General features: G+C 36.6%; 4 protein-coding genes and 1 long non-coding RNA gene across 5 annotated transcripts; 3 read left to right on the forward strand and 2 right to left on the reverse strand.

Annotated features, from left to right (window-relative positions):
* Positions 1-17,646: 17,646 nt before the first annotated feature.
* On the reverse strand, positions 17,647-21,383 carry LOC137406926 (UPF0462 protein C4orf33 homolog). The gene is made up of 4 exons (XM_068093529.1): positions 21,224-21,383; positions 20,936-21,026; positions 19,076-19,154; positions 17,647-17,844 (listed from the first exon to the last, which is right to left on the reverse strand). The coding sequence occupies exons 1-4, from the start codon at positions 21,381-21,383 to the stop codon at positions 17,647-17,649; spliced, it is 528 nt and encodes a 175-aa protein (XP_067949630.1).
* Positions 21,384-52,677: 31,294 nt separating this feature from the next.
* Positions 52,678-90,194, forward strand: LOC137405910 (histone deacetylase complex subunit SAP130-like). The gene is made up of 17 exons (XM_068092374.1): positions 52,678-52,775; positions 53,762-53,992; positions 54,080-54,176; positions 54,333-54,470; positions 54,582-54,728; positions 54,825-55,041; positions 57,951-58,201; positions 59,033-59,186; positions 59,419-59,582; positions 60,463-60,655; positions 62,620-62,730; positions 65,069-65,239; positions 76,964-77,106; positions 77,279-77,413; positions 77,664-77,767; positions 83,959-84,069; positions 89,470-90,194. Exons 2-17 carry the CDS (start codon positions 53,789-53,791, stop codon positions 89,620-89,622), a joined length of 2,493 nt encoding a protein of 830 aa, XP_067948475.1. The 5' UTR covers positions 52,678-52,775; positions 53,762-53,788; the 3' UTR covers positions 89,623-90,194.
* A 4,241-nt stretch (positions 90,195-94,435) lies between these two features.
* Positions 94,436-96,985, forward strand: LOC137406322 (uncharacterized). The gene is made up of 3 exons (XR_010979850.1): positions 94,436-94,666; positions 94,977-95,135; positions 96,124-96,985. It is a non-coding gene; the product is annotated as an uncharacterized lncRNA (long non-coding RNA).
* A 7,342-nt stretch (positions 96,986-104,327) lies between these two features.
* Positions 104,328-108,456, reverse strand: LOC137406927 (uncharacterized). Its single transcript, XM_068093530.1, has 3 exons — positions 105,624-108,456; positions 105,371-105,484; positions 104,328-105,271 (listed from the first exon to the last, which is right to left on the reverse strand). Exons 1-3 carry the CDS (start codon positions 108,454-108,456, stop codon positions 104,328-104,330), a joined length of 3,891 nt encoding a protein of 1,296 aa, XP_067949631.1.
* A 6,617-nt stretch (positions 108,457-115,073) lies between these two features.
* Positions 115,074-123,123, forward strand: LOC137406381 (UPF0462 protein C4orf33 homolog). Its single transcript, XM_068092957.1, has 5 exons — positions 115,074-115,232; positions 115,430-115,520; positions 117,803-117,854; positions 121,986-122,179; positions 122,515-123,123. The coding sequence occupies exons 1-5, from the start codon at positions 115,127-115,129 to the stop codon at positions 122,612-122,614; spliced, it is 543 nt and encodes a 180-aa protein (XP_067949058.1). The 5' UTR covers positions 115,074-115,126; the 3' UTR covers positions 122,615-123,123.
* The last annotated feature ends 18,584 nt before the right edge of the window (positions 123,124-141,707 follow it).

A 141,707-nucleotide genomic window follows, 5' to 3' on the forward strand; every position in this document is an offset into this window, starting at 1 on the left:
CAAAGTCTAACTGTGATGTTTATCAATTCTTCCCATTGATATGTAGGAGTTCACTGAAGTAATGATTTGTAACTTGTTGATCATTGGCTTCTCCTCTCAAATATGGATAAAGTCTTGATTCGGTTAATATTATGTTTGAAGGTGTGTTCCAATCAAGTGAGGATAATAATGATAGTTGGACTTTGTCACTCCTTGGTCCGATTTGAGCAGATTCCAAACACGTTCCAATATCGAGTTCGGCAAAAGTCTCATGAAGTTCTTGTCGAGTCAATCCTTCATTTCCATATCGTACTTGCATTATTCTAATACAATGTTGACATCCTTGAGCTCCCTCGAAGCATCTACACTGACTTTCTAAATATGTTACGAAGCGTTTATAGATATAGAATCCGATAACATAGTAAAAAGTTTCTTCAGTAACTCTTCTGATGAATTTTTTTGTGTTTTTCTTTACAACCACTCTTGATAATTGTCCATCCTTAAGATGAGCTGGAATAAACTCCTCTAGAAATATAACCGACATTGTTTCTGTTTTCTTCGTTTTTGGTTCCTTCACCATCAGAGCTAAATTGAAGAATGGTGGAGAATTCTAGAGGAGTAGACTTAATAACATTCCGAATCTTTTATTATTTTCATCCAACTTTTTTTTCATCTATAATTACATCATCAATTTCATGCTCGATTTCCTCTTCCAGTCTTTCTCCGATTAATGGAAATTGTGCTATATGAAGGAGTCTTCTGAAGAGCAGTTGTTTCGTTTCTTCACGTTGTGTAGGATGAGTCATGTAGTGCCGAATTCTATTCCAAAGCATGGTTTCAAAAATCTTTTCTTCCATCGTTTTAAAATCGATCGCGATAAATCTGTTAATCCATTCTAAATCAACCTCTTTTCCAATTTTACCTTCTCGAATGGTAGCTTCAAGATCAACCCATTCAAAGATCATCTTCAAATCTGAGGGTGTTATCAATATTTCTTTTACAGATATTGTTGATTCCAAACATTCCCTGCATTCCATCGCACTGCAGACACAGTTGGACTTTAATCTTTTCAATGACACAACTTTTCTAAAAGCAGCTGTTCCTAGAATGTAGTATAAACATTCCTCGGTGAGATGTGTACGAATTTGTTCATTTTCGTCAAGTTGAACCAAGATGTTATCCGGGATTATTTCTGCAACCTCGAATGGAACAAAATCTTTAATCAGAATGTTTTGAGCCATGTTACTATGAGAAAGTCTACATTCGAAATGATTTTACATTGGATAGTATATTGAATTTATATGAGCTTAGCTATATATTATTGATATTGTATATACGAAAAGAAGAGTCAATGAAGAAAATAAAATTTTATAGTAATAATACATCGTGGAGCAAAACTCTACTATCATATATACTTAGCAACAAAATCACTTCTAAAAATTATGCTAAAATATATTCTGTGCTCACTCCATCGTTACATACTCTTCTTTTTGAATAAAAATATGTTAATCCTGTTCTAAGTTGAGTGTATGAGAACACTCTATTGTCTTTTTTTACAAAGCCTTTGTTTATCCCTTCCTTAGGAAATCTTGATTGTAATACTTTTAAAAAAGTGTCTTTTGTAAAACTATTCGTAGTTTTACTTAATCCTTTACTGCTATGCTTTGTAGAATGAGTTTCATCATTCCAGCAAAAGTAAGTCTTAGAATTTAAGGCTACTATTCCATGACCTGAAAATTCTACTTTGAATAAACCAGGAGTCCTTATATCATATTGATATACTTCTTTGCAACAATTTTGTAATTCCCACAACTTTGTAGGATCAGATTTACAGAGTTGGAAATCATCCGCGTGTCGTTCGCAATACATCCTAGGAAACCATTTTCCATATTCTTTGTAGTATATATCAGCGATCTCTTTTCTAACGATATTATCCATAGGTGCTGAAAGAGCCATGTAGGCACTATCTGTATCCATCGCCACATACTGGAAGTCCTTTCTGTCGAAGTATCTAAAATAAAAAAAATTTCAATCCTTAATTCTTGTTATCTTAGTTTTATAATACTCTCATTTCAAAAATTTATCATTCAAATGTTTACCATTATACATATTTTTTCTAGAAGATACAAATGAGATTACTTACCTATCCATGAAGTCATAGTAGAACTCCAACATCCGAAGTTTAGCCAGTTGTAATATGGAGAATCCGATATGTACAGGTATATCCATCGTCATCTGAATAAATATATATATACAGTCTTATTAGATTCCTTTACATATATTACTCCAAGTAAATTTTTTATTATGATTCAATTATATCAATAAGATAATAAATATATACTACTAACCGAAGACTTGTGTTGAGTCAACTCATAGAAGCTATCATCGATTTCCTCCAAAGATTCAAATCTGTGTGATCGTATTCTCAAGGATGCTTCATAATCTCCTTGAATATACTTGACATTTCGATGTTTTAATTTCTCAGTGATTGTTTTCCCGTACGATGAATTTCCAATGAGTTTATTGGTTGTGGCTATCAACTCTTGGTCAGGATCTTTGTCACCAGCTCTTCTAGCATTTGAGACAGATTCTCCAAATGACTTGAAAACTCTTCTAGGAGTGTATTCTATGAGTTGATATATTTTGGTTATAATCATCCCATGATTAAGATACCATTTTGCTAAAGTGGTGAGTAGCAAAATTTTTTGTCCAAACATACTCCCCACCAAAGTTCGTTGTTCTTGAGGTAGCATTCCTTCCTTTTCAGCAAATTCTTTCATACTTTCACTAAGATGATTTCTATTCAAAGATGTATTCTTGAAAATGGGGCTCATTTCTGAAAACTTTTCGTATAAGTTTTCAGGAACAGATATATCGCATTCAATGAATCCATATATCTCCCCTTTTATAATCTGCTGAATAATCTCATCCTCGGTGGCAAAGGAATTGGAAGGATAAAACTCTTCGTTGAAGATACTAATAAAGTTCTTAATCTCGGTGTTATCCTCAATCATCTTGTCCCATTCACACTCCCAGTTTCTTACTAAACGATATCCAAGTTCTTTAACATATTCTTCCTTCTTTTTCGTTTCCTCCAGAACTTCACTCATGGGTCGATTCTTATATGGATGTATACTTATTCCTTTGGTCTTGTTACAGTTATGTCCATGCCAGAAACATCCATGAAATTGAAACACTGTATTCGATTCTTCACAATATCCATCAACAGGAAGATTATGTTGTCCAATTCTAAATTCTTTATCATTGTTTTCATGTAAGATTTGAATATTGTCCTTCCAAGTCAAAAATTGTAACCATCCATGAGCAGCCTTGCTATTTTTTCGAGGATGAGTGTATGCAAATCCATTTTCGAATCGCCTTATTCTAGGGTTTCCAGTAGGCATTTCTTGCATCATACTCCACAAATATAATGCATTTGCATCAACTCCTAGAATAAGTTCACAAAGTTTGGATTCCTTTCCAAACTTTCTTTCTCGAATCAGTGTTTTCTTCGACTCATGAAGTCTGTGAAAAATAATGCTAGGTCCACCTACGATATTGTCCTTGATGGTAAAGTAAATATCTTTATCGTTTTCCTTGATCAGACAGACAGGTTGACAAGTTTTGAAATGATGTGATGAGATTGTCTGATGATGAGAACTCATAGGATGAGGAGGTGAATCTGAAAGTTTCAACATCCATTTTACCGCCAATCCAGGAAGTGAAATGGCGTCTTTCAACATATCGATTCCCATGGTTCTGTAAACTTTTTTTTGTTTTTCTACAGCTTCAACAAATGGTACTACATCGAGATTGTTGTACCATACTAGAAAATCTTTTAACGTTTTCATCTTCTCTTGTTTCCAAATGTTTAAACAGATTTCATAATCAGCATCCGAAATGTGTTCATCTCTCAAAGAACTGTAAAAGCATTCTTTAGGTGGTAGAAACGGTTGTTTCAACTTCTCAAGATCATCCATATATTCATAAGGATAGAATCCTTTTTGTTGAGAACATTTGAAAGCTTTGAGATACTTTGCATAGGAAAATCCTGGAGCAATGAAGTTGGAAATATCCAAGAATTTGAATCTTCTTGATTGAATACAGCTCATCTTGTTTGTTCTTTTCACTACAAAATCAAAATCTTCATCTTCTGTGTCTTGAAGACATCGAAGTAGAGGTCCTTTCATCACATTCAGGTCGTAGTTTTGTGAATTAAATCCTAGAATCGGAATACATGAGATGAATTTGTCGAAACGTTCAAATAAATGACGAAATCCCTCTCTTGAATGGTATACTCGAGGATTGGAAAATTTGCAGAATTTAAATCTTTCTTCAACTTTTCCTTGCTTTTCAGCTTTTGCCTTCATCATCTGTCTAATGTAGTAAAGTTTTTTTTCAAGGATATCCCGGGCTTCATCAGCAATTTGGGAAATATACTGAACAAAAAAAGATATACAAGAATCAGTATCTCCCTCACTTACAAAACACTTTGGATCCTTAAATCCGGGTACATTTGAACAAACTGATATACTCATCAATTCGTGTCTCGATGTGAATGTAACCGAATTGGAATTTGGTGGAAGGTCGGATTTTGGAAGATAACACTCGATATCATAGGTGATTAAAAAAGGATAATAAGTATCTTCCTCAGCCACGGATATTCCTATCTCTCGTTTCAGTTGTTCGAAAATTGTAGGTGTTGCCTTAAACTTTCCTCCTTCGAAGATGAAGTTTGTTACTGTTTCTTGACTACATTTATGTCTCTTGAAATTTCCTCTTTTTGTAAAGCTCACTTCACAGGAAGGACAACTAAACCCTTTAGTATAAGCATTAACATCCTTGATGAAACTGAAATGAGAGTTCTGCAAATCGAGGAAGAGTTCCTTTCCCTCTTTTTGGGTCGATGTCCAGATGACTGTTGAGGTTTTATCAGCATTCAGAGATAATACGGTTATACGGATGTCAAAACACTTCTCAAGAGAAATTAAGTCTCCTAACTCAATTCCAGGAAAATTCTTCATCAGATCTTTGGAGGATGAGGAAGGAGAAGAAATGTGTTTCGAGTACTTCTGAAATAGCATCTTCACAAGTTGCTGTTTTGTTCTTTGTCTGGTGCAACTACATCGCTTTGAACACTCACACATCTCCTTCAATGCTAAACATCTGAAGAAACAGAGATTGTCTGTGTAAGGAGTGCAGCTCATAGTGATTACATGTCGATTGTTAAGAATGTGAGACGGAAGATCTGAAGCCACTCCTATTTGCCCCATTCCAATCAATTTATAGAAATAGAATGAAATATTGGTAATTACATTCAATTTCCAAGCTGTATTCGGGCGTTCTCGAATCGCTATAGCAGCAAGATCTTGTCTTGTCAATTCTTCAAAAAAATTCTGTAGTTCCTGTCTTGTTGTAATCAGTTTTGCTTTTTTGAAAATTGTAGCATTATTCGATGAAGCATGAAAATATCTTAATTCTCCTGAGGCTTTATGTTCAAGAATGCATCCCACACTACAATTTAATTTAGCTCTTGTTTGTAACCCATTCCAAGTTGTCAACATTTCGTTCCATATTCTTTCCGAATGGTTTGGAGTTGGAAGTTCTGCTTGAGGAATATTTCCATTCCATAAATTTACGTTTAACGTTTCAACAACTCTTCCTCGTCGTCTTTTTGTTTTCATAGCATTCCAATGTCTTCTTATTAACTCATCCCATGCCTCATCATCATTAACAGGAATGATATCCTGATTAACTTGTTCTCTTTCATTTTCGATAGGAACGATGGGCTCGACTCTATCATTAATACCAACTAAATTGTCATCATCAGCGTCCACTTCATTTTCGTTTCTTTCGATTTGATTTGTAGGTTGATCAGATAAATATCTATTTTCTTCGATTTCATTTGTATTTTCTTCTTCTGATACATCTGATTCATCGGATTCATCATCAGCAAGATTTCGAGTAATAGGAGTTACTGTTATCTTAGATCGTCTAAGATCTCCTCTTCCAATTTGAGTTGAAGCAGAACGAAATGAAGAATGATGAGAAACAATCTTTACTTTTTCGAAAATGAAAGGGGGATTGGAAACTTGTATAATAATCGAGGCATCATCATCATCATCATATTCGTGATATTGTTCCGAAGAATCATTAGTTGATGTTGTAAACGATTCTGAACTTTCATTCGATTGGAGATGAATGTGTTTAACATGTCTTTTGAGGATTGATTTTTTGTTAAATGAAGTCGAACATTCTAAGCAGATATATTTATTAGCTGAAACGGATGATACACTTCTTTCCCTACTTCTACTTCTTTCTCTATTATCAATTGAAGTGGAAGGAGCAGAATTTTCCGATGAAATTAAATTACGCTCTCGTGAAAGCTTGAACATCTTTGAGGAAGATTTCCAGCTGCCAAGAATTAAAAATCTCATTTTACTATTCTCTCTACATTTATTCATTCATTAAAAGTTTTTTCCACCAATTATTGTAAATCAACTCACCTCATCAGATTTGCTCCAGTCTCCTTCTGAATGGGAAGATGCCGGATACATTTCCTTGATGTATTCAAATTTCGGAAATATATAATCCAGTGAAACAGAGATAATCCAAAGTTCTGAGAGAAGATTATACATAGATATCCAAATTGTAGAATTAATCCAAACTTTTGTGAGATATATAATCCAGTTAGTTCGGAGAAATATAATCCAGTGAAACAGAGATAATATAAAATTCTGAGAGAAGATTATACATAGATATCCAAATTGTAGAATTAATCCAAACTTTTGTGCGATATATAATCCAGTTAGTTCGGAGAAATATAATCCAAAGTTCTGAGAGAAGATTATACGTAGATATCCAAATTGTAGAATTAATCCAAACTTTTGTGAGATATATAATCCAGTTAGTTCGGAGAAATATAATCCAAAGTTCTGAGAGAAGATTATACGTAGATATCCAAATTGTAGAATTAATCCAAACTTTTGTGAGATATATAATCCAGTTAGGTAAAGAAATAGTTCGAAGATCTGAGAATTTCATGTATAAAAACTCCAGGAAAAAAGTCTCGATAATGGTGAGCCCATCAAACTTAGCTGTATTTATACTAGTCAAGTTCAAGGAGGTGGAACCCGAACAAAAGTTATAAATCTCTTCTAATCCATCTTGTCTCACTCAACTTTCGTGAAAATTGAATTTCGCGAAAGTGAATTTCGCGAAATTGGATTTCGCGAAATTACACATTATATATATATTATATAGTCAACTTTCGCGAAATTGAATTTCGCGAAAAGTGAATTTCGCGAAATTGGATTTCACGAAATTATATATTATATAGTCAACTTTCGCGAAATTGAATTTCACGAAATTGGATTTCGCGAAATTACACATTATATATTATATAGTCAACTTTCGCGAAATTGAATTTCGCGAAAGTGAATTTCGCGAAATTGGATTTCGCGAAATTATACATTATATATATTATATAGTCAACTTTCGCGAAATTGAATTTCACGAAAAGTGAATTTCGCGAAATCCAATTTCGCGAAATTACACATATATATTATATAGTCAACTTTCGCGAAATTGAATTTCGCGATTTTCAATTTCGCGAAAAGTCTTCTGATATTATGGATGATGCAGCTAAATTTATCAAAACTCATTAATCATTTGATGAGGAGAATTGTATATAACCAGCAGAATTTTACTAAAACGATATCAGTTCTTCATTCAAACTCAGAGAATTAACACACTACACAACTATGGAGGATAATACTCAATCTGGAGTGATAAAACCTGGATCGAATAGTTCAGTGAAGATGACGAAAAAGAGAATTTCACCTGTAACTCTTTCTAACACGACTCCTCCAACGAAGAAGAAGAAATCCAACCAAATCGAAACGAATTTGGAGCAAAGGGCAAAAGATGTGGCAGACAAGTTAAGAACATTAAGTAAGGATACTTTAATGGAGGCAAAATCACTGCAGAAAATGACAGACCTTTCAGTAGGATTGATTATGGAGGTGACAAAAACGGAAGAAGCTCATTCGATCCATGGAGCGTGCTGTATCATTCACTTCAACTATGTGGAAAATGGGATTACTAAATCTACTGCTGTATTTGCTCCAAAACGATTTCTAGATGAATCGCTGTCTTATCCAAGTATTATGGTATATCTTGGATTAAAACCTAAGAGTAATGGACAGGGGAGTTACCATGACTTAAGACGAGTAACAGAAGGAACCTCAACTCCCTTGGACATGAAACGCACTCTAGCCAATCTGAGATCAAAGAGACTTGAAAAACTTATACAACTTTTCGAGACTCGTCATCTCAAGGAGTTCAAAGCACCATCTATTTTCTACTATCACAATGTTGGAACAAGTGAATACAAAGATGCTGAAGGCAAGGTGAATGTGGTACCAACTGTAGCATTTTCAACCAAAGTTGATGGAGAGGAAGTTCAAGGAACTTTAACGATGCCTTCGAGATATGCCCTTTCGTTGAAAGAAAATTATCCGGGTATCATTATATACAAGGGACTAGTAACATCTCACAATACTCGCGAATACTACGATGTAGTAGTCATGGGACATGAAGAAGCAAGCAGATTTTACGAGAGTTCACAATGCAAAAAGGAATCTGCTATCATAGATATTTCCGATGACGATGAGTGAATGATAAACAACTCGATACAAACTTCGTTATAAAGATTGTACATGAACATTTTCTTATGTATATATTCAATGTTTCATTTATACTATATTATCTTTATTGTGTCCTATCTACTTGAACATTTTCATATATTTCAAGTTAAACATAAACTATTTTATTTTTATTGAAACAAAATGATGATGGAAATAATGAATAATACATATAAATATATCTTTTAAAGTGAATAATTTTGTAATAAAACTGATCTTTCATTCAACATATTAATTTCTCCAACAAATTTCAATCTTACATACAAAAAAATACAAAAAAAAACCGAAAATAAATTCCTTAAAATTCTTAACCATTCAAGAGCTTCAACATTACAAAATCATCAAATCTTCAAAAAATAACTTTGTACATAAACACTTTCTCATATACATGTATATTCAATGTTTCAAATATATAACAATCTCCGGAAAATCAACCCCTCGGTGTCCCAGATATTAACCCCCTCACTCATCCGGTAATCTCTCGCTCTCCTCGATAATCCGCGAGATCCACTCCGGAAAACCAACCAGCCCTCGATGTCCCAGATATTCACCCCCCCACTAATCCACCGATAATCCGCGACGATTCGGCCGACTAATCCGCAACGATTCCCCCGACTAATCCCGCGATAATCCACGTTTAATCGGATGACTCATCCCCCACTAATCGGATGACTCATCCACAGATAATCCGCCGATTACGCCGGGAGCGGATCCATACCCCCTCGAATTCAACCCCTTACTCTACACCACAATCTCCCCCCAAACCCCAACATCTCATTCAACTCCACGCAATTCAATCTACACCCCTAGCCAATTTAATTCGCAACCCCCTTTTTCTATCCCCCCGCTGGATCCGTCACTTTTTTGTGTAGATCTGCTCTCTACATACTACTGCCAGAGATCTTTATGAATGACTAGAATGAGGCTCATCAATGCTCAAGATTTTTGTCAATTTCAATACACTATGTTTAATGACAAAAGTCTATGAAACGCATCCGGTGAGTGCAATTATCCTTTTAGGAATATAAATTGTACCTGTCTTTGCTTGTGGTGGACTTACTTTTACACAATAAATAAGGAGTAGTTAGTCTGCTCTTATTCTTCTCCCTTTTCATGAGAACTTGTTAACATCATCAAAGATCTCTCTTATGATGCTGTGGTGACCGATCGACGAGACCAGAGCCGGGTCAAAAAGAGAAGCCGACCCTGAAGCAACCGACGCCATGACAGGGCCATGCCTCAACTCGGCAGACAACACGGCTCCAGGTAACACTTTCGATCAGCCAAAGGTTAGCTGCCGAATCGACCTTGCTACTGAGGGCGGAACTAAGCAGTCATAAAGAGCTGTAAGAGCTGCCGCAGGAGTGACCAACAGCAAAACGCCTGGAAGTCTCTCATTGTGCAGTTTACTGGATGTTCATTGCATCTTGAACTGTACTCTTATATATATATACTAGTTGTGCTACCCAGCGTTGCCAGGGTATTAAAAATCAGCTTATAAACAAGAAGTAATGAGAGTTGCCTGCCACTTTCATTTCCATGGAAACAGCTAAATAATAAATAGTTATTTCTAATAATAATAAATATATAATAAATAGATATTTCTCATCATATATAAAATATTTACATCTAGCTGTCTCCGCTTATATTTTTTGGTTTTTAATAAGTACTTGGCAGCATTAGTAACAGAACGCTACCTGACAGCAGTCATGCATCTGACTTGTTATTATAGCGCATGAGATGTGCTGACATGTAGAAAGAAACAGGCTCTAAAATTGATGAGGAAGCTTGCAAAACACTTTAAATATTTTTGGCAGTAAAAAAGTTAATGAAGGAAGTTATTATACATTTCATTTGCATTGCTCTATTTTTAGATGTAAAATAAAGTATGGAAAGAGTATGCTTCTCTATTGTCAAATAACCTTATTGATAAGACAACTCTAACAAAATTTAACACACGGTTGGTGCAATAGGTTCAATTCAACTATATAGTTTATTTACAAACAAACAAAAATAACATATATGTAAAATAATACTTTCTAACAAACATTCGGTTTAAAACAACCAAAGAACAATTTTTGGAGTCGACCACCATTTTGTGGTGGGGAAACCTCAATATTGCCAATGTCCATGTCCGATGTAATATATTTGGTTTGAGGGTGATCAGCTTCCTGGCTACAAGAAGGCAAGATGTTGCTATCATCAATAACTGTCACGCGAGCTTCGAGGTCAAGGCTTGAGTTGTCTTGTTCGAATGTAACATATTTGGTTTGAGGGTGATCAGCTTCTTGGATACAAGAAGGCAAGATGTTGCTATCGTCAATAACTGTCACGCGAGCTTCAAGGTCAAGGCTTGAGTTGTCTTGTTGTGATTGTTCAATCTTTTCCAACTTCATTTGAGGCCTCAATTTTATTGCAAAGCCTTTCCTGTTACCCTGACCTTTCTTTTTGATAAGGTATTTCTTTTTTCTTTGCTGTTTGGGTTTACCTCTGGGAGCTGTAGAAGCTTTAGCCTTTGTACCCGGGATGTTAAAGAATCTGTAAATATAATGGTGGAGTAATTAATGATTGTCTGTCAATCAGCACAAACTAGTTATGGTACATTTTACTTTAGATGAGAAGAACAGACTCTATCACTGCTGCTGTCATCATTAATAGGCATAGTATTAAATACAGCCCTGAATTATGATAGAGAAGATATGGTAAGATTACACTGCTCTGACAATGCTGGAGTTGTACTTCTCACATCACACGCATTATAATTAGTGTTATCAACCAGAGGAAATAACTTTAGGTGAAGCTGTTGTGTTGTGCACAACGAAAAACTAGCTGCTCTGCATAAGTTAAATTCTATCCGATCATAGACAAGCCTGTGTTCTTACAGAAAGTAAACTATTTACTATAATACAGTTAAGTGTATTCACACGCAGGGTACAGGTACAATTTGTATTATTTTAATTGGTAATTGTAATTATAATAGATATTAGCTGACTTACAGTATCTTCTCAATCAGTGGGACGATGATAATAGCTATCGTAAGAGCTACACCATTTCTCTCAATATAATCACGAACTATCGGTATGATCACTTGAATCAGCATGTGATCGCATGACAGAATCACAAAACAAACAAGAAGAGCCTGAATAAACATGTTTACTGTTACAAGTTTGTTCAGCAAGTGAAATCTGATTGTTTACGTAATGCTGCTTCATGGTTTTGATTGTTAGGGTAAGGATAGGTGGTTGCATTTGAATTGGTGGGAACGTTTCGAAGCAAATTACTGTAAATCCATTAGAAGGAATTAAATTTTGAATGATTTTTTTTCAATGAGAACAAACACTTCCTTATATGCTAGTATAAAGAACACATAAAACATATGTAGACTCATACATCATATAACATAGATACCATCATATAACATAGATACATACATCATATGAGATAGATGCATACATCATATAACATCGATATTTGCATCATACGACATAGATGCATACATCACATGACATAGATGCATACATCATATGACATAGATACCATCATATGACAGATACATGCATCATATGACATAGATATATACATCATATGATATACATGTAGATACATCATATGACATAGATGCATACATCATATGATATAGATACCATTATTTGATACAGATGCATGCATCATATGACATAGATATCATCATATGACATAGGTATGTACATCATGACATAAATGCATACATCATATAACATAGATGCATGCATCACATGACGTAGATACATGCATCATATGACATTGATACCATCATATGATATAGATGAATACATCGTATGACATAGATACCACCATACGACATACACAAAGGTAAAAAGGATAAAACAGAGAAAGTGTAAGGCAAAACTCACCCAGAAAACACCCACCATTCCAGCTATTCACATATTGTGTAATGGACTACATTGAATGAAAAGCATGGTTACACTGACCTTCAAGGAGCTATCCATGCACATTCAAGGAGTTTACAACAATGATAACATTGGACATGGCAAGAGATTATATCTTCGATTATTACTACTTCCTGTTCCGGTATGGATACTCTTCGGTCAGATTTATGCATACATACATACTTCTTACATTTTCATGATTTCAGTGAAGCCTTGAATCAAGTCTTTTGGCTTGGGGAGGCTTTCTAAAGGTTTTGTAAAATCCTCTTCTAGAGAAGGCAAGACAACTCCATGAAAGATCTATGCTGGAGCTAATGAATGAGGGCCTGCAAGAGATGGATTCGCCTATAACTTCTGTTCAGTATTTCACCTGCCCAAATGCTTTCCATAAACATTAGTGTATGGAGGTATGATTCAACTGCTGCTTTACGTGAGCATGGCCGAACAGGTATCTCACTGCCTGTCAAACAAAGTCACTTCACTGACTTGGCCCTCACCCCTCTTCAAATACAAAAAAGGAATGGTAGCAGCCTAATCAGTTGTTCCTCGACTTTATCAAGCTGATCATCAGAGCAAAAGAGTGTTTACACGTGTTTCATATCTTCACCAGCATAAGCATATAATACTACTAGCAAGACTTTACAACAATAGCCGGAGCGATGCTGAAGGAGGATTATTTTCATAGCTTTAGCGAGACTCGACTGACTGTATTATTTTCTGGTAGTTAGAACAATCAGAAATTTCTTTGAGTACCCTGGAATTTGGTTCAGAACTAAGAAACAATTACCACAACCTGAAGAATTAAAAGCTGCTAAATTGCTGATACAAGGTGCGGACCACATTAGTCGCAAAGCAGCAACATAAACTAACAAAACGTAAAAGTAAAACAAATAATAAATATAGAAGGCATGACCAACTGCATCGCTCCTTTATTGAAAGTGTAAGCTAGTAGCCTCAAATCAGAGTTGTTCTTTCTAAAATAAAGTCGGATTAACCAACAGCACAAGGAGTTATCTTACCTTACTTGATATAAGCAGTTACCAACCACCTCTTCTTGCAAATTTTTGAAGCAACAATGATCCATCTTTGCAATAAACAAACTTAGTTAAATAATAGATCTGACGAAAAATTCAAGCAAGGTAGTTCAAGACCAGCTTAACTTTTTCTCATAAAATATATCTAACAATCTACATGTGTTTGATCAACTACCTACGATAGAGAGAGCAAGAGGGGAATGGAGAAAAACAAAGTTTTCCCTATAAAAATACTTTTTTCTTTTTAAAAGCAGTAAATTACTAGAAAAGATATATAAAATTTAAAATTAGATTGGACATAGCAGCAGTGATTTACTAGTAAGTAATGAACAAGGAACATAACAGCAGCCAGTAAAGGTATGTTTGTAGATCGTACATCAAATATTCCATATTTATGGTCAGTTTATCATATAAATCATAGTATCACTTGACTTGCACCTCCTGAGCGCTACTTCATCTTGGCCATCCGCATGGGTGAACAACTCCTGCACATGTTATTTGGTATAATTGCTGAGAACTCTATGGGTTTAAAGTCATCTAGTCTGTGACTACGAACATAATGATAATAATCATGTAGTAAGCTACTGCTGTAGAGCAGTAGAGCTACTTTAATTTGGTATAATTGAGGAGAATTCTAGTAGAGTTAGTAGTAGAGTTACTATTATAGAGACATAGAGCTACTTTATAGAGAAGTAGAGTTCCTATTATAGAGACATAGAGCTACTTTATAGAGAAGTAGAGTTCCTATAATAGAGACATAGAGTTACTATTATAGAGACATAGAGTCCCAAGTATAGAGACATAGAGTTACTATCATAGAGACACAGAGTTACTATTATAGACTAGTAGAGTTCCTATTATAGAGACATAGAGTCCCTAGCATAGAGACATAGAGTTACTATTATAGAGAAGTAGAGTTCCAATTATAGAGACATAGAGTTACTATTATAGAGACATAGAGCTACTTTATAGAGAAGTAGAGTTCCTTTTATAGAGACATAGAGCTACTTTATAGAGAAGTAGAGTTCTTATAATAGAGACATAGAGTTACTATTACAGAGACATAGAGTCCCTAGTATAGAGACATAGAGTTACTATTATAGAGAAGTAGAGTTCCTATTATAGAGACATAGAGTTACTATTATAGAGACATAGAGTTACTATTATAGAGACATAGAGTTCCTATTATAGAGACATAGAATTATTAGTATAGAGACATAGAGTTCCTATTATAGAGACACAGAGTTACTATTATAGACTAGTAGAGTTCCTATTATAGAGACATAGAGTCCCTAGTAGTGCTGGGACGATATTACGATATTTCGGTATATCGTCGATATCACTTTCTGATACCGACCGTACCGAGTGCTTTCTGCCCATATCGAAATATCGGATACCGTCGATATTGGACGATATCGACGATAATATAGATCCATCGGTTTTTTGACGTCATCGCATTGTTTGCAAACGCGCTCGGGCACGAAAAGGCCGCCATCTTTGTAGAAAGCTATCGTCATTCTCTTAATTAATAGTATGTTAGTTAGTAATGTTTAATTTTGCTGATAACAAAATAACAAAAAGCCTCTATTTTCAGGCATATTATCAAATAAAATGAAACCTGTGAAAGTATCTTGAATGCAAGATAGTAGTGAACAATTCATGTTTAGTTTGAGATTATTAGTGTAAAAATTAAAAGAAAATTTACATGAGATGATGACTTCAAATAAATAATGCAGGATAACTTTTACAAAAATAAATTGATTGATACTATATACAAGAGTTCAGGTTTGAAGAATAGGTCTTCTATGAGTATTGATTGTAGCAAGATTAATTGTTATTAATAATTTGATGACTATAATATGGTCTGTACCATCTGACTGTGTAAGTATCGTTGATGTTTTCATGATAAATGGTATTTTTGATGTTGTTTTGATACTACAATAAAAAATTTGCAAACAAAAGCATAACAAACATAATTAATTGCAGAAGCTTTGTGTTTTTAACGATAGAAGTTCTCCATAAAGATGGCGGACAACGATAGAAAGACGTCACGAAAAACGAAGGATATTCCTCTCTACCTATTTGAAACCAGATTCTGCAGAGAATTATACCGGTATACAGATTCATTAGGGAGTTGTTCTTCCATGGCATTTTCTTGACAGACAAGACAACTCCGAATAACATAACCGATATTTCGATATATCGGTTGACTACGCCATCATATCGTATCAAAACGCATTTTTGATATCGTCCCAGCACTAGTCCCTAGTATAGAGACATAGAGTTACTATTATAGAGGAGTAGAGTTCCTATTATAGAGACATAGAGTTACTATTATAGAGACATAGAGCTACTTTATAAAGAAGTAGAGTTCCTATTATAGAGACATAGAGCTACTTTATAGAGAAGTAGAGTTCCTTTAATAGAGACATAGAGTTACTATTATAGAGACAAAGAGTTACTATTATAAAGACATAGAGTTACTATTATAGAGACATAGAGTTACTATTATAGAGTAGTAGAGTTTAGTAGTAGTTTAGTAGTAGAGTTACTATTACAGTCATACTTCGACTTACGAGCTTAATGCGTTCCGAGACTGAGCTTGTATGTCAATTTACTCGCATGTTGGTGCAATTTATTTATATATACAATTAAATATATATTAATTGGTTTCTATACTCTAAAAAATGCAAATAAAACACTCAAAACAAGATATTGTAACAGAAAAAAATATGTTGGTTATTGTCCTAACTTTCCACGTGCTTTCAAAAGGCAACAAATAAAAAACAATGCAAGGAAATGTGATTAATTAAAATGTAAAATTAAATACATACAGTAGCAGCTAACGCTAGCATTTGCCAGGGAGGGAGATATAAGTGTTATTCTTCATTACAACAGTTGAATTTGATAAATTTGGATTTCATCAAAGTCTTAAAAACAAACTTAAAAGCAAACCTAAAAGCAAACTTTCATTTTTTGTAATTAAAATTTCTTCGGCGTTCATAGTTGGAAGTTAGTTTCTCGCTGGTTTGCTAATTTTTCCTTTGTTTCGCTTTCACGACTAGCTGGCCGTTTTAAGATAAACCTATCTAAGGACGTTTGCCTTTGTCGCCCTTTCAACGTGTTGCGATTAGTACAAACACTGGTGTCATCACAAAGGGTTATTGCACGACCACTAGCCAACTTGTCCGAAAGTCTATTTTTATAGATAGCACCGGCCTTTTCACAGAGGCTTTTTCGCCTTTTAACCACCGGCCTTTTCGCCTTTATTGAAACATCGTTTCAGTTACGCTGCCACCGGCCAATTGTTTATCTTTTATTTAATGCCTGAGCAGTCTCTCCATCAGCGGTCGTGAAGATCGCTGCGTCGTTTAGAAACTATAGTTAGTCCTTTTGCAAACTAAATGCCCTGAATATAACCCTTCGGTTTGATAATTGTAGACGTATTTCTGTCATATCGCTGAGATAGATCAACCACGCATACACATTTCGCATATTTTACAATAATTTTCCGTTTAATATCAATTGTTATCATTTGCTTTTTCTTTCCATTGTCTTTCATTTTACTGGCAAACTTTCGGTCTAAACACCGTACTTTTAATTCACATAATTCTGCACTGCAAATTGCGCACAGAAAACACTGTACAAAAGTATAACCTGAGTAGTTGAAAAATACAGAGTGATGCTGTTCTCATAAAACACCTCTGGCATACTTTGCAACTGACTCAAGTGCTCGTATCTCAAACATTGTTTGTATGTTAGTGCTAAAACTTGCTTAAAAGCTGGCTCGTATCTAAAGTTTCTCGTACGTTAGAGCACTCGTAAGTTGAAGTATTACTGTATAGAGAAGAAGAGCTACTATTATAGAGAAGTAGAGTTCCTATTATAGAGTAGTAGAGTTACTATTATAGACGAGTAGAGCTCCTATTATAGAGACATACAGTTAATATTATAGAAAAGTAGAGTTCTTATTATAGAGAAGTATAGATACTGCAGAACTCACATGTCTGGCTGAGCGGATAACTCCATCTGATGGTAGAGCTGTTCGTACAGACGGTTAGAACCAGAACCGTGAATAGCAAACGCGTTAAACTTGTCCACCTTTGGAGGGAAATAGTTGAGAGGTATGTCCGCTTGCCCCTGCCAACTACCTGTGTCAGCACACAATGTCGTAGAATACTTCAGGGGTAGCAGAGTCTGTAATCAAAATCAATGGCGTTAGGTCAGCCTGTCCTAGGACGATTGAGGTAACAACCTGTTCAAAAAAGGTGGAAACTTATTTTTATTTAATAGATTAAGTGAAAAACGACTTTAGATTAATTTAACTTATTAATATTAGATTGTAGGAAAAAAATTATAGTATTTACTGTAAGTACTGGGCAGACACCGAACTCTCTCATGACGAGCTCAACTAACTGGCTTACAATAAGCCTCGACTCTATAACGTTGTACAACCTTGAAATGTCATGCAACTAGACGAACATGCCACTAGTTATCATTTTATAAACAACTTTTAAATATGTTTACCGAGGAGGAGGTACATGCAGTTTGTAAATACTTTTTTGCATTTTATTTGTACTTGTTTCAAGATGACCTTATTACTCTTATTATTACTCTTGTCTGTTTATTTATTGTCACTAATAGTGTTTTATCATGACTAGACACACCCTCCGTGAGAACAACTGCTAATAAATAATGTGCACAGGAGCGAATATTATCTAGTAAATAATGCGTGCAGGAGCGGAAAACTATCTAGTAAATAATGTATACAGGAGCAGATAATTATCCAGTAAATAATGCGTTCAGGAGCGGAAAATTATCCCGTAAATAATGTATACAGGAGCAGATAATTATCCAGTAAATAATGCGTGCAGGAGCGGAAAATTATCCAGTAAATAATGTATACAAGAGCAAATAATTATCCAGTAAATAATGCGTGCAGGAGCAGATAATTATCCAGTAAATAATGCGTTCAGGAGCGGAAAATTATCCCGTAAATAATGTATACAAGAGCAAATAATTATCCAGTAAATAATGCGTGCAGGAGCGGCAAATTATCCAGTAAATAATGTGCGCAGGAGCAGAAAATTATCCAGTAGATAATATATACAGGAGCGGATAATTCTCCAGTAATGAATGCGTGCAGAATTGGATAATTATCCAGTAATTAATGTGTACAGGAGAGGATAATTATCCAGTATATAATGTATACAATAAAATCGATTGATAAAATCGAAGTATCTCAAAGTATTTATTCCTTATGTCTTGCTATCATATCTGAACAGATATGCATTTGTTATTTATTTCTTAGCCCTCCTACCCTACCTGACTTATTGTCACCTATAACTGTATTAGAATTGATTTCCATGATCTTTATGCAGTTGACATTTCAAAGGTGGGTTGTAGCAGAGATGTAATAATAGTGCACCGTCCCACGACCATTGAAGCATATATGGGAGCTCGCTAGTTTCCAAACAAACAGGCCACGCCCACCATTTTTATATAACCTATAATGGAGAGTCAACAAAATTCCCAAACAAAAATACTCCTATTTGCAGTTGCCCTAAAATTCATTGTTGCATTACATACCATATAAAAGAAGACAAAATTTCCTACTAGATGCTATCAATAATTTTATAATTTAAGATAACCTTTTTAAAAGTCAAATCAAAGCACAACTCTTACCTAAATACGCATATACGGTAGCCAAAAATTCTGATATATTTTGCATCTGCAAGTAGCTGGTTTCAGTTTTTAGAGGAGTTATATGTTTTGGTGTCTGTGAATAAACTCTAATTTCTGTTGATAAACAGTCAACAGACATAACAACATAGTGGCTGACAGCAATATTTATTTGAACACTGTAAGTGGATGCCTTTCCTTATAACTGTATGTCTCAGAACTAAGCAAGGTATTTATCATCTCATGCACAGCAGCCAATGCGATTAGGCCTAAAGCATTACCTCGAAAGGTTTTGAGTATTTATTTCAGTGCATTTTGATTACAAAACACAAACAATAGAAATGTATAGCGGAGGGCTGAAATTGAAAAGACAAAAAAACAGCTTCTGTAGCGGATTGCATTTTATTATTATAATTTCGGCACGTTACGGTTTCGTATAGCGAGTCACGTTGACTACTAATAATTATAGTAGCGTGCATGCCTACAGCCTTCTTTGGATTGGCCATGCCGGACAATGACACAAATTATTAGAATCACCAAACAGTAATGTTAACATCTACCCTGAGGAACTCAACATCACTCTTCATACCTTAATTACACTGCTTCCATAAGATAACTTCGCTTTCAACTGCCAACTAATCTAATTAACTAATTAGATTTGTATTAAACCTAAATAGTAGTATCTTAAATTGAGCAATAGAGAAGGATTTACAGCCAAGTATTCTATCCATGTTTATGTCATGTTGACTTAAACGTACATTCTTCAATGTTCCCATTGTCTACAAGGTGTAAAAAATTCACATTTTCGCACAAGTTACACAAGTTATGCAAAAATTGCTAGGAGGTGCGTAGATTATGCATAGGTAATGTATAGATGTTTATGTAGTGTGTAAGTGATGTTTATGTAATGTGTAGGTGATGCATAGATGTGTAGGTAGAAGGTAGGTGATGTGCAGGTGATGTCTAGGTGATGTGCAGGTGTTGTGTAGACGATATGTAGGTAGATTGTAGGTGATGTGTAGGTAGTAGTAGATGATGTAGAGGCGCAGGTAATGTATAGGTAAAGACAATGAATGAACATGTAATATATATGTAATAATATGTAATAAATACAAGAATGTAATAATAGTCTATTTAACATGTATAACATGTATCTCTATATCCTGAAAAGGCTGTGAGTCAAACCTGCTAAGAGTAGAGATCTTTGTGCGACTGCACGTTGAACTGCAGAACCCCATACTCACAAAGCAGCTTTTTATATGTATTACTAGGTGCATATATGAGCTTCAGAATGATTGCATACATGTAAATACTCACGCGCTACCAATTCTAATCATAGACATATAGACCCATATATATCTATGATGCCAATACATTAAACCCTAGAAGATAATATAGGAGCAAGTGCTATCATTCCTGTGTTACCCTAGTCCTGTCAGGGATTGTTGTTTAGCTAGCAAAAGACATGGACAAGTCAGCTGATAAATCTAGCGGAATATTATAAATATAGTCACACAAAAAGAAATATTCTGGCAAGTGTCAGCGGCCCATGCAAGCGTAACAGCAGCAACTGACTGACAATGATTGCGCAAATAAGATGACTCACGGAGAGAATTCGACTTCCAGGTACGTATCATCTTGAGAATTGAGGAAAAATGCCTCGACCACCTCATAATCCCATAAAAAGTCTGTTGGTCCTATAATTACATATAAGTTAATGATAATTAACTATTTCAAACTCGATGTGAGAGACTTTTACAAATCTAAAGATGAGAAAATGTGGGAAATTTGAGTGCTATGAATGAGCAAACAATAAAGCGTCTGTAGCTATCCACAACTATGAGAATTGCACTGTCTTAAGGCATAGTTCAGTAGTAATTTCTGTTGAACCTGCCTGGTGGACATTCTGGGGCTGGAGAATCATTGAAGAATTTTCCGGAAACATTGACACGAACAAAGCTGCTATCAGATAAACTTGAGGGGTGGATACTCAATTTCATAGGACTATGAGAAACTTTCTCACCATTCCAAGGAGAGGCAATGTCATACTCCATAAGCCTTTATAAGGGAATAATAATATTATGATAGACAACAGGAAGTGAATTACATAGTAGTAAAAGTAATTGAGCTAGTGAAACTGTGTGTACAATTCTAAGAAAGCCTAAAATAGTCAGGAAATGGCTCTTACATGATGAAATGAAAGTATCGATGGGCTCAGATAGAAGTCCATTTCTTGCACCCAATTGTCTAGATAGCTCAGACAACTATGGCTATCGAAGGACAAAGACACAAACTATGTACCTTTTGATGACCTTACAACATTTTAAGATTAGAAAATCCTAAAGTATATATTTGAATGTTAACAGAATCTCTGAAGCTTCATCCTTGTTGTATTAAAAATAACTATAGCCAACGTCTGTGTATGGCACTAAATTAACATTCAAACTTGAGAAATGAATAGTGTCTATTATGGAAGCCTCTCAACTGGTCGCATAGAAGCAGTCCTAAAAGCTAAGAAATATTTTATATTGTATCAGACCAGCCTCTTACACATCATGAGAGTAGTTCAAGTGTGAATAAACGTAAATGGAAAATAGTAAACCAATAAACAATAGGAGTCAACAATTATATAGTTCCCTCGAACCATTATGGTTTTAGGATGGTACTGGATACAATCTTTATGTACTCAGTGCGCTATAAGTTTGTACTAAAATAGTTACTATAATAAAGAAATGAAGTTGCTATGATAGAGAGGTAGAGTTACTATTCTAGGTGTAGTTTATCAGTATATAGGAAAACATTGTAGAGCTGACAAGTCTGGTTGAGTACTCAATCGCTACCAACTTGTACTCAATATATGCATTAACTAGTGACAGAATGTGAAAAGAGGCCGAGTTCAAGGCGCCAAGAGGTGTATGACTATAAAAGTCCTGAACACCTCTTTAAAGAATTGATCAGAAAACCAATCAATCCGTGTGCTGCCTCTAAAGACAACTATCGTCTACCCTAGGACATTTAGGTATTCGCGGCATCTAACTTTCGCGTTTTCGCGGCAACAGCCTCTCGCGAAAATTTCATGAGCGAAACTAAACTATTATAACGAACGAGCGAAAACGCGAAAATACATGTAAATGGATTTCTTCAATGATATTCACAATAAAATCGTCATATTAGAAATGCAGGCAATTTTCGTGTGTGGTTGGCTCATTGGGCAAGTTTTGCTAAACTCTTTATAGCTAATACACCGACTGAGCAGCTTGGCAAAACAAATTAAGATAATAAGTTTTTTTTGGAAAAGCCTAGACAAATGAAGAAGATGAAGATATTAGTTTAGTCATTGAATTTGTAACTGATGAGGATGACAGTCTGGTAGGGAAAGTCATAAAATTGAATAATAATTACCCTAGGACACTTATATTTCGCTAGTATTTAGTTTCGTGAGTAGCACACAGAGTAAAGTTTCGCTGCAACTTAATTTCGCGGCTCTGATGAGTGCGAAAATATAGTGGTGTGAAAATGAATGCAGTGGAAAAAACATTACATTCCTCAGGTCCAGTTCACTAATAAGAAAAAAATTCAATTTGGGAACAGTTCGTATTTGTAAACCACAGGTTGAAATGTGTGGGTGAGATCGACAATTCAATTTGATCGCTTGCTGCCATTTGTTTCTTAGACAATCAATGACGTCTAGGTCCCTCCCGCCGTGACTTTCACACTCGAATCCCAAGAAGAAGAAAATAGATAGGTAACAACCAACTTCACAACCAAAACTGTATACTACTATGCTACTGAGTTGGACCTTGACCTGAGAGGACGTGCCACTAAGTGCTTCTCAGATTTTAGCAATTTTTTCTTAAACTTTTATGAATATTTACCTCTTTTATTACTTTCTTCTCCTTTCTGATTTATATTTTATACTAACATAACACATTAATATTGTTTTGAGATCAGAGGGAAGGTAGTTTGGCCGCTTCAGGCACTACCAGGTATATGACACTGAGTGGGATCTTTTTAATTTTTGAGTCCCTACTTTTTAATTTTTAATTACTAGACTCAGTGGTCATCATGGCAGGTGGGAAACAAAAAGCAAGGAAAAAAGCAATGTCAACATCAGGTGCTGGCAGTGCAGAGCCATGTGCAAAATGTAAGAAAGACATAGACGAAAGTTTGGAATCCTCTATTGAGTGTGAGGTTTGTCATCTTTGGTTTCACAACTCCTGTGTTGATGTTCCTGAGAGTCTTTTAGATCTCTTGGGTACTAAAGGGTTGCACTGGTTCTGTTCAAAGTGTGATGGTCAGGCTTCTAGGCTACAGCAAAATGTAATGTGTGAAAAACTCTCTGAGCTTACGTTAGAATTGCAAAAAACTGTTGACAAAGCAAAAGCTCAATTTAGTGAAGTGTGTAGAAACCAAGATGTTTTTAAGACGACTCTTGCTGAGGTTACTGAGACATTAGAAACAAACAGAAATAAATTCAATGAGATGAATAACCAACATCAGACTCTTGAAAAGTCGTATGCAGATGTTGCAAAAGCTTTGGAGCAAAATAGTCTTAAAGTTCAAGAGAATTTTGCAAGGCAGGCTAGTTCCTTGGTAGCCCAGTTGGAGGATAAAGAAAAGCAAGACAGAGACTCTGAATTTAGAGCCAAGAACCTGATCCTTTTTGGAATAGAAGAGAGTGACAATAGAGAGGAATGGGCACAGCAAGTAGACAAAATCATCAAAGATTGCCATATTGACATGAAAGTAGAAAAAAATAACAGCTATAGGTTAGGTAGGTACGATGCTTCAAAGCACAAAGAGCGACCTCGCCCTCTTAGAATATCCACCAGGTCTGAAAATCAAATGTTTGAGTTGTTGAGCAGGATTAATGGCATGAAGCTGTCAGGTATTTTTGCTAGAAAAGATCTCTCAAAAAAAGAACAAGAAGAGGATTTTCGGCTTCGAAAGGAGTTGAGAGAAACGAGGGAGGCAGACCCAGATTCTGCGTACAAAATCAAAAAAGGGAAAATAATAAAAGTGAACAAGTAATAACATCGATTAAAATCTTGCTGCTCAATGCTAGATCTGTCAGAGGCAAACTGAATGATATCCAAGTTCTGTCTTCGGAATATGATATATTGTGCATAACCGAAACCCATCTTGATCCATCATTTAATAATGAAATGATTCTGAGCTCTTCTCAAAAAATTATATACAGACATGATCGAGATTGTCATGGTGGTGGTGTTTTGTTAGCTTTGACAGCCAGTTTGCCTCAAGAACAAGTCTTTTTCAAAAGATCTTTCTTACCCGTTGAGGCTGTTTGTGTGAAAGTTGGATGTCCTAGAGATGAAAATGAATTTTTTGTTCTTTGTTGTTACGTTCCGCCTGGGCTGACAGGAGAGGCAGTTGCACCACTTGAGGAATTGTTGGATTTTATGACCTCTGATTTTCCAGGGTCTAATGTACTAGTTGTGGGGGATTTTAATTTTCCAGATATAGATTGGTGCAACCTACAAATTCGATCAAACTCAAATCAAAAACAATTGCATAGATCTTTTTTGAACTGCATCTTGTCTCATGATATGCGTCAGATTATAATGGAACAAACACATCAGCTAGGAAACACTTTAGATCTAGTTATGACAAATAAGTCTAGTTTTATTTATGACTACAGGATAATTAACCCCGGTATCAGCGATCATTTTTTAGTTGAACTCTGTGTAGCAGCAAATTTTAGGACATCTCATGAACAGCCTTCTTTTATCAAATTATACCACAAGGCTGATTCTACTGCTATTAAGGAGCTTTTGACTGATTCTCTGACGGATATAGTACAGGCAATTGTAAGTAAAGCGAGTATCAACTCCGTCTGGCAGATTTTTGAGACGTCCATGAATCTAGCTGTCAATAGATTTGTTCCTAAATGTATCCCTAAGAAAAATGATAACAGGGAGCCAATATGGTTTAATAACTCAGCCAGGCGTGCAGTGAAACAACAGCGAAAACTTTATGACAGAAGTAAGCACACTGGGTTAGAAGTAGATTTCTCCAAGTATAAACAAACTAGGCGTACCAACAGAAAGAGTTTTCGTAAAATGGAGCAGGAATATTACCACCGAGTGCTGTTTGAACCCCTGGAAAGGGGTGATAGCAAACCTTTTTACTCTTTTTATAGGCGGAAAACTGGAAAAAACTCACAAGGCACTGCGGTTTTCAAAAATAAATCAGCCTTAGAATCATCTGAGATTTTTAACGAATTTTTTCAGGGTGTTTTTTCAAATAGTGACTGTTTTTCCACAACTCAAACTGAACTTTCTGCAGATAAATGCCCTATACAAGTAACAAGTGATGGAGTTCTCAAACTTCTAAATACTCTTAAGCGCGGGAAAGCCCCGGGCCCAGATAAATTTAGAAAGGAAGATCTTTGCCTAGAACCTGAAATTATTAGTAAGATATTGGCGAGCATATTCCAGTACTCGTTGAACATTGGAAAACTTCCAGATATCTGGAAAGTGGCCAATGTAGTTCCGGTACATAAAAAAGGCAGTCGGGAAGATCCGGGAAATTTTAGGCCCATATCTCTGACATGCATTGCTTGCAAATTGTTAGAACATATTGTGCTTAGTAACATCAATAAAGATCTGGAAAATGTCATATATTCTAACCAACACGGTTTCAGAAAAGGCCTATCTTGCTCCACCCAGCTAGTCTCTACTGTGAATGAAATAATGAAATTAGTAGATAACAATAACATAGTACATGCAGCGGTACTGGATTTTTCTAAGGCATTTGACAAGGTGTCTCACGGCTTGTTGATCGACAAATTGATAAAATCAAACATAAACCCGTACATGGTAAATTGGATTAGGGACTTTCTGTCAAACAGACTCCAAAGAGTAGTGATAGAGGGTGCTGCATCTTCCGACCTACTGGTTTCATCGGGCGTTCCACAGGGGTCTGTCCTCGGGCCCACCCTATTTTTGGTGTACATAAATGATATCTCCGATAATCTAAAGTTTTCTACTATCAAGCTTTTTGCAGACGACGCTTTGCTTTTTTCTCAGGTAAACACCCTTCAGGATTCAGTGAATTTCCAGGAGGATTTAAACATATTAGACCAGTGGGCCTATAACTGGAAAATGAATTTTAACACTGATAAATGCCAAATCGTTCGTTTTGTAAGGCAGAGTAGCGGAAACCCAGATGTGGTGTATTACCTGAGTGGCAGACCTTTATCTTTAGTAGACAGTTTTAAATACCTCGGAGTCTTTATATCAAATGATTTTAATTGGGATTTACATATAGACTCAATCATATCTAAGGCAAGTCAGCGATTGGGAATGATGAAACATGTTTTGTTTAATGCGCCGATGAGGGTTAGAAGGGTTGCATATCTCACTCTGTGTAGACCAATATTGGAATATGCGAGTGAAGTATGGGACCCTCATTTGATGCGACAGGTAGCATCATTGGAAGCAGTTCAAAGAAGGGCGGTTAGGTTTATATCTGGTTTGAAAGGTAGGCAGAGTGTTACAGAGGCAAGAATTTTTGTAGATCTGGAACTTTTAGAACTAAGACGCAAACATGCAAGAATGTCTCTCATGCTAAAGATTTTATCTGACGACTGCCATGAATCTCTTATCGAAAGTTTTAACCAAATACAAAATGTTCTTCACAGTCATGAAACAAGATTGGTTACGGGGGGTGCTCCTTCAGCTGTATGTGCAAACACCGGGTTTTATATGAATAGTTTTTTACCTAGAACATCGCGCAACTTGCGCGGCTTACCATAATTTTATGTTTTATTGACTATTTTTAAATAAAGTTCTCAACGGCCTTCTTTTGCCCGATTTCGGGATTTACGGGTTCTTAAAACACCTAGACCTAGACCTAAACCCTTACGCCGTCATAAACGCATTTATGCGTTTTCTAGGGGCCACTGACATAAACGCAGTTTCTGACTTTCTCAGCAATTGTCTGGTAACCTGATTTTATTATTTGTTGACCACATAACCCACGGTCTTTAAGTGTTTTATGAAATTGACTGTGTTGTCCGAAGATTTCTCTATAAAATCAGCCTAAAATAACGAAGCAGTTTTAAACTTTTGTTTGAGTATTTCTAATCTAAAAACGAACAATTTTCTGTGAGTTCATTAACTACCCCGCGCGAGTCATAAAACAGGTAATTAGTTGTTGATGACATAACAGACAATTTAGATTTTCGTGATTATACAGATAATTAAAGTAGAACTTGAAAAATACTGTATACATATCATGAAGCAATATCGGCAATTTCGGTAAAATGGCTGGCACTAGGCCGGTAACGAATTTGTACATAATTGGCAGTGAAAGAGATAATGTGGTTGGACCTGATGAGGGCTGATATTGTTTTTGGATAGTAATAAAATTCATCACTGCAATAATTATTCTTCAATTTTACGACTTCACCTACCAGACTTTCATCCTCATCAGTTACAAATTCGGTGACTAAACTGATATTGCTTTGCCATGCTGCTCAGTCGGTGTATTAGCTATAATGAGTTTACCAAAAAATTCCCATTTATCCTAACCACAGACGAAAGTTGCCTGCATTTCTAATATTACGATTTTATTGTGGATATCAACGAACAAAGCTATTTAACTTCGCGTTTTCGCTCGTTCGTTATGATAGTTTAGTTTCGCTCATTAAATTTTCGCGAGAGGATTACACCGCGAAAACGCGAAAGTTAGATGCCGCGAATACATAAGTGTCCTAGGGTATTGTGGTGATGAATTTTATTACCACCCAAAAGCAATAACAACCCGGGGCCATGGCCACCGCGGCACCGCGTGCTATAAATACTTGAATTCTAATATTGGTACAACATCAGTCACTGCGGCAGGGACCTTGACGTCATTGATAGTCCAGGAGACAAACTGCAGCAAGCGATCAAATTGCATTATTGATCTCGCCTACACATTTCTACCTGCGGTTCACAAATACAAACTACCGTACTTTTCGGACGATTAGCCGCTACTTTTTTCTGATGATTTGAGCCATGCGGCTTATAGGTAGGCCTACAAGGGTGCGGCTAATCACTGTGGCTTATTCTGTGGCTTTTTATTTCACCGCTAGGGCGCACTAACGGGAATCTCCAATTAGTGCACTTCTAGCTGTGAAAGAAAATACGAAACAATGCCTCACGGTACTGTCCCGTTAGGCACTAAGTTAAAAAGCGTCGGATAGTACGAAACTGTGCCGTTCTGCACTGTTCCGTTTTAAATGGCAAAGTTGCTGCCACATTAAAAAGCACAGTCCTTAGTTCTGCGGCCTATAGTAAGGTGTGGTTTATGTATTGTTTTATTATCGTTTTTGGAAAATAAAGCACATGCAGCTTATATAGAGGTGCGGTTTATAGTCCAAACAGTACGGTAGTCCCAAATTGAAAAATATTTCATACCAGTGAACTGGACCTGAGGAATCTAATATTTGTTCCACTGCATTTATTTTCACATCACTATATTTTCGCACTCATCAGAGCTGCGAAATTAAGTTCCAGCGAAATTTTACTCTGTATGCTACTCACGAAACTAAATACTAGCGAAATATAAGTGTCCTAGGGTATCACAATAGCGAGGCCAACTCAAATCGACATTTTATCTGTAAACCAAAGGGTGTATACTTTTTTCGACTATGTTACAGCGAGAAGCCTAGAAATCTGTTGTTTTGTGGTAAAATCTTGATCAATTAGCGTGCCACAACTTTATTAACTAGCCATTGAATATAACAAATGATATACAGCCCCCCTTGGGGTGGCTGTATATCATCGATATAACTCATAGTCTCTCTGGCTTATTAACTTTGAGCTTTGCAATGGTTTTTATTTTAAAGATGGTCAGTCATTTTCATCATGCCTCTACCAGGTTCTTCCCAATATGAAAAACGTGTGTCTTTATAACACCAAGAAAGTATGTTGCTGCAGTCATTCAACAGCTCAGCAATCTAGTGGGTCAGACATGCACAGCAAATCTGCCATGTTCATTGTTTTGTCGCCCTGGCAATCTACCTAATTATTGTTAGTTTACAGGAGGATATGTGAGCGAGAGTGTGGACTCTGTAATGCTTAGGTTCAGCTGTAGAGTGGGTGATATATGTACATGTGTATATGTATGGCATACTTACTCTAGCTTACACTAGATTTAGTTTAAATTAACTTGCTTTACCTATACTTGTTGCTATTATTTTGTTAGATTTTTAATTTATACAATACTTTTTGAATTTTACTAACAAACTGGTAATGTTTTAAGAAGTTTTGAATGCTAAATGTTGGAAATTACTTATTATGCCGAGACAAATATTGGCTCAAAATTCATATAATCTGTCAACAGTCTCTCATCGACAAGTAATCGCCAGTCAGGGTTCAACGGTTATCAGCTTATAACACCGAACGTGCACAAAGAATACTATCTGTAGTAAACGGAATCTATAAATTGTTTGATGTTCTTGAGCGAGCTACAAGTTTGTCTAATAAATTAGACACAGAACCAGCCATTTAGGATACAAATGATGGCCTTGAATGGTGCTTTGAGCTAAATAGCCTGACTGTTTTGGACCAAATGCCCCCCTGCCATCTTTGAACAGTCAATGACAACATAAACTTGTAAAGTCAATGATTAGCTCCCTGGACTCAATGAGTTTTTGAACAAACAGATATGTGAGAAGTATTGCATTAGCTCACTAGTTTTTAATATTGTGCTATCAGAACTAAGAAGCTTATTTTATGACTTTAAATTTGTCTTCACTTGAGCTCTATGCCAAACTGTGGATGCAGTCATAAACCTCGTCTTATACCTTTTGGGAGCTGCTCAGAGTTAAAGTTTAGTTATGCCTGTCACCAATCACAGCAAGCCTTGTGTGAATGCAACTATAAGTAGCTGTCTTATGTAATAGTTTACTAAAAAAGACAGCAAATTAGATTATCGCTAATATATATAAGTAGTCAAATAAGTAATACAAATAAGTGGTGCACTTGCAGTCATATGCAGGCTGTAAGTATGTGGTGCACTTACAGTCATATGCAGGCTGTAAGTATGTGGTGTACTTACAGTCATATGCAGGCTGTAAGTATGTGGTGTACTTACAGTCATATGCAGGCTGTAAGTATGTGGTGTACTTACAGTCATATGCAGGCTGTAAGTATGTGGTGTACTTACAGTCATATGCAGGCTGTAAGTATGTGGTGCACTTACAGTCATATGCAGGCTGTAAGTATGTGGTGTACTTACAGTCATATGCAGGCTGTAAGTATGTGGTGTACTTACATTCATATGCAGGCTGTAAGTATGTGGTGTACTTACAGTCATATGCAGGCTGTAAGTATGGGGTGTGCTTACAGTAATATGCAGGTCGTAAGTATGTGGTGTGCAAAAGAGAAAGTTTCTGATTTCAATAACTGTAGTTACATCCCAAGCTCTATTCTTGTAATAACAATCACATGACTTTAACCAAAGGCAAGGATCACCACAGTTGATGGTCGCAAGACCTGATATATAAAGATTTAATTTTCCGAACCAATATCAATCTAGCTATACATATATAGATTTATCTATATATATACATATATATATATATAAATATATATATATAAATTGTTTCCTCACCCCGGATACCCCGTATGGGTGGTAATTTCTGCTCTAACTCGGGTCTCCTACCAGAGACCTGGAAGTTTGAGCACTCGCCTCAAGATCTTAGCTGTTCCCAATAGCGCACTTTTCTGCAACTCACCTGAGTTGATTGCGGTTGGTATTTGGGCAAGCCACATTTTATGGGCCGGTGTTATTGCGCCCAGTGCCCCAATGACTACTGGGATTACAGTTGTTCTTACATTCCAGCATTTTTCGATCTCTTCTTCAAGAGGGAGATATTTCTCTACCTTTTCTTTTTCTTTGCTGGCTATATTGTAGTCATTAGGTACTGCTATATTTATTATAGTAGCCCTCTTGTTCTCTTTGTCTACCACCACTATATCTGGTTGGTTTGCTAGGACATGCTGTCAGTTCGGATGTAGAAGTCCCAGAGGATCTTAGCGCGGTCATTTTCATTGACCTTACCAAGAGCTTCCCACTAGTGTTGTGGTTTATTAAGGCCATACTCATCACATAGACTTCTATACACACCACCTGCGACATGATTATGCTGCTCAGTGTATGCATTTCCTGCTAGCCGCTTGCATCCACTGATGATGTGTTGGATGGTCTCAGGTGCATCTTTGCACAGTCTGCATCTAGGATCGTCTCTAGTGTGATAGATTTTCGTTTGGAGTTGCCTTGTTGGGAGCACTTGCTCCTGGGCTGCCATGATTAGCGACTCTGTATTGGCCGTTAGGTTTCCTTTGTTCAGCCACATGTATGTCTGGTGAAGATCGCCAACCTTAGATATTTGTTGGTGGTAAGCACCATGAAGAGGTTTCGTGTGCCAGTCAATTTCCTCATCATCAGGGCGTAGGTCCGTTGTAGGAGCAGCCGATTGAAATTCAGCTAGCAACTTATCTGAGGTAGCCATGGAGGCTGCAAATGCTTTGATCCTCCTATTTCACTGTCTGCTGTACACTTTTGAGTCCCCTACCGCCATTTTTTCTATCGAGATACAATCTAGCAGTATCAGATTTTGGGTGAAGTGCTCCATGCATGGTCAGCAGTTTACGAGTTGCTATATCTGTTTCTTTTATGGCTTCCTCAGTCCACTTTACTATGCCTGCTAAATATCTTATTACTGGCAGTGCGTAGATATTTAGTGCCATGACTTGATTCTTGGCATTGAGCTGGCTCCATAAGACCTGCCGAAGGCGTTTCTTGTATTCGGTAATGGCTTTGTGACGTACCTCGGTTTCGTGGTTGATGTTGCTTTGCATAATCCCCAAGTACTTGTACCCTTCTTCTATATCTTTGATGGTACCATTTGGCATTTTTAGGCCATCTGTGAGCATAGAATGGCCTTTCTTAAGAATTAGCCTTCTCCATTTCTCAATACCGAAGGTCATTCCGATGCCCTTGCTGTATACCTGAGTGAGGTGTATTAACGAATCAATGTCCCTTTCTTTGTTAGCGTACAGCTTGATGTCATCCATGTAGAAGAGGTGGTTTATCTTAGTGCCACTCTTAAACTGGTACCCATATTGAGTCTCCTCCAGCATATTGCTTAGAGGGTTTAGGCATATGCAGAAGAGCAGCGGTGATAAGGAGTCACCTTGGTAGATGCCTCGCTTAATTTTTACACTCGCCAGCTTTTTGCCATTAGCCTTCAGTTCCGTCTTCCATTTGGTCATTGACATCTTGATGAATGCCACAAGGGCAGGGTGAACATTGTACATACTGAGGCACTCAAGTATCCAACTATGGGGAATTGAGTCGTAGGCCTTTTTGTAGTCAATCCAAGCCATAGCAAGATTGGTATGCCTTCTCCTGCTGTCTTGACAGACCATCCAATCCACCAGTAACTGATGTTTGGCTCCTCGGGTGTTGCGCCCAATTCCTTTCTGAGCACTGGTCATATAGTGACTCATGTGCTCATTCAGTTTGTCTGCCACTATTCCTGAGAGCAGTTTCCAAGTGGTGGGCAAGCATGTTATTGGTCGATAGTTTTTGGGAATCGGCCCCTGCTTTGGATCTTTTATTAGAAGTACAGTTCGTCCTTTGGTCAGCCATTCTGGATGGTCACCTTGTTCTATTAGGCATTCCATCTGCTTAGCCATTCTAGTGTGAAGTGATGTCAATTTCTTTAACCAGAAGGCTTGAATCATGTCATGGCCAGGTGCTGCCCAGTTCTTCATACGCTGCACTCTGCACTTGATGTCCTCTTCGCTGATGGTGAGTCCTTGCTACAGTGTGTTGATGGCTCTCTTTAAGCCTCTTCAGCCAATTTGCAGTAGTGTTATGAGTAGTCTCTTTCTCCCAGTTGTCTTTCCAGAACTTTGAAGTGCTAGATAAGGGAGGCTCAGACATTGGCCTCTGCAGTTCACCTTTGAACTGGGAATACACTCTAGATGGATTATTGATAAACAGTTTGTTCATTCTCTTGTTATCCCGCTTTTTGGTGTACCGCTTCAGTCGCGCCGAGAGTGCTACTAGCTGCTGTTTGGCAGATTCTAGAGCTTCTATTGTGGCTTCCCTTTTTGGGCGCTCCAAACTGTGGTTAGATCTCTCACTGAGCCTACTAACTTTCTTGCGCAAATCTTTGATCTTATTTTGTAGCCTTAGCTGCCAGGATGGAATGGCTTGCAGCCTTGTTGGCAGTGGCTTAATACCCATCTCCTCCAAGATGACGGTTGCTGTACTGTAGATTAGGGCATTAGTCTCACTGATTGATCCAGTTGAGATCGACTCCAGTGCCAAGTTAATGTCTTCTAACAGCTTCTTAGGTATGGTCTTGCTAACTCTTCTTAGTGGTATCCTGCTTCCATAATCATTAGCAGCTGGCATCTTGTTGATGATATTTTCTGCAAGCTCTTTCACCCTTGGGTCAAAGTCCAAGTGCATGTTTTCTTTAACCCGTGAGTCAACACATGATCGTGTATGTGTGACAGTGTGTGTTGATATGCACTCCTCATTGGTCGAGGTTACTTGGGTGAACTTTTCCCTAATTTCATCTACATATCTACAGTTCTGATATGAGGTGCCGCTTGATTATGTTACTTCTCTGAGCTACAAGTTGCTTAGCAGTTAGTGGCAATTCAGGGCGCATGTTTATCCACAGTTGACGCATCCTTCCCATGTAGCCCCACTTTTGAGGTTCACTCATAAAGTAGCACTGCATGAGGTCCGTGTTATCGGTCCGAGTCCATTTCATCCGTTTTGAACCAGTAGCCCATTTTTCGCTGCCTTGTCCTGGTTCAGCTACAGGCAGCGCGGACCTTGTTTGACCGGGCGACGTCCGAGCCGGCATGGCTTTGGTTATTGCACTCATCATAGAGGTTGTAGACGCTATACAAGCAAGGGTCTTGTCTAGGGACCACCAGAAAAGTGCAGTTGTGGCATTCATCAAGATGTCAATGACCAAATGGAAGACGGAACTGGAGGCTAATGGCAAAAAGCTGGCGAGTGTAAAAATTAAGCGAGGCATCTACCAAGGTGACTCCTTATCACCGCTGCTGTTGGGGTTTGAACCGAGGACCTAATGATCACGGTCCCAATACCTTACCAACTGCACTATCTGTCCTATATATATATATCTAGATATATATATCTTTTAACCTCTAATTAAACGCCACCTCTATTTGATTGCCACCTCCAATTGACCACCACCCTGAGAGAAGGGTTGAAAAATAGAGCACTACTCTCTAATTGAGCACCATCTCCACTTGACCAGCACTTTGACATTATTTGATTTTTACAAGTCCGTAACATCAATTGATCAGCAGAAAAGTGCCCACAAAATCGTATTAATAATGAATCGTTTATATTATTAAAAATAGCTCTCTCGTTGTCCGATTCCAAAGCTTTTTGTTTTGTTTGAAAACTCTGAAAGCAGCACCATGGAAATAATTAATAACTGTTTCATGCTAATAGTAGTTTCTTGTTTCTTGTTTAATGTCGTCTTAATACTTCGAATTACACTCATATATAAACGGTTTACATTTACAGTGGGAAATTAACGACTAGTTTTGGGCCAAAAAGATACATTTAGCGAGCAAAGCTTTTATGCATTGCATTTCTGCTAATTGTAACGTGTAAAGGTTTTGCTCAGCCAAAAAGTTGTTTGGATGCTAATATGTTTAGTTCAGCAATGCATAAGAGTTGAGGTTAAAAACATTGCAGAAGGTTTTGGACAACCAGAAGAAGTCTGTTCCTTCGAAAGAAACCATTAGAATGCAGCTATTCGAGCAAGCGATGCAAATATCTTTGTTTTAAAAACATTAATTTTTGTATCTGCATGTATTATAAGTATCGTTTATTTATTTCACTTGTTCATGAATATGCATTTGTAGTCTTTGATAGATTGTCATTGAATAACTCATAAATTTCCAGATTTACAGCATAATATTTAATAACATTCTTACAATTATCTTAACACGGCTTACAATGGATCGACGCTCGTGACTTCTCTTCTATTGCACATTAAAAGCTAGTTTTGGCTGAAAACTGTGGCAAACATACCAGTGAGTGCAATGATACATAATAAAAACATGCCTTCAAATTTAGAATGGAATAAAAATTGAAAGCCCTAACAAAGTGGAAAGCAAGGCACAAGTTATAATATAGATTATGCAGATTAATTGCAAGCAATAGATAACAACTGGTAGAGATTTTTCTCGGCTTCCCAATGTATATTTTATTTAGAGATTTTTAACAAGTTAGAGATAAGTTAGCAGATTTGTTGCATCCAAAAGATTTGATATCGGTCTGTCGGAAAAAGAGGGCAAAATGTAGGCGACATTCGCTTCGACAAAATTCTGATGAGCCAATTGAAAAATACAACGTCAGCCTCTATTTGGACGCCTTTTTCGGTTGACTTCCACGGAATAATAAAGATGAAAAATAGAGCGCCATGGTGTTCAATTAGAGGTTTTACAGCAATTACCCCTCACAGAATTCGATTAACCAATTATTAGTGTTTAATAAGTTTTTTACTCCCTAAATAGGAATTCCAGATGTCCTGAACTACATGTATGGCGTTCTTTTTGCCTAAATAAGCAAGCAAGTCACCTTATTTCTTCGTCTGTCAATTTTGCCCTTTCTTCATTTAATGTGGGACCTCTGACAGATAGTGCTGACTTAACCATGATACATTTTAAACCAAATCAGAAAACGTAAACTAGTTATAAACCATTCACTTATTTAACTTTGAGGTGTTAATTTATTAAAAATACACTGAAACAACAACATATATAAATCTTAATGTTTGTTCGTGTATCCAGTTACAATGATAAGTTTTGACTGTTACATCTTTGTATGACTACCAGTACATGTAGTCCACTGTCACATCTCTGTATGACTACCAGTACATGTAGTCCACTGTCACATTTTTGTATGACTACCAGTACATGTAGTTCACTGTCACATCTCTGTATGACTACCAGTACATGTAGTCCACTGTCACATCTCTGTATGACTACCAGTACATGTAGTCCACTGTCACATCTCTGTATGACTACCAGTACATGTAGTTCCCTGTCACATCTCTGTATGACTACCAGTACATGTAGTCACTGTTACATCTTTGTATGACTACCAGTACATGTAGTCCACTGTCACATCTCTGTATGACTACCAGTTCATGTAGTCACTGTCACATATTTGTATGACTACTAGTACATGTATTCCACTGTCACATCTCTGTATGACTACCAGTACATGTAGTTCACTGTCACATCTCTGTATGACTACCAGTACACGTAGTCCACTGTCACATTTTTGTATGACTACCAGTACATGTAGTTCACTGTCACATCTCTGTATGACTACCAGTACATGTAGTCCACTGTCACATCTCTGTATGACTACCAGTGCATGTAGTCCACTGTCACATCTCTGTATGACTACCAGTACATGTAGTCACTGTTACATCTTTGTATGACTACCAGTACATGTAGTTCACTGTCACATCTCTGTATGACTACCAGTACATGTAGTCCACTGTCACATCTTTGTATGACTACCAGTACATGTAGTTCACTGTCACATCTCTGTATGACTACCAGTACATGTAGCCCAATGTCACATCTCTGTATGACTACCAGTGCATGTAGTCCACTGTCACATCTCTGTATGACTACCAGTACATGTAGTCACTGTTACATCTTTGTATGACTACCAGTACATGTAGTCCACTGTCACATCTCTGTATGACTACCAGTACACGTAGTCCACTGTCCCATCTCTGTATGACTACCAGTGCATGTAGTCCCTGTCACATCTCTGCATGACTACCAGTGCATGTAGTCACTATCACATCTCTGTATGACTACCAGTACATGTAGTCCACTGTCACATCTCTGTATGACTACCAGTACATGTAGTCACTGTTACATCTTTGTATGACTACAAGTACATGTAGTCCACTGTCACATCTCTGTATGACTACCAGTACATGTAGTTCACTGTCACATCTCTGTATGACTACCAGTGCACATAGTCCACTGTCACATCTCTGTATGACTACCAGTACATGTAGTCCACTGTCACATCTCTGTATGACTACCAGTACATGTAGTCCACTGTCACATCTCTGTATGACTACCAGTTCATGTAGTGCTAAAGAAAATAATGATAACTGGATGAAAGCAACAAATTTGAAAATATGAATGAGTGTAGAAAGAAACTGTGGTATAAGCAAAAATAAACAAAGGCTGATGATGCAAGGAGTTGTAAACGAATATACAATTGAATTTTATATACTTATCCGTTGATGAATTATATCTGCCAGTTCAACTTTTGCAGGAAATACCAGAATATGGAGCAGATATAGCACACTTCTTTCCAGTTCATAATGCTAGTGTCCATCATGGTAAGTTATACATTAAGTAAGAGGCAGACCACCCCATCATGGTAAGTTATATACGTAGATTAAGTAAGAGGCTGACAACTCCATCATCGTAATTTATATAGATTAAGTAAGAGTCTCACAACTCCATCATGGTTAATTATATAGATTAAGTAAGAGGCTGACAACTCCATCATGGTAAGTTATATACATTAAGTAAGAGGCTGACAACTCCATCATGGTAAGTTACGTACAGAAAGTCAAGGACAGACAACTCCATCATGGTAAGTTATACACATCAAGTAAGAGGCTGACAACTCCATCATGGTAAGTTACTTACAACAAGTCACACTACAAATAGTTGTCATGAGTGAAAACCTTTCAAGGCTTTGTTGAAATCTCACCATGTTGGAACCTAGTGGTATTGCAGCTGATGCTTCGGCATTTAATTGTGCAAGAATTAGTTTATTCAATTCATTTTGTTTATTTTTACCAGTTTTATGCTCCAATGTTATAGTTTTTTAGCACATAATCTTTATGATTTATACTTCAGTTGATCTATGCTATTAGAAACTTACCTGACATGTATGTTTATATCTACCGTGGCAGCAAATCTAGTGGCCTTATCCTTTGTTGAATTATGACTTTGTTCAGCTGGTATTGCATACACTGACATGAAAGAATTCCTTATGAAATTTTTCCAGAAACTGATTAGCGCTTAAAAAGAATATGAATAGGATATTTTATTGCTTTGTGATGACTTGTCATGCAGAATGGTTGTGTATTCTGGCCTATCAGTGAGTGAGTTTTACAAGAAATCTTGCTACTAAGCTGACAATGGTCGTCTACACCAAACTAGCTTTCTAAAATGCAGATGAACGAATTATAAGACTCGAGAATTTTGTTTCACTATTCAGAAATGACAACTCCCAAAAGATAAACATGTGTAAAAAATCATTACTATAATAAGAACAGTTCTTATTATGGACACAGTTACTGTGTCCATCCATAGCCTTGTTCAAATGTTATAAGAAAAAATGTCTTGCATAGGATTTTAACTTGAATGTATCTCTCAGTAGCATTGCACCCTACCAAATACACCACTTAACCATCTCTCAGTAGCATTGCACCCTACCAAATACACCACTTAACCATCGCACTGCATTGTGCAATAATTGTGAGGATACTTAGTGCAGATGATCTCTCAAGGGGCTGACAGCGTACGAGTAGAATACTATTTGAAAAACACTCAATTAATTTGATAGATCAATTTTGATCCATTTCATATCTCAAAGATAAATTTATTATAAAAGCTCCTTCAAACTATTATTCAAACACTGAATTTGCATCTAGCATAAACTTGACCTTCCTTCTCCGCTTCACTTACAGGTTCAGACATCCAAGAAATCAACAAAGACAGCAAAGATAAAAAAGTTCAACACATATTTGGTGATGTGAGCTGGATGGCTAGCAAAGAGGACTGGTATCTAGCAAAGGGGACACATTGCCATGATTTATACTTTAATGGATATAGATTACCGTACACAAAAGTCCCTGCAGCTTTTGAGCAGGTACAGACAACTCTTTTTTAGCTGAGCAAACTGTCTAGTTTTTACAAGTTTGAGGTGTCAGCCGTGATAATTCTTACGTGATATGAACCGATTTTATAAAACCTGACAATTATTTTGAAAATAGCATTGCCAGCTGCTTTAACAATCTTCCACCTAATGTCCGTTTTCACAACAGAGAAACATATTTTAAACCCTATTTGTCAAACCATTTATTTGATACTATCGGCTCCCTATTGCCTTTTTTGTTTTTTATTTTATTATTCTCGTATGGCATAATTTGGAAGACATTTTTGTTTGAAATGAAGTTATCGTCAATAAAGTAATATTTATATATATATTTATTGGCAATGACTTCATTTCAAACAAAAATGCTTTTTAAATTATGGCATGCAAGATCATAAAATAAAAAAGAAAAAAGGCAACAATTAGCCACTGATATCAAATAAATAGTTTGACAAATAGGGTTTAAAATATTTTTCTCTGTTGTGAAAACGGATATTAGGCGGAAGATTGTTAAAGCAGCCAGCGATGATATTGTCAAAATAATTGTTAAAAAGATTGTATAAAATTTGTTCATATCATGTAAACTGAAATAAGTTGATAAAATAAACATTTAACGTGAGCAAAGTAAAATGATGCAAAGAAAGGTAATTCATGGCAATAATATACGCTGGAACATGATGTAGATTTACAATTAGTGAGAAATAATATAGAATACCAAAATAAAACATTGAGACACTGGATAGACAATAGCCTAGTCTTGCAATTTTTTTAATGCCTCATTTATCTGTGGAGCAACTTTACCGCATAAGAAATAGTTTATAATGATTGTAGATCGGACCAGGGATTGTTCATCTCAGAAAAAATGGTTCAAAACCAGGCCTGCTCTTACAATTCGCTGTACCTATTGAGCCATTCAAGACAAGATTGGTGCATCTGACTCTTGGACCTAGTGGCATAAAAAGCAAACTGTGGGCTCTACTGATATTAAGAACAGAGGCATGCATGGTGAGTACTCATATATACAGATTGAAAACAGCGCAGTGGATACGACTTTATGAGAGGTATCAGTCGAGCACTGTTGATGAATAGTTGGTATCAGTCAGGCACTGCTGACTAGTGGCTGGTATCAGTCAGGTATTGTTGACTAATGGTTGGTATCAGTCAGGTACTGTTGACTAGTGGTTAGTAACAGTCAAGTACTGTTGAATAGTGGTTAGTATCAGTCGAGTACTGCTGACTAGTTGTTGGTATCAGTCGGGTACTGTTGACTAGTAGTAAGTATCAGTCAGGTACTGTTGACTAATGGTTGGTATCAGTCAGATACTGTTGACTAGTGGTTAGTAACAGTCAAATACTGTTGACTAGTGGTTGGTATCAGTCAAGTACGGTTGAATAGTGGTTAGTATCAGTCAGGTACTGTTGACTAGCGGTTAGTATCAGTCAAGTACTGGTGAATAGTGGTTAGTATCAGTCGGGTACTGTTGACTAGTGGTTAGTATCAGTCAGGTACTGTTGACTAGTGGTCGGTATCAGTCAGGCACTGTTGACTAGTGATCGGTATCAGTCAGGTACTGTTGACTAGTGGATAGTATCAGTCAGGTACTGTTGAATAGTGGTTGGTATCAGTCAGGTACTGTTGACTAGTCGTTAGTATCAGTCGGGTGCTGTTGACTAGTAGTTGGTATCAGTCAGGTACTGTTGACTAGTAGTATCAGTCAAGTACTGTTGACTAATGGTTGGTATCAGTCAGGTACTGTTGACTAGTGTTAGTATCAGTCAGGTACTGTTGACTAGTGGTTAGTATCAATCAGGTACTGTTGACTGGTTACCATGTATGTTGCAGGTGGAGAGAGACATCTGTATTTCGAATAATAAGTTGTACAGCAAAAGGATGAACCATTTAGTTGGTACAGACGAGTTGATTGTCAGATTTCGGAGGTGGTATGCTCAATTTTACTCGGAGAATTCTCACAACAAAACTTACCAATATAAGATTGATTCAACTTGGTGATCGCGCTAGATCAGGTTCCTTGTGAGATAGTTAACTATTTCCCATCTTCCTAAGCTCTTTCTTAAATCACTTGAATATGTTGCGGATTCATTTAAGTTTGACTTGCAAGGATAGTTTTACTCAATTCTGAACATTTTCAATATAATATCCTGTTTTGGGGATGTGCACACATTTACATGTAATGATAGGTTTCAACAAGTTATGCAAATTTTATTTATACACTTATTATAAATGATGCTTATTACATATCTCACAGATACACCTGCTAAGATCATGGCTTGTCCAAGTAGTGCATTTACAATATGTTAGTATTGCATATGCATTGCCTCGCTGACCGACTGCTGCTCATATATCAGCAGGTCTGCTAATACTACATATTTTCATCAATAGAATGAGATTTTTCATTCGCTAACTTTTGACGATTCTGTAGCATGTCGAAGACGTTTGTCTCTGCTTGATAAGTGTTTGTTTTCTTAATACAGTTACATATCAATTTCTGTCACTTGGCATATGTATAAACTGGTATGAATAAAAATTTTGAGAATCTTGCTTTCTGAAGCATTTTCCAATATATGAACAAATTCTGAAAATAAAATGAATATAACAATGCAGTCTCCTACCATTGTCGATGTCCTCTTTAAGAGGCAGGCACATCATATTTGGTTTGAAATGCATTAGGTTTGAGTAATATACAGATTAGGTATTGGATCTACAATCAGTACAGTTAATCTTCATATCTTCGCAACATTGTTTTTGTCAATCCTTCTCACCCTTGGTAACCTAAGTCTGGCTGTTGTGTGGCACCAGACATGCTGCAAAGGCTTCTTACCCTTGGTAACCTAAGTCTGGCTGTTGTGTGGCACCAGACATGCTGCAAAGGCTTCTTACCCTTGGTAACCTAAGTCTGGCTGTTGTGTGGCACCAGAAATGCTGCAAAGGCTTCTTACCCTTGGTAACCTAAGTCTGGCTGTTGTGTGGCAACAGAAATGCTGCAAAGGCTTCTTACCCTTGGTAACCTAAGTCTGGCTGTTATGTGGCACCAGACATGCTGCAAAGGCTTCTTACCCTTGGTAACCTAAGTCTGGCTGTTGTGTGGCAACAGACATGCTGCAAAGGCTTCTTACCAACCTTTCTGGTAACCTAAGTCTGGCTGTTGTGTGGCAACAGAAATGCTGCAAAGGCTTCTTACCCTTGGTAACCTAAGTCTGGCTGTTGTGTGGCACCAGACATGCTGCAAAGGCTTCTTACCCTTGGTAACCTAAGTCTGGCTGTTGTGTGGCACCAGAAATGCTGTAGAGGCTTCTACCCTTGGTAACCTAAGTCTGGCTGTTGTGTGGCTCCAGACATGCTGCAAAGGCTTCTTACCCTTGGTAACCTAAGTCTGGCTGTTGTGTGGCACCAAGCATGCTGCAAAGGCTTCTACCCTTGGTAACCTAAGTCTGGCTGTTGTGTGGCACCAGACATGCTGCAAAGGCTTCTACCGCATTAAAGTTTAAAACTAGCATCACAAATTATTTCAACTAATTCGTGGACCTCGGTCTTGGAAGATGGCGAAGCTTGCTCATAAGGTCCTTCATTGATGGTAGTGTAAAGGCCCGTGCACACTAACGCTCAAATTGACGATTAGCTGTAACGATGGGCTGCTATGACGTCTTTTGCGATTAGCCGCCAACGTAAGCGTTGCTAGTGACGAAACGATGGAATTTCAACACGTTAAACTTAGACACCGATGATCATAACTGTTAGCATCTTGGTTGGCTGTTTGTTGACTGCATTGGATCCAATTTCAACAGTTGTAAAGATTTGTGCCAATTCATATTCGCAAGCATGGCGAAGAACTAAGCTTGTAATGAATTGCTAAACTTTGAACAAAATCGATATTTTAAATGGTTTTTGGTTAGTGTATACACCTTATTATTGGTAATGACATAAAAACAGCTAATGGTTGCGGTCCATCCCACAGCTAAACATTGATTTGAACAATAATGTGCACAGGCTTTTAGCTGTGTTTTCAAGTTGTTGAAGGATAACTCTTTAGACTGTAGAGTAAAGGCTCTAATAGCATAAAATACTAGCGGTCAGGTTATAAGCTCTTCACTATATATATGGGTCTTTCCATTGAACTCACCCATCAAGTCTGACATGGAAGTCAAAATCTCAAATCACCCTTACACTAGATTTAGCCTTACTTTTAGGCCCAATTATTCAAATTTAGTAAAAAAAAAGCTTTTCCTGTGTCGTTGGTAAATTTCGCAGTATATTGGTGTTTCTACAACAGGTCAGGGACAGGTTGCTGATGTAACAGTGGACACCATATCATACCTTTAAGTGAACACATCAATTATCAAAAAAAGCTCTGACATGTCTAATTACCATGTTTACAATTACTCATCAACAAAGTTATAAATACCACAAAAGTTACAAACAGAAAATAAAGCGTAATAAGAGTAACGCCACATGGTATGTCCACTTGGTCATCAAAAACTACATAATATGCAGTCACCTTTATTCAAAATTTTTATTAAACATAAACAAACTTAATCATCTTTTACCTGCTTTAATACTTGGGTAATAAGGTTACAATGCCATAAGAACAGGTAACTATGGAGTGCAAACAATATACTTTACATAAAACAATTGCCTGTCTTACCATACATACAGGTTGTCAATGTAACTGAGACACAAGGGGACACCATTTCCCGGTTACACTGGTAATATTGCCAAATGATAACACTATGTCATTAATTTGTGTAAACAAATATGAGTAATATAGGTTCAGGCACTGGTAAAGGTGCTAAGCTATAAACAAAACTAAAATTTACTAGCACATGATACATCTTCATTTCTACAAATCTAAAGCAATAACAATACTGACAAAGGGTTAAATTGGCAAATGAATGTTACACCCTTATGCAAAGCTGCTCATTCTGTTGCTCAGTCTGGTATGCTTAAAAGCCTCGACAGTCAAAAGAGAGCAATGGCAGTTCCACGACAAAGAGTTTAAATAGTCGAAAGAGTAAGTGTCCAAACAGACGCAAGTAGATGAAAGTGATGAAGCCATTACAACTGTTCTCTTTTATAGATGTCTCTGTTAGCCTGTGAGAAGGTGTTTAGGTACTCAAGTTTTGTTCTTCATGTTGCAGAGGGTTAGTAGCCTATTTGTGTGAATTTGTCTTGAGTACGCCAACGTAATGTAAGCGCCTGATTTGAAATGATGAGTAACTCATGTTATTTTGGCCATGTTTGGTAAAAATTGGCAGAGCTTTGTACATGTCATCGCCTCTAACTTCTATTGGTTTTGTTCAATCTGCCAGTTTATGCTCTGTTCTAATTAGTTTTATTGAGCATCCTTTAAAGATGTGGTTGCGTCAAACTTGAGTTGATCTTAAAAGAAAGCAATTTTTTTGTATCAGTTGATATGTTGTTTGTTGTGTTAGGCGATCTCATTGCCAAGATATTTGAAGATTAAAATCGAAAAAATCTGATCGCTGTAAAAACGCTCAGGCCAAAAGAACATGCCCAGACTTGCCCAAAATGATGTCACGCGGTATTTATTAGTCAATATATATCGTATTCACATCGGCTATTTGCGATAAAAATCTAGTCCTACGCGGCTCTAATGGCATATATCCTTTTTTGTATTTACTCATGTTGGCTAAAATAAAATTTTAAATCCAGTTACAGATGCATTATTATGAATGTTTCAAAGGCGTCAAATAAAGAAAATTGAAAATTTGTCTTACTCACTTTCTCCAAATGCTGTGTAAACATTTGAGTACCGACTACCAATTCTAACGGTCTACAGTAATTCTGTCAAGCAAACTATGTAGTATAAGGTCTTTGTATCAGCACAGTTCCGCCGCTACCCACACTAACGATATACAGCTTCCCAAAAGCCCCGCCCACATTATGTTCGTCGCCTATCTTTGGGGCAGGGCTGTATATCATTGCCTACACCGTCTGCGTACTAGTTTCTTACAAGTAGTATTCTTACCGAATACTACCGAAGTGAAATAAGCAAGCCACGTCTTTGAAAAGAATATAGATAGGGATAGAGTTTTAAGGATGAGAAGTCTGCTGCAAACTGGATTTGAACTCGCATTCTCCAGTTCTGCTGACGTCCATATACCGTATCCAATTCACTACAATATTCTGCAAATCATGTTTTGCATTATCTTCAACAATATAATTTTATTATATAATTTTTAGAAGCAAAAATATTTTCATCTCGGCATAAAGCTTTTATTAAAAATATTCATCAAGTCGTGGCCAATCACATAGTTTTAGCTGATACAATAAGACAAATTCATCTACTGCAACAAACTCAAACAAAACATCATGGTTTATGCAGCACACATTCAAGTCGCTCTTTCCCCTTTATGGCAGTTTCCACACTGACAAAGCTGCTTCGGCTGGTGGGACCACATAAACATCCTGTAAAAAGTAAAACAAATGCAATAAATATATGTCATTCATAGATATGTCATTCTAACGCATATCTACTGAAAGCTTTCAAATTGGGAGTTTGATAGATTGCGAGTGTAATTTTAAAACTGAATAAATGTTTAACAAAGGTACAAGTACGCCAAGCCAACGATTCGAAGCTTTGGTTCTGGAAGTTAAAGATTTGCATTGATCAATCAATTTTTTTCACTTTCTACAAGTGAAAAGTGAACATCTAAAGTCAAATCATAAATCTAATTTACTAGATGAAACTGCCACAGAAAATTTGAAGCAAATGTAGCTACATGTAGGTGAACCGATAAAAAAATGTAAAACAATGATTAGTGATAGCAAAAAGTTATAATTTTATTAATTAGTACATGTATTAATGAGTACTAAAATATTACCTTTAGTATATTCATCAATCTAAGCCATTGTATTGCTAGATGCTAAAGATTAAAAAGAAGCCGTCAAGAACTCACTGTACATACGTATCTCACACGCGCAGGAAATTACATTTTAGCTTCACACAGGGAAATATAATCTGAATGTAAAATCAACGGGAAACTCTATAGGAGACTCAACGTGAAAGATAAATTTACCTCCATTCTCCGATCTTCCTCCGTAGAACTTTAACTACCTGATGCCAAGAAAACTCGGAGTCACCGTCGCAGCAATTTTTACAATTATGTTGTTCGCCAATAAAACGCCTCGATCGAGTAATTCATTAAAGTAATGATGTTAATTAATATAGTAAATATCGATGTCCATGCGATTTAATAATAGAGTAAAATCCCTAAATTTGAGATCACATTCAACGCGTTTTACGAGTGATAACATTTATTACGACCTATATAAAAATTTCGCGCTGACGATTGGCTAAGGAAGCGACCTCGTATTTATCGCTCGTGGTTTCTTTTCAGATGTATTGCTTGTGACGTCACGAAAGAAGCACCCGCTGGAACATGAGCTTTTTAAAAGAGGGCCTCATTCAAACGCATATATCTTTGGACAGGGTTGGTTTACAAAGACAAAAATGGTATCAAATTGTAGCTGATGTTTTAGTCTTTTATGAGTCTTAATTTCATTAAATTGAAGTTTTTGACGCAACCACATCTTTAAAGATGTGGTTGCGTCAAAAAGGTTGATTTAATGAAATTAAGACCAATCAAAGGCTAAAACGTCAGCTACAATTTGATGTCATTTTTGTCTTTGTAGACTAACCCTGTCCAGAGATATATGCGTTTGAATCAAGCCATCTTTTAAAAAGCTCAGATTCCAATGGGTGGTTCATTCGTAATGAAATGAGTGATACATCTGAAAAGAGTCCACGAGCAATAAATATAAAATCGCTTTATTAGCCAATCATCAGCACGAAATTTTTATATAGGACATAATAAATGCTATCAGTCGTAAAACACACTGTCTGTGATCTCAAATTTAGGGATTTTACTCTATTACCAGATTGCATCGACATTTACTAAATTAATTAACATCATTACTTTAATGAATTACTCGATCGATATGTTTTATTGATGAACAACAGAATTGTAAAAATGCTTCTGGTTACTGCAAAGGTGACTCCGAGCTTTCTGAGCATCAACTGTTTAATGTTTGGGACAGACAGCTTATAGTTCGAGCTGACAGGTGTCAGCAGTGTTATGCTACAGAGGAAGATAGGATAATGGAGGTAAATTTATCTTTTACTTTGAGTCTCCTATAAATACTGTTGTGTTTACACTCAGATTATGTTTCCCTGTTTGAGGCTATAGTGTAATTTCCTGCGCGTGCGAGACATGTATGTACAGTGAGTTCTTGATGGCTTCTTTTTAATCCGTAGCATCTAGCAAGACAATGGCTTAGATTGATGAATATACTAAAGGTAATAATTTTAGTACTCATGAATACATTTACTAATTAATAGAATTATAACTTTTTTCTATCGCCAATCGTTGTATAATTTTTTATCGTTTCACTTAGCTATATTTGCTTCAAATTTTCTTTGACGATTTAGCTAGGAAATTAGATTTATGATTTGACATTAGATGTTCACTTTTCACTTGTAGAAAGTGAAGAAAGTCGATTGATCAATGCACATCTTTAACTTCCAGAACCAAAGCTTCAAATCGTTGGCTTGGCGTACGTATGCTTTTTTAAAACATTTAATCAATATTACACTCTCAATCTAACTCCCAATTTGAATTGAAAACTTAATTGATAACTTCCAATTTGAATGACACATTTATGAATGACATATATTTATTGCATTTGTTTTATTGATTACAGGATGTTTATGCGGTCCTACCAGCCAAAGCAGCTTTGTCAGTGTGGAAACTGCCATGAATGGGAAAGAGAGACTTGAATGTGTGCTGCATAAACCATGATGTTTTGTTTGAGTTTGCTACAGTAGATTAATTTGCCCTATTGTAGGAGCTGAAACTAGGTGAGTGGCCACAACTTGGATGGATATTTTTAATAAAAGCTTTATGCCAAAATGAACATTTTTTTGCTTGTAAAAATTATATAATGAAATAATATTGTTGAAGATAATGCAAAACATGATTTGCAGAATATTGAATACATCATAGACCCGTTGACACCTGTGCTGAAATCTTTTCTGATATATGGATTTATGAAATGTAATCAGAGCTGTATGGACAGGTACTTTTGCATTTTGCATAGCTCGACATTTCTTTAGTACTTGAATCAACTAATCAAAGGTGATCGGTGCATTTTTTTCTACAAATTGATACCAATAATGACTCGACAACGTTGACTATACCATGTACATGACTTTTAGGGATGCAGTTGATTTCGCCACATATCCTTTTCAGAGACGTGGCTTGCTTATTTTACTTCGTAACCAGTTTCTAGTGTGGTAGCGACAGAACTGCGCCGATACAAAGGCCTTATTATACAGTCAAACATGGATAACTCGTCCACGGATAGCTCGAACACATGGCTAATTCGAACATTTCCTTTGGTCCGTTCCCACGTAATGATAAATTGCTATAGATAACTCGAACTCAACACTGTTAATTCGAACTGTTTTTTTGCCCAACGGCTACCGAAACGGTTGTTATCGCTTTAGAAAATCACTTTATTCAAAGCCATAGAGGTAAACTTCATCTTTTCGTAATTCATAAGCGTCGTTATTACCACCATCGGCAAAATATTTTTGTCAACGACTTTTCTAAAGGTTTGGTGAAATTTGATTTATACTGCGATACGATGAGTAGCACGGGCTAGCCGGGTCACGCGCGCAAGGATTTTCGCTACGCACATACAAAACAAAAATTGCATGTTGTTTTTGTTTTGTATGTGCGTGGCGAAAATCCTTGAGTGCGTGACCCGGCTAGCCCGTGATGAATAGTTTTCCGACGTTGATTCCGTGTTGAATCAACGTCGGAATGTTGAATGTTTAAAACGTCTTAAAAATTGTTGTAATTAAACTGTAACGTTGTCTGAGCTACAAAAAACTATTCATCATTTGACCTAAACACAGAATACGTGTGTACATTCAATAAGTATCTATTAAAAAAAACGTCAGTGATATAGAATGTACGTAAAACTTCTAATTGAACTGCCTCGGAGTGTTGCTCTTAACGAATCCCAGGTAAAGTAAGATAATCTTTGCATAAACTTCAAGAAAAAACGGCAAAATTGATCGTGGATAAAACCCCAAAAGAAAAAAATGTCTTTTCTTTTGAGCATTTCAACAACGATCAAGTTTTGCCAATGTCAATCTGAAAAACGTCCTGGCAATAACATCACCTCAAACAACAAACCAATCTCAAGTGATAGAAAAATCTCTATACTTTTTCATAAAAACGTTTTAAACTTTACATTAGAAGCATTTAATTTGAAACAAGCCATTTGTGCTTTTGATTTACATTATAGTTTGTATATGTACATGTATCTACTAATAAATAAGTAAATACATGGATTTGTGACAGTGCTCTGATAACTTGAACGCTCTGATAATTCGAACACTTTTGCTCGGTCCCCTGAAGTTCGAGTTATCCATGTTTGACTGTATTTAGTTTGCTCGACAAAATTACCGTAGACCGGTAGAATTGGTAGTCGGTACTAAAATGTTTACATAGCATTTAGAGGAAGCTAATATAATAAGTTTTTAACTTCCTTTATTAGAGGCGTTTGAGACATTGATAATAAATGTATCTGTAGCTGGATTTAAAAATTTATTCTAGCCAACATGAGCAAATACAAGATAAAATATATGTTAATAGAGCCGCGTAGTACTAGACTTTTATCGCAACAGCCGATGTGAATATGAGATATAGACACAGGTTGCATCACAGGTTACATCATTTCGGGCAAGTCTGAGCATGTTTTTTTGGCCTCAGCGTTTTTACTGCGATCAATTCTTTTCGATTATAATCTTCAAATATCTTGACAATGAAATCGCCTAACACAACAAATAACATATCAACTGATAAACAAAACAAACAAAAATACTTTCTTTTAAAATCAACTCAAATTTGACGCAGCCAAATCTTTAATGTAATGGATGTTTCACCGATTGCACGCATTAGGCATATTCTTTTGTGGTTTAGGCTTTACTCTCTTTTGGTATCTGGTTTTGCTACTATATCTATACATCAGTAGTCCCTTAGATATACATCAGTAGTCTCTTAGATATACATCAGTAGTCTCTTAGATATACATCAGTAGTCTCTTAGATAACATCAGTAGTCTCTTAGATATACATCAGTAGTCTCTTAGATATACATCAGTAGTCTCTTAGATATGTATATCAGTAGTCTCTTAGATAAGCCATGCTAACTGTTATGTTACCAACCTTTCAGGCTCAAAATATTCTTCAGACAACTATTAACTCTACAATTTTACATAGAATGGTTATTAGTTAAACACCGCTATAGTGGTTTGCGACATAGGTATTATTAGCCTGTTGAATTGGTACAACATTTACAGCATTTACAATGAAAAACTGAATGATACTTCACTAATGTAATATTAAAAGCTCATTTTTCGCTACAAAACAGAAACACAACTCTATTTACGTTCGAATTGAAAGCATTCACGAATCACTTATGGATGTTTTAGCAGCGCAACTGTGATTGCTAGCTCGGCATTTGTTGTAGTTCTATGGTTAATGCCATGGGTCCCAAACCTCACTGGCATATTCCATTATTGGCGTAATCAATATGAGATGCGATCCTTTTCACTTTTCTGGGAGCTCCATACAAAACATGCTTAATCATACCAAGCCTTTGAGACGCCCTGGCAGTTATTGAGTCTGTGTGCAGGCCCCAGCCAAAATCATTGGCAATATCCACTCCCAAATATTTAAAATGTGTCACAGTATCTAGTTGCATACCGTTAAGGTAATACGTAAAATCACTGTTACTACATCACTTGGCAAAGTGAACCGCCTGACATTCATTCATATTAAAAAACATTTTTTTCTCTGTCAGTCCACTGTTCCAGTAAAGCAAGGTCTAGCTGAAAATTTTGTTAATCAGTCTGAGTTTCTACAGAGCAATACACTAATGCATCGTCTGCAAAAAGCCTAATAGATGATGTTTTTAGGATTTCCGAAATGTTATCAATATACACAGAAAAGGAGAAGGTACCAGGACAGAGCCCTGGGAAACTCCCGATGTAACATTCAAAGAGGTAAATGTAGCCCCTTCCACTACCACCCGCTGACTTCTGTCGGATAAAAAGTTTGCTATCTATCAGACTACCTATGTTAGTGCAGATATTCGATTCAAATAATTTTTATATTAGCAAATTGTGAGGCACTTTGTTAAAAGCCTTGGAGAAGTCAATGACACAGCATGTACCACAATGTTATTGTCAATCATTTTCATGATGTCATCAGTGGTTGTTGATAATTGCGTAGTGCAGGAGAGACCTTTCCTAAAGCCATGCCGGTTACAACTCAAGTCACTATCTAGATGTTGATGAATGTTACAAAAACCGCATGTGTTCGAATAGCTAGCAAGAGATACATGTCAGCAAGACCTATAGTTTCTGGGATTTTCTCTTTCTCCCTTTTTAAAAATAGGGACAAAATTAGCCGTTTTCCAAATATTTTGAAAGTGATAAGTTGAAAAAGAATCGTAGTTTTAAAAGAAGCACCAGCGTTAGGTTGCCTCGATCTTTCTACGTTTTCAAGCCGTCCAGCCATTCGGCCATGTGCAGCGTTATAACCAGCCTATACATGTATCTTGTGAAACTAAACAACCGCAAGACTGGCTGTAACGTGAGAGGCGATTGCTAGGAGCGATAGCAACCAATCGCGAAATACTAGCCTCAGATATCTTGAAACCTGCAAAAAACTGTAAAAGTGGTATCGACCCGTCAAATAAAACTAAAACACAAAGCGAAAGTGAAACTAAAAACTCACACGAATCATAGTTGGGAGTTATTCAGCTTCGAACAATTGACTACATTTATAGCACTTCCAAAATATAATTCAGTCCACAATGTACCATGAACTGATGTACTAAAACTCATTTGTATGAACATGTTACAAAACTATTTGTATAACTATTTTACACGCACCCATAACATAAAAACACAATCAAAGAATTATCACATTGAGATACAACGTTGTTGTCGGCTAGAGGTCGCCAGCACCGCGGGAAGCTCAGCTATTTCTTGACACACCAAATGTATAGTTTTAAATTTTTTTTGCGCTGATAGAAAAAACGTTTTGATCGTTTCAACTTTTTTAAAAACAATAAGATCTTTAGATAATTAGTTTTATACATAAAATTTATTTGTACTTATTTATAAAATACAACAGATCTGTAATTTTTAAAATTCAAACTACTCTAACGTGTAGGGAGCATCTTGTGAGAGCGAAATAGGCCAAATTTAGTTCAAGCTTGACTTAGAATCATCGCCTGGAGACCTCTGTATTTTCCTATTCAGCATTGTCAGTTAAAATTTCTACTTGTTAGGAAATCCGCCAATCACATAGGTAAGTTATTTGTTTTTTAATCAGTTGTTTATGTTTGAAACCTGTTGCAATAACATTGTAGCATATTTAGTAAAGTAATGTGGTAGTTACCGAAGTTAAAAAGATAAAAGTTGAAGCTACAGCCAGTGGGGTGATTAAAGATACATATAAGCAAGAGCCCGAACAAATCTATAATACTCGTCAAGAGGGAGGGTTGTATGTACCATCAATAAAAACCAAAGCTTATTTTAATTCTTTCTGGCCTAGAACCACTCGAGAAATCAGAGATGGAATTTGATAATTTCGGCACACCCTTTTTGGCAACTTTTGGCCCGGGGACATTGTAATCAATGTTGTATTTATATCATTGTAAATATTTTGTATATGGCATTTGATTCATTAATTCATTTTCTTTTTTTTTGTTTTTTGATTCACATAGCAGTATTAGAAATAGATATTATATGATGTAAATATGAAATATCGAAGGAATATTGTTGCAATACTCTTTAGATACAAATACAAGCCGAAAGCAAAATTAAAAACATTGAAAAAAGGGAAGAAGGGGAAGAGAGAGGAAAGAAAGGAGGAAGGGAAGGGAAAATTTTTGCTGGTATACTGTTTAAAATAAAGAGTTCCCACGTATTTTGCCTCCTGCGTGAGGCTTTCAGTGGGAAAAACCCGATCCGATATTAAAGCACGACTGTTGTTTTGGTAATCAACGCCACTGTTAGTAATATAATCGTTTATCGCATGTTTTAAGATTGTAGTTGTTAAAAGTGATGTTTCTTTCACGTCTATTTATGCTACTTGGAACCTATCATAAGCTGCTTCTATCAGTCGGGCATTCATCTTAGCAGGTTTTTTGTATTTGCCACTAGTTTACTGTCCACGTATCGGCATTAGACGACAAATAATTTGCTTTTGCCGAACCGGTCATTGCCATCGACACCACATCTGAAGATTTTTATTTTGTTGGTTGTTTTGAAAGCATTGTACTGTTATTACAGAATTCTGCTTTGAATCCATCATGCACGATGTCTAGTCTGGAGACAAACACTTACACAGTCAAACCATCTGTGCAAGTTGGAAATCCAATAACAGTCACCAAACCTATTATTGCGAGCAATCTTTGTATTAGACCACCTTCGGCGGAATTAGCGCACCCATTTCACCAACAGCCAAAGAAAATTCAGCCATTTCCAAAGGTAGCGCCCCCTCGCGACCATCATAAAGCTAAGGTAAATTTCATTTAGCGACTATTAAGTGCCTTAAATATAGATTTAGCTGCGTTGATTGATAACTGTGAAAGTCACTTATTTTTGTAGCCTGGTGTGCCAACAGTATTTCAGCTAAAGAGCCTGCACAAACCTGCACCTGCCAGTGTAAATGCGGACTATAACAGCACTGAAGCTACAAAAAAAGGTATGCCATCAAATAATGTTACATTGGGCAACATTGCATAAAATCGAGACCAGAGAAATTAACATCTCAGCGTGTAATACTGTGTGAGGTATTATGCAAGTACGTTATGTGCTGTTGCATGTCTCCGTAATCCGGAAGGATCTATTTATGTTATAGTACAAGCAAAGCTAGATCCGAGCATGGGTAATGAGTCAGGTCGTCTGCATAACTCAGCAATAGGATCATCAGTTGATCCTGGCATTCAACATTCGATCAGTACACCTATATCTGCTCATCTCAACAACAATATCCCAGGTTGTTTGCTCGCAATTTATCTCGGCATAATGAATTTTGAAACTGATTCTTGTCATTCTGACTTAGCAATGAATAAGCCTGCCAGTTGCTAGTAATAGATACCTCATTCAGTTCCAGTTGCTTCACTAAACGCCAGTGCTCCGCCAAGGATGGCTTCAATAATTACAGCCCCTGGCATGGATAACAGAATGGCTGAAGTGAGGACATCTAATAATGTAGCAGCTCCAGCTCAGCACGCCCTTCCTTCAGGCCCTAGAGGTAAATATTTGATTAAAAACTCAATTTTTTAGACTCCGTTCATTAGCGGGTTTTAGGTTCTGGTTCTTTCTATATTCTTTTGCATATTTTGTGTAGTTGTCTCTACATCAAGCAGCAAAACAATAACTGGAGGCGTGCCAGTTCCTGGTCATTTGAAACAGCAGGTCTCGCACCGAGGTACTACATTCGGTACAAGAACTACTGTTATTCAATCCGCTCATGGTGTAAAAGGCCCACAACAACAGATTGTACGATCTGTCTCTTCACAGATGCGGACGGTGACAACAACGCATCGCCCAACCAACCCACCAATGTGAGTCCATGTTTCCACTGTGTTGTCTCATTCTGAGAAACAAAAAAAGTTTCACAGTGGTTGAGATGTTTTTTGCTACATCATTTTGACAAGTATTATTTTCATATACAGTAGACGCTCCCACAACGTAATTAATCTGTTCCAGGAACAATTACGTTTTAGTGAATTCATGTTATACGAACAGTAAAGACTATGTAAATTGTCTAATCCGTTCCAAGTTCTTTCTCGTCTCTCTAAGACTCGAAGTCACCCCTTTGGTCATACAACCTATCTTTTTACTTTGTTGGCTGTATGTAACTGTAATATTATTAGTTTGCTTTGACAACTTATCTTTCTTTCAGATCAATTTCACTGGTTTTATAGACTATGATTGCGATGATTTTACAGTAAGTTGATGGGGAACGCACATATTCGACATTTATTTATGATGATTTGTTCTTTTTTGACAGCAAAGTCTTTCTGAAAATTAAAACTAATAACAAATATTTTATATGGCTACAATAAAGCAAAACAAAAATATATTTTACTATGGAAAGAGCGGTCTCTACTTGTCATCTATTTGTACCCAGGGGTCAAGGTTAGAATAAAAAATAAATTTTGGCGATACTCTCAACTCGTGACATTCATATTGGTAGACCGGCGCTGTAGCACCTGCACCAATCAATCGCCTTCAAGTATTTATTAATATTTTCACAGCCACCTTTTCTCTGTTTTGTCGACACATCAGACGATCTATCACGACGAACTAAAAGGTCATGGACGTTGTTTCTATAATCGATATACGCCCGTCATTTTTTCGTACAAGTGTGGTGAGATTTGTTACCATTCAAATTGAATTTGAGAAGTTGTCACTACTTGATACTTTACTTTATCTGGAATGTAAATTTACATTATCCATCGTTTTTTTTTGACGTCATCAAGTCGTTTGCACATGCGCTCGTTCACGAAAAAGCCGCCATATTTGTAGAAAATGATCGTTTTTCTTTGATTTATTAGTACTTTTAAGTGTTGTTTTGATACCATAATCAACAAATTGCAAACAAAAACATCGTTTTCAAATTATCTTTGCAAAAGCTTCGTGTTTCTAACGATAAAATTGTCTATAAAGTTGGCCGACAACGATGAAATGGCGTCACGAATGATAGGAAGTATACTCTTTAGGAGCATCTACTGTATGCATTAAATATGGCTTGATGTCACATGCCGTAAAACCTCTAATTGAGCGCCAGCTCTATTTGACTGCCACTATGAGAGGATTGAAAATAGAGTGCCATCATCCTATATTTGAGCGCCACCTCCATTTAACCCTATCTTTGCCTATCTTTGATCTTTATGAACCCATACTGTCAAGCTTTTCACTTTTTTGTTAAAATTTGGAAACAACACTATAGAAATAATTACTGTCTCAGGCTGATAGTAGTTAGGCTAATACAAAATCGTATTAATGGTGAATCGTTAACATTAATAAAAATCAATTCTCTCATTGTCCAACTTCAAAGCTTTTCACTTTTTTGGTTTAAATTTTGAAAGCAACACCATAAATATAATCAATAACGGTCTCGGGCTATGAGTAGTTCCTTGTTTAGCACGGTCTTGATACTTCGAAGTAAGTATATAAAAATGGTTTAATTTTACGATGGTAGATGAACTTTGAAAGCATCATCATAGAAATAATTACTAACAGTTTCATACTAATAGTAGTTCCTTGTTTAACGCGGTCTTAACACTTCGACGTACATGCATAAAAATTGGTTTTCAAGTCTGGGCCAAAGATTACGTTTAGCGAGCAAAACATTTACGCGTTGCATTTGTGCTAAATGCATCAAGTAAAATTTTTGCTTCTCCAAAAATTGTTTGGATGCTAATATTGACTACTTCAGCAGTGCAGAAGACGAGTTGATGTCAAAAGACATTGTGGAAGGTATTGGACAACTAAAGGATGATCGTTCCATCGAAATCAACAATTAGAACGCAGCTATCTGCGCAAACGATGGAAATATATTTGTTATAAAAACGTTAATTTTTGTTTCTGCATGTAATATAAGTATGATTCGTTTACCTCACTTACTCATGAATGTATATTTGTAGCATTTGGTAGATTATCATTATCGAACTTATAAGTTTGCAAATTTATAACATATTATTTGATAGCATCATTGTGGTAATCTGATCATACCATTGATGGACGCTCGTATCTTCTCTTCTAGTGCACATAAAAAGCTAGCTTTTTCTGCAAACTAACAAACATATCAATGAGTGCAATGAGTTTTTATGCAACGTTATTAAAATATATATAGAATAAAAGTATGTTTTTAAATTTGAAAAAAAATATTAAAAGCCTCAACAAATTGCAAAGAAGGACGCAAGCTATAATATTATTGCAGGTCAATTGCAAGCAATAGATATCAACTAGTAGAATAAATTTCTCAGTTTCTCAAGGCATATTTATTAAGAGATCTTTGACAAGTTGGAGGTAAGTTAGCAGACTTGTTGCATCCAAAAGGTTTAATATTGCTCCACCAGAAAAAGAGGGCAAAATATAGGCGGAAATTTGCTTCGTTCCACATTTTGACGAGCCATTTGAAAAATTAAACTGTTAGCCTTTATTTGAACGCCGCCTCCAATTGATCGCCGCTATAATAGAGGAAGGGTTGAAAACTAGAACGTCATGGCGTTCAATTAAGGGTTTTATGGTAGATATCATGTTTGTGGTCTACATTGTAGATACGTCCAAATATGTTTCCAATGGCATTTGCGAAGCATTACTTTGTTTTGCAAGTAGTGCTTATTCATACCCGCGGTAATAGTTTGTATGCTGTAGAATGACCATTATCTCCCAACCTTCATCTAAACTATGCACATTCTGTTGCCTGATTAGCGCCTGTCATCTTATATTGTTATTTGTTTAGAGCACCCGCTGCCACTCACCAGTCTCAAAACCCGACCACGGTGCAGATTACGATACACCAACCAAAACACACGCTAAGCAGTCCCTCGGCTGGTACCGAGAGGCCATCTACAAATACTCCACAATCGTCGCCCAGTACGCACTATGGCAATGCACACACTCAAGTGCCGGCTTGCGGTGCGCAGCCAGGCCCGCAACGCGTGGTAAATTCTCAGAGCAGCACTGGTGGCATTCAGCAGAATAGAACTACTGGTAGGTGATGTAGCACGCGAATATATTGGATTTTCATTTTGACGTACTTCTAAAAATGACATAATTTTTTAGATGCTATTTTTAAAATTCAAACTACTCTAGCATATTGGGAGCGTCTGTAAGAGCGAAATAGGCCCATTTCGGGTCAAGCTTGTATAAGAATCACCGCCTGGAGACCCTTTTATTTTGTTATGCAGCATTGTCAGTTAATATTTATACTTATTAGGAAATCCTCTAATCATATACGCTAGTTATTTGTTTTCATAATTAGTTGTTTATAATTAAAACATGTTGCACTAACCTGAACGCCCATTTTAGAGAATTTTTAGATAATTTGCTAAATTCTCTTGAGATTTCCTATCATTCTTTTAATGACAAAGAAAATTGATAGTTCCAACCAACTATTCATATTTTTATTTTGTACTAGTAACCTTGGCAACTAGTAACCTGGGCAGTTCCATGCATCGTGAGAGATCGTCATGAACAATCAGTATGTGCATAATTATCTCGTGAAGTGGTGAGGCAGCTGTGTAGTGGTCAACCCACCAGTCTGTAAAATGGAGTTGAATTCCTGTGTAAGGCAACTTTTTTTGCCAACGCTATTGCTGTGACATCAGACGGACACAGTTCTTATTATAGAAAATATTTCTGAGCAAGAAGTATTTTGACTTTACTCTTGTAAGCTTGACACGAGTTATCATTTTAGTTTAGGTTCAGTCTGTAGTTTTTTTTCCTTCAGTTTGGCCATCTACTTACTTTTATTGACTTACCGTGGTACCTATAGGAGATGAATGCTTGTCAGTGGATCGCATCAGGTATTTATTGTTGTAGTACCCATTGGTACTCCTGAGCAGAATCGACTCTCTACTGGCCCTAACTCTAACTTTGCTCTGAGGAAATCAGGTCGGCCGCCTGGACCCATGCAGCATGATTATATGACAAGTGTGAGAAAGCCAGGACCTACAGACTTCACGCCTTTGCCCAGGTAAGTCAAACTTAACCCTAGAACCTAGCTACATGAACCCCAACAGCACTTGTCTCGGCTAGTCAAATTATAGCTGATCATTTGTCTCCCCCTAACAAGCTCTTGACTGACTCAAGCTGTAGCCCAACCCTTTAGGAAACTTATAGGCAAACAAGTAACTGCTTTTGGAAATTTGGCTAGATAGTTTTCTTGTCACTATTGTTTGCTCATTCTGCTCATTGTCTTGTTGCAGTCGCTCAGGTGTGTCCATGCACGCGGCAGCCGACCACAAACCACTGATGACAAGTGGGTTTTATTCTACTGCAACGGCGACGACATCATCTGTCGGCGGGAACTTTCATCCAACGACCATAAGCAACCTCGATCAGCATCAAGGAGTCTTTAAAACGCACAATTGTAAGTAGGTTTTCCGTGCTGATAGACCATTTTCCCATGTTGTGTCTGTTTATCGCTGATTGTGTCAGGGCCAAAGTAATATACTCATTCTTTTGCCGAATCTACACTGATCTAGATAGCTTTATGCTAACATCCTAGTGACTGCATTTGAGTAGCCGAGTACCATCATATATATCTTATGTGAGCTGGGTATACATGTCTGACTGTAGCAAGCCATTTGAGAGCATACTACCTGTTCTACTGGGTCTATGATTTGTGAGCTGGGGATACATGTCTGACTGTAGCAAGCCATTTGAGAGCATACTACCTGTTCTACTGGGTCTTGTTTTTTCTTTAAGTTTGTGTCTTTTCTGTAGTGAAATTGGATTAAAATGTTTAACCATGATTTTCTTTGGAGTTGTGCTCCACTGGAGACAAGTTTCATAACTCTAATTTTCAAAAGAGAGCATTGCGGTTATTGAAGTTTTTCTTATTCTCAATGCAATAGAAACTTAAGTTTTACTTATCAGTTGTTTTAAAAGTGTGTTGACCTGACATGCAAACGGTACTATAATTTGTGCAGGCAATAGCTGCTTTCATGTTGTGATTTGTGGTCTACCTTTTACTTTGAGCATCGCAAAACTTTACTTTTTGTGCTTGGAAGCATTCGTGGGTTGTCAAAGATGTTTTTCACGCTTCACCTAATTGTTTAACTCCTTTGGAGTTAGCCAAATATTCTCATCATATGGCATGCTATTTGGTAATGCTTGCTCAGCCTATAGGATATGCAATCTCATTTATTCTTTTATTTATTCACAATTCTTTCTGGAAGCATTCGTATAGTATTTTTTGAGAGTCTGAAGCAGAATTACTGATAATTTGTTTATATTATATCTTGTAGACAATATACCTCTTTCTCACATACCATCATCAGCAGTTCCTACTATTATATCTACACCGGGCCGGTCTGGCTCCTCTGGCTCCTCTACTGTCATAATGGCTGACAACCCACCTCAAGACTCGACGGGTTCAGCTCACACCCTCTCTAGACCAGGCGTTTCTCCGAGCATCCTCCGCAAACGACCGCATGACAGGTTAGGTTCTAGGCTAATATAGTCTTTTTTTCACATGAGTTTCCTCGCTGCATGGTTATTGCTGTCAACTTCCACTAACCCTTTTCAACAAGTCATCAAGTCTGCATCTCTGTACCCCCATTTTCCTCTAATTTTTTATGCCAATAAGTTAATGACATTTTGTACATTCCCCTAAGTCAGGGGTTTCCAACCTTTTTTTGCTCAGTTCCCCCTTGACCTGTTCAGAAATTTGAATTCCTCCCTACACATACTGCATGGCTAAAAACAACAGCCAATACAAATTATAATCAGACTTTATTGTGCATGTACAAACATATAGCGAAACATTTTTATACAACATGTAACCATGTAATGGTGCGTTTACACTGGCCAACACCGACTCCGATTAGGTGCCAATACCCCGACTCAGACAGGTACCTCAGACATTTCACGTATGGGTGCTGACACCGACTCCCCCTTTACATTGCAACGATTGAACGATTTTTGTCGGTACCAACAGCCAATCACAGCGCTTCGCCGTTCTGACCTTCACCCGACCACGCGAAGACGAGTACACATAAAAATCAACGCGCTTGATGTGGAAAATTATATACTAGCACTACACTACTACTACTGCTCCTACTACTACCGCTAGAAGCAACTACTGAATGCCGAGCAAAGAATGAATGATGAGGCAATGAAAGTTCGAGCAAAAAACTGTACGTACAGTTCTTTCGTCCGAGTAATTATAATAAATAAAATGAATAATGAAGAAGATTGAATGGTGAATGTATATTAATGGTAGTAGTAGTGTGGTGGACGCCGGGCCAACACTTTAAACTTCTTGTAATTATATATTTGTATATATTTTATATGTCTGTAAGTATTTTATTATATGTGTTGTCCTTTTTATTATAGCCTTGTTACTCGTTATGCTATCAATTGTCGTCGTTTATGTTGTCATATCAATGCACTAGCGGGCCTAATTATTGGCCATTTAAACATTGTTAGCCGGTGTTCCTACTCGGTCCCGTTAGCCGGAACGGGCAATTTTATTGTATATAAGGGAGCAACGCTCACTTAGTAGACATAGCAAATGGCCGTACGCTCCCCGGCTAGTGAATTTCCTTCGCTAATAAAACATTGAATAAAATCACATACAATTTATTTCTGTATGAAATAATCTAGATCGTGCCAAGTAAGGGCCGGCAAATTCTTTTGTAGTGGAACTAGTAGTAGTACTAGTATTAGTCGTACAACTGGCTATTCACTTTTAATTAATTTAAATTAAAGAACTAACTTGATTTTTTGGTACTCTCGCGTTCACATCGTTGCTAGCCATGCTGGTTCACTGTCAGAAAGAGCACGAGGGAAAGTTTAATGAGTCTCCTAGCCTCTCATTAAACTTAGCCCTTTCGTTTCATAAACTTAGCACTGTCATTAAAGCCTAGGCTCATTTAATCAGAGGCTCCTAGGTTCTGATTGGCTGATGAGCATCCGATTTGTCGGTGCAACCGGGCACTGCTGGGTTTCACCGGCACCGATCTTTCTGTTCACACCTACCGACACCGACTCATCAAATTTGTCTGTTCACGACAAAATCGGCCACCAAAATCGGTGTAAATGCACCATAATTATTGAGATTTCTGTTGCTAGTCATTCAGGCACAGTACTTCAATGGGAGGCTTTGTTTTGGACAGGGCATGATGCATCTTGTACCATCAATTGATCACAAGCTTTAGACTTAATGCAGTTGACTAGCATTACTTATAACGGAAAGTGGAATTTGTTGAAGGAAGGCACTCGAACTTTCATGACAGGATAAAAACAAAAAATCTAAGAAGTCAGACACCTCTCTGTTCCCCCATATGTTTAAAATTCCTCTAATTGGGGAATTCTCTCCTTGTTGAAAACCCCTGCTCTAAGTGCTGTTGTAATGTACAGGTGTAGTAGACATATTCATTTGTTGGGTTATTTTGTTGCAGTTCTAATGCGGTAGTGGTTAAGAAACTACCTGGCGATAGATTGGCAGGATACAGTGAAAGGGCATTAAACTCTCAGCCCCTCAGCCCTGCCAAACACCAAATAAGCAATGTGTAAGTGTTGTTATTGTACAAGCCATCTGTACAAGGTCTGTCTAACTTTAACGGTGTGATAACCCGGTGTGTTGTCACACTCATCAGGTATACCATTCTCAACAGCATTCGCCGGGAGTGTTGTGGTGTGTCAGCTTTGTATGCGTTGTATTGGTGTAAAAAAACGATCATTTTGTTGTATCGCTGTTTAATGCTCCAAATACAGTAGACTCTCTTACAACATAAATAATCTATTCCAAGAACGTTTATAGGCATTTTACGTTATACGAACAGGAAATTATGTGTAAATTGTGTCCTTTCAATGATCATCCCAAACTCACTACTTTCTCCTTTCAAAAGGAAAAACTAGACTTTACTTTTTTCATTTAAAGACTACAGTAGCTGTAGTATTATTGGTTTGTATCGACCAGTTTATCACTTTTTATTATCAATTTCTCTCGGTTTACGGTTTGTGATTACGGTAATCTTACAATAAGTTGGAGGTACACACACCTTCAATGTCAATTTATATCAGTTCTTATTATTTTTCTAGACAGCCATTATCTAATCTGAAAAAAAGTATTGCAAAATATTTTATGTCTAAAATAAGGTAAAACAAAAGGCTAGCTTTACTAGATGTATAAGGAGCAGCGTCTGTCTGTCTGACCATCTATCCGTCGCCATGGTTCGAGGTTAGCGTAAAAACTCCTTACATTCAGCTTGGTATATCGACACCCCAATGCCTGAACTAATAGATCGCCTGAACTAATAGATCGTCTGAACTAATAGATCGCCTTGAAGTATTTTAAAATTATTGTGCCACAGCATATTTTCTGTGCTTTGTCGACAAACCTGAACTAGATTGTCAGAATACTAGTATATATAATAAATAGACTCCTACGCATCGTTTTATTTATCTCAAATGTGGCAGGAGAGAAAAAGATATTTTCAAAGGGTAGCTATGAGACTCTCGTTATTCAAATCTGACAGCTTGTACCGCAAGATCTCTTTATTTTCTACGACATTTTTTATGTAATGTGAAGGAAACGCTTTCTAGAAATTCTTTGCATTAGCTGGAATTTATGTAATATGTTTATGTTATAGTAGTGGCTTTTTTAAATATTAACCATTGGCCAAAACCATAAGCTATAAATTCTTCCAAATAAAAATTAGGTTCCTTATTCAAATGTTTTGAATCTACTAAAAAATTTCGTTCCTCAAACTCAAATATGTTTATGTTATAGTAGTGGCTTTTTTAAATATTAACCATTGGCCAAAACCATAAGCTATAAATTCTTCCAAATAAAAATTAGGTTCCTTATTCAAATGTTTTGAATCTACTAAAAAATTTCGTTCCTCAAACTCGAGAAATTTTGTGCAATGTTTGTGATTATCGTAAGTGACGGTAGAAACTGCCGGAAGTATGTAATGTCAGTGATGACTGTTGCAGGCCAGTTGAGAAACAGTTGGAAGTTAATGTCAGTGATGACTGTTGCGGGCCAGTTGAGAAACTTTTGGAAATATGTAATGTCAGTGATGACTGTTGCAGGCCAGTTGAGAAACAGTTGGAAGTATGTAATGTCAGTGATGACTGTTGCAGGCCAGTTGAGAAACAGTTGGAAGTATGTAATGTCAGTGATGACTGTTGCAGGCCAGTTGAGAAACAGTTGGAAGTATGTAACGTCAGTGTTGACTGTTGCAGGCCGGTTGAGAAACAGCTGGAAGTTCATGTCAGTGATGACTGTTGCAGGCCAGTTGAGAAACAGCTGGAAGTATGTAATGTCAGTGATGACTGTTGCAGGCCAGTTGAGAAACAGTTGGAAGTATGTAATGTCAGTGATGACTGTTGCAGGCCAGTTGAGAAACAGCTGGAAGTATGTAATGTCAGTGATGACTGTTGCAGGCCAGTTGAGAAACAGTTGGAAGTATGTAATGTCAGTGTTGACTGTTGCAGGCCGGTTGAGAAACAGCTGGAAGTATGTAATGTCAGTGATGACTGTTGCAGGCCGGTTGAGAAAAAGTTGGCAGTATGTAATGTCAGTGATGACTGTTGCAGGCCAGTTGAGAAACAGTTGAAAGTATGTAATGTCAGTGTTGACTGTTGCAGGCCAGTTGAGAAACAGCTGGAAGTATGTAATGTCAGTGATGACTGTTGCAGGCCAGTTGAGAAACAGCTGGAAGTATGTAATGTCAGTGATGACTGTTGCAGGCCAGTTAAGAAACAGCTGGAAGTATGTAATGTCAGTGATGACTGTTGCAGGCCAGTTGAGAAACAGCTGGAAGTATGTAATGTCAGTGATGACTGTTGCAGGCCGGTTGAGAAACAGCTGAAAGTTCATGTCAGTGATGACTGTTGCAGGCCAGTTGAGAAAGACACTGCAAGTCAATCATCAACAGACACAGCTATGAGCTCTGAGTCACCTGTTCGTCCCACCATCAAACCTGAACCCGTCGAAGCGATAGAGAATGGAGAGAGAGACGTTCAAGCTGTTGATGTATCTCCCCGTAAGAAGCCTCGCAAGCAGCTGCTGTGAGTCACTAGTTTACCATTTACCAGCTTAATTTGCTAATTTTTCTGAATTATTTCCCAAATTTTGTCTCGAGTTTCATGAAGTAGTGTTTAGAAATTGCTTTTGAACACTAGGTAATATTTGCAGTTATTGCTTCAAACCTGTTATAGTTTCAGAAAAATTGCTCCTAAAGTATATTTTATACCAGTTTAAAACATTTTAACGTGTCAAGCCACAGTACAGATGACTCTCGTTAAGACGGAACTTGTTAATCAGGATGTTGGCCAAAGCGGACAAATTTTGCATAGCAGCTGCACTCAATATGTAGGATAATGTGTGATATGCTCATATAATTGGTAATCGGTTGGTAATGATTTTTAGTAAAAGTATAAAGAATTATCAAATATAGGAACACTCGTCTATTTGAGGCTGTTCCATAAATTACTTGCATGAGTGAAATGTGTTTTTCAATCATATCCTTGGTGCTATTCGGCTTTCATGACAATGAAATATAATTTTATAGGATTTGTAAATATGTAAAAAAGCGAATCACAAGTTTGAATTTGATTGAAACAGTAACTTATCCAATATTCAGTAAAACAAAGCAGTTGTAATCCTTTGCATGAATGTAATTTCTGCAACCATTTTGTTGCCATTACAGAGGTTGTCTAACATTCGTTGCAATATTTAAAATGTTTTGCAAAATTGTATGCAATGTATTGCTCATGCAAATTGTCACAACCACAAATTTACACCCTAGTGGTCTGCGTTTTGAGTAAATATTTCTGTGTTTACGCATAATTCAGACCTGTAATTTTCAATGTATCACCACAGGCCACTTCCATAAGGTAAATAATTATTCCCATTTTTGTATTGAAGCAGTAGTTTCTTTCTCACAGACTAAATACTTTGATGTGTATTGGGTAGATGCCCATATAACACAAACCTCCTTTTACATGAGTTCCACATAATGCAAAGAGTTTTTTTAAGTTTTTGCTTCGTATTATATAATACATTCCATATATTACTTAATACATTGTATATATCACATAATACATTCCATATATCATATAATACATTCCATATATCACAAAATACATTCCATATATTACATAATACATTCCATATATTACTTAATACATTCTATATATCACATAATACATTCTATATATCACATAATACATTTCATATATATAATACATTCCATATATCACATAATACATTCTATATATCACATAATCCATTCCATATATTACATAATACATATCATATATTACATAATACATTCCATATATTACATAATACTTTCCATATATTACATAATACATTCCATATGCTACATAATAAATTCCTTATATTACATAACAGATTCCATATATTACATAATAAATTTCGTATATTACATGATACATTTCGTATATTACATGATACATTTCGTATATTACATAATACATTTCGTATATTACCTAATGCATTCCATATATTACATAACACATTCCAGATATTACATAATACATTCCATATATTACATGATACATTTAGTATATTACATAATACATTCCATATATTACATAACACATTCCATATATTACATAATACATTTCATATATTACATAATACATTCCATATATTACATAATAAATTTCGTAAATTACATGATACATTTAGTATATTACATAATACATTCCATATATTACATAACACATTCCATATATTACATACCACATTCTATATATTACATAATACATTCCATATATTACATAATACATTCCATATATTACATAATACATTCCATATATTACATAATACATTCCATATATTACGTAATACATTCCATATATTACGTAATACATTCTATATATTACGTAATACATTCCATATATTACATAATACATTCTTTATATTACATAATACATTCCATACAATGTAGAGCATCAAGTTGGTGCAAGTTCTCAAATTCAATTTGAATAACGAGAATCCCATAGTTTGCCTTAAAAATATCCCTTTCCTTTTTGCCGCTCTTGGACACAAGAACGGTGTACAGGGGCATCTATATTACATATAAATACTAGTACCCTGGCAGGTTGGAGTGTTGTGAGAGATTGTCAGGTGTACCAAAAAGCGCTGAGCTGGACAATTGTTTAGAAATACCTCTAGGTTGTTGATTAGTGCGGGTGTTCGAGTGTCGGTATACCAAGCAGAATGCTTCGAGTTGGAGTCTCATTGCTATATTTTATCCTAACCTCTAACCCGGGCGGTGGACAGACAGACACCGTTCTTATTATAGTATAGATACATTTTTGTTTTCCTTTATTGTAGAGATGTACAATATTTTTATTATATATATTTCTCACAGCTTATCATCTGTCTTTGTCTGTATGCAGGGCTGTATTGTCCAAAGAAAAAGTGGTCAGGAGACTGTCTGTTAGTAGTTGCCGAGGACCGACTTGGCCGTGCAGGGAGGGTCTGGGAGGGAAGCAGAAGCGCCCTCCCAGAGAAGGCGGGTTCAGGGGCCCTCCCCCAATAAAATTTTGAGAGTTAAGAGCAAATTTAGAGCATTTTAAAGTGTATCTTGTATTATTTAACAGTTGACTTGCGACAAAATTCACATTACAGTTATTTGGTATCAAAAGATTCACCATGTCTTACTTGTGTTGTAGGTTCCAAATATGTGGAAAAGTGATTACAAGCTCTTAAAAGCTCAAAAACGAAAAGCCGCCGTAGATTGGAATCTCTTTATTTCTCTGACGTAGTCAAGTTTGTTTTACAGTTTGTTATTGTCTTGTCACATGATGTTCTTACGTGAATTGAAAGGCCAATAAAAAGCTCAATATAAACGTATCGTAGTACTAGTTTGTGACAAACACTTCGGGTTTACTGAAGACCACATATCAAATATAGATGCTCGCTACTTTACAGTTTTGTTTCGGTTTAGTCTAATTAGCAAGTCGTAATCTGATCATGTGACCCAATACTTCACAAATATATTTCTGCAGCATTTTTCGATTATCACAAGTGACCAACAGGCTCGTCATGATTATCAGACAATGATGTGTACTCCTTCGAGCTAAGGCTATAAAATTAAACGAATTTTTACGGTAAGTTATAAGTTATCACTGCTAAAAGTGACAGCATTACAACGATGATAAAACAAACTCATAAGAACAATAGACATGGTTTTATTGAATGCGTGAAGTATATTTTTGAAAATATTTTGACGAATAAGGTTGCATGAAAGTGTAAACAGAAACTATCTACCACAACTACGTTACATTTGAGCCATTTTGGAAAGGGAATTCAAACTATGGCGGTCTCGTGTGGCTGCGATTTTTTTTTCGTTTTTGAGCTTTTAAGAGCTTGTAATCACATTTCCACATATTTTGTACATACAGCACAACAGAGTAAGACATGGTGAATCTTTTCGTATCAAATAACTGTAACGTGAATTTTGTTGCAAGTCAACCTTTAAGGTTGATATCCAGGTGCTCCCAAGTTGAGTCATTTCAAGTCTTGCAAAGAGAGCTAGCTACAGAATTATATGGTTTTGTGTTGTAACCATATATATGTATACTAGTTGCATTACCCGTCTACAGAAATAGATTCACGCGCAGCATAAGGTTTATTGAGAGTTGTCTTTCATACTGTAAAACAACTCCAAATATACAGTTACATCTCCATCTCTCCCTCTTTCCCCTCTCTCCTTCTCCCTCTCTCTCCTCTCTCTCTCTCTCTCCCTCTCTCTCTCCCCCCTCTCTCCTCCTCGCTCTCCCTCTCTCTCTCCTTCTCTCCCTCTTTCCCCTCTCTCCGTCTCTCCCCTCTCTCCCTCCCTCTTCCCCCTCTCTCTCCCTCTCTCCGTCTCTCCCCTCTCTCTCCCTCTCTCTCTCTCCCCTCTCTCTCTCCCCCCTCCCTCTCCCCCCTCTCTCTCTCCTCTCCGTCTCTCCCTCCCCTCTCTCCCTCTCTCTCTCCCTCTTTCTCTCTCCCTCTCTCTCTCTCCCCCCCCCCTCTCCTTCTCTCCCTCTCCCCCCTCTCTCTCCCCCCCTCCCCTCCTCGCTCTCCCTCTCTCTCTCTTTCTCTCCCTCTCTCTCTCCCTTAGTTCAACGCAACACATGCTGATAGACAACATTTTTTGTTTTTCTGTCGGACATATTAAGAAACAGTTTTCGGCGTGTGCCTACTTTTGAGCAGGCGACGTATAGCTGGTCATGGCTGATGCAGGGTGACAGTAAGTCGATAGCAGCTGCTCTCTTTTCACAATAGCATATCACAACGCTCGGAGTACTCGTGAAGGTTCTGTAATAGTAAGTTACAGTAGGCCTACTCGTAGCTGGAAAAAAATTAGTAACTCGGCTGCTGAAGGAAATGAACATGACCCACTATCACGAACAGTGGCAAATCCAACGTTATTAAGTAGTGGAGATAAGAGAATTTAAATATCTACTATATATGTAAATGTATGTAAATATAAGATAGTGGAGAATAACTGACACTTGCAATCTTACACGATAAATCTTACAGCAATCTTACAAATGTTTGTTGTAAAATGTGAAAATAATTACGAAAAACCAACTGGTTAGATTTAACAGGAAAGGTGTGTAAGCTAATACATCTAGCTGTACAACCCAGCGTTGCCCGGGTAATAAAAAAAACACTGAACAGAAAATTGATTTGTATTTAACATATAACAACATTTGCCATTTTACCTAAAACAACTGTGAAGGGTTTCAAATTTACTTTGTCAAACTACTTTTAAACTTCATATAATGACAAAAAAGGTTTCGTGCAGGTCAAATAATCTTTAAAAATAAAACGACTATAAAGGGTTTAGATGTAACAGTGAAATAATTAGCAAGTAGTAGCTAAATCGAGTCTGTTTTGCTACGATTACAATATGAGATGATTCGGTAATGATACAATTAATACAAACTGAGAAAACAAAATAACATTCGTGAATATGTTGAATTAATAATAACAATTCTTGCATAAGTGTGTATAAAAAAGTTACTGTTCCACCAACAGATATCCACCAAAACTCTGAATACGACGATACTGCTACAACGATATGTTATGTAAAAGTAAATTATTGTAGTGTCTTTGTCTGATCGAAGGTGAGAGAATATAGATGTTACTCCTACTCGAGATAATACATTATTGTCCGCGTGAAAAGTAGTGACCTTAACAGCGATTTAGCAATTGAACCTTAAGAAAAGCCAAAAATAGAGGTTCACAAAAACGGCATCGTGTTTCATAGAATTAATAAAATTTAGTCGCCAATTTCTAATATCGAGAGAGTCTATTGTCAATATCGTTTTGCCGAAAACAAATTAGCCCTAATACGTCGAGGACAAAAAAGCATCGCGTGTCATGTAGCTAAAAGAAAGCCGTAGAGTTGTCATTATTACGTCATTTTGGGGTGAAAACGGCAAACGATGAATAGGTTATGAGGCGCAATAACCGGAGAATCCCGTTAACGCGCCCTAGATACCTAGTAGCGGCTAATAGTCGGAAAAGTACGGTACTCTATAAGGCGGACACACACACACAACGATTGCCGTTTATATAGTAGATTTACATTTATATTCCTAAATATGCATACATGTACATGTGTACATAGAAGATTAATTGTTATAGCTTGACACTTGTCTTTTAAAATTTAAATTTAAGAGCACCTGTTTCAGTTACATAAATATGTTTAAATAATATATTACATGCACCAGGAAAAGACAACAAATAAATTACTTCGCCTGCTTAAAACTTACGCCGTTTAAATTATGGCCACCTAGGAATACAATGAGCAACAAACTTGGCCTGCAAACACAAACGTACATGTACATAGAAGATTGATTGTTGTAGCTTGACACTTGTCTTTTAAAAAGCTCTTCTTCTTTCAATGGGTCCATGGCAGAAATACTTTTCAACTGATTCTGTATCTATTTCATCATTTTTATATATGAGTAACATTAGATGATTATTTAGACAGCCTGCCCATGGTGTTCCTCATCAATCTTTGGATTCGCTTCAATGCAGAAAAGTATCTCTCGCCTACTGCATTGGTGGCAGGCAAAACCAATACTAGATTAGTGAGCCTCTCCACTTCATCACCAGTTGCTAGAGCGCAACGCTGCGCTAGAGCGCTAGGTAATTAGTTGTTGGAAATTCCAAGTGAATGAGCTTAGACTGAAATTCTTACTAATTAGCCGCCGAAGATCACTAAAAGGTCGGGGCTACTCAGCTGCCCAGCCGCCTCAGGGAATACGGGCCTGTGAATTTTATTGTCACGTAATGACTTCCGCGATGTACGCTATGCCGATTTCGCAATTTCCGAGATTTTGACAGAAGAAAAGTGCTCCGGATGGTTCCGGAGTCTCCTAATAGGACAATACGGTACTGTCTGTATGAATATCTCAGCGGCTATAGCTATTCAAATCTTGGAACTGAAATCTCGCATCTTGCTAGATTTGAACTCACAACTTATTGCAACCGCAGGTTCGCAACCCAATTGTTTAACCACCAGTCCATGAAGGCTCTTATGATTCAAAGCCCTTACTACATATACTTTATTCATTCTTTTCCGATTTTTATACGCTAAATGACAATAATTGAAACTCTTAAAGATGTGGTTGCGTCAAATTTGAGTTGGTTGTAAAAGAAAGTATTTTTCTTTGTCTATCAGTTGATATGTTGTTTGTTGGGTTAGGCGATCACATTGTCAAGATATTTGAGGATTAAAATCGAAAAAATTTGATCACGGTAAAGACGCTTGGGCCAAAAAAACATGCCCAGACTTGCCCAAAATGATGTAACGCGTGATACAACCTGTCTCTATCTCTCGTATTCACATCGGCTTTTGCGATAAAAGTCTAGTCCTACGTGGCTCTATTGGCATATATTTTATCTTGTACAGTGCACCCTCGAGATACGATGTTAATTCGTTCCAGGATTGGCATCGCATGGTGAAAAATTCGTAGATCGGGGTATAGAGACCATTGTAATTAAACACTGCAAACACCCCTGGTAAAAATCGTCAATTTTTTATAAAAATGTGTACATATTGACAATTAGCAACAAAATAGTATGTTAACTTTAGTAATTATAGTTACCTACAGTAACTGTATTGTATTTAGTGTATTTTAATGGTTATGATCTGCAATAAAACGCAAAATTATAATGTGTGTACCAAATGCAGTACGTACGGTAAGGAGTTCTTGCCTTCAAAAGGTACGCATAACAAACTTTGAATTCACTTCAAGTAAGTTTAGCTTGCTAAACCTACACTTAAAACTAAGTTTTAGTATGTATCAACTTTTTTTATCAGGAAATTTTATCCTTCAGCAGTTCCTATTTTCACTTTCACTATAAAATTTAGTGTGTCTGGTCGAAACCTTTTTCAACCTAAATCAATAAGGCCGAGCGATGCAGTTATAGAAAGCGGCTCCTCACACACTTGACCATTTAATGGCTACTGAAAAGAAAAATTTTATTTTCTATACCAGACGTACATACCTTTGGAGTAACGTGGCTTTAGCTGGTACATGTAGCGAGTAAAGCAGAGATGAGGCAGAAGCGTATCAATGCTAATTATGGTGCTGTACACTTGAAAATAAATTTAAAACGTAATGAATTGGAATTTTTTAGCAGGCTAAAAGAAGTTGTCCATTCCTGTCCAATTCTTCTACCTTTTCTACGAAAAAATTGATGGTGCAATGCAGAAAATTGCTAACTAGCGCTTGTAAAAGGATCCAGAGAATGTGGTACAGTAGTTTGTCTGGTATGAAATGTGCACAAGAATCAATGTAACCATACATACAAAGTTTGTACGTATTTATACCCTAGGGGGGACAGGGCTTTAGCAAGTTTCAGAAAGTAATGTGGATGCGTCAACTATCTTGAGTAGCTAGTTGAATGAGTTACATACATACATACGATGAATTGTATTCACGTAGAAGATAACAAGCCCATATGCAAAGACATGGTTAAACAAGAAAATAAAACATAAAATCAAAAGGAAACAAATAAAATGAATAAAATATGAAAAACATGCCACACAAGAGATAAATAATATATATTATACATGCATTGTTTTAATGTACCAGTCCACATCAGTAAATTAAACACTTAAAATATTTCTGCGAATGTGGGGTTTTCTGTATCTTCTACATCCTCGCCTTTACTAAATGGTTGCTCCTTTTGAATGCTGATCGCGTGCATGACCTAGCTCATTCAAATCTTCAGTCGGAAGCTCTTTCTTGTGTTTGCTTTAATGGAGTTCTTGTTTTAATAATAATTGCAAATGCTGATTGGTTGCGATCATATTCCTTGACAATGTTGATAATACGGGTCCCTTCTTCTTATTTACGACATCCAACTTTGTTGACATAGAAATCAATTTTCCTTCGTTTTGTAACGTTTGTATCGGTCTCAGATTCCATAGATAACGAATGTAGATACTTGTAGTTATATACGTATGCTGACTTAAAAGTTTATAGTAAAAGCTATAATAACGCTACAAATGAATATTTGCTCTTATCTCGCTTGTGCATTTTACACGAAATTTTCCACGCGGATATGAGAGAAGTCGATCATCGTGTCTCTTCTAAACGTTCTAAGAATGTTTTCGGCAAACTATATTTCGGTGTCTTTTTTATTTCGACGTGTGTTATGAGCACAGCGACGGCCAAATTTTAACTCGGGCGAAACTTTTCTCAAGTTCGTATGGTGAAATAAAATTCGTATAGCGAGGGGAAGATATCACAATGTTTGACTTCGTAAGGTGAAAAAATCGTATATCAAGGTAATCGTATCTCGAGGGTGCACTGTATATGTTCGTGTTGGCTAGAATAAAATTTTGAATCCAGCTACAGATACATTATTACCAATGTCTCAAAGGCCTCAAACAAGGAAAATAAAAAACTTGTCAAACCAGTTTCTTCTAAATGCTGTGTAAACAATTAGTACCGATTCTACCAGTCTACGGTAATTCTGTCAAGCAAACTATGTAGAATAAGGTCTTTCTATCGGCACAGTTCCGTCGCTAACCACACTAACGATATACAGCCTCCCAAAAGTCCCGTCCACATTATGCCTGCCGCCTATCCTGCGTGTGGGGCTGTATATCATTGCCACCGAAAACTAATTTCTTACTACCGTCAGTAAAATAAGCAAGCTGTGTCTTTGAAAAAAATATGTGGCGAAACCAACAAACATCCCTAAAAGTTATGTACATTGTATAGTCGACTGTCAACGTTATCGAGTCATTTTTGGTATTAATGTGTAGAAAAAATTCAATGGTCACATTTGATTAGTTGATTCAAGTACTAAACAAATGGTCGAGCTATGCAAAAGTGCCTGTCCATGCAGCTCTGATTGCATTTCACAAATCCATCTATCAGAAAAGATTTTAGCACAGGTGTCAACGGGGCTATGATATATTCAATGTTCTGCAAATCATGTTTCGCATTATCTTCAACAATATAATTTTTTTATTATATAATTTTTACAAGCAAAAAAGTTTTCATCTTGGCATAAAGCTTTTATTGAAAATATCAGGTCGTGGCCATTCACATAGTTTCAGCTCATACAATAAGACAATTTCATCTACTGCAGCAAACTCAAACAAAACATCATGGTTTATGCAGCACACATTCAAGTCTCTGTTTCCCATTTATGGCAGTTTCCGCACTGACAAAGCTGCTTCGGCGGGTGGGACCACATAAACATCCTGTAATCTGTAAAACAAATGCAATAAATATATGTCATTCATAGATATGTCATAGCTCATTCAAAAGCCAAGACTCTGATGTATTGAAATATACAATAAAAATTATGTAATTTATGTGCTTTAATTTAGCTATTAGTCCTACTTGCTAATTATTTCACATTTACATTTAAACACTTTTATAGCTGTTTTATTTTGTTTCCTAATTTATTTGACCTGCACAAAACATTTTCCCCGTGATATGAAGTTTGAAAGTTACAGTTGTTTGACAAAGTTTGAAAACCTTTGCAGTGGTTTTTTTTCTCAATTTATTTAAACATCACAAAACACTCTTCTCATGGTATGAAGTTTGAAAGTTATAAGAGTAACCGTCGTTATATGTTAAATAAAAATAGGTTTTCTGTGCAGACTTTTATTACCCGAGCATTCAACTAGTTTTTTATTATTGTTCTGTGCAGTGTGGACCCTGCTGTCAATAAAAAAGTTAAAAATCGATTTAAATTGACTTTCAAGGTTTGTAGTGAATAATCCTCCTCTTAATCATGGGCCCTGAAACAAGTGAAAGTTTGTATTATTGGTTTTGTGTAGGCAAAGTTTCACTTTTTTCTCAAGTGATAAGAAAAAAAGTGAAAACCTCCCGATACAAACCAATAATACCACCCACTGTTTCTGTATAGTTGTTAAATTAAACAGTTAGGTTTAGTTTTTCCTATTTGAAGGACCAAAGGGGAGTTTGGAAAATCTTGGAACAGGTTGAATCTGGCAATTCACATGTATTTTACCGCTCATGCAACATGAAATTCCTATAGTCGTTATTATCGTAGACGGAAAGGATCGTGTTTTAGTGGTGTCTACTGTACAGTCTAGTATTATAGTCTGCACAAGGTACTCAATACATTGTGCATTTTATATAGGCCTTATTCATGATATTTTTGTATATACAAACCTATGTATAGCCACCTTGGTTAAACCAGACAATCGTGTAAACTGGACTACTCACCACCCATATTAGTTCATTTTGAGGAAGGTTGATTATATTCAGTTTAGAAATGCAACATCAAGTAATCTAAACTTACCTTAAAGGTTGACTTGCAACAAAATTCACATTACCGTTATTTGATATGAAAAGATTCACCATGTCTTACTCTGTTGTGTTGTAGGTGCAAAATATGTGGAAAGGTGATTACAAGCTCTTAAAAGCTTAAAAACGAACAGAAAATCGCAGCCACGCGAGACTGCCATAGTTTGGATTCCCTTTCCAAAATGGCTCAAATGTGATGTAGTTGTGAGAGATGGTTTCTGTTTACACATTCTTGCAACCTTATTCGTCGAAATATTTTCACAAATATACTTCACGCATTCAATAAAACTATGTTTATTGTTCTTACGCGTCTGTTTTATCGTCATTGTAATGCTGTCACTTTTAGCACTGATATCTTATAACTTACCGTAAAAAAATCGTTAAACTTTTTAACCTTAGCTCCAAGGAGTACATATCATTGTCTGATAACCATGATGAGCCTGTTGGTCACCTGTGATAATCGAAAAGTGCTGCAAAAATTATTTGCGAAGTATTGGGTCACATGATCAGATTATGACTTGACGATTGAATAATGCCGAAACAAAATTGTAAAGTAGCGAGCATCTATATTTGATACAAGTCTTCGGTAAAACCCGAAGTGTTTGTCATAAACTAGTACTACGATAAGTTTTATATTGAGCTTTGTATTGGCCTTTCAATTCACGTGAGAACATACGTGACAAGACGATAACCAAAGTTCGTGGTTACGTCATCGAAATAAAGAGATTCCAATCTACGGCAGCTTTTCGTTTTTGAGCTTTTAAGAGCTTGTAATCACATTTCCACATATTTGGCACTTACAACACAACAGAGTAAGACATGGTGAATGGTAAGACAGGGGTCACAGGTAATCTGTACAGAGGAATCACAGATAATCTGTACAGAGGGTTCACAGCTAATCTGTACAGATAGATTTTTATTTTACTATTTTTACTTCTCTGGAATCTTTAGAAATACAGCAGCTGAGCTAAAAGACCGCCATGACAGTTCAACAGAAGAGGAAACGGAAACAAAAGCAGACATATCACTCCTACCCATGACAGATGATTACAAGCTCGACGTCGACGAACTAAAGAGTTCTTCCATTAAAGAAGGTGTGTAAATATCAAGTGTCATGCACCATTCTTGAGTAAAGGTACAACCCTAAATACAGTTTTGCCATTTCTTATGCTAACAGTGTCATTTCTTATGCTAACAGTGTCATTTCTTGCGTTAACAGTGTCATTGATCGTGTTACCTGTGCCATTTCCTGTTAAACTTTTACAGAGTTTGTTGACCGAGAAGGAGTGAGATGGGTGAAGATGAGAAAGAGATACAACAACCTACTTATGAAGACATTTGAATGCCCTTGGGATAGCACCAGCTCTCATTTTCATAGTCATGCTGACGTAAAGGTCAAGGGTTAGTGTTGAGTTGAATTATTGAGCGGTTGAGAGCTATTTAATTTATATAGTTGGATAATTGTGGTTCTTTACGTCATATAAAAGTCGGGATATACAGTCATACTTTGGCATATAAGCTTAATCTCGTATGTCAAGTTATAACTGTACAGGTAAAATTATTGATGAGGTACTTTCTCTCTAGATGATTTGCCTGTCATTTCAGCTACTGGTGTAAATGATGGTAGTAAATGCTTTGCGGCTGTTTTTAGAGGAGAGACGGCCTGTTGTCAGTGAGCTTACCAGCCAAAGAGGAATAAAGCAAAAAGCTAGCGGTTGGAAGTTCTACCATCTGTCATCTCAACTTCAAGAAATGGTATGCACTGTCAACGTGAATTGTTATTCTAGAGCAGGGGTATCAAACTCAATTATTTATTAGGTCAAAATTCTCCATACAGTAGACGCTTCTATAGCGTATACCTCCTATATTGTAAATTCTAGATAACGTAAAAAATATATGCTAAGTGTTTGCTATGTGCTACGTAAAAAGTTCCATACCCTACAGGATGAAAATATTCGTTGGTTATAAAAATTCGCGATTTCGCGAACAGTCAATTCCGCAAATTATTAAATTCCGTGAATAATTAGTTTATTTTTAATCACCAGGGAGAATAACTCCTGCATCAAATTAAAAACTAGTCGCTAGGCTAGTTTTATAAATACTAAACGTAGTTGAGTTCCAAAACATTTTTAAAATCATTGCCTAGGCTTTGAGCTAACACCATTGCCAATGCATCACATTTATTTACAAAATTATTCAAGGTTGTCACAAGATATGCAGAACGGCGTCATCGCGAAAATAGCCGCTAGGCGGAAGTACTAAACGTAGCCGAGTTCCAAAACCTCTTTAAAATCATCGCCGGGCTTCGAGTTTTATTGTCATTGCATCAAACTTTACAAAATTATTCAAGGTTTTCACAAGTTATTCAGCATGGCTTCGTCATCGCAAAAAATCGCTCCTAGTCTTTTTACATTGAAATCAATTCCATAAATCTCTAATATCGAAGTTGAGGACGATTCTGATCTGGACATTATGGTATGTATTTGATTTGCAGTGCAGATACGTTTTTCCATAATTAACTGCATTAGTTAATTCTTTTGTTTAAAAACTGATCGCTTGCATTAAACACTTCAGCTATTGTTTTTGTAATTCCATAACACTTATTAATATTTTTTCTTTTTTGTGTTTACTGCAGATTGAGAATAAAACAACCTAGTCCGATTACGAAAACTAGAGACAAGTAGTAATATTCATCAAGGCAGGAGTATTGGCAAAGAAGCAACCAGTCAACCTAGACCCCTCCATCGACGACAACTCCTTGATATCGCTGCAGCAAACATGATTAAATTATATATTTTATTTCATGTATAGATATATTATAATTTATTACAAACTTGAGTTTACAAATAAAATATTTCAAATACAAATAAAATTTTACAAACGATGAATGGGTAAATATAAACAGTTTAGTCCATATGGCGGTTGTCTAGCAATAAAATTAAACTGACACTTTTGATAAGTAAATACTAGCGTGTAATGGTACTCTCTGACTAGTTATTTTGGTAATAGCAGCAGCTCTGTCGCCGTCACTTTCTTGGGTAGATGTTAAAGGCGATTATCTCGCTACTACATGACTGGTAAGGAAGTTATCATCAGAACTCTCCTCGTGGCTTACTATTGCAAAGTTCTGCCGGTCGGTCAAAGATTTGTGCTCGTAAAGGCGTTTTTGTTCCTTTTTTAAAACAGATATATTCTCCTCGTTAGCAGCTGCGGTCAGTTCTACCTCAATTTCAAGACCTCCCTGAATTATTGGTGATCTTCTAAGAATGACATCTACCACCCTTGCAATCATTGTGCCTCCGTGTACGATGAAAAATCTCTCTCTCACACTAAAACAAATAATGAAGTGGTAGTGATGGAAAAAATAAATATTGCGTTTTACCGAAGAACCAAAGTAAAATTCAACTAATTTAGTAAATGTGAAAAACTCATTACTTACCACAAATTGTTGGTTCATCAAAGGCCTCCAAATCTATGAATATTCGTAAAAACCTCTGAACGCAGCAAAAAATTTATAGCTTAGCACGATCGACCCGTACGTGTAGTTGTAAGCTAAATAGGAAACGAAACACTCAATGTGCGCATGCGTAGGGTTAACTCTATTGCTAGACGTACTAGAGTTAACTCTTCATAGAGAGTGACAGTTTTCAGCCACGAATAAATTAATCCGCGAATATGCATGAAATGGCAATTTTCGCGAAATATAACTCCGCGAATAAATTCATCCTGTAGGGTATACTAGACTGGGCAATCTAATACATCACAGCTCAGCATTGTGTCCCATTTAAATAGTCTAATTGAGTAATTGCTCATAAATACCTAAAGGCGGTCGATTGGTGCAGGTGTTACAGCATCGGTCTACCAATCTGAATGTCATGAGTTGGAGTATCGCCGAAAGTTATCTTTTATCCTAACCTTGACTTCTGGGTACAGATAAACGACGTACAGATAGACACCGCTCTTTCCGTAGTAAAGTCTATTTTTGTTTCGCAATATTGTAGACGTATAAAATGTTTGTTGTTAGTTTTAATTTCCAGAATAGACTTTGATGTTTAAAAAAATTAACAAATCGTTGTATATAAACGTCAAAGATCTGCTCCTCCTCATCAACTTATTGTCAAATTACTGCAATCATAGTCCAATGAAATTGAGCAGACAAGAGGAGAAAAGTTAACCAATAATGCTGCAGTTACGGTACAGCCAACAATTTAAAAATTTAAGTCTAGTTTTTCCTTTTTGTATGATCAAAGGGGCGAGTTTGAAAGATCTTGGAGCGGATTAGGCAATTTACATGTATGTTGCTGTTTTTATAACGTAAAATCCTTATAACGTAAATGTTCCCGGAATGGATTATTGACATTGTAGGGGCGCCTACTGTATTCACCAAGTTGTGAGCTAAATTCAACCTATTGACCAAGTCGAGAGCCAATATTGATATGTAAGAAATCTCAATTGAGACTTGCAACCTTTTTATGTGACGCTACAAAATTCTGTTCAACACAAAATATGGTAAAGGAAAACCATCATGCCACACAGAATGCATATTTGTAAAATAGGTGTAACATAGAATTTTAAATCAAAGTTCATATAAAACAATCGATGTCATTTATTTCCTAAACTAAATTTAAATGTAGATCATACACTTTTATATACAATTTTTTAGTTTAAATTTTACCTGCGATAATATTGCAGAATCATGTAATACAGTTTTAAACGGATATCTTGTGATAAAATCCTTCAATGTATGTGCAGCCATTTAATAGTTTGACTATGTACTTGAGACTTACTTTAGAATTGCTTGTAGTCAGTCCAAAGTAACGCTAATGTAATATAGCCATTCATGCTCTGTGCCTTGCATTGCCAAAACAAGCGTATAAAGTCAACATTAGTTATTGCTCAATTTTGATGCACTTTGATCTATTCCAATGTGTGGAAAGCTAGACACCTGTAGACACCTGTAGACACCTGTAGACACCTGGCATCTTTTCCTTGGATTCTAGCTCACTAATGTCTGGGCTCATTCTCTTTAATTGATAAAACCTCAATACTGGTGAAGGCCTTCGTTCACCTGTCAACCCTCTCTTGTTTCAGTAATTTTTAATGACCAGAATAATTAGTATCAGTATGTGCTTCCTAACGCAAAAAGCATCTGCATAGCTGGTGCATTGACATTTGAAAATTTTAACAGAGATTTTAACAGAAAGAATCAATTTTTTTCTATTAGTGGAGATGTTGTTTTTTGTTTTAAGTGATCTCATTGTCAAGATATTTGAAGATTAAAATCGACAAAAATATATCACGGTAAAAATGCTCAGAAAAAAATATGTGCCCAGACTTGCCCAAAATGATGTATATAGTGAAACAGCCTGTCTCTATCTCGCGTAGTCACATTGGCTATTGCGATAAAAGTCTAGTCCTACACGGCTCTATTGGCATATATCTTTGTGTTTGCTCATGATTGCTAGAGTAAAATTTTAAATCTAGCTACAGATACATTATTATAAATGTTTCAAACACTTCAAATAAGGGAAATTAAACATTTGTCATATAGTTTCCTCTAAATGCTGTGCAAACATCTGAGTACCGACTACGATTCTGCCGGTCTATGGTAATCAGGTCGTCGAGTTAACTTATTGCTACCCACACCGGAAACTAGTTATTAATAAAATTAGCAAGCCACATCTTTGAAAAGAATATGTTCGAATCATAGATATATAAACTATCATAGATATATAAAGGTTTATATATCTATGGTTCGAATATATGGTGAAACCAACTGCATCATTTGAAAAGGCATGTATAGTCAACGTTATATAGTCATTATTAGTATCAATTTAGGGAAACAAAATTACTGGTCATATTTGATTAGTTGATTAAAGTACAAAACAAATGGTTTTTGAGTTGGCCAAAATAGTGAATGCAAAACGTCAATTTCTTTGAAATCAATTAACCCACCAATTCTGGCATAGGGTTAATAAAGTCATTCTTGCACCTGGTTGGCGGTTTGTTGGCGGTTTGGTGGTAGTGATAACGACTCCGTTCTTATACGTCCCTGTGGGTATGTCTAAAATACTAATGATCTGTTACAGTAGGCGCGCGATTTCCTCTATAAGCCTTTCAGATGGTTTCAGACAATTTGCATCTGAATACTTGGGCACTAACAAAATACAGTGTATTGAACTTATTATTTTTAGATAACTTATTGAATGTCACTTGAAAGTGACATTCAAGTGACATCTAGAACAAATGACATGTAGAAAGATTTGCAGCAATAAAAATACAATTAGCTACAGAAATTACCATGGTAGTGTCGGTAGTTATGAAAGGCCACTTTCAATGGATCTGGTTTTATAAGGTCTGTAATCTCTTGCACTTCTGCAACACACTCGAGACTAGTATGAGAAACAGAATGCCACATATCGTGGTTTGTGCAGCACACATTCATATCTCTCTTTCCCGTGTATGGCAGTTTCAACACTGACACAACTGCCCCACTGATGGTGCCATATAAACATCCTGTACTCAATAAAACAAGTGTAATAAATATATGTCATACATAGATGTGTCATTCTAATGCGTATCTATTGAAAGCTTTCAATTTGGGAATTAGATTGAGTTTATAATCACAAAATGAACAAATGTTTAACAAAAGCATAAGTATGTCAAGGCAACAATTCGAAGCTTTGTTTCAGGGAGCTGAAGGTGAATATTGATCAATCCATTTTCTTCACTTTCTACAAGTGGGAAGTGAACATAAATGCTAATCATAAAGCAAATTTACAAGCTAAAACTGCCAGCAAAAATTAGAAGCAAGTTTTATAGCTAGGTGAAATGATAAACAAGTTATGAAACGATTCGTGATAGTAAAGTCAAAGTTCTATCAATTAGTGAATGTATTTATAAGTACTAAAATTATTACCTTTAGTTTAGTATATATATATACACTATATAGGAGACTCAAAGTTAAAGATTAATTTATCCCCATTCTCCTATCTTTCTTTGCAGCATAACGCTGCTGACGCCTGTCAACTCTAACCATAAGCTGTCTGCCGCAATCTTTAACCACGTGATGCTCAGAAAACTGAGTCGAGTCACCTTCGCTGGAACTGGAAGCATTGTTACAATTCTGTTGTACGTCGATAAAACGTCAATAAAACATGTTGATGCAGTGATTCAGTAGATTAACGATGTCAATTAATTGAGTAAGTTAAATAACGATGTGGATGCGCGAACTAATTGAGTAAAATCTCTAACGCCGAGAATCGTCGAAAAAACAAGCAACGCGTTTTTCAAGCAATAACATTTATTATGACTTATATAAAAAAATTTGTGCTCTGATTGGCTAAAGAAGAGATCTTATATTTATCGCTTGTGGACTCTTTTCATAAACGTTCACTACATACATCACGAATAAAGCACCTGCTCGAATCTGAGCGTTTCAAAAAATTATCTCATTCAAATACACGTCTCTCTAGACAGGGTTAGTCTACAAAGTCAAAAATGGCATCAAATTGTGGCCGATGTTTTAGTCTTTGATTGATCTTAATTTCATTTGATTGAATTTTTTGACGCAATCACATCTTTAATAAATGTTAGAAGGTTAATAGATTCACTCCTGATTGAAAGACGAGCATTCTGGGATATGTAGTGTTAGCAATACATGCGGCAGATTCTATCATTATTCCTCATCCTGGGTGATATATATTTGAGCTGTGAGCTGGAGTTTGACACCTATGTTCTAGAGAAAAGATGATTTCTCAGTTTCCTTATGAGATTTCTTGCTTAATGTCCCCAACTGAAACAGTTAAATCTATGGAATAACCGAAATGATTCAGATTTTGCTACTGTACTTCTTTATAGGCTTAGCCTTTTTTCACAAACCGATTTTTCTGTGTTTACCAGGAAGTTTTTATTTTTTTTCATGTTCAGCTTTTCTCCGTTGTTAGATTGATATTGAACACCGGCTATGTGAAAGGATGAATAAGTTGCAGAAACTTTTGCCTGGAAAGGTCAAGGACAAACATCCTGATTTATTGCAGCTGAATGAACTTGCTCAGGTGAGGCTAACAAGCTATATCCTGTAATTCAATCACTATAATGTATTATTGCACTTTCCTACAAGTATAAAATCAGCTAAGCATTTCAGAGAGTTGTATGTCATTTTCCGGTGCTTTATGGCCATGTGGGTATTGTAGGGCATGTACTTTTATTGAAGCGGCTTAAGAGCCCCCTCAGCTGGCTGTTAAAAACAGAGAATATCCTTAACTTCTTGATTAAAGTAGCATTATAGGCTGATCAATACAACATGTAGAAATTTAAAGAATAATTCGTAAGTTGGCAAAAGTTATCTTAGTTGGTTTTAATTTATAGTCCAACCTTCGAATACGCAGCTACTCCATTCTTTTACTTTCTTCTTTTGTCAATATCGCTGTATGTTATGTATGTTAGAGTAAAGTTTCTTATGAGTATACATTCTGCTTGTATTTCATTTACCGTAAACTCCTATGTTTGAGTCAAACATTCGACACAAAATTTCAACATAAAAATTCATCCTCGACTTGAACGGGGGTCACAGTTTTTATGACACAAATTCTAGTAAAATTCAACTTCAAAAAACTTGCAAATCAAAATTACATGATATGACATGTAGAGATTCATTTATAAAATAGTGAAATACTAGTAATCCTACTCAACATGAGATGGATCAAATGTCAAGTCCCATTCTTCACCATTCAAATTGTTATTGCTAGAATTTTCTTCTGGAATAACGTTTTTTTTGAACTGAATTATTTTTTTGTGGTACCCGCCTGCAAGCCTACACTTTGGTAATCCATTTGTCACATCCACTATCATCCTTTTTGTGGTACCCGCCTGCAAGCCTACACTTTGGTAATCCGTTTGTCACATCCACTATCATCCTTTTTGTGGTACCTGTCTGCAAGCCTACTTTTTGGTAATCCATTTGTCACATCCACTATCATCCTTTTTGTGGTACCCGCCTGCAAGCCTACACTTTGGTAATCCGTTTGTCACATCCACTATCATCCTTTTTGTGGTACCTGTCTGCAAGCCTACTTTTTGGTAATCCATTTGTCACATCCACTATCATCCTTTTTGTGGTACCCGCCTGCAAGCCTACACTTTGGTAATCCGTTTGTCACATCCACTATCATCCTTTTGTGGTACCTGTCTGCAAGCCTACACTTTGGTAATCCATTTGTCACATCCACTATCACACTTTTTGTGGTACCCGCCTGCAAGCCTACACTTTGGTAATCCATTTGTCACATCCACTATCATCCATTCATTTTTTTATTTTACATGCATCTCAATTCCTGACAGAAATCTGTCTTGCAGCATTGATTTTCTGTTAAAAACGTATACCCTAGAACACTTATGTATTCGCGGCATCTAACTTTCGCGTTTTCGCGGTGTCATCCTCTCGCGAATGTTTCATGTGCGAAACTAAACTATCATAACTAACGAGCGAAAAAGCGAAACTAAATAGCTTTGTTCATTGTTACTGTAGAATGGAATTTTATAACGACATTTATTTTAACGTTTTCAACGACCACTATAGCATTGTTAAAATATAAACCAACAAAATAATTTGACTGTCAAAATTTATTACGTTATTATTTTGCAATTAATTATGATTATTTTCCCATTAAGAATGATTTATAATGATAGGAATTTGATGCCAATGCACACGCATTAGTAGCGTTATCGTTTGCTGGGGACATCAATCAATGCAGTGAGCACCGTGTGTTTAAAGAAAATAAGACACACTGACACTCGCAGTACTACACAAGCAGCATGGCTCTGGAAAGGTTTGGATTCACCACTGACACCTCTTCAATAACATGTAATTTTTTGAGATTTGTTTTGTTTTAAGTGATGTGACTGACGAGACGTTTTTAAATTAAAATAGGCAAAACATGACCGCAGTTAAAACGCTCAGAAAAAAGACATCTTTTTCTTTTGAGCGTTTCAACAAAGATCAATTTTGCGGATTTTATTTTAAGTTCATTCGGAGGCTTTTACGCTTTCGATGGGACATGGCCAAGCGGGTGTTTGATAAAACCTAATCTTCTGCAAACCTTTATAAAAGTCGTTAACAAAAATATTTTGCCTCTGATGATGATAATAATGATGCCTAAGAACTACTAGAAGTTGATGTTTGTCTCTATGGCTTGGAATGAAGTGATATTTTACAGCGATAAAAACCGCGTCCATGGCCGTTGGGCAAATAACTTTTCGAATAAATGATGTTGAGGTCGAGTTATCTGAAGGAATTTATCATTGCGTTGGAACTGACCATACAAATCCGTTTGAGTTGACCTTGTGTTTGAGATGAAATGTTACATTTTATCTGAGGGCGAGTTATCCGAGTTGGACTGTACTTACCGTAAAAAATTCCCAAAAAGTTGGGGCCGGCCAGCTGCCCCAGTGAAAACGGGCCTGTTGATAGTCCAAGAAACAAATGGCAGCAAGCGATCAAATTGCATTATCGACCTTGCCCATACCATTCTACCTGCGGTTCACAATTACAAACTAGTCGCAAATTGAAATTTTTTTTTATCGGTGAACTGAACCTGAGGGATCTAATTATGTTTGTTCAACTGCATTTATTTTCACATCACTATATTTTCGCACTCATCAGAGCTGCGAAATTAAGTTGCTTTGAAATTTTACTCTGTGAGCTACTCACGAAACTAAATACTAGTGAAATATAAGTGTCCTAGGGTATATTACCAAATGTGGCAACTTGGTTCTATTGGCAAGGCGGGCCAATATGATGGTGTATTATTGTTCTTCATGCCTTTTGATCTTCACCAAAACTGTCTTCTCTCATTCGTCTGTTAATGGTTGTTTGTATTGTCGGCGACACAACAAAGCAGGCGTTTTTTAATGTCATTTGTTCTGCTACGCATCACCTGCATTTGATGCCGACGGAACTACTAGCGATCTAACTATTTGAGCAAAAGAAGGTGGTCGACTTACACGGCAGGTACATGTCAAAACCAGGATTTTTAAACCAAACTTTGGACTTTATTTGTACACCGGACACAGTAATTCATTGCACGGTCCCAAAACCTTGTGTCAGTATTTTGATTTAAGTACATCAAATTATTAAATTAAAATAACCTCATGTATTTATTTGAGTATAAGTTACATTTTCTGCACCAAAATATTGCCTGTAAAGTCGGATGTGACTCATACATGAATAAAGTTTTTGGAGCTATTTTTTTACAATCAGTTCCTACGAACTATTCCACTTGATGTACGTTGTTAATTAAATATGCCTTTGCTTGTTGCTATGATGTTACATTACATGTGATTAAAACGTGTCAACAACAAACATTTCATTTGCTTGGTGTCACAGCTTATAAAGGGCAACATTCCATGTTATGAAGCTGGTTTTAAGCGGAAGGTTGTAGAATTTGTGGAAGAATATAAAAACAGAACTGCAGAGTGTAAATATATCACTTCAGAAAAACTTGATCTAGATTGCAATGAATAAACGATGTTAAAAAACTTGTGCTGTTAAAATTTTTCAATGTCAAATATAAGGGTGCAGCTTATACATGTATGCTTCTTATACATGAATAAGTATGGTAATTAAGTGTATCATTAGTTTATATTCACCGTTTTTTGAAATCTTATCTTCAATTATCACAGCCAGTCTATTGCTTTAACCCATTTCCTTCAGGCCTTCTCTTCACATTACTCCTGCTTCTCGCAAACTACTAGACTGTCTCAGTCAACATATTCGTACGTCGAGATGGCGGTGAGTCAAAGGTTGGCTGTAAATATTTTCACAAAGTTGTGTCCATATCTTAAATTTTTACATAGATTACATCTCACCAAGTCTTGTTAACCACTTTCTCTAGCAAGGACTGTTGTTTTGTAAATGAAACGGTTTGTATGCTATATGTTTTAATTTAAATATGCTTGAATTTAATCGACCAACTACTTGATAAGTTTACTTCTACTGACTAATTCGATTTTGCCTGAAGCACTTCTATATCATTTATAATGCATTTTAAAATGGTTTCTTTACCTATTAGATGTAACAAGCGCTTCTGTTAGGCATCCAGTGTAAACTTTTTCAGACGGCTCATTTTGCATTTGTTACATGTATTAATGTAAATAATAATGTAATAATATAAATACCGTATGTAATAATATAAATACCGTATACACTTTTAACTTGTAGTACATGAGTCACTCACTCAATGTTTTGTCCTGTGCATGATAATTCATTCAAGCCTTGTTTGTAAATTAATTTAGAATACGGGTAAAAAAATTGGCTCACAGGCTTTTAAAACCACTGAAATATTAGCAAACTCCAAGTCATTAGTTGGTCTTTTTAGGCTTTTGTTATGAGAGAGACCAAAGACAGTTTAAACTATTGTATTGTTGTAACAATATAATCCTCAACCAGCAAAATTTTACAAACACGGTTTGACTGTAATTCTTATAATAGTTTCTTTTAGTACTTGTACATGTATGTATGTATCCGATACCATTATCCCATAGCAGCCTTGAAGTGATGGGCAGCACTGACTATTGGCTGTCCAGAGATGGTGAAAATAGCTGTGATATAATGTAGGTATTGGGAGAACATAATTCTATCAAGTTATCTATTCAGTTGAAGGATGTTTCTGACACCTTTGCTAACATTCGGTAGCTCTGATGCATCCAAAAATTTAGATTGGTCATAGGCGTGGTATGAATACAGGGATTAACAGATATGGATATGGGAATTGGCAAGTATGGATCAAGAATAAACAATCATTTATCTAGGTACTAACAGGTGTGGTTCTAACTTTTAGGGATTACCAAACTCGGTTCTAGATATTGATGAGCTGGTCCAGGCTTTGCAGACACATTTGATTCCAGGGGTCCTCAGCTTTCAATGGACGTTGTTCTGTCCCTAAAACATGATGTAACTCAATTTTTTTTTTCAAGTTGGAACATGTTGAATAAATTACTCCATACTGTTAAGATTTAGTTTCACCTCTGTGATGAAGGCCTGTTTTTCTTTGATACATTAGCATTAGAAGAATCTGCCTTGCACTTTGGAGTCATAAAGAAGGTTAAAAATTAAAAAAACTAAAGCAGGCGACAGAGCGAGAACTACCAGGTTCAACCAAAATATTGTATCACTGTCTTCCCCCACCAAAAGCACAATGCGTATTAACTCTCTGTGCAATGGATCCTAGTTTACAATCGTTTGCATCATTTATGTCATTGATGACACTAAGATATAACTACGCAAATGTTGAATGTTTAAGTATTTTCATAGGTCACTTCCAACACCTCGCAACAGCGTCGGTCGAGGTTGGTGTAACCGGAGGACTTCTGGTAATGAGAACAGTTGCTGCTTTATCAAGTCTTTATCACTGTAACGCAGTCTTGTTTCTTTCTAAGCTAGTGTTTTATATTATTAGGCAAACAAGCAAAGATGCAGTCTAACCAAAGATCAACTACTTGAGGCCAAGTCATCTATGTTCTCTATTCTCGAAAATCATAAACCTAAAATTATGGAGATAATACAGAAGAATCACAGCAAACGACTTGTGAAAAAGAAAGAACGGAGCTAGCTGTAGTTTATTTTCTTCTATATAGTATTATTTTGTGGGAGCAAAAAGAAGTTGAGGGAACTTTGATTGGCAATATTTTCACGAATTATTTTCAACAAGATCCTCTTCCTAAATATGGCAATCCTTACTATCTTCATATTTACAGTTTTACCTTTTAGCCTATAGGCTTCTGATTTTGAAGTCTCTTTGCACAAGGTTAGTGTACGCGGAGTGCAGTTATACATCCCTGACTTAAGAAAAATGCCGTAGTTTTTATTTTACTTGTAAATATTCTCGCCACTTCTCTATATCTGTATTTTTCTGACTTGTACAGAAACTTCTTGATGTTAGAATCATAATGAGTTACTCAATAGCCTTGTAATTAATTTAATGTTTACGGTGTAGTGATTTGGATTTTTACAGGTGAATCTACACCGCGGTAATATTATTTTTCTATCTGGGATTGAGTGTAAAGTTTTATATACATATAACTGTAGACATGGCTGAAAGAATATCTGTATAGAAGTCTAATGGTCAACGAAGTTCAATTTATATTTACATATGTACAGAGAGCAGAGGAACTAATAATACCTATTATTATTATTGGTAATACTTCCTATTTGTTGATGTCATTCTTTGACTTAGAGAATTGCCTATAATAATTGTTTTTGTACGCTAGTGAGACCTTAAGCTTGTGGAAAAAGTCGCCAATATTTTCGTGATGAAGAAATGTGCTAGCAAGATCTTAGCTACTACTTAATTGTCGACAAACTGGGAACAAAGTGTATTTAATCAGGTTTCATATCCAGGTCAATGAGTTGTTTAACTTTCTGTTCACCGATGTTGTTATAGTAGCGTCAGAAATGTTGATGAAAACTATTTGCGCAGTGTAGCCGGTAGTTTGTTGCTTTATAGGCTGTAAATTACTTTACCGTAGCAGGCTTTTGTTAATTGTTTTATCTCGTAATGTGTGAGAGAGTCAGAATGATTCCACGCGGAAAGTGTACCAGAGTTGCAGGTTTCTACTAATTACCAGTCTGGCCGTTCTAAATAATTATTTTTATAATTACACTGTAGGCCACTGTAGTGCTATAGATGTCATCTTTGGACGTGTCTATAGTTGCAAGTGCGAGTTCAACTTCTATGTTGTATAAAGTTTTTGCGCAGACGTTAATTAAACTTCACGAACAATATTTTCATTTGTGTGACTCGCAAGCATAGTGGTTAATAAATGGTGTGCAGACCACTGAATTATACTACCCCTGGAATGGCATTGGCCTATCTAAACCAATGAACCTCCGTGCAACAATTTGAGCGCCATTTTGATTACTGCTACATGGGCTTCCCGCTGTAATTAGTGAAATGGCGGATCATAGTTATCCCAAGAAAAAAACTCATTTATCTGCTGGAAATCAGTGTTTTGCCATCAATTGCTACTACTACGACAACCCTGAAACACAGAGGGTTAATGATATATCATTTCACAGGTGAGTTTAGCGTTTTATTCCTGCATTAGTAGCACTAGTACAGCTGCAGTAGCTGTTAAAAAGCTTGCCAGCAGATGGTTAGAAGCTTGCTGGTAGCTGGTTAGAAGCTTGCTCGTAGCTGGTTAGAAGCTTGCTCGTAGTTGGTTAGAAGCTTGCTCGTAGTTGGTTAGAAGCTTGCTCGTAGCTGGTTAGAAGCTTGCTCGTAGCTGGATAGAAGCTTGCTCGTAGCTGGTTAGTAGTAGCTTGCTAGTAGCTGGTTAGTAGTAGCTTGCTAGTAGCTGGTTAGTAGTAGCTTGCTAGTAGCTGGTTAGTAGTAGCTTGCTAGTAGCTGGTTAGTAGTAGCTTGCTAGTAGCTGGTTAGTAGTAGCTTGCTAGTAGCTAGTTAGTAGTAGCTTGCTAGTAGCTGGTTGGAAGCTTGCTAGTAGCTGGTTGGAAGCTTGCTAGTAGCTGGTTAGTAGCTTGTTTCTGTTACTACTCACAGCCAGCCTTTAGTGAACCTTTACCTGATTTTATTATTTTACACACCACTATCATTGACTGTTTTTACTAGAATTAATTTGTACTGCTAGTTGATTCATCTTGGCTGAAGTTGGAGACAAAGTAGGTCAGTACTGATGCTGCTAAATTCAAATAATAACAGTCACTGTTCTCATAGATCAGGAGTGCCAGTTACATGGAACAAACATTGTTAGTACATTGTAACCATACCTGCCAACTCTCACGTATTGGGCGTGAGACTCACGCAATCACCCCAAAGAAAAAATGAAAATGCGTGAGATTTTTGCCCCATTTCCACAATTTTATATATACGACCATTGATACATCAATTGCCCCAAAACCAACTCTCACGCATTGCCCCACTCTTGGGTTGACAGGTCTGATTGTAACTGCAATTCTTATCATTATCACTAGAGCAAGTTTTTAATAAATTAAACTTCTGTTAGTTGATAAGGATGTTTCAAAACAAAAAACATCCTGAGGATCAAAGGTACATTTTTCTGAAAGGTTGAAAGTCAATCTTTCAGTTTTTTCTTTGTCAATAAAAGTTTCTCCTAATTATAACTGACTAAAAGACCACACATCCTAATCTGTATGTTTCTAATAGTTTGATTACCTAGTCTTCTTACCATCAGGTTTTCGAGTAAAGAGAAAGAGCCAGAAAGATGGCATACTTGGTGGACTGTTTCCAGGCGGCAGGAGATTCCCAGCAAAAATGCAACTCTAAGTAGTGCCCACTTCAATGAGTCTATGATCGATAAAACTGGTCAAATCTAGAGCTGTTCTTTAATGCTGTGCGGAAGTGTGGTATGTAGTACAGTACTTGTTAATTCATCTCATACAAGTATAGCTGAAAACGCACATATTATGCTTTGCAGTATGTGATTTTACCTGCTATGTATAGCTTTTCAGACCACAGGCTGCTTTCAAGCAAAATAGATCAAGTGGGCCAAATCAAGGATGATACAAAAAATGATATCACCAAACTTCAAGATAATGGGCGCCAAAATCTAAATATAATCTATTCATATATTGCTGGACACCATAATATTGCTCGTGGATACCAAGAAAATATCCAAGAATATGCAAACATACCAAGAAAATATGAATTTATTTTCTTGGTATGTTTGATCGTAATGGGGACATTTTGGCTGATACCTTGACTGCCTAACAATTTTCTTTTAGACATCATTATTATTCAGTCCATATTTTAGCACCATCCCCATTTTATTTCCAATTGCAACAAAGGTTAACTGTTATTATTTTAGGAGGCTGGAACAACAACCCATCAGTAGAACAGTTGCAGCATATCTTTAGGCGCTTGGTTACAAGATGTGGTGTTACACCAGGAGCTACTAGTAATGTCAGATCTATGGATGACACTGCATTGTTACAAGCTGTTACTACCTATGTGCCACCAACTGTTGGTAGTGAGGATTATGTTGAAGATATTATTGACAGACAAACTATGCTTCTCGAAGGAATGCTAAACATTACATCACATCCTGTTCTTGCTAACATATGCTGTATATTTATCTGGTTGGCTTGTCAGAAAACTGCTTAAAAAGTTGAGTTGTGAGCCATGTAGACTCTCCCTAATTCAGTCTAAGGAAGTTAGCAAATATGATAATATTCATGTTCTGTTAAGAGTTAAGAAAAACGGTGGCTTGATTTCTCTCTCTGATGGTGTTGTAACAACTGTTCTTCGCACCGAAAAGCATCTGAAGGCGGCTACATCAGCAAATCACTGTTTGAAATATCTCAAGATTCTGAAGTGTGTAAAAGAAGAGATTTCATGCTTTGAATTAAAGCAACGTTGTACTGACACTTTCGTAGGAATTGATAATCATCATTTTTCAGTACTAGCTTTAGTGGTTGAAACTTTGATTTAAGACAGCACCACTTTGCCAATTTAAGACACCTAGATTTACATAAAAGTGAACATCAGACATAATGCTGCAAAAACATATTATTTAGAGAACAGTGAACTGTTATGTCGCTGTGACATAAATTGTCTATAGCCGGTTTAAGTTAGTATTTATTTGTAAGACTTCTCTATATATATATATGCATACATATTGTACAGTTTGCTGGCATGTAGTAGTTCAATCTATTATCTAATTTATATATACTATAATGCTATTAGACGTTATATTAAGATCATCAGAGCATGTGGTTCATTAGTTTTTTATGCATAAATCATTTATTTTCTAAATCAAAATAAATTTTGTGGTCAAGCATACTGTAGTTAAAATTTATAGTTCGCTTTTGGTCTATATCATCGAATAACACCTATAAATATAACACAAATCAAGATATATTGAGTGTGGGGACCTACTGGCGCAATAGCTAAAGCTAATTTAGGCTCGAGGCCAATCCAACCACTTTTCAAACAAAGCAATGTAAGTTGCAAGATTTTAGTCAATTTTAACCATGCCAATAGCCATCTACAACAAAAACTTATAGCCTAGAATCTGTAGATCCTAGCTAGCTTGACTTTGATATATAGGTTGAATGAATATGTAGATATTATATTCACTCTGATATATAGGTTGATTAAGGTTGGAGATACATAGATAAAAGCACCCACAAGCTCATTCAGCTTAAATGTTGTACAATGTTGCTAGGTTACTATAAAAAGGAGCGTGACTATGTAGCATGAACCAAGATGGCGCTCAAATTGATATGCAGATAGATGACCTTGGCTTTTCCAGGGGTAGTATATTTCAGTGATTTAGACGTTTCTAATTTTAGAAAGTACGTTTTTAGGGGGTTGAACTAAAAACCCCTGGAAGGGCAAAGGTCATTTGCGAGTACGGAAATCCGGCCGAATTGCCATTATCAGTTAATGTTCAAGTTAATTTCATTGTGTTCAATGTGAGAAAGAAATCTAATTTCAGATTTAACAGCTATGGAAGGTCACGAATACACCGCTCAATCAAAGGAACAGACTACTGAGATTGCTACTAATAATTTATGTACGAGAGATAAGGGTGTAGGTGCACAGTGCTATTGCTATTCCATGAACTGCAAAGACCACAAGAATGGACTTTTAAAGGAAAAGGCATGACATTTCACAAGTGAGTCACTTCTACTACTAGTTCTATTACTATTGCTCAAGTCTACGACTACTAATAGTTGTGCTACTACTAGTTAGTACTGCCACTAGTTAGTTCTACTACACTAGTCACTGGGTGAGTGAGAGTCGATCAGTGTCACTACTGAGTGTACGAGTTAGGAATTGTATATTTGAAGGAAGTGTTTGTCGTGCTTATAATATTATTTATTGTTGTACCTGGATCTAGCTAGCAGTAAGGAGATAAGAGTAATAATACTATTGTTATTACTACTGTTGCTAACTAACTACTACAGTTTCATTTTAATTTTTAGATTTCCAAACAAAGCAACTGAGAACTCTCGTTATTTACAATGGTATCGCAACCGCAGAAGAGTGAATAAGCCTGATCCTTGAGCACTTATCTGCAACGAACATTTCAATGATCCATGTTTTGACAGCAGGTTAAAACGTTCGACTGAAGTCATTTAAAGGTAATATTTTTCAATGTTGAATGATACCTTTCAATGATTGAATTTAAAACCATATTGTCAAGCACAGTGCTGCAAGGTTGCTCAACTTAAAGTAGCTATATCTAAAAAAAATTTAGAAACCTCAAACAGCGCCCAAAACAGTGACAGCTGCCACAGCAAGTGCCTATGAATATGTCTGCAGCTTAGCAGTTGTGTGATCTGTTCTCTGTGATTCTTCATCTTCGTTTCTGGGATTTAATGTCCAACGCATAAATTATGCTGTCCTTTTTATCGTGTGTTAACTGTGTAAATGTTTTTTTTCATTTCCTAGTTGTTGTAATTAAACTACATAATACTCCTGCAAATCATAAATTCCAAATTGATAGCAATAACTTGCAATTTAGAACACAAAACATCTTTTTGGAACAAAAAAAATCGATTTAAATAAAAAAAATCAAATAAAACAATAGAAATCGATTTTTTTTTATTTAAAAAAAATCATCGATTTTTAACAACCCTGTCTACAACACAACAGGGTAAGACATGGTGAATCTTTTCATATCAAATAACGGTAATGTGAATTTTGTTGCAAGTCAACCATTAAGCTTTATGCCTAAGATGGGTGTGAATGACTTCCAGTGAAAATTGCCACATTTTCATTTTACATAGCGATATGGTAGCATTTTGAGCTGTTTTATTTTCATTTATTTTATTAGTTGTATTGTTGTTTATTAAGGGTACTATGTTTATGTGAATAAGACATTCATTTTTGTTGATTTTATGTAATTGTTATAATTGATGCTTTTGTTTAGAGGGTTGGAATAATAATCCTACTGTTACTCAGTTTAAGGCTACCTTCGCAAACTTATCAGCAAATGTGGTGCAGAATCAGATGCTAGTACGACAGGTAATGTTACTGCTCAAAACGAGATTCTCATCATACAGGCTACTCCAGAAGTTGATCAGTTTGTGGAACTCAATGATTTCAGATGTCAAATTTCTGTTATAGGTAACAGTATAGTCTATATAGCTGGCTACATTGCGCAAAAGCTAACTAAAGTGCTGTCGTGACATTGGCCGTCAGTTGCTGGTTACCACTAAGTCAAGTATCCAGTACCGACATCTCTATACTCTACTCAAACTCTACTCAAGCTACAAAACAATGGAGGATTGGTGCGTCCATCAGACGATGTCATCAGGATCCCGCTAGTTGCAGATCAATACTTTCGTATTCATACAAAGCCAGATCCACTCCATTGTGTGGTGTATTTTATCAGTAGTGTAAGATCTAGTGATGTGTTATGCTTTGGGAAACACCTTACGGATACGGCAGATGGCATATCCAACCACTGCATCATTGATGAAAAACCTTATTCAGTCGTTTTATGATCTCCGACTGCATCATTATGCTAAAATCCTACACTCAAGCTGCAAGGTGCATCGTTGTGGCATACAATACTAAAGTAGTACTTTTTATAGGCCAGTAACAATATAATCACTGTAATATTCATCTGCAACTGTTGTTGTGCTGTTATTTCTAATCTAATTTAGTTCTAAGAAACTGATGCACCTTGGCTCAATATCCACTTCTATACAAATCTCCTTTTACACAGTTTCTGTAACGTGTATGTATAAGTTTAATCATCTGATTACACTAATTCCTGCATTTCCTTGTTTGCATTATTTTGATTATTCTCTATTACAATGGTTTTGAATTTCCGTTTAGTTGTTGTAGTAGTTCATTCCATCTTTTACAGATACTGTATTATACATATCATGCATTCATAAGCTATTATCACTTAAATCTTGAAAGTTTCTGTTTTGGCAGCATACCTATGTGTTGTTTTTATCGAAATACTTCATGTGCTAAGTTTTTCCATATGCATTTATGCATATGTAATATAAATTCTAATATAATGGAACAGTTGTTATTTGCCTGAATATATCATTTGCTGGGTTTATGCATTTGTAATACAACAGTTTGTATGAGTAACATGGTCCACGAAAATCTATTATACATCTACTTATTATTTGATATATCTCACTCCATATGTTATATATAGGTTTTCTTCTATCAGGGCACTCTAAACGTTGTGTAGGAGTAGCTTTCATTAACACCCAGCTGGAAAATAACTATTCAACATGTACATTTCTGTCATTTTTCACCGTTTGTTTAGAAACGGAACTAGCATCCGATTAGCTCTCCAATATGGCGCACACGTTACGTATTATTATCAACGTAAAAGTCACGTGATTGCCATTCCCGGGGTTTTAAGTTCAATGGTACCCGCAGTCGTTTTCGGGGCAGGTTCCTTAGCGATGCAAGTGTTTGCGATACGGTTTTTGCGAGCTGCCCATACGCTCGCAGAACATAGGCTTGTCACCGTAAAATAGTAGATTATTTCGTAGCGAAACATGTATTTTCGCGTGTATTAAATGACACTTGCGGGGATTGTTTTTACGAAAACAAAATACATGTACATGTATTCCCTGTCTCAGGTTATTGAGATGACTTTAATTGAAATTCATTTTTTGTAGATGGCGCTATTAAACTCTCAAAAACGTTCGACCACGGGTTATTTATTTAATAGAGCTTATTAGAACGTGATACTTTATCGTAATGAATTATGCAATCCATGATAGAAAGAAATGTGCGTAAATGTATTAAACATTTGCTGCAGCAGACGGAAACATATTAAAGGCGTAATTGCTATCAAAGCAACTGCATATAACAGTACGTTATATGCATTAGTATCTACGGAGCTGATTGGTCGATTCAGCAGATTGTGCAACGTAAAAATGATGTTTCTACTCATATTTTAAAGGTTAATTATTCCCAATTTAGATGTCTGCCTTGACTGCCCAGTTTGTTCAGCTCTGACTGGACAAACAGGTGAACGACAGACACTAAGATTTATAAATATACTAAATGGATACTCGGCGTTGCACGGGTGATGAAAAAGTTTTTGTACATAAATTTACTTTTAATCACCATATTCGACACTTACCTTTCTAACTTTTAGAGCAAGAGATTGTTTATTTCTGTAAACTGTGCAATTGATGTTTATTGTGTTTATTTCTGTGTAATTTATACCGTAATGGCTGCGGTGCCTACTACAGATCTATACTGATTGCAATACAAGCCTTGTTGGCTATATGAGTCCAAGCATTTTTCTTCACTTATTGGCATGCATTTTTCTTCTGGTAAGGCTTCACAGTTTTTTTCCTCTGGTATGGTTTTATACATAATGCTAGCTGCAGTGTTTAATGTGAAGCCATGAAATATTGGCATGTATTCTTAATAGACGCCAAATTGATTCCATGTGATAGTGATATAACTCAAATGTTCAGTTTCTATTTAACTAATAGTCATACCTCTTGTATTATGTGTAGAGCACGACCCAGCGATGTCCTTTGTCCTTGCCATGAATATAGTTTGGCGAATATATGTTTCTCTCTGTGGCGAGTGTCTGTGTGGCTTGGAGGACCACTACTGCTTATAGTTAATGTCTTTTTCTATAATAGTTGTGGTTTCATGTGGCCAAGTGTCTGTCTTTCTTGAAAGCTATCTTCTCCTAGCTCACCACTAGCTATCTCACTCTCCACTCCTTAACACTTCTCTCTATATAACTAGGGTAAGTGCTAATATTAGATTAGTATACTATAGAATTACATGTTCCTGGTTGTCGTTAACAGTAAGTAAAAGTATAATGTTATCTGAGGTGTAGTCTGTTCAGTATCTCGGTATAGACTGCCCAAGGAAAAGAAATGCACTTGCTATTATACTGTCTTGTCAAGTGTGAGTTGTCTGTCACTAGGCCAACAATATAATCATGGAGCGGCAACTCCGAATCTCAATAATTATGTGATAAGCAACCAGGCACTGCTGGGAACTGGGAATAGTAATGGCTAAATGAATATGAGTTATTTTACTCATATCAATAGCATGTTGGACAGTGTAGTGTATCGGATAAATCGATGATCTCAGAACTGAAAGTTGTGAGTTCAAATCCAGCTCACAACAGGTTTCTAAAACTATTGCTATTTGTGGACAGACAGAAGTCCAGATGAATGGACTGAGGGACACACATCATGATTTAGATACATTGTAGATATAATTGATAATAATGCATGCAGTATACACTAGCCGAAAACCCAGCATTGCATGGGTATTATGCAAAATCACAATGTGTGTCCCTCTGTCCATCCATCTGTACTTCTGTCCACAAATAGTGATAGTTTTAGAAATAGGAAACCTGTTGTGAGCTGGATTTGAACTCATACGGGTATTGCATTGCACGGGTATTATAAACAGAGCAGTTAATGTAGTTGCCATTGGCTAATTTGAGTAAGCTAGTATATAGTGAGAGAAAACTTACTGTGAGATCTAGCTTTGGTGCCATTGCATGTAATGAGTCGCTATGTATAATGAGTTGCTATGTGTAATGAGTCGCTATGTGTAATGAGTCGCTATGTGTAATGAGTCGCTATGCGTATTTTAACCCAGATAATGGCTCATATTACCCAATGAATCTGTTGTATTCCATATAGCTTGATGGGTTAGCTTGTCACCTTGTGCACGGAAAGTTAAGAGATCAAATCTTCTGTGACATGGACTTTTCATTGTAAGATTTTAATAGCTATAGTTGTACAGACACCGAATAGCAACAAACGATGACAAACTTTGAAATTCACATATATAGGTATATGTCTACTGTAAAACCTCTAATTGGAACACCTTGGTGCTCTATTTCAAACCCTTTTTCTCTAGTGGTGGTCAATTGGAAGTGGTGTTTAAATAGAGGCTGGCGGTGTATTTTCCAATCGATCGTCAGAATATTGGGAAGATAAATTTAGCCCGTTTTCAGGCTAAGTGAATATCGTCTATATTTTGCCCTCGTTTTCCGGTGGAGCGATAGTAAACTTGTTAAATGCAATAAATCTGCTAACTTCCTCTGACTTGCCAAAGATCTCTAAATGAAATTTGCATTGTGAAGCCGAGAGATATCTCTACCAGTTGATATCTATTGCTTGCAATTATTGTAATCTTCAATGATATTATAGCCTTTTCCTTGCTTTGCAATTTGTTAGAGCTTTCCAATTTTTTAATTCATACTAAACTTAAAAGCATATTTTTATTTTACATCTATATTTAACAATGTTAAATAAAATATCATTGCACTCATTGATATGTTTGCTAAAGTTTGTTGCCAAAACTAGCTTGTAATGTGCAATAGAGAAAGATTTATGAATGTGTATCCATTGTAAGCCGTGTTAAGGTAACTGCCAAAATGCTATTAAATAATATGGTATAAATCTGCAAATTCATAAGTTGTATAATGATAATTGATAAAATTCTACAAATATATACATATATTCATTAACAAGTGACATAAACCAAATGTACTTATATTACATCCAGAAACAAAAGTTTTTGAAATAGAATATATTTGCGTCGTTTGATCCGATAGCCGCGTTTTGATTGCTGCTTTCGATGGAACGAACATCGTCAGGTTGTTCAGTACTTTCTACAACGTCTTCTGACCTCAACTTTTCTTCTGCACTACTGAACTAGTCGATATTAATGTTCAAACAATTTTTTGGCATAGCAAAAACTTTACGCGTTGCATTTAGCAACGCGTAAAAGTTTTGCCAATGCAAAACAAAAACGTTTTACAGGTAAATGCAATGCATAAAAGTTTTTCTCACTACTCGTAACCTTTGTATCATCATAAATGTAAACCGTTTTTATATACACTTTACGTCAAATTATCAAGAAAGCGTTAAACAAGAAACTACTATTATTCTGAAGCAGTTATTAATTATTTCTATGGTGTTGCTTTCAGAGTTTTAACGAAAATAAAACGAGAAGCTTTAGAATAAGACACTGAAAAAATTTATTGCGTTTGATGTAAACGATTAATTATTAATACGATTTTATGGACACCTTTGTACTGATCAATAGATATTATGGGCTCTTGAAGATAAAATAATGTCAAAGTGGTAGTCAAAAGGAGGTGGGGTTCAATTAGAGAGAGGCACTCTATTGTTCAACCCTTATCGCAGGGTGGTGGTCAATTGGAGTTGGTGTTCAATTAGCGGTGGTGTTCATTTAGAGGTTAAAAGATATAAATATATATATATATGTAACTATATATATATATATATGTAACTATATATATCTAGATATATATATATATCTAGATATATGAAGTTTATTAAAAACTACAGGTTAAAATCATTACTACTATTAGTTTCATGCAATCACGTTGCAATCTTCAGGTAGAATGACTAAAATGTATAATGTACAAGCTATAAAATTACTTAATAAAGCTGAGGGCTTAATACTATTGTGTGATATATATATTATAGTATACAGCAAATTATGTAGTCAAATTATGTTATTGAGCTAATTAGGTGTTTTCTGGCATGCCGGCATGTGGATATCAGCTCACTTCTAGTGTTAAGGCTGGCTAACTTCGGTTCGAATATGATGAAGTACTTTTCCCATAGACATAACTGGCAAGATTTTGTTGATGTGTTGTAAGACCGCGCTCTTTTGATGATCTTCCAGGTTATATTATAGCGAATGTTCTTGTCTTTTAAGTCCCATATGTATTTACTCAATTCTGTTTGTAGCCTTTTAGTAGGATATTTAAAGGATGTTTTGTGGTTGGCTAATCTTGTTTTAAAAGTTGTTTCGGTGAGGCCTACATACGTTTGTGTCTCTTGCCCATCGCGTTCTTCAGACTCTACGGTTGCCTGATATACTCTACTGATGCCTGATCATTCGGTATATCTAGATATATATATGTAACTATATATATATGTAACTATATATATATAGTTACATATATATATATAGATCGTTGTTGGTTCAGAAAACTAAATCTTTATATATCAGGTCTTGCGACCATCAACTGTGGTGATCCTTGCCTTTGGTTAAAGTCATGCGATTGTTATTACAAGAACAGTGCTTGGGATGTAACTGTACAGTTATTGAAATCAGAAACTTTCTCTTTTGCACATCACATACTTACAGCCTGCATATGACTGTAAGTACGATATGAAAACTCTTGAGCAACTATCACAGCTTTGTTTTAATATTTTGGTTGTGTTTATTGTTCATGATTTATCTATATTTATTCTAAACCCATTATTTGTATTTATCTAACAATCTTGTGTAGATATAAGCTAAGAATTCATTAGTTAGTTAGTCCGATTTTGCTATGTACTTATTATAGTTAGTCAATGTTTAGTCCTGACAGATGTTTCCTGATTTTAACTAGCAGATTACTTAGTATAAATTAGTGATAATCCAACTTGCTGTCTTTTTTAGTAAACTATAACATAAGACAGCTACTTATAGCTGTATTCACACAAGGTTTGCCGCGATTGGTGACAGGCATAACTAAACTTTAACTCTGAGCAGCTCCCAAAAGGAATAAGACGAGGTTTATGACTGCATCCACAGTTTGGCATAGAGCTCAAGTGGAGACGAATTTAAAGTCATAAAATAAGCTTCTTAGTTCTGATAGCACAATATTAAAAACTAGTGAGCTAATGCAATACTTCTCACAAATCTGTTTGTTCAAAAATTCATTGAGTCCAGAGAGCTAATCTTTTACTTTACAAGTTTAAGTTGTCATTGTTCAAAGATGGTAGGACGGCGTTTTATCCAAGACAGTCACGCTATTTAGTTCAAAGCACCTTTCAAGGCCATCATTTGTATCCTAAATGGCTGGTCTGTCTCTAGTTAATGATATACAGTCATACATCGACTTACGAGCCTAATGCGTTCCGAGACTGAGCTCGTATGTCAATTTACTCGCATGTTGGTGCAATTTATTTATATATAGAACAATTAAATATATATTGATTGGTTTTCATACTCTAAAAATGCAAATAAATCACTCACAACAAGATACTGTAACAGAAAGAACATGTTGGTTATTGTCCTAACTTACCACATGCTTTCAAAAAGCAAGAAATAAAAAATAATGCAAGGAAATGTGATTAATTAAAATGTAAAATTAAATACATACAATCGCGGCAAACGATAGCATTTGTTAGAGAGAGAGATATAAGTACTATAATTATAGCAGTTTGGGTCTGCTAGACACCCGGCAGGCTTAAACTGGGAAGAGCGTGAAACTTTACTGGTGCTGTCCAGTATATAACAATAAGAAACAGCTTTTGTTGGTATATATATGCTATTTCAGTACTGTATTTTCGTACTAGAGCCAGCAACGTGAAGTCTATAAGAGAATAGTTAGAACATGGGTAAAATACAAATCACGATGCTATAATTGAGTAATAAAACATAAATGATAATTGAAGTAAGCAACGTTCATAAAACCAAAATTCACACAACATCTCAACAATTTTACCTTACCACAAGCGGTAATCCAAATCAAACATAAATAACCAAATAAAATTCATTAATAACCAAATAAAACGAACCTTTTGTTCTCCTTAGCCTGCTTTAAGACTTCTAAATAAATGAGTAGACAAAAGCAGATAACTATATAAAATTTCTATGGATAAGTTTACTGAACTCTTCTACTTCAAATCTTGTTGACTACTGACCAGGAAAACTGACCATATCCATCGGAATATAAAACAGGTTGTCGTAAACAAATAAAACAAACAAACAGGGGTTTTGTCTCATTGGCCACCAAATTTGGACTATCGATCCTACCCAATCCCCAAGCGGAGGATCAGCACCACTTCCTGCTGAATCTTTGCCATACAGCCCCCTTTTGTTATGCTAGTGCTGACGACACCATACCTGATTCACTTTCTCGGCTACGCAACACACTGTTTAGGCTTTGTTTACAACGATACAGCGAGTCTAAATATTTGAACATTGCCCCTAGCTGTCAATTACACTGTTATCGAGTCATGCGGTGTATTATACGTAAAGTCAAAACAAGTAATGATTTGATGCAGCTACCGCTAAATAGCTTCTAAGATATAAATGACAAACATGCATGCATGGGATACGTTACACTCCCACCTTAATTTTCCTAAAATTAATAAAATGCTATAATTGGTTTTTTTTTTTGGTTTTTTTTTGTGTCTCATGTTTTATTGTGTGAGTATATATTTGTGTGCATTGTTATGATTTGGACAAAGACTATGAAAAATAAGATAATGTGTGTACGTGTGTACGCGTGCAAGAAAAGCAGCAAAGCATGTGTGTAGAAAAACTTATTGATTTTTCTGAAGAAGTATGAGCTTTTGCACAGGTCTTTCTAGAACTGTTCCTTTGGTATAAAGTACTGCAGTTGCTATCTTAATCTTTACTCGCCTGACTCGCCCATCACTGCCTGGGCTTGCTTCAATGATGAGGCCAGTAGGCCAATCGTATCTGGGAGCATTGTCCTCCATTACTAAGACAATGTCTCCTGGCTGGAGACTTGGCTGTGGACACTCCCACCGTTGTCTATTAGTAATGTCCTGGAGATAGCTATTTTTCCAAGAGAACCAAAACTCATCGGCCATCTGTTGGACTTTGCGCCACATTTTCTTGCCGTAGACCTCTGTCGAATCAAAATCCCCTGGAGGCGGCGTGATATTTGTTGACTTACCAGTCAGCAAATGATTTGGAGTGATAACAGACACCTCTGAATCGTTTAAGAGTTGAGCTGAAATTGGACGCGAATTGACAATTACCATTGCTTCGTAGAAGGCTACACGTAGCCCGCTACTAGACAGGCGTCCCTGATGCTTTCTTAATTGTAATTCCATTGCTGCTCTGATACTTCGAATCTGCCGCTCCCAAGCTCCTCCAGCATGGCTTGCATGTGGGGCATTGAACTTAAATTCGACTGCGTTCGCTCTTAGGTAGTACCCTAGATGAGTGTTGGGGTCAGAGGATGCTAGCCCTTGGACTAGCTCATTTGCTGCTCCAATAAAGTTGGTTCCTTGATCACAGTAGATGGTGTGGACATTGCCCCTGAGGCTGATGAATGCTCGCAAAGCTGTGATAAACGAATCACTGGACATGTCATCCAGTATCTCTACATGGACCGCTCTGAAGTAAAGGCAGGTGAGAAGGAGTCCCCATCTTTTTACCTCAGTGCGTCTGTCCTTGACAATGAAGGGGCCAAAGCAGTCTATTCCAACATTGGTGAACGGTGGAGACGGTTCCACTCACTCAGCTGGTAGATCTGCCATAACCTGCTCAACAGGCTTACCACGAAGTCTTCTGCATAGGATGCAGGTGTTGATGATGGACTTGATCGTTCTACCTGCTCCAATCAGCCAGAATCCTGAGGTCCTTAGTCTTGATTGAGTGATGGGCTTTCCCTGGTGATTTGTAGCGCTGTGGTAGTGCTTTGCGATGAGAGCTGACACATGGGAACCTTGGGGTAGAATGATGGGGTATTTTTCTTCGTAGCTCAATGCGGACGATTGCTTAGCTCTCCCACCGACCCGCAATAAGCCCTCCTTATCAAGGAATGGATAGAGTTTAGAAATTGGACTCTTTCTGGAGTCGCTCACCGGACCTGAGGTGCTTGATCTCATCATTGAAGTTTACTTCCTGGATCTTGGAGATGATCGTGACACCTGCATTGTGTAGTGTAGCTGCCGTAACGGGCTGAATTGTCCATTTTCCAGTAGTCGACTTGGTTATACTCTGAATGATGGCGACAGATTGTTTGAGTCGGTTCCATGTGGAGAACTTGGAAAATCTGTCTGCCACTGAAGCTTGAATGACTGTTGTCTTGAGGCCTTTCTCAACCTTCTTTAGTTCTGGATCCATGTCATGATTCAGTTTGCTGGAATGATGAGTGGGTGTTTGTATCTCTGTTTCAGCTAGGAATTGTGGTCCAGAGAACCAGATGGAGTTGCTGAGTTCGTTGCATGGCTTCTTACGAGACGCAATGTCAGCTGGATTCTGGTCACCTGGAACATGATGCCACTGAGATTTGTGGGATCTGCTGTGAATCAGTCGAAGACAATTGCTAACAAAAGCGGTGAACTTTGCAGAGTCATTGTTGATGCGTCCGATTGTGATCATTGAGTCCGTCCAAAAGTATTCTTTGTCGATCTTCATGTTCAGCTCTCTTTTTAAAATCACGCTAAGTTGGGCGGCCATCACAGCTGATGCCAACTCCAGTCGTGGCGTTGTGACAAGACCTTTTGAAGAAATGACTCTTGCCCTGGCCAAGACCAGGCTGACTTTGACATCACCTTGCTCATTTTTCTGTCGTAAATAGGAGCATGCACTTATCCCATCTTCACTGGCATCACAGAAATGATGAAGTTCTCTCTTTGGCACGCCTCCAAAATTCTTTGGTTTGTAACATCTAGGGATTTTGATTTCTTCAATTTGTAGTAACATTTTTGTCCATTTCTCCCATCTTTGGGAATGAGCCTGAGAAACTGGGGCGTCCCAATCAGGGTTTTCTTTGTTGATGCTCTGTAAAATATTTTTTCCGATCAGAGTGTATGGGGCTATAAAACCCAAAGGGTCATATAGTTGACTAACCACTGAGAGAATCCCACGCCTGGTGGATGGTTTGGTAGTAACGTTGTTGATGAATTTGAAGCAATCTTCATTGGTCGACCATTGCAGTCCTAGGGTACGCTGTTCAGGAAGATGGCCTGAGAAAAGCTCGGTGTTCTGGTCAGAGCGCTCACTCTCAGGTAGCGCGGAAAGAACCTCTGGATCGTTGGAGATGAACTTATGTAGTCTAAGATTGCCCTTCTGGCAAATGTCTCTAGCGGCATTCACTAACTTTATAGCTTCCGCAGCGCTGTTCACATTTGTAAGGCCGTCATCCACATAAAAATCCTTGCAGATGAAGTCAGCTGCTTCTGGTGCTGTTTCTCGGTGGTCTTCTGCTAATCTTCTAAGTCCATAGGTAGCAACTGCAGGTGAAGATTTTGCACCAAAAAGGTGCACTTTCATTCTGTATGTTTTCAGTTCGTCGTTCTCATCATTCCAAAGAAACCTGGTGAAGTCGCGGTCCTTTGGGTCGACTAGAAAGTTATAAAACATTTTCTGGATGTCACAACTCACAGCGACCGATTCCCTGCGGAAGCGGCAGAGTATGCCTAGTAAGCTGTTCATATTGTCTGGTCCTTGAAGCAATGTATCATTTAGTGAGACTCCTTGATATGAGGCTTTGCAATCAAACACAACTCTCAACTTTTTCTTCTGCGGGTGAGTGACTGCAAAGTGTGGTATATACCAAACCTCTTTAGGTTGTGTTGGTTTTGCTGTGTCTATTTCCTCGGCCATACCTAAATCGATGAGGTCATCTACAAATGTAGTGTACTCCTCTTTCAGGCTTGGATCTTTCTTGAATCGTTTGATCAGTGCTTCCTGGCGCTGCTTGGCTTGAGCAAAGTTATCAGGGAGCTTAGGTCTAGTTTTGAAAGGCAGTGGCATCTGATAGGATCCTGATTTAGTCACTGTAGCTTCGGCTTCCATCTGATCCAGAAAAAGTAAATCGTCTTGAGACATGGAAGAGTCGTCATCCTCCTCTTCGATGGAAGTAGCATGACATTTTGATTTGTCAGTTGAGGGAGTTTCCACTCCAAATACCTTCCATCCGAGCTTGTTTTTCACCGCGAATGGCTGGTTTTCCTCTTCCTTTATTCCATCCAGGGGAAAATGTACCGATGAACAGTTAGCGCCAACAAGTAGCCCGATTGGTATATCCATAGGTGGGGGCAACACATCGGCTAATGGGGCCAGATGGTCATAAGCCATGACGTTAAGACTGTTGCCAAATTCTCCAGTTGTGTTTGGTATTTGTGGCCATTCATATGCCGAATTCAGACGCGCCTCACCCTCGTGCAAGCCATTGATCACTAGATTGCCAAACTCCCGTACCTCCGCTTTAGTAATACCTGACATCGTTTGCATATCTAGTGACTTTGTTTTTACAGTCTTTGGCTGTAACTTCTCTGCTATATCGGTTGTTATGTAGGACTGATCAGCTGCTGAGTCGAAGAATGAATAGACGAGTACCTGATTGGATGGATCTTCAGCGGTTGATACATACACTGGCATTCTCATGTTGAACAAGGTTTGCTTCGGTGCAGCAGCAGTGTTTCGGTTGCAAGTAGGCTGCTTATCTGAACTGTCAGATGTATCAGATTTGGCTTTTGCAGGGCTGTCCGCGGGGCTGGCTGTTGGTGTGGTTTCGTTGACAGGGCGCTCCTTTGTTGGTGCTTGTTGGCGGTAGCTTTTTTGTGTTGCAGTGTCATCAAGCCAATCTTCCTTTTGTGAAGCGCTGAAGCATGGCTGTAATGGCAAGTCTTGCACTTCACTTTGGTTTTTTTTGGACAGCGTGTAGATCCATGTCTTGTATCCAAGCATCGGTAACAGAGCCTGTTATTCTCAATAAAAGTGATGCGTTTCTGATATGGCAGCTCGGCCAGACGTAGGCACTCTGCAGTTTTGTGACCAGCACGATCACCTTTGCAGAAAAGACAATGGAGTTTAGGTTGGCTAGTCGCAAATGTCTTGCTTGCAGTCTTAGGTTGAGGTTTGGTTGGTTGAGCATTCTTGTACTGTTGAGTATCTGTTCTGGAGGTGTCTTTAGACCTGGTTTGGTGGTTCTGCAGAAGAGGTTCAGATTGCATCTCTGCGATCTCATTTAAAAAGTATGAAAACTCCTCGAATTTTGGGTATCTGCCAGAATTCTTCTTGATTTTGTAGACTTTGTTTGCCCATTTACGCCGTGCTCAGTCAGGAAGTACAGCAGACAGCTTCTCGTTTATTTGTGGATCCTCAAGAATGCTTAGGCCAGGCAGAGAGCTCATACTACTTTTACAGTTCTCCAAATAGTCTGCATATTTCTGCAGAGCCTTTGAGTCGTTGGCCGCGATTTTGGGCCAGTTGTCCAACTTGGTTCTCATAGATCGCGCTACATCAAGCTTGTTGCCAAATCTAGCTCTCAGCTTTTTGCGAGCTTCTCGATAGCTGTTTTCTGTTCTCACCATGAAAAGGCCGCTGATGCATTCCTTTGCGGGGCCGGAAACATACTTCTTTAGGTAGCGTATCTTCTCTGCACCATCCGTGATTCCCATTGAGTCAATATAGCTGTTGAAGTCACATTGCCAATCATCGAACTCTCGAGGGTTCCCAGAAAATACCTCTGGCTCAATCTCTGTTTTCTTTGTGCTGCGTATACCTATGGCAATGTTCTCGGCAAGTTGATTGAGGCTTGCGTTAAGATCCAGCTGTTGTGGTTGTGGAGTTGCCCTCTCTTCCTCAATATACTGTTGAATTCTGTCCATCAGTCTTGGCGTGCTATGTGAAGGTGGGCATGGTTGAACTGGAGTTGTACGAATGCGGTCGTCTGTTGGCTGTGGGTTGTTATTATTAGGTTTTTCATCGTCTGGATTATCGTCTACTTCTTCTTCCTCCTGCTGCCTTTTCCTCTGCTCGATAAACTGTTTGAGTTCCAAGAGCTCCCGATCCATCTCGTCGCTGTTGCTTTGCGCTAAATCTTGTTGTTCCTGTTGTAAAACATCCCGCTTTGAGGTTAGCTTTTTGACTGCTGATCCAACTTCTCCAACAAAATACTCAAAATACTGTTGTACTTTCTTTTCAACTTTATTGTTTGATAGCTGAGAAAGTTTGGCATAATCAGATGTCATAGTTTCAGCTTTTGATTCAATGGCAGTTATGCATTCATCTAAGAACTCAAGAGATACGTCACTAGCACGACATTGCTTAGAAAGAGAGTCTATACTTTTTAATTCTCTTTTTATGGCAGCGAAGAGTGTGAAGGCGAGTAGATTTTTCTCACTTTCGATTGAAATACCTGAAGGTTTGACATTTCGTACTGGCTTCGCGGAAACTTTGATATAACTTTGTGAAGTTTCAGGAGCGATAGCAGCATTTTTACTGATAGTTTTATTTAGAGTTGCAGACAACTCATCTACACTTAGATCTATTAGACTGACGTTAGAGTTTGAGGACATTTTAAGCTAAGTAAATGATGCAAAGTGCCCTAAGAAATCAATTAACTATTATTACACAAACATTGACAGGTCAATAGGTGCGAATGAATTGAAATTAAATACTATTGGAACAATGCCAACTCAGTGTGTAGCGTGCCTAAGAATATGACACCAAGGCAGTTGAAATGTTTTGTGCTTCTGATTACTTGCGCAAAAGGGCTGTATTGCGTGGATGGCAGGAAGAAAGCTTACTGGCCAGCACACAAAGAAATTACCAAGATGAGGGAAACTCGGCGGTCAATGAGGCGTACCCTGAAATTTTACTTGGATCGGGTTACATTTTTAGGTTTTGGTCTGATGGATATGGCTAGGCGCCTAATCAGTTTACAGTTCTGGCAAAATTCATAAAACTTGCATCCGTATTAGACAAAAATGATTTAATAAGATTTGGACAAAAATACGTCCAGAATTCAAAAGTATGCAAACTAAAAAATGGCCTTAAGTAAGAGAAATCTGTACTTATCGACTTGATGGTTCGTCTTGACCAGCGAATAGCTATCTGCCGAAATGCAGCTCTGGTTGCTTGACCAGCGATGAAACGTCACTTGATGTCTCTGGTGAAGTGGAAGAGCTGCTGTGTATAACTTGATCAGCGCAGAATTATCATTTGATGTCTACGCCGAAGTGCAGCTGTAGTTGCTTGACCAGCAAGGAATCGTTTCTTGATATATTTGCCGAAGTGGTAGTGCTGCTGTACCGGTGTGGAGCTTGTCCAGCGAGTGTAATTGTCTTGATGGACTTCGCCGAAGTATCAGGGTAGGCTTTACCCTGATGTGAGAATGTTATTGTGTTACTTAACCCCGATGTGGGAAAGATTCTTCACTTTCTCCAGATGGAAAAAGACTTCACTATAGCAGTTTGGGTTTGCTAGACACTGGCAGGCTTAAACTGGGAAGAGCGTGAAACTTTACTGGTGCTGTCCAGTATATAACAATAAGAAACAGCTTTTGTTGGTATATATATGCTATTTCAGTACTGTATTTTCGTACTAGAGCCAGCAACGTTAAGTCTATAAGAGAATAGTTAGAACATGGGTAAAATACAAATCACGATGCTATAATTGAGTAATAAAACATAAATGATAATTGAAATAAGCAACGTTCATAAAACCAAAATTCACACAACATCTCAACAATTTTACCTTACCACAAGCGGTAATCCAAATCAAACATAAATAACCAAATAAAATTCATTAATAACCAAATAAAACGAACCTTTTGTTCTCCTTAGCCTGCTTTAAGACTTCTAAATAAATGAGTAAACAAAAGCAGATAACTATATAAAATTTCTATGGATAAGTTTACTGAACTCTTCTACTTCAAATCTTGTTGACTACTGACCAGGAAAACTGACCATATCCATCGGAATATAGAACAGGTTGTCGTAAACAAATAAAACAAACAAACAGGGGTTTTGTCTCATTGGCCACCAAATTTGGACTATCGATCCTACCCAATCCCCAAGCGGAGGATCAGCACCACTTCCTGCTTAATCATTGCCATACAGCCCCATTTTGTTATGCTAGTGCTGACGACACCATACCTGATTCACTTTCTCGGCTACGCAACACACTGTTTAGGCTTTGTTTACAACGATACAGCGAGTCTAAATATTTGAACATTGCCCCTAGCTGTCAATTACACTGTTATCGAGTCATGCGGTGTATTATACGTAAAGTCAAAACAAGTAATGATTTTATGCAGCTACCGCTAAATAGCTTCTAAGATATAAATGACAAACATGCATGCATGGGATACGTTACAATAATACTTTACTAATACTTACCTTCATTACTACAGCTGACTTTGATAAATTTGGATTTTATCAGTCTTAAAAGACAAACTTAGAAGCAAACCTAAAAGCAAACTTTCATTTTTAACTTGACGTGATTAAAATTTCTTCGGCGTTCATAGTTTGAAGCTTCTCGCTGGTTAGCTAATTTTTCCTTTGTTTTGCTTTCGTGACTAGCCGGCCGTTTTAAGATAAATCTACGGTATCTAAGGACGTTTGCCTTTGTCGGCCTTTCAACATGATGTGATTAGGACGAACACAGGTGTCGTCACGAAGGGTTAATGCACGACCACTAGCCAACTTGTCCAAATGTCTATTTTTATAGCTTTGATAGATAGCGCCGGCCTTTTCAAACAGCGTCGTTTCAGTTACGCCGTCACCGGCCAATTGTTTAGGTATCTTTTATCCCATGCCTGAGCAGTCTCTCTATCAGGGATTGAGAAGATCGCTGCGCCGTTTAGAAACTATGGTTAGTCCTTTTGCAAACTAAATGCCCTGAATATAATCCTTCTGTTTGATAATTGTGGATGTATTTCTGTCATATTGCCGAGCTAGCCCAATCACGCATACACATTTTGCATATTTTTCAATAATTTTCCGTTTAATATCAATTGTTATCATCTGCTTTTTCTTTGCATTATATTGCATTTTACTGGCAAACTTTCGGTTTACGCACAGTACTTTTAATTCACATAAATCTGCACTGAAAGTTGCGCACAAAAAACACGGTACAAAAGTATAACCTGAGCAGTTGAAAAATACAGAGTGATGCTGTTCTCATAAAACAACTCCGGCATACTTGGCAACTGACTCACGAGCTCGTATCTCAAACATGGCATGTGTGTTAGTGCTAAAACTTGCTTAACTGCTGACTCGTATCTCAAGTTTCTCGTACGTTGGAGCACTCGTAAGTTGAAGTATTACTGTACAGCCCCAGGGGGCTTATATCATTGACTTTAATCTAGTAGACAAATTTGTAGGTTGCTCAACAACATCAAACAATTTATACATTCTTTTTACTACAGATAGTATTATTTGTATGTGATCGGCGTTATAAGCTGATAACCGTTGAACCCTGAATCTCGACTACTTATCGATGCAAAACTGTTGACAGATTATATAAAATTTAAGCCAATATTAGTCTCGGCATAATAAGTTATTTTCAACATATGGCTTTCAAAAGTGCTTGAAACATTATTAGTTTATTAGTACAATCAAAAAATTATTGTATAAATTAAAAAGCTTAACAAAGTAATAGTAACAAGTATAGGTAAAGCAAGTTAATTTAAACTAAATCTAGGGTAAGCTAAAGTAAGTATGCCGTACATATACACATGTACATATATCACCCGCTCTACAGCTGAACCTAAGCATTGCAGAATCCACACTCCCACTCACATATCCTCCGGTAAACTAACAACAATTAGGTGGATTGCCAGTGTGACAAAAAATAATCATGGCAGACTTGCTGTGCATGTCTGACCCGGACGAGTATAACTGGAGTGGCTCAGAACCTGGTCACTTGATGGGGAAATTTTCTGTTTTTGTCACGTCTTGCACATGCCCAGTTGCATTTAATCATGTATCATGATTAATATTAGACACTGGCCACAATGCTATATTCTATCACAGCAATATTGCAATAACACACTACTAATAACCCAATACTGTACTGTTAAGAAATATAAAATAAGATATTATGCAAAAATGTGCATAAATAGTTGCAGAATCTCGCATAAGATTATTATACACAGAGAGGTATTTAGAAAATGTATAGAAAAATAGAGAAATGTATGAAAAAAAATAAATCTCGAAAAAATTGGTCAGATTTTGCATGAGATATTAAATATTAGACAAAAACAGAAAATTCCCCGTCACGTAACCAGGTTCTGAGCCACTCCATTTATACTCGTCCATCTGGACCCACTATATTGCTGAGCTGTTGAATGACTCTGCAGTCTGCAGATGCATCCTTTCTTGGTGTAGTAAAGACACACGTTTTTCTTATTGGGAGAGATACCTTATTGAGAGAGGTAATAAGCCAGAGAGACTGAGTTATATTCAATGGCTAGTTATCAAAATTGTGGCACACTAATTGATCAAGATTTCACCACAAAACAACAGATTTCTAGGCTTCTTGCTGTAACATAGTCGAAAAAGTATACACCTTTTAGTTTACAGATAAAATGTCGATTTGAGTGGGCCTCACTATATTGTGATAGACGATAGTTGTCTTTAGAGGCAGCACACGGATTGATTGGTTTTCTGATCAATTTGTTAAAGAGGTGTTCAGGACTTTTATAGTCATACACCTCTTGGCGCCTTGAACTCAGCTTCTTTTCGCATTCTGTCACTAGTTAATGCATATATTGAGTACAAGTTGGTGGCGATTGAGTACTCAACCAGACTTGCCAGCTCTACAATGTTTTCCTATATACTGATAAACTACAACCAGAATAGTAACTCTACCTCTCTATAATAGCAACTTAATTTCTTTATTATAGTAACTATTTTAGTACAAACTTATAGCACACTGAGTATATAAAGATTGTATCCAGTATCATCCTAAAACCATAATGGTTCGAAGGAACTATATAATTGTTGACTCCTATTGTTTATTGGTTTACTATTTTCCATTTACGTTTATTCACACTTGAACTACTCTCATGATGTGTAACAGGCTGGCCTGATACAATATAAAATATTTCTTAGCTTTTAGTACTGCTTCTATGCGACCAGTTGAGAGGCTTCCATAATAGACACTATTCATTTCTCAAGTTTGAATGTTAATTTAGTGCCATACACAGACGTTGGCTATAGTTATTTTTAATACAACAAGGATGAAGCTTCAGAGATCCTGTTAACATTCAAATATATATTTTAGGATTTTTTAATCTTAAAATGTTGAAAGGTCATCAAAAGGTACATAGTTTGTGTCTTTGTCCTTTGATAGCCATAGTTGTCTGAACTATCTAGACAATTGGGTGCAAGAAATGGACTTCTATTTGAGTCCATCGATGCTTTCATTTCATCATGCAATAGCCATCTCCTGACTATTTTAGGCTTTCTTAGAATTGTACACAATCACAGTTTCACTAGCTCAGTTACTTTTACTACTACGTAATTCACTTCCTGTTGTCTATCATAATATTATTATTCCCTTATAAAGGACTATGGAGTATGACATTGCCTCTCTTTGGAATGGTGAGAAACTTTCTCATAGTCCTATGAAATTGAGTATTCACCCCTCAAGTTTATCTGATGGCAGCTTTGTTCGTGTCAATGTTTCCGGAAAATTCTTCAATGATCCTTCAGCCCCAGAATGTCCACCAGGCAGGTTCTACAGAAATTACTACTGAACTATGCCTTAACGCAGTGCTATTTTCATAGTTGTGGATAGCTACAGACGCTTTATTGTTTTCTCATTCATGGCACTCATATTTCCCACATTTTCTCATCTTTAGATTTCTAAAAGTCTCTCACATCGATTTCGAAATAGTTAATTATCATTAACTTATATGTAATTATAGGGCCAACAGACTTTTTATGGGATTATGAGGTGGTCGAGGCATTTTTCCTCAATTCTCAAGATGATACGTACCTGGAAGTCGAATTCTCTCCGTGAGTCATCTTATTTGCGCAATCATTGTCAGTTAGTTGCTGCTGTTACGCTTGCATGGGCCTCTGACACTTGCCAGAATATTTCTTTTTGTGTGACTATATTTATAATATTCCGCTAGATTTATCAGCTGACTTGTCCATGTCTTTTCCTGGCTGAACAACAATCCGTGACAGGACTAGGGTAACACAGGAATGATAGCACTTGCTCCTATATTATCTTCTAGGGTTTAATGTATTAGCATCATAGATATATATGGGTCTATATATCTATGATTAGCATTGGAAGCGCGTGAGTATTTACATGTATGCAATCATTCTGAAGCTCCTATATGCACCTAGTAATACATTTAAAAAGCTGATTTGTGAGTACCCTAAGACACTTATGTATTCGCGGCATCTAACTTTCGCGTTTTCGCGGTGTCATTCTCTCGCGAATGTTTCATGTGCGAAACTAAACTATCATAACAAACGAGCGAAAAAGCGAAACTAAATAGCTTTGTTCATTGATACTGTAGAATAGAATTTTATAACGACATTTATTTTAACGTTTTCAACGACCACTATAGCAACGTTAAAATATAAACCAACAAAATAATTTGACTCAAAATTTATTACGTTATTATTTTGCAATTAATTATGATTATTTTCCCATTAAGAATGATTTATAATGATAGGAATTTGATGTCAATGCACACGCATTAGTAGCGTTATCGTTTGCTGGGGACATCAATCAATGCAGTGAGCACCGTGTGTTTAAAGAAAATAAGACACACTGACACTCACAGTACTACACAAGCAGCATGGCTCTGGAAAGGTTTGGATTCACCACTGACACCTCTTCAATAACTTGTAATTTTTTGAGATTTGTTTTGTTCTAAGTGATGTGACTGACGAGACGATTTTAAATTAAAATAGGCAAAACATGACCGCAGTTAAAACGCTCAGAAAAAAGATATCTTTTGAGCGTTTTAACAAAGATCAATTTTGCGGATTTTATTTTAAGTTCATTCGGAGGCTTTTACGCTTTCGATGGGACATGGCCAAGCGGGTGTTTGATAAAACTTAATCTTATGTAAACCTTTATAAAAGTCGTTAACAAAAATATTTTGCCTCTGATGATGATAATAATGATGCCTAAGAACTACTAGAAGTTGATGTTTGTCTCTATGGCTTGGAATGAAGTGATATTCTACAGCGATAAAAACCATGTCCATGGCCGTTGGGCAAATAACTTTTCGAATAAATGATGTTGAGGTCGAGTTATCTGAAGGAATTTATCATTGCGTTGGAACTGACCATACAGATCCGTTTGAGTTGACCTTGTGTTAGAGATGAAATGTTACATTTTATCTGAGGGCGAGTTATCCGAGTTGGACTGTACTTACCGTAAAAAATTCCCAAAAAGTTGGGGCGGCTCAGCCGGCCAGCTGCCCCAGTGAAAACGGGCCTGTTGATAGTCCAAGAAACAAATGGCAGCAAGCGATCAAATTGCATTATCGACCTTGCCCACACCATTCTACCTGCGGTTCACAATTACAAACTAGTCCCAAATTGAAATTTTTTTTACCGGTGAGCTGAACTCGAGGAATCTAATTATGTTTGTTCCACTGCATTTATTTTCACATCACTATATTTTCGCACTCATCAGAGCTGCGAAATTAAGTTGCTTCGAAATTTTACTCTGTGAGCTGCTCACGAAACTAAATACTAGTGAAATATAAGTGTTTTAGGGTATGGGGTTCTGCAGTTCAACATGCAGTTGCACAAAGATCTCTACTCTTAGTAGGTTTGACTCTCAGCCTTTTCAGCGATATAGAGATACATGTTGAGAATTGTCATAAGACAGTCTTAACTTTCAATGTGCTCATTGTCAGCATCAGACATAATTATGTCAGATAGCTGCGCAGCCAGCATATATAGTAAAAGTTCTGCATCAGGTTCTATTCTCAATGGTCATGCAATGGAAATATGTGGCACAAAAAAGCACATGTAAAAGTGCCCATTTTCAAAAAATTTGGTTCTCCGAAAACCAATAAATGCTGTTCGCTGAAGAAATTGTTGCTTTATCTAGATTGTAAGTTTGCTATTAGTGATAATATGCTTGCTACAATACATCCTGCATGGTGAGTGCTCCCTGTATGAAAGACAAGAATATCACTACATCTGTGAAAACTTATCTAGTAGAAGCAGAATATCACATGTATTTATGAAAACTTGCTACTTGATAGTTGTTCAATGAATATACGTACTGCTTTATTGTTGATTCCATTTTGATGATGCAGGCACGGACACTACATCGTACTTCTTTTGCAAGGGAGGCGTAATATTATAGAGGTAAGTAGACCGAGTAGCGATATTTCATCAAATGTACTTACTGGTGGTATGTACGTACTTACTGTCCTTACTGGTGGTTAACAGTATTTAGTTCGTTAGAAACTTTGTGTACAATTTGCGAGATTGCATTGACAAACATTTTCTCTCCATTATGTTTGATTCTACAGACTATTATTACATTCTATATATATTACATGTTCATTCTTTGTCTTTGCCTATCCATTACCTGCACCTCTACATCATCTACTACTACCTACAAATCACCTACAATCTACCTACATGTATATATCGTCTACACAACACCTGCACATCATCTATACATCACCTGCACATCACCTACCCTCTACCTACACATCTATACATCACCTACACATCATCTACACACTACATACAATGTATACAATGTTTGCACTCCTCGCATGTGATATCAAATCCATCGAGCCGATAAACTACACAAGCTAGCAATTTTTGCATAACTTGTGTAACTTGTGCGAAAATGTGAATTTTTTACACCTTGTAGACAATGGGAACATTGAAGAATGTACGTTTAAGTCAACATGACATAAACATGGATAGAATACTTGGCTGTAAATCCTTCTCTATTGCTCAATTTAAGATACTACAACCTAGAGCCGTATAACGCATAGAGTATACAAGCATAGAGTAGAGCGCATAGAGTATAGCGCATAGAGTATAGCGCATAGAGTATACACACATAGAGTATACACGCATAGAGTATAGCTCATAGAGTATAGCGCATAGAGTATAGCGCATAGAGTATAGCGCATAGAGTATAGCGCATTGAGTATAGCGCACAGAGTATAGCGCTCAGAGTCCCATGACCAAAACCGGAAACAAAAAGTCTAGTTTTCAAACAAACAGACCATTTTGCATAAGCTGTAATGGAGAGTCAGCAACATCAGCTAATAAAAATAACTCCCATTTGCAGTCACTCTAAAATTGTTTGTTGTATTATATACCATTTGAAAGAAGACGAATTTCCTTACAACATGATGTCAATAATTTTATAATTTAAGATATATTAACCCTCTTTAAAGGTCGGCTTGCAACAAAATTCACGTTACAGCTATTTGGTATCAAAAGATTCACCATGTCTTACTCTGCTGTGTCGCAGGTGTGAAATATGTGAAAATGTGATTACAAGCTCTTAAAAGCTCAAAAACGAACAGTTGATCGCAGCCATCACGAAAACGCCGTAGATTGGAATCCCTTTCCAAAACGGCTCGAATGGGAACTAGTTGAACAAGATGGCTTCTGTTTACACTTTCATGCAGCCTTATTCGTCGAAATATTTTCACAAATAGACTTTGCGGATTCAAAAACAACATGTCTATTGTTCTTACGCATATTTTTCATCATCATGTTAATGCTATCACTTTGAGCACTGATATCTCAAAACCTACCGTGAAAATTAGTTTAATTTTTTAACCTTAACTCGATGGAGTGCAATCATCCTCCAATGAACATGACAAGCCTGTTGGTCACCTGTGATAGTCGAAAAATGCTGCAGACTTTGTTCGTGTCGTTTGGTAGGAAGCATGGGTCACATGATCAGATTAGGAATAGTTGATTAAACCAAACCGAAACAAAACTGTAAAGTAGCGAGCATCTACATGTATATTTGATATGGACTTTTCGGCAGAATCCAAAGTGTTTGTCATAGACTAGTGCCGCGAGACGTTTTATATTGAGCCTTTTATTGGCCTTAAATTTCACGTAATAACTTCCCATGTCATAACAATAACCAAAATGTTTGAGTACGTCATCAAAAAAAAAGATATTCCAATCTACGGCATTTTCTGGATGGCTGCGATTAACTGTTCGTTTTTGAACTTTGAAGGGCTTGTAATCACATTTTCACATATTGTGCTCCTTCAACACAGCAGAGTAAGACATAGTGAATCTTTTGATACCAAATAACTGCAATGTGAATTTTGTTGCAAGTCAACCTTTAAGCTCAAACCAAAGCACAAGTTTTACCTAAATTGGCTCAAGTTTAGTGTTCTGCAGCTCAAATTCTGATAGGTTTTATATATGCAACTCGTTTCTGTTTTAAGTTTCTAAAGCAATTAAATGTTTTATAATAAAATAAACAACTTAATTGATCTTCAAATTAAATTACGCATTAAATTATTAAATTCATTTGTCAATAAAGTGCATTCATTTGGAATATGCGCTGGTTTGGCAAATGAATTTGGTATTGAAATGATGAAACAATTAATATAATGAATTGAATATAATTATATTCAATGTATATTCAATGATATATATTATTGACTATTTATATACATTTACACAAGAGTGTTCATATTTATATATAAAAAACGGCTATAAATATGTATAGCCGTCTTTTAGTAAACACACGCGACTGACGATTGTGGGAATAAACTAAATATTGTTCCAACTCTTTTGTTCACACCACATGAAACAATTTGTAATGTAGTGTTTTCTAGTGGTCATTTTTACTTTTTCATTTTATCAATTACTTTAAGCCACATATTTGACGCTATTAAAGAATTGTATATATTATATACTGTATATATATATCTATATACATGTATATATTTATTAAAATTGATCGAATGTATATTTGTGGTTTTGATTGTTCAACTATAGCTATTATTTTAGCATTGCGCCCACGCGTGGACGATACCCCGGTTAAGAGATATTTTGTGACCAAAGTATATGCAACACAATGCTTCTTCATCTTTATTCCGTTAGGGTTATATACGTTATTAAGAGATATCAGTTGCTCGTCATGGCAAGTTCAGCGTTATCCGGTATATCTGGTATCCGGTATAATAAAAACTATTCGAAAACGGATAAATGATAAAATTTCAGTTTCAAGTTTACTAAAATACATACTAAAACTTCCTTCAAGTATGTGTTTAGTAAACTAAATTCATTTAAGTTAGTAATTCTATGTAGTACGTTGTAATGTTATTTTATTTTGCAGATAATAACCACAAAATGCACTAAAGTCATTGTTGGTGCCTATAGTTATCAAGGTTAACATAGTATTTACCAGGAGGTGATTGAATTAGATAATAGCTATGGGTTTCTTTAACAATCTATGTACTTCTATAGCCTACGATATTTTCATAGAAAATTAACATGCTAATTTTTGTATGCCAACACTGAAACGAACTGAAATCATTTAAATGTATACCAAATAATTTATGATTGTAATTGTTGCGAAATAGTCTATATTTAGCCATTACATGCTAATGATTTGACATATACATTTAAACACTTTGACATTTTTATTTTTCCTTCTAATTTATTTCAACGAAACACTTCTTTCAAGCTATGAAATTTTAAATTTACAGTTGTTTGAAAACTTTAACAGCTGATTATCCACTCCTATATGCATTATTTACTGGATAATCATCCGTTCCTGTATACATTATTTACTGGATAATTATCCACTCCTATATGCATTGTTTACTGGATAATTATCTGTTTCTGTATACATTATTTACTGAATAATTATCCTCTCCTGCACGCATTAATTACTGGAGAATTATCTGCTCCTGTATACATTATTTACTGGATAATTATCCTCTCTTGTACACATTATTTACTAAATAACTATTCACTCCTGTACACATTATTTACTAGCAGTAGTTCTCACTGAGGGCATGTCTAGTCGTGATAAAACACTATTAGTGACAATAAATAAACAGACAAGAGTAATAATAAGAGTAATAAGGTCATCCTGAAACAAGTACAAATAAAATGCAAAAAAGTGTTTACAAACTGCATGTACCTCTTCCTCGGTAAACATATTTAACAGTTGTTTATAAAATGATAACTAGTGGCACGTTCGTGTAGTTGCGTGACATTTCACGGTTGTACAACGTTATAGAGTCGAGGCTTATTGTAAGCCAGTCAGTTGAGCTCATCATGAGAGAGTTCAGTGTTTATCCAGTACTTACATTAAATACTATAAATTATTTCCCTACAATCTAATGGCAATCAGTTAAATTAATTTAAAGTAGTTTTTCACTTAATTTATTAAATAAAGTAAGTTTCTAGACTTTTTCAAACAGGTTATTATCCCAATCGTGCTAGGACAGGCTGACCTAATGTCATTGATTTTGATTACAGACTCTGCTACCCCTCAAGTATTCTACGACATTGTGTGCTGACACAGGTAGTTGGCAGGGGCAAGCAGCCATACCTCTCGACTATTTCCCTCCAAAGGTAGACAAGTTTAACGCATTTGCTATTCACGGTTCTGGTTCTAACCGTCAGTACGAACAGCTCTATCATCAGATGGAGTTATCCGCTCAGCCAGACTTGTGAGTTCTGCAGTATCTATACTTTTCTATAATAGGAACTCTACTTCTCTATAAAAGTAACTGTATGTCTCTATAATAGGAACTCTACTCGTCTATAATAGTAACTCTATGTCTCTATTATAGGAACTCTATGTCTCTATAATAGAAACTCTACTAGTCTATAATAGTAACTGTATGTCTCTATTATAGGAACTCTATGTCTCTATAATAGAAACTCTTCTAGTCTATAATAATAACTGTATGTCTCTATTTTAGGAACTCTATGTCTCTATTAAAGTAGCTATACTGCTCTACAGCAGTAGCTTATTACATGATAATTATCACTATGTTTGTAGTCACAGACTAGAAGATTTTAAACCCATAGAGTTCTCAGCAATTATACCAAATAACATGTGCAGGAGTTATTCATCCATGTGGACAGCCAAGATGAAGTAGCGCTCAGGAGGTGCAAGTCAAGTGATACTATGATTTATATGATAAACTGACCATAAGTATGGAATAGTTGATGTACGATCTACAAACATACCTTCACTGGCTGCTGTTATGTTCCTTGTTCATTAATTACTAGTAAATCACTGCTGCTATGTCCAATCTAATTTTAAATTTTATATATCTTTTCTAGTAATTTACTGCTTTTAAAAAAAAAAAAGTATTTTATAGGGAAAACTTTGTTTTTCTCCATTCCCCTCTTGCTCTCTCTATCGTAGGTAGTTGATCAAACACATGTAGATTGTCAGATATATTTTATGAGAAAAAGGTAAGCTGGTTTTGAACTACCTTGCTTGAATTTTTCGTCACATCTATTATTTAACTAAGTTTGTTTATTGCAAAGATGGATCATTGTTGCTTCAAAAATTAGCTCTGAAGAGGTGGTTGGTAAATGCTTATATTAAGTAAGGTAAGATAACTCCTTGTGCTGTTGGTTAATCCGACTTTATTGTAGAAAGAACAACTCTGATTTGAGGCTACTAGCTTACACGTTCAATAAAGGAGTGATGCAGTTGGTCATGCCTTCTATATTTATAATTTGTTTTACTTTTATGTTTTTTTAATTTAATATGCTGATTTGCGACTAATGTGGTCCGCACCTTGTATCAACAATTTAGCAGCTCTTAATTCTTCAGGTTGTGCTAAATGTTTCTCAGTTCTGAACCAACTCCCAGGGTACTCAAAGAACTTTCTGATTGTTCTAACTACCAGAAAATAATACAGTCAGTCAAGTTTCGCTAAAGCTATGAAAATAATCCTCCTTCAGCATCGCTCCGGCTATTGTTGTAAAGTCTTGCTAGTAGTATTACATGCTTATGCTGGTGAAGATATGAAGCACATGTAAACACTCTTTTGCTCAGATGATCAGCTTGATAAAGCCGAGGAACAACTGATTAGGCTGCTACCATTCCTTTTTTGTATTTGAAGAGGGGTGAGGGCCAAGTCAGTGAAGTGACTTTGTTGTACAAGCTCCTTGAATGTGCATGGATAGCTCCTTGAAGGTCAGTGTAACCATGCTTTCCATTCAATGTAGTCCATTACACAATATGTGAATAGCTGGAATGGTGGGTGTTTTCTGGGTAAGTTTTGCCTCACACTTTCTCTGTCTTATCCTTTTTATCTGTGTGTATGCCGTATGATGGTATCTATGTCTTATCATGCATGCATCTATGTTATATGATGGTATCTATGTCATATGATGTATGCATCTATGTCATATGATGCATGCATCTACGTCATATGATGTATGCATTTATGTCATGATGTACATATCTATGTCATATGATGTATCTACATGTATATCATATGATGTATATATCTATGTCATATGATGCATGTATCTACGTCATGTGATGCATGCATCTATGTTATATGATGGTATCTATGTCGTATGATGTATGTGTCTATGCCATATGATGTATGTATCTATGTTATATGATGTATCTACATGTATATCATATGATGTATACAGTCAAACACGGATAACTCAAACTTCAAGGAACCGAGCAAAAGTGTTCAAGTTATTTGAGCGTTCAAGTTATCAGGACAGTCATAAGTGCACATATTTATCAGTAGATACATGTACATATACAAACTATATATCAATCAAAAGCATAGATTGCTTGTTGCAAGTTAAAGGGTCTCTCTTGTGATGTTTTAAATATTTTTAATCAGAAAGTATAGATATTTTTCTATCTTTTGAGATTTGTTTGTTGCTTTAGGCGATGTGACTGCCAAGACGTTCTCAGATTAAAATTGGCAAAACTTGATCGCGGTTAACACGCTCAGAAAAAATACATACGTATTTTTTTACCGAGCGTTTTAACCAAGATCAATTTTGCAGTAAGTCAGATATTACAAAACTGCTTTACTATTAAAAACCCATTATCAATTTTGCCGATATTACTTTAAAGTTATCCAAATTCTACCTCGCTTTTCTTGCTTTCGGTGGGCTTATCGCTAAGCGGATGTTTGGTAAAATTTGATTTTTGCAAACCTTTAGAAAAGTCGTTAATGAAAATATTTGCCGATGTTGGTAATAACGAGGCCTAAGAACTACTAAAAGTCGATGTTTATCTCTATGGCTTGGAATAAAGTGATATTCTCAAGCGTTAGTAACAACCGTCTCGGTAGCCGTTTGGAAAAAAACTGTTCGAGTTAACGGAGTTTCGGTCGAGTTATCTAAAGCCATTTATCATTGCGTGGGAACGGACCAAGCAAATCCATTCGAGTTAACTATGTATTCGATATATCCGAGGGCGATTTATCCGAGTTTCACTGTATATCTATGTCATATAATGCATGTATCTATGTCATATGATTTAAATATTTATGTCATATGATGGCATCTATATTATATGATGTACGGTATGCGTCTATGTCATATGATGTATGTATCTGTCATATGATGTATGTATCTGTCATATGATGGTATCTATGTCATATAATGTATGCATCTATGTCATATGATGTATGCATTTATGTCATATGATGTACGTATCTGTGTCATATGATGGTATTTATATCATATGATGTATGCATCTATGCCGTATGATGTAAATATCTATGTTATATGATGCATGTATCGATGTTATATGACATATGCATCTATGCCATATTATGTATGTATCTATGTTATATGATGGTATCTATGTTATATGACATATGCATCTATCTCATATGATGTATGTACCTATGTCATATGATAGTATCGATGTCATATGATGTAAATATCTATGTTATATAATGGTATCCATGTTATATGATGTATGAATCTATGTCATATGATGCAGGTATCTATATTATATGATGCATGTATCTACATATGTTATATGAGTTTTTTATACTAGCCTACAAGGAAGTGTTTGTTCTCATTAAAAAACTTCTACAATATTTAATTCCTTCTAATTGATTTAATTTGCTTCGAAACGTTTGTATCAATTCAATTGCAGTCATCCATCGTTACCCTAACAATCAAAACCCTGAAGCAGCATTACGTAAACAATCAGATTTTACTTGCTGAACAAACTTGTACCAGTAAACATGTACATTCAGGCTCTTCTCGTTTGTTTTGTGATAATGTCATGCGATCACATGCTGATTCAAGTGATCATACCGATAGTTCGTGATTATATTGAGCGAAATGGTGGAGCTCTTATGATAGCTATTATCATCGTCCCACTGATTGAGAAGATACTGTAAGTCAGCTAATATCTATTATAATTACAATTAACAATTAAAATAATACAAATTGTACCTGTACCCTGCGTGTGAATACACTTAATTGCATTATTATAGTAAGTAGTTTACTTTCTGTAAGAACACAGGCTCGTGTATGATCGGAGCTAGTTTCTCTTTGTGCACAACACAACAGCTTCACCTAAAGTTATCTCCTCTGGTTGATAACACTAATGATAATGTGTGTGATGTGAGAAGTACAACTCCAGCATTGTCAGAGCAGTGTAATCTTACCATATCTTCTCTATCATAATTCAGGGCTGTATTTAATACTATGCCTATTAATGATGACAGCAGTAGTGATAGAGTCTGTTCTTCTCATCTAAAGTAAAATGTACCATAACTAGTTTGCGTTGGTTGACAGACAATCATTAATTACTCCACCATTATATTTACAGATTTTTTAACATCCCGGGTGCAAAGGCTAAAGCTTTTACAGCTCCCAGAAGTAAACCCAAACAGCAAAGAAAAAAGAAATACCTTATCAAAAAGAAAGGTCAGAGTAACTGGAAAGGCTTTGCAATAAAATTCAGACCACAGGTGAAGTTGGAAAAGATTGAACAATCACAACAGGACAACTCAAGCTTTGACCTCGAAGCTCGCGTGACAGTTATTGACGATAGCAACATCTTGCCTTCTTGTATCCAGGAAGCTGATCACCCTCAAACCAAATGTGTTACATTGGAACAAGACAACTCAAGCCTTGACCTCGAAGCTCACGTGACAGTTATTGACGATAGCAACATCTTGCCTTCTTGTAGCCAGGAAGCTGATCACCCTCAAACCAAATGTGTTACATTGGAACAAGACAACTCAAACCTTGACCTAGAAGCTCGCGCGACAGTTATTGACGATAGCAACATCTTGCCTTCTTGTAGCCAGGAAGCTGATCACCCTCAAACCAAATATGTTACATTGGAACAAGACAACTCAAACCCTGACCTAGAAGCTCGCGCAACAGTTATTGACGATAGCAACATCTTGCCTTCTTGTAGCCAGGAAGCTGATCACCCTCAAACCAAATATGTTACATTGGAACAAGACAACTCAAACCTTGACCTAGAAGCTCGCGTGACAGTTATTGACGATAGCAACATCTTCCCTTCTTGTAGCCAGGAAGCTGATCACCTTCAAACCAAATATGTTACATTGGAACAAGACAACTCAAGCCTTGACCTAGAAGCTCGCTTGACAGTTATTGTCGATAGCAACATCTTCCCTTCTTGTAGCCAGGAAGCTGATCACCCTCAAACCAAATATGTTACATTGGAACAAGACAACTCAAGCCTTGACCTAGAAGCTCGCGTGACAGTTATTGTCGATAGCAAATCTTGCTTTCTTGTAGCCAGGAAGCTGATCACCCTCAAACCAAATATGTTACATTGGAACAAGACAACTCAAGCCTTGACCTAGAAGCTCGCGTGACAGTTATTGTCGATAGCAACATCTTGCTTTCTTGTAGCCAGGAAGCTGATCACCCTCAAACCAAATATGTTACATTGGAACAAGACAACTCAAGCCTTGACCTAGAAGCTCCCGTGACAGTTATTGACGATAGCAACATCTTGCCTTTTTGTAGCCAGGAAACTGATCACCCTCAAACCAAAAATGTTGCATTCGAACAAGACAACTCAAGCCTTGACCTAGAAGCTCCCGTGACAGTTATTGACGATAGCAACATCTTGCCTTTTTGTAGCCAGAAAACTGATCACCCTCAAACCAAAAATGTTGCATTCGAACAAGACAACTCAAGCCTTGACCTAGAAGCTCGCGTGACAGTTATTGTCGATAGCAACATCTTGCCTTCTTGTAGCCAGGAAGCTGATCACCCTCAAACCAAATATGTTACATTGGAACAAGACAACTCAAGTCTTGACCTAGAAGCTCCCGTGACAGTTATTGACGATAGCAACATCTTGCCTTATTGTAGCCAGAAAGCTGATCACCCTCAAACCAAAAATGTTGCATTCGAACAAGACAACTCAAGCCTTGACCTAGAAGCTCGCGTGACAGTTATTGTCGATAGCAACATCTTGCCTTCTTGTAGCCAGGAAGCTGATCACCCTCAAACCAAATATGTTACATTGGAACAAGACAACTCAAGTCTTGACCTAGAAGCTCCCGTGACAGTTATTGACGATAGCAACATCTTGCCTTATTGTAGCCAGAAAGCTGATCACCCTCAAACCAAATATGTTACATTGGAACAAGACAACTCAAGCCTTGACCTAGAAGCTCCCGTGACAGTTATTGACGATAGCAACATCTTGCCTTCTTGTAGCCAGGAAGCTGATCACCCTCAAACCAAATATGTTACATTGGAACAAGACAACTCAAACCTTGACCTAGAAGCTCGCGTGACAGTTATTGACGATAGCAACATCTTCCCTTCTTGTAGCCAGGAAGCTGATCACCTTCAAACCAAATATGTTACATTGGAACAAGACAACTCAAGCCTTGACCTAGAAGCTCGCTTGACAGTTATTGTCGATAGCAACATCTTCCCTTCTTGTAGCCAGGAAGCTGATCACCCTCAAACCAAATATGTTACATTGGAACAAGACAACTCAAGCCTTGACCTAGAAGCTCGCGTGACAGTTATTGTCGATAGCAAATCTTGCTTTCTTGTAGCCAGGAAGCTGATCACCCTCAAACCAAATATGTTACATTGGAACAAGACAACTCAAGCCTTGACCTAGAAGCTCGCGTGACAGTTATTGTCGATAGCAACATCTTGCTTTCTTGTAGCCAGGAAGCTGATCACCCTCAAACCAAATATGTTACATTGGAACAAGACAACTCAAGCCTTGACCTAGAAGCTCCCGTGACAGTTATTGACGATAGCAACATCTTGCCTTTTTGTAGCCAGGAAACTGATCACCCTCAAACCAAAAATGTTGCATTCGAACAAGACAACTCAAGCCTTGACCTAGAAGCTCCCGTGACAGTTATTGACGATAGCAACATCTTGCCTTTTTGTAGCCAGAAAACTGATCACCCTCAAACCAAAAATGTTGCATTCGAACAAGACAACTCAAGCCTTGACCTAGAAGCTCGCGTGACAGTTATTGTCGATAGCAACATCTTGCCTTCTTGTAGCCAGAAAACTGATCACCCTCAAACCAAATATGTTACATTGGAACAAGACAACTCAAGTCTTGACCTAGAAGCTCCCGTGACAGTTATTGACGATAGCAACATCTTGCCTTATTGTAGCCAGAAAGCTGATCACCCTCAAACCAAATATGTTACATTGGAACAAGACAACTCAAGCCTTGACCTAGAAGCTCCCGTGACAGTTATTGACGATAGCAACATCTTGCCTTCTTGTAGCCAGGAAGCTGATCACACTCAAACCAAATATGTTACATTGGAACAAGACAACTCAAGCCTTGACCTAGAAGCTCGCGTGACAGTTATTGATGATAGCCACATCTTGCCTTCTTGTAGCCAGGAAGCTGATCACCCTCAAACCAAATATGTTACATTGGAACAAGACAACTCAAGCCTTGACCTAGAAGCTCGCGTGACAGTTATTGGCGATAGCAACATCTTGCCTTCTTGTAGCCAGGAAGCTGATCACCCTCAAACCAAATATGTTACATTGGAACAAGACAACTCAAGCCTTGACCTAGAAGCTCGCGTGACAGTTATTGATGATAGCAACATCTTGCCTTCTTGTATCCAGGAAGCTGATCACCCTCAAACCAAATATGTTACATTGGACATGGACATTGGCAATATTGAGGTTTCCCCACCACAAAATGGTGGTCGACTCAAAAAATTGTTCTTCGGTTGTTTTAAACCGAATGTTCATTAGAAAGTATTGTTGTACATATATGTTATTTTTGTTTGTTTGCAAATAAACTATATAGTTGAATTGAACCTATTGTACCAACCGTGTCTTAAGTTTTGTTATAGTTGTCTTATCAATAATGTCATTTGACAATAGTGATGCATGCTCTTTCCATACTTTATTTTATATCTAAAAATAGAGCAAGGCAAATGAAAGGTATAATAACTTCCTTCATTAACTTTTTTACTGCCAAAAATATTTAAAGTGTTTTGCAAGCTTCCTCATCAATTTTAGAGTCGCTCTCTTTCTACATATCAGCACATCTCATGCGCTATAATAACAGCAGTCAGATGCATGACTGCTGTCAGTTAGCGTTCTGTTACTAATGCTGACAAGTACTTATTAAAAACCAAAAAATATTAGCGGAGACAGCTAGATGTAAATATTTTATACATGATGAGAAATATCTATTTATTATATATTTATTGTTATTAGAAATAACTATTTATTATTTAGCTAATTCCATAAAAATGTTTGAGTTCTCTAAGGTATGTCAAGGTCGGGATACAACCCACCAATTTTGATAATTCCTTTTAAGATGCCTTCAGATTCCATATAGCCTTACTCATATCCTTGAACATAGATTTATCCTTCAAATGCCACATTCTTAGATGCTTTCGGTTTTCTATTGATTACTTACAACAAATATCTTAAAAATGCTCTAGTATATACTAAATGTGCTCGATACACGGCGAGTGTTTTGTTATCCTAGCATATAAAATTATATTATATTACATAAACATTAAATCTATCTACTGGTATTTGCTTCTATTACTATATAGACTCTAATCTTGTAATCTTGAAACTGTCACACTGAAATAAAGTGCTTCATAAAATGATGCCTCGCTCTGGTCTCGAACCCATGACCTTCAGACTGTGAGGCCAACGCCACCAAGTTAACTCACTAGAATGCATTCTGAAGTATAAGAATAATCTTCAGCATACTGTAAAAGAACCAATCCAGTTCCTTTACTTGCCCCACAATTAAACAAACCACTCAAATGCAAGACAAAGAATATATATTTCACAGTAAATCTTCTATTTATATATATTTCTCAAGGTATGCGTGTATGTATGCATTCCAGCTATAGCTATTAAAATCTTGGGATAAAGAATTCATACCGAAGATTTGATTTTATACCCTACCGTTCACCAGTCCGACGCCCTACCCAATAGGCCACAGAGAATCAGTTGATAGCTTGGGAGCACATACCCAACGGCTTTGCAGGTTGGGTCATTGCATAAGTAAGTGATTGTCATTGGTTAGCTTGCTAAAATTTTCCATTGGCATTCTGCCAGGCTAATAGCAAGTGGCAGGCAACTCTTATTACTTCTCATTGTTTATAAGCTGAGTGTTAATACCCGGGCAACGCTGGGTAGCACAACTAGTATATATATAAGAGTACAGTTCAATATGCAATGAACATCCAGTAGACTGCACAATGAGAGACTTCCAGGCGTTCTGCTGTTGGTCACTACTGCGGCGTCTCTTACAGCTCTTTATGACTGCTTAGCTTCGCCCTCAGTAGCAAGGACGATTCGGCAGCTGACCTTTGGCTGCCCGAAAGTGTTACCTGGAGCCGTGTTGTCTGTCGAGTCGAGGCATGGCCCGGTCATGGCATCGGTTGCTTCAGGGTCGGCTTCTCTTTTTGACCCGGCTCTGGTCTCGGCCATCGGTCACCACAGCATCATAAGAGAGATCTTTGATGATGTTAACAAGTTCTCAAGAAAAGGGAGAAGAATAAGAGCAGACTAACTAGTCCTTATTTAATGTGTGAAAGTAAGTCCACTACAAGCAAAGACAGGTACAATTTATATTCCTAACTTTCTTTTCAGCATAAATGTACCACAATCTATCTGATTAGAAACTTCAAAAATCATCTTCGCTTGTATCAAGGATAATTGCACTCACCGGATGCGTTTCATAGACTTTTGTCATTAAACATAGTGTATTGAAATTGACAAAAATTTTGAGCATTGATGAGCCTCATTCTAGTCATTCATAAAGATCTCTGGCTATAGATTTCAATGACGCATCAATAGATGTGTAATTTCTGTCAATAAATCCAACTCAGTTCTTACTTACATGAAGGTAAAAACAACCACAATTCACTTAAATTTGTGCAGGGTATCTGATTGGAACCCGAATAGCACGAGTGTGTCCAATTGCCAACTCCTACACCTTAAGTACCTGATATAACCCTAGCAATAATAACTCATTTGCTAACACAGTTTTAAAGATAGTATTTCTTCAGTTCCTACTCATCACCTCACAATACCAGACTCCTCCCTCATTCACTAATGAGGGATTCAATACGATGTCTGCTAATACCCTTGGCACAATTTAGCCTCAGGTCTAAGATATACCTGCATTTCATTTTTTGTTATCATTAGCAAACAAGTTAGTCCTAGAAAGAGTGAAGACAGAAACATAATTCGAGGGCTGACCATGACAGGATGCAAGTTGCTATAGTTTAAAGCGTATGCTCTTTTTTCAATTAATAACAAATTCATGGCATTTTTTACGTAATAGTTAAAATTGTGAATTCCCATAAACAGTGTAACTTTACAATTTTATCAATGTAAAGAAGAAAACTTAAAAAAGTTAGATAATGCACCTAAATGATGTTATAACACAAATGCTAAAAATGCACTTGCATTTTTTGCAATTCATTCTAAACTTAAAAGCATGTTTTTATTTTATATCTATACTTAACAGTGTTAAATAAAATATCATTGCACTCATTAATATGTTTCCTAAAGTTTGTTGCCAAAACTAGCTTGTAATGTGCAATAGAAAAAGACTTATTAACGTATATCCATTGTAAGCCGTGTTAAAGGTTGACTTGCAACAAAATTCACATTACAGTTATTTGGTATGAAAAGATTTACCATGTCTTACTCTGTTGTTTTGTAGGTGCAAAATATGTGGAAATGTGATTACAAGCTCTTAAAAGCTCAAAAACGAACAATTAATCGCAGCCACACAAGACTGCCATAGTTTGGATTCTCTTTCCAAAACGGCTCAACTGTGACGCAGCTGTGGTAGATGGTTTCTGTTTACACTTTCACGCAACCTTATTCGTCGAAATATTTTTACAAATATACTTCACGCATTCAATAAAACCATGTCTATTGTTCTTACGCGTCTGTTTTATCGTCATTGTAATGCTGTCACTTTTAGCAGTGATATCTTATAACTTACTATAAAAATTAGTTTAATTTTTTAGCCTTAGCTTGAAGGAGTACATATCATTGTCTGATAATCATGACGAGCCTGTTGATAACTTGTAATAATCAAAAAGTGCTGCAGAAATTATTTGCGAAGTATTGGGTCACATGATCAGATTACGACTTGCCGATTAGACCAAACCGAAACAAAACTGTAAAGTAGCGAGCATCTATATTTGATACGGGGTCTTCAGGAAAGCCCGAAGTGTTTGTCATAAACTAGTGCTACTATAAGTTTTATATTGAGCTTTTTATTGGCCTTTCAATTCACGTGAGAACATCACGTGACAAGACAATAAATAAATTTCATGACTACGTCAGAGAAATAAAGAGATTCCAATCTATGGCGACTTTTCGTTTTTGAGCTTTCAAGAGCTTGTAATCACATTTCCACATATTTGGCACATACAACACAACAGAGTAAGACATGGTAAATCTTTTGATACCAAATAGCTGTAATGTGAATTTTGTTGCAAGTCAACCTTTAAGATAACCGCCAAAATGCTATTAAATAATATGCTATAAATCTGCAAATTCATAAGTTATATAATGATAATCAATAAAACTGTACAAATGTATACGTATATTCACTAACAAGTGACATAACCCAAATGTCCTTTTATTACATGCAGAAACAAAAGTTAATGTTTTTGAAATAAGATATATTTGCATCGTTTTCTCCGATTGCGCGTTTTGATTGCTGCTTTCGATGGAACGAACATTGTCAGGTTGTTCAGTACTTTCTACAATGTCTTCTTACCTCAACTCTTCTTCTGCACTGCTGAACTAGTCGATATTAATGCTCAAACAATTTTTTGGCAGAGCAAAACCTTTACGCAATACATTTGTCAACGCGTAAAAGTTTTGCCAATGCAAAAGAAACGTTTTAAGGCATATGCAATGCATAAAAGTTTTTCTCGCTACTCGTAATCTTTGTACCATCGTAAATGTAAACCGTTGTGATATACACTTTACTTCAAATTATCAAGAAAGCGTTAAACAAGAAACTACTATTGTTCTGAGGCAGTTATTAATTATTTCTATGGTGTTGCTTTCAGAGCTTTAACAAAAATAAGACGAGAAGCTTCAGAATAAGACACTGAAAAAATTTATTGCGTTTGATGTAAACGATTAATTATTAATACGATTTTATGGAAACCTTTGTACTAATCAATAGATATTATGGGCTCTTAAAGATAAAATAATATCAAAGTGGTAGTCAAAAGGAGGTGGCGCTCAATTAGAGAGCGGCACTCTATTTTTCAACCTTTATCGCAGGGTGGTGGTCAATTGGAGTTGTTGTTCAATTAGAGGTGGCGTTCAATTAGAGAGTGGCACTCTATTTTTCAACCCATCTCTCAGGGTGGTGGTCAATTGAAGTTGTTGTTCAATTAGAGGTGGCGTTCAATTAGAGAGTGGAACTCTATTTTTCAACCCATCTCTCAGGGTGGTGGTCAATTAGAGGTGGAAATCAAATAGAGGTGGCGTTTAATTAGAGGTTTTACGGTATGTTGATTTACTGTAAAGCAGCACTGAAGAGTGCTATATGGTAACTAAGGAGAGAGAGCCAAATCAAGCTCCCATTTTACAGCTGCCAACTCCTCATGCAGTTTTCTCAATAATTGAATCAACTGTTTGTAAAGTAAATACTGCATATGTTAACAATAAGTTTTCCAAATAAACTTGAGATTTGGTTTTGCCTGACTGCACAAAATTGAATTCTAAGAAAGCCATTTACAAGTATTTCTACCTAACCGACTTTAGCAGTTTCTTACAACAATAGCTTCTTTATCTGGTCGCGCAAAATTGAACATGAATAAAGCCATTTATTTCCAACTAACCGACTTTAGCCATTTCTCACTACAATAGCTTCTTTATAATTATTGGTACCAGCAAAAATATACATGTATTTATTATTGGAATTGAGCTAGGGTCCCCTGCATTGAGCTAGGGTCCTGGCATTGAGTTAGGGTCCTGCAGGAAAGTTGTTCGTAAAGCCTGGTTCAGAAGCCTTTGCAGCATTTCTGTTGCCACATAACAGCCAGACTTAGGTTACCAAGGGTAAGAAGGATTGACAAAAACAATGTTGCAAGGAGATGAAGATTAACTGTACTGATTGTAGATTCAGTACCTAATCTGTATATCACTCAAACCTAATGCATTTCAAACCAAATATGATGTGCCCGCCTCTTAAAGAGGACATCGACAATGATAGGAGACTGCATTGTTATACTCATTTTATTTTCAGAATATGTTCATATATTGGAAAATGCTTCAGAAAGCAAGATTCTCAAAATTTATATTCCTACAAGTTTATACATATGCTAGGTGACAGAAATTGATACGTAACTGTATTAAGAAAACAAACACTTATCAAGCAGAGACAAATGTCTTCGAGATGCTACAAAATCATCAAAAGTTAGCGAATGAAAAATCTCATTCTCTTGATGAAAATATGTAGTATTAGCAGACCTGCTGATATATGAGCAGCAGTCTGTCAGCGAGGCAATGCATATGCGATACTAACATACTGTAAATGCGCTACTTGGACAAGCCATGATCTTAGCAGGTGTATCTGCGAGTGCCCACCTTGCTAATGAAATCTGGACTGTCCTTGCCTTGTACTTACTGTATACAATCAATCCGCTCGCTCGTAAAATGCTGCAGCCATAAAAGCAAAACTAGCTGGCATCTGATATGTAATAAGCATCATTTATAATAAGTCTATAAATAAAATTTGCAGACCTTGTTGAAACCTATCATTACATGTAAATGTGTGCACATCTCCAAAACAGGATATTATATTGAAAATGTTCAAAATTGAGTATAACTATCCGTTCAAGTCAAACTTAAATGAATCCGCAACATATTCAAGTGATTTAAGAAAGAGCTTAGGAAGATGGGAAATAGTTCACTATCTCACAAGGATCCTGATCTAGCGCGATCACCAAGTTGAATCAATCTTATATTGGTAAGTTTTGTTGCGAGAATTCTCTGAGTAAAATTGAACATACCACCTCCGAAATCTGACAATCAACTCATCTGTACCAACTAAATGGTTCATCCTCTTGCTGTACAACTTATTATTCCAAATACAGATGTCTCTCTCCACCTGCAACATACATGGTTACCAGTCAACAGTACCTGACTGATACTAACCACTAGTCAACAATACCTGACTGATACGAACAACTAGTCAACAGTACCTGACTGATAGTAACCACTAGTTAACAGTACCTGACTGATACCAACCATTAGTCAACAGTACCTGACTGATACCGATCACTATTCAACAGTGCCTAACTGATACTAACCACTAGTCAACAGTACCTGACTGATACCAACCATTAGTCAACAGTACCTGACTGATACCAACCATTAGTCAACAGTACCTGACTGATACCGATCACTATTCAACAGTGCCTGACTGATACTAACCACTAGTCAACAGTAGCTGACTGATACCAACCATTAGTCAACAGTACCTGACTGATACTAACCACTAGTCAACAGTACCTGACTGATACCAACCACTAGTCAACAGTACCTGACTGATACTAACTACTAGTCAACAGTATCTGACTGATACCAACCACTAGTCAACAGTACCTGACTGATACCAACCACTAGTCAACAGTACCTGACTGATACTAACTACTAGTCAACAGTATCTGACTGATACCAACCACTAGTCAACAGTACTTGACTGATACCAACCACTAGTCAACAATACTTGACTGATACTAACCACTAGTCAGCAGTACTTGACTGATACCAACTATTCATCAACAGTACTCGACTGATACCTCTTATAAAGTTGTATCCGCTGCGCTGTTTTCAATCTGTATATATGAGTACTCACCATGCATGCCTCTGTTCTTAATATCAGTAGAGCCCACAGTTTGCTTCTTATGCCACTAGGTCCAAGAGTCAGATGCACCAATCTTGTCTTGAATGGCTCAATAGGTACAGCGAATTGTAAGAGCAGGCCTGGTTTTGAACCATTTTTTCTGAGATGAACAATCCCTGGTCCGATCTACAATCATTATAAACTATTTCTTATGCGGTAAAGTTGCTCCACAGATAAATGAGGCATTAAAAAAATTGCAAGACTAGGCTATTGCCTATCAAGTGTCTCAATGTTTTATTTTAGTATTCTATATTATTTCTGACTAATTGTAAATCTACATCATGTTCCAGCGTATATTATTGCCATGAATTACCTTTCTTTGCATCATTTTACTTTGCTCACGTTAAATGTTTATTTTATCAACTTATTTCAGTTTACATGATATGAACAAATTTTATACAATCTTTTAAACAATTATTTTGAAAATATTATCGCTGGCTGCTTTAACAATCTTCCACCTAATATCCGTTTTCACAACAGAGAAAGATATTTTAAACCCTATTTGTCAAACTATTTATTTGATATCAGTGGCTAACTGTTGCTTTTTTTCTTTTTTATTTTATGATCTTGCATGCCATAATTTAAAAGGCTTTTTTGTTTGAAATGAAGTCATTGCCAATAAATATATATATAAGTATATTTATCCATATATTACTTTATTGACGATGACTTCATTTCAAACAAAAATGTCTTCCAAATTATGCCATACGAGAATAATAAAAATAAAGAACAAAAAAGGCAATAGGGAGCCGATAGTATCAAACAAATGGTTTGACAAATAGGGTTTAAAATATCTTTCTCTGTTGTGAAAACGGACATTAGGTGGTAGATTATTAAAGTAGCTGGCAATGATATTTTCAAAATAATTGTCAGGCTTTATAAAATCGGTTCGTATCATGTAAGAATTATCACGGCTGACACCTCAAACTTGTAAAAACTAGACAGTTTGCTCAGCTAAAAAAGAGTTGTCTGTACCTGCTCAAAAGCTGCAGGGACTTTAGTGTACGGTAATCTATATCCACAAAAGTATAAATCATGGCAGAGTGTCCCCTTTGCTAGACACCAGTCCTCTTTGCTAGCCATCCAGCTTGCATCATCAAATATGTGTTGAACCATTTTATCTTTGTTGTCTTTGTTGATGTCTCGGATGTCTGAACCTGTAAGTGAAGCGGAGAATGAAGGCCAAGTTTATGCTAGATGCAAATTCAGTGTTTTAATAATAGTTTGAAGGAGCTTTTATAATAAATTTATCTTTGAGCTATGAAATAGATCAAAGATTATAGATAGATCAAAAATTGATCTATCAAATTAATTGAGTGTTTTTCAAATAATATTCTACTCGTACGCTGTCAGCCCCTCGAGAGATCATATGCACTAAGTATCCTCACAATTATTCCACAATGCAGTGTGATGCTTAAATGTTGACTTGCAACAAAATTCACATTACAGTTATTTGATATCAAAAGATTCACCATGTCTTACTCTGTTGTGTTGTAAGTGCCAAGTATGTGGAAAGGTGATAACAAGCTCTTAAAAGCTCAAAAACGAACAGAAAATCGCAGCCCCACGAGACCGCCGTAGTTTGGATTCCCTTTTCAAAACGGCTCAAATGTGATGTAGTTGTGAGAGATGGTTTCTGTTTACACCTTCATGCAATCTTATTCGTTGAAGTATTTTCACAAATATACTTCACGCATTCAATAAAACTATGTCTATTGTTCTTACGCGTCAGTTTTATCGTCATTGTAATGCTGTCACTTTTAGCAGTGATATCTTATAACTTACCGTAAAAATTCATTAAACATTTTAACCTTACCTCGAAGGAGTACATATTTTTGTCTGATAATCATGATGAGCCTGTTGGTCATCTGTGATAATCGAAATGTGCTGCAAAAATTATTTGCGAAGTATTGGGTTACATGATCAGATTACGACTTGCCAATTAGACTAGGCCGAAACAAAACTGTAAAGTAGCGAGCATCTATATTTGATACGGGGTCTTCGGTAAAACCCGAAGTGTTTGTCATAAACTAGCACTACGATAAGTTTTATATTGAGCTTTGTATTGGCCTTTCAATTCATGTAAGAATATACGTGACAAGACGAAAATCAAAATTCGTGGTTACGTCATCGAAATAAAGAGATTCTAATCTACGGCGGCTTTTCGTTTTTGAGCTTTTAAGAGCTTGTAATCACATTTCCACATACTTGGCACCTACAACACAACAGAGTAAGACATGGTGAATCTTTTGATACCAAATAACTGTAATGTGAATTTTGTTGCAAGTCAACCTTTAACAGGTGTATTTGGTAGTGTGTAATGCTACTGAGCCATATATTCAAGTTAAAATCCTGTGCAGGACATTTCATTTTATAAAATTTGAACAAGGCTATGGATGGACACAGTTCTTATTTTAGAAATGATTTTTTACATGGTTATCTTTTGGGAGTTGTCATTTCTCAATAGTGAAACAAAATTCTCGAGTCCTATAATTTGTTCATCTGCATTTTAGAAAGCTAGTTTGGTGTAGACGACCATTGTCAGCCTAGTAGCAAGATTTGTTGTAAAACTCACTTACTGATAGGTCAGAATACACAACCATTCTGCACGACAAGTCATCACAAAGCAATAAAATATCCTATTCATATTCTTTTTAAGCGCTAATCGGTTTCTGGAAAAATTTCAAAAGGAATTATTTCATGTCGATGTGTGTAATGCCAGCTGGACAAAGTCATAATTCAACAAAAGATAAAGCCACTAGATTTGCTGCCTCGGTAGATATAAACATACATGTCAGGTAAGTTTCTAATAGCATAGATCAACTGAAGTATAGATCATAAAGAGTATGTACTAAAAAACTATAACATTGGAGCATAAAACTGGTAAAACTAAACAAAATTAATTGAATAAACTAATTCTTGCACAATTAAATGCCGAAGCATTAGCTGCAATACCATTAGGTTCCAACATGGTGAGATTTCAACAAAGCCTTGAAAGGTTTTTACTCATATGACAACTATTTGTAGTCTGACTTGTTGTATGTAACTTACAATGATCGAGTTGTCACCCTCTTACTTAATGTATATAACTTACCATGATGGAGTTGTCTGCCTATGACTTAATGTATATAACTTACCATGATGGAGTTGTCTGCCTCTGACTTTCTGTATGTAACTTACCATGATGGAATTGCAAGCCTCTTACTTAATGTATATAACTTACCACGATGGACACTAGCATTATGAACTGGAAGGAAGTGTGCTATATCTGCTCCATATTCTGGTATTTCCTGCAAAAGTTGAACTGGCAGATATAATTCATCAACGGATAAGTATATAAAATTCAATTGTATATTCGTTTACAACTCCTTGCATCATCAGCCTTTGTTTATTTTTGTTTATACCACAGTTTCTTTCTACACACATTCATATTTTCAAATTTGTTGCTTTCATCCACTTATCATTATTTTCTTTAGCACTACATGAACTGGTAGTCATACAGAGATGTAACAGTGGACTACATGTACTGGTAGTCATACAGAGATGTGACAGTGGACTACATGTACTGGTAGTCATACAGAGATGTGACAGTGGACTACATGTACTGGTAGTCATACAGAGATGTGACAGTGGACTACATGTACTGGTAGTCATACAGAGATGTGACAGTGGATTACATGTACTGGTAGTCATACATAGATGTAACAGTGGACTCAATGAACTGGTAGTCATACAGAGATGTAACAGTGGACTACATGTACTGGTAGACATACAAAGATGTAACAGTGACTACATGTACTGGTAGTCATACAGAGATGTGACAGTGGACTACATGTACTGGTAGTCATACAGAGATGTGACAGTCTGTCATCTATTCCATAGTATAGCCAGTAGGACATCGTAGTGAATTGGATAAATGCCCTTCTGCAGAACTGGAGGTTCAGAGTTCAATCCAGTGCAAAGTGGATTTTTCATTCGTAAAACTTATCATTGTAACTGGATACACAAACAGGCATTAAGATTTATATATGTTTTTGTTTCAATTGGCTCGTCAGAATTTTGGCGAAGCGAATGTTGCCTATATTTTGCCCTCTTCTTCCGATGAACCGATGTTAAATCTTTTGGATGCAATAAATCTGTTAACTTATCTCTAACTTATTAAAGATCTCTAAATAAAATATACATTGGGAAGCCAAGAAATATCTCTACCAGTTGTTATCTATTGCTTGCAATTAATTTGTGATGATATTATAACTTGTGCCTTGCTTTGCACTTTGTTAGGGCTTTCAACTTTTTATTTCATTCTAAATTTGAAGGCATGTTTTTATTTTATATCGTTGCACTCATTGATATGTTTGCTACAGTTTGCAGCCAAAACTAGCCTTTTATATGCAATAGAAAAGGAATCATGAGTGTCGATCCATTGTAAGCTGTGTTAAGATAACCGTAATGATGTTATTAAATATTATGCTATAAATCTGGAAATTGATAAGTTATACAATGACAATCGATCAAATACTACAAATACATATTCATGAACAAGTGGAATAGACGAACCATACTTATAATACATGCAGATACAAAAATTAACATTTTCAAAACAAAAATATTTGCATCGCTTGCTCGGATAGCTGCATTCTAATGGTTGATATCGATTTAATCAACGTCTTCTGGTTGACCAATACCTTCCACAATGTCTTCTGAACTGCTGAACTAAAAATATTAGCGTCCAAATAATTTTTTGTCTGAGTATAACTTTTACACGTTGCATTTAGCACAAATGCAACGCATAACAGTTTGCTCAC

Source organism: Watersipora subatra, chromosome 10 (assembly GCF_963576615.1).
Source record: "Watersipora subatra chromosome 10, tzWatSuba1.1, whole genome shotgun sequence".
Classification (NCBI taxonomy): Eukaryota; Metazoa; Bryozoa; class Gymnolaemata; order Cheilostomatida; family Watersiporidae; genus Watersipora; species Watersipora subatra.

Bases quoted from the DNA above. Each gene is read 5' to 3' on its own strand.
- LOC137405910 (XM_068092374.1), top strand. From the start codon at position 53,789: ATGTCTAGTCTGGAGACAAACACTTACACAGTCAAACCATCTGTGCAA. The intron at 77,414-77,663 runs GTTAGTGTTGAG...GGCTGTTTTTAG, and splicing joins TGCTGACGTAAAGGTCAAGG to AGGAGAGACGGCCTGTTGTC. The intron at 84,070-89,469 runs GTGAGGCTAACA...TTATATTATTAG, and splicing joins AGCTGAATGAACTTGCTCAG to GCAAACAAGCAAAGATGCAG.
- LOC137406381 (XM_068092957.1), top strand. From the start codon at position 115,127: ATGAAATTGAGTATTCACCCCTCAAGTTTATCTGATGGCAGCTTTGTT. The intron at 115,233-115,429 runs GCAGGTTCTACA...ATGTAATTATAG, and splicing joins AGCCCCAGAATGTCCACCAG to GGCCAACAGACTTTTTATGG. The intron at 117,855-121,985 runs GTAAGTAGACCG...TTTTGATTACAG, and splicing joins GGAGGCGTAATATTATAGAG to ACTCTGCTACCCCTCAAGTA.
- LOC137406926 (XM_068093529.1), bottom strand. From the start codon at position 21,383: ATGGAGTATGACATTGCCTCTCCTTGGAATGGTGAGAAAGTTTCTCAT. The intron at 19,155-20,935 runs GTGAGTCATCTT...TCTCCATTATAG, and splicing joins CTGGAAGTCGAATTCTCTCC to GTTATATAAAAATGGTGGGC. The intron at 17,845-19,075 runs GTGCACTATTAT...TTTTGATTACAG, and splicing joins GCTTCAATGGTCGTGGGACG to ACTCTGCTACCCCTGAAGTA.
- LOC137406927 (XM_068093530.1), bottom strand. From the start codon at position 108,456: ATGCTTGGATACAAGACATGGATCTACACGCTGTCCAAAAAAAACCAA. The intron at 105,485-105,623 runs GTGAGCGACTCC...TTCTACCCCAAG, and splicing joins GATCAAGCACCTCAGGTCCG to GTTCCCATGTGTCAGCTCTC. The intron at 105,272-105,370 runs GTAGAACGATCA...CAGCTGAGTGAG, and splicing joins ATTCTGGCTGATTGGAGCAG to TGGAACCGTCTCCACCGTTC.